The 144,179-nt window shown below is 38.7% G+C and overlaps 1 protein-coding gene across 3 annotated transcripts; it reads right to left on the bottom strand.

Moving 5' to 3' along the window:
- Nucleotides 1-24,070: 24,070 nt before the first annotated feature.
- ASXL2 (ASXL transcriptional regulator 2) lies at nucleotides 24,071-138,335 on the bottom strand. 3 transcript variants are annotated; one of them, XM_040224477.1, is made up of 14 exons: nucleotides 137,928-138,314; nucleotides 98,034-98,116; nucleotides 92,662-92,664; nucleotides 67,548-67,656; nucleotides 63,782-63,932; nucleotides 56,819-56,934; nucleotides 53,620-53,749; nucleotides 52,382-52,528; nucleotides 50,210-50,373; nucleotides 45,016-45,112; nucleotides 41,360-41,465; nucleotides 38,245-38,953; nucleotides 33,481-34,759; nucleotides 24,071-32,703 (listed from the first exon to the last, which is right to left on the bottom strand). In XM_040224477.1, exons 1-14 carry the CDS (start codon nucleotides 137,982-137,984, stop codon nucleotides 32,279-32,281), a joined length of 3,576 nt encoding a protein of 1,191 aa, XP_040080411.1. In that variant the 5' UTR covers nucleotides 137,985-138,314; the 3' UTR covers nucleotides 24,071-32,278. The 3 variants fall into 3 exon arrangements, with proteins under 3 accessions (XP_040080411.1, XP_040080408.1, XP_040080410.1); XM_040224474.1 differs by having other exon boundaries at nucleotides 24,071-34,759; XM_040224476.1 differs by lacking the exon at nucleotides 92,662-92,664 and having other exon boundaries at nucleotides 30,813-34,759; nucleotides 137,928-138,335.
- Nucleotides 138,336-144,179: the final 5,844 nt, after the last annotated feature.

Here is a 144,179-nt window from a genome sequence, read left to right as displayed (position 1 = left end):
CCATTCCCTTCTCCAGAATCTTCCCAACCCAAGGACTGAACTGGGGTCTCCTACATTGCAGGTGGATTTCTTACCAACTGAGCGATGCCCTTCAGGAAGCTAGCTATAAGCAGCCCAGAAAGACAAAAACTCAGCACCTTTGCCTCCTAGTGGTGAAACAAGACTATTACATGGACAAACAGTAAAGGACGTGTTCAAACTTTATCAGAGGTTGGGTCTCATTTACAAATACATGAGTCATCAGCAAAATATTACTGTAACTAGAGTTTACTGCTTACTCAGTTCAGTTCAGTTCAGTCACTCAGTCGTGTCTGACTCTTTGCGACCCCATGAATTGCAGCACGCCAGGCCTCCCTGTCCATCACCAACTCCCAGAGTTCACTCAAACTCACATCCATCGAGTCGGTGATGCCATCCAGCCATCTCATCCTCGTTCGTCCCCTTCTCCTCCTGCCCCCAATCCCTCCCAGCATCAGAGTCTTTTCCAATGTGTCAGCTCTTCGCATGAGGTGGCCAAAGTACTGGAGTTTCAGCTTTAGCATCATTGCTTCCAAAGAAATCCCAGGGCTGATCTCCTTCAGAATGGACTGGTTGGATCTCCTTGCAGCCCAAGGGACTCTCAAGAGTCTTCTCCAACCACAGTTCAAAAGCATCAATTCTTCGGCACTCAGCTTTCTTCATAGTACAACTCTTGCATCCATACGTGACCACTATTCATGTTTAATTACTAGCTAGCAGAATAATTAGAAGTCATCATTAACTATATCACGTTCATTTGGTCTGCAGATTGATGAGAACACTAACTGTATGTTTTCCCTCATGTTCATGAGTGCTAAGTTGCTTCAGTCGTGTCCGACTCTGTGCAACCCCATGGACTGTAGCCCACCAGGCTGCTCTGTCCATGGGATTCTCCAGGCAAGAATACTGGAGGGGGTTGCCATGCCCTCCTCCAGGGGATCTTCCAGACCCAGGGATTGAACTTACGTCTCTTACATCTCCTGCATTGGCAGGCAAGTTCTTTACCACTAGCGCCACCTGGAAGCCTCATGTTCATCTGAGCATCAGTGTGAAAGAGCTGATGCCTGAGAAGAGGCTCATGGAGAGCGCAGAGTGGACTTCTTAAACCCAGAGATATCATAACGCTCTAGACAGGAGCACAGACAAGGGCACCGAGGAGACCTGGAAAAGCATTTAACTCTGGAGGTGATCCACGAAGGAGTCGGTTGACTGAGTGGGGTGGCCCTGCTGTCTTTCAGAAAGGCTGAAAAATGTGAACTGGAAGTAGACCCAGCCACTGCTGCAGGCAGCATTCAGAACAGCTCCCGGCATGTCTGTTCTGAGTGCTGACTAGAGTGGCCCAGCCAGGACTGGGGAGGGTGGAGAAGCCAAGAAGAACTCCCTCTCCTAAAAATGGAGACGACACTGGGGGGACCCAGCTATAGCATCAGGAGTAGGTTCCCCATAGAAAACATTTGCTGTGACAAGTCCTGAGCTATGTCTTAGGGTAGTGTCTCTCACGTCCTGTTGCCCACAGTATCAGGATAATCATTCAGTTCAGTTCAGTCGCTCAGTCGTGTCCGACTCTTTGCAACCCCATGAATCGCAGCACGCCAGGCCTCCCTGTCCATCACCAGCTCCCGGAGTTCACTCAGACTCACGTCCATCGAGTCCGTGATGCCATCCAGCCATCTCATCCTCTGTCGTCCCCTTCTCCTCCTGCCCCCAATCCCTCCCAGCATCAGGGTCTTTTCCAATGAGTCAACTCTTCGCATGAGGCGGCCAAAGTACTGGAGCTTCAGCTTTAGCATCATTCCTGCCAAAGAAATCCCAGGGCTGATCTCCTTCATAATGGACTGATTGGATCTCCTTGCAGTCCAAGGGACTCTCAAGAGTCTTCTCCAACACCACAGGTCAAAAGCATCAATTCTACGGTGCTCAGCCTTCTTCACAGTCCAACTCTCACATCCATACATGACCACTGGAAAAACCATAGCCTTGACTAGACGGACCTTAGTCAGCAAAGTAATGTCTCTGCTTTTTAATATGCTATCTAGGTTGGTCATAACTTTTCTTCCAAGGAGTAAGCGTCTTTTAATTTCATGGCTGCAGTCACCATCTGAAGTGATTTTGGAGCCCCCAAAAATAAAGTCTGACACTGTTTCCACTGTTTCCCCATCTATTTCCCATGAAGTGATGGGACCAGATGCCATGATCTTCGTTTTGTGAATGTTGAGCTTTAAGCCAACTTTTTCACTCTCCTCTTTCACTTTCATCAAGAGGCTTTTTAGTTCCTCTTCACTTTCTGCCATAAGGGTGGTGTCATCTGCATATCTGAGGTTATTAATATTTCTCCCAGCAATCTTGATTCCAGCTTGTGTTTCTTCCAGTCCAGCGTTTCTCATGATGTACTCTGCATAGAAGTTAAATAAGCAGGGTGACAATATACAGCCTTGATGCATTCCTTTTCCTATTTGGAACCAGTCTGTCGTTCCATGTCCAGTTCTAACTGTTGCTTCCTGACCTGCATCCAGATTTCTCAAGAGACAGGGCAGGTGGTCTGGTATTCCCATCTCTCTCAGAATTTTCCACAGTTTATTGTGATCCACACAGTCAAAGGCTTTGGCATAGTCAATAAAGCAGAAATAGATATTTTTCTGGAACTCTCTTGCTTTTTCCATGATCCAGTGGATGTTGGCAATTTGATCTCTGGTTCCTCTGCCTTTTCTAAAACCAGCTTGAACAGCAGGAAGTTCACGGTTCACATATTGTTGAAGCCTGGCTTGGAGAATTTTGAGCATTACTTTACTAGCATGTGAGATGAGTGCAATTGTGCGGTAGTTTGAGCATTCTTTGGCATTGCCTTTCTTTGGGATTGGAATGAAAACTGACCTTTTCCAGTCCTGTGGCCATTGCTGAGTTTTCCAAATTTGCTGGCATATTGAGTGCAGCACTTTCACAGCATCATCTTTCAGGCTTTGAAATAGCTCAGGGGATTTGTCAAAACGCTGATTCCTAGGCCCCACACCAAACCCCAGCGTTCTGGGAATGGGGACTAAGAATCTATACTTCCACGCTCCTCCTCAAGGTGATTCCTATTATGCTGAAATTTGAGAATCATAGACCTAAGACTAGTTAACTCCCTTGAAAGGCAGAATGAGGCCAGAAGCTTGGGCAGGACCAAGTGGCTATGACTATGAAATAAGCCTGTATACTACCCACTTTCAGCTTCCCAGGTGGCACTAGTGATACAGAACTTGCCTGCCAGTGCAGGAGACATAGAGATGCGGGTTCTTCCTTAGGTTGGGAAGATCTCCTGGAGGAGGGCATGGCAACCCACTCTAGGTTTCAAGCCTGGAGAGCCCCATGGACAGAGGAACCTGGCGGGCTACAGTCCATAGGGTCACAAAGAGTCAGACATGACTGAAGTGACTTATCATGCAGGCATGCACACTGTTACAGTTAACTAAAAGCCATCTTTTTTCTGTCTCTTTTCTTCTCTGGATTACAAGACGATAAACCTTACTCAGGACTGAAACCTACAATAACAGAACTGTATGTAACTGCTGAGTAGTTGCCAAGTGTGAAAGGTCAAAACCATCCCCAATAAAGTCCACAAGAGACTGGGTTGGCTGGCAGCTCCAAGCCCAGCCTGGGCCCAGTAGCCAGAGCCTGAGCTGCCTGTTCAAGCAGCTTGTCCAGTGGCCTGATGCAGGTGCAAGCAGAGATGAGCAGTCCTTTAGAAGCTGCTTAAGCAGCAGGCTGGGAGACGCTCTACTGACAGTCAAGCGGGATGGACTCCTGGGCTAAGAGGTGTGAAGAGCTCAGACTCTGACCTTTTATGGGACAACTTCCGTTTGAGCTAGACTGAGAGTCGACACAGAGTGGCAGCTTTCAGCCTCTGCCTGCATGTGGACGAGGGAGAAATAAGCTTGAAAGTGCCAACTTCTTTTCACAGCCTGTGAGGTGAGGGGGAGCTGTAATAACAGCCTATAAATACTGCAGGATGGAAAGACTAGAGGCTGGCCACCCTAGGGTGCAATTGAAGAAACAAGGGGTGCAAAGAAATGGAGTCAGAGAAATATTAGCCTGAAGGTCAAGTTTTCGTACAGTGAACTCAGTGAGACAGCAAAACCATCCTTTCCTGGGGAGAGAGGGCAGTTGGAGGAGATTCTAGCTTCTGAGGCTTAAGGAGAGATTTGGAGGTTCTTTTGGAGAGAGGAAGCCACCCGCTGTGGGTGCACAGGGCAATGTTGGTGAACTGTAGAAGCGTTAGTACCACCGTCCTGTTGGCAGAAGGTGACGAGAGCATTTTTTCAGAGGGAAACAGTAAGAGGTTCACTTTCATTGTGATGCTTTCCTTTTCTACCTTTGGCCCTAAGAAGCCTAAGGCTATAAATGCTCTATCATTGAGTTAATCCTGCCACAAATCTTAAAAACGGTTCTGTAAAATGGAGGTAATTAACTAAACAAAAAGTTGCCGGCTTGCAGATAAAACTTGAAACAGTGACACACTGAAATGAAAAATGCGTATTTCACATTCAGTCTTAGGATTATAAGGTCTATAAGGCACAGCATCTGTAATTTGAGTATCTGATGAGAAGTGTGCCGTGGAATGGAGCTTTGGCCCTGTTAGCACCATAGTAAGCCGTAACTTAGGCATGCGTATTTCATATACTGAGTAGGTCAGAAAAGTAATTGGACTTTTTTACAGACTCTCTGACTTCCCACATTGTGACAGACTCTGTCCCCCATTTCTTACCCAACAAACAGAGCTTCAGTACTGCTCAGGGGTCTTAGAGGTAATTCTGATTAGTCTCGGTTGGTCTGGTGAGCCGACTTCTCTTGCCAATGATTGGTTTAGGGGCGGGCAAGTAAGGGGAGCCCTGCTGGAGGGCTTCTGCAAATGGTTTTCACACCTTTACTAGGACGTCCTCTTCTTCCACTGCACATTGTTATAACTCACCATGAAGTCAGGACAATAGCAGACTTCCATGATCAGGAGGAAGGGCAAGGTCAAAGCTGAAATGCTGACAATGGCCAAGTGAACAAGTAGGAAGGTCACTTAGGTGAGAAGTGAGAGACTGTGGGTGAGAGACAACGGTGTCTTGGCCAGGGTGGTGAATGGAGGTGGGGAGAAGCTGCTAGAGTTTGGATATATTTTGAAGGCAGTGCCCAGAGGATTTCGAGGATTGAATGGGGAGTGTGAGAGAAAAAGAGAGTCAAGGAAGACTCAAAGATGTTTAACCTGAGCACCTGAGAGGATGGGGTTGCCATTCGTTGAGACAGGAGCAACAGCTTTCAAGGGGAGCAGGAAGTCAGCTTCAGAGGGTGAGTTTGAGATGCCACATCCAAGTGGAGATGTGGCATGGGTACTGAGACATGCAGGGAGTATGGGAAGGAGGTCCAGGCTGGAGGGAAAAATGTGAGCTGCCAGCGTTCAGAGTATTAAAGACATGACACTAAATGGAACCACTATCAGAGTGAGAAGAGAGAAAGCCCAAGGGTGGAGCCCCAAGGCAGTACACAGACTGGGAAGGAGCTGTCACATGGATAAAATCCTTGACACAAATAAGGAGAAAAAGCACAGATATAACAGGTCAATAATAACAACAGCTTACTCTAGGCCAGGCTCTGTGCTACGGTCTGTATGTATATATATTGTGCAACTTAATCCTCAGTTCAGTTCAGTTCAGTCACTCAGTTGTATCCAACTCTTTGTGACCTCATGGACTGCAGCACACCAGGCTTCCCCGTCCATTACCAACTCCCCGAGGTTACTCAAACTCATGTCCCATTGTGTCGGTGATGCCATCCAACTATCTCGTCCTCCTTCTGCCTTCAATCTTTCCCAGCATCAGGGTCTTTTCAAATGAGTCAGCTCTTCGCATCAGGCGGCCAAAATATTGGAGTTTCAGCCTCAACCTCAGTCCTTCCAATGAATATTCAGGACTGATTTCCCTTACGATGGACTGGCTGGATCTCCTTGCAGACCAAGGGATTCTCAAGAGTCTTCTCCAACACCACAGGTCAAAAGCATCAATTGTCTGGCGCTCCAACTCTCACATCCATACATGACTACTGGAAAAACTATAGCCTTGACTAGACGGACCTTTGTTGGCAAAGTAATGTCTCTGCTTTTTAATATGCTATCTAGGTTGGTCATAACTTTTCTTCCAAGGAGTAAGCATCTTTTAATTTCATGGCTGCAGTCACCATCTGCAGTGATTTTGGAACCCCCCAAAATAAAGTCTGACACTGTTTCCACTGTTTCCCCATCTATTTCCCATGAAGTGATGGGACCTGATGCCATGATTTTCGTTTTCTGAATGTTGAGTATTAAGCCAACTTTTTCACTCTCCTCTTTCACTTTCATGAAGAGGCTCTTTAGTTCTTCTTCACTTTCTGCCATAAAGGTGGTGTCATCTGCATATCTGAGATTATTGATATTTCTCCCAGCAATCTTGATTCCAGCTTGTGTTTCTTCCAGTCCAGCGTTTCTCATGATGTACTCTGCATAGAAGTTAAATAAGCAGGGTTACAATATTCAGCCTTGATGTACTCCTTTTCCTATTTGGAACCAGTCTGTCGTTCCACGTCCAGTTCTAACTGTTGCTTCCTGACCTGCATGCAGATTTCTCAAGAGACAGGTCAGCTGGTCTGGTATTCCCATCTCTTGAAGAATTTTCCACAGTTTATTGTGATCCACACAGTCAAGGCTTTGGCATAGTCAATAAAGCAGAAGCAGATGTTTTTCTGGAACTCTCTTGCTTTTTCCATGATCCAGTGGATGTTGGCAATTTGATCTCTGGTCCCTCTGCCTTTTCTAAAACCAGCTTGAACATCTGGAAGTTCACGGTTCATGTAGTGTTGAAGCCTGGCTTGGAGAGTTTTGAGCATTACTTTGCTAGCGTATGAGATGAGTGCAATCGTGCGGTAGTTTGAGCATTCTTTGGCATTGCCTTTCTTTGGGACTGGAAAGAAAACTGATCTTTTCCAGTCCTGCGGTGACTGCTGAGTTTTCCAAATCTGCTGGCATATTGAGTGCAGCGCTTTCACAGCATCATCTTGTAGGATTTGAAATAGCTCAACTGGAATCCATCACCTCCACTAGCTTTGTTCATAATGATGCTTCCTAAGGCCCACTTGACTACATTAGTCATTTAAAGATACCAGTGAAACAATTCCCAGGCATCATTACACAAACAAAAATAAATTAAAATGAAAGTCTGTTTAGATGGGGCAGTGGGAAAACCAATGCCCTGAAATGCCCTGAGAGGAGTTTGGCAGCCCACCTCTCAAGTCAGCCCACCTTTTGACCTTATTTAAGGAGGCAAAGGCCTGGATAATTTCATGGACTGTATAGTCCATGAGGTTGCAAAGAGTCAGATGCAACTTTCACTTTCAAGGAGGAAAAATGTAACTCTTATAATCTGTTCCTTGTAGGTCTACTGATAAGCATAACAATCTGGAAATGACTCAAGTCATTGCAGAACAGGCTATCAGACATCAATATGAAGGCATGGCCGTTGACCCATTAAAAATTATAAGTATGTGGTCTGTGTTGATACAGGTAACGTGATTGATTTTGGTGAGGGATTGCCTCCTTTTGAGGAGAGAATTCCAGACAATTTGCTTAAGTGAAGGAAAATTTATTTTGAGAATATGGAGGTATCTTGGGGCTCCCAAGAGCAATAAAATAGATGCAGATCTCTCTAAGGAATGGGACCCGGACCTGGAAAGCCATCAGGGCAAGACATTGCCCCTGAACAGTGACACCAATTCTCTCCTTCACCAAACTCAGCCAGGCTCCTCTGAGCCTTTTCTTTTCGGGTCCTCAAGCTTGGTCTGTAAAGACTTGAACAAGCACAAACGTGGTTTCTAACAGCTCAAGGTCACATCCTTCAAATGACCCTAGGCCCCACTAGAAGTGCCTGCCTGAGAAAACTCCAGGCTGCCAAATGAATTTATAGTTTGTTCCAGCAACACCTGAAGACAGGCCCCTTCTCCCAGTATCTGTGGGAGTATCTTATCACTTTGATAAGTTAGTATTTAACTTTTTAAGTTTTAACTTTGACAAGTTTTCTGACAAAAGCCAGAAAAGGTTAAACGGTACATATAATACAGACATTTATTAAATCCCCTCTTTTTTCCTGTCAAAATTCTCGTGCTCATAATTTAAAAAATACATTTCTGCACAGTTATATAGTGGTTTCCACCTATGTATAGAGGTAGAAACATTCATCTATCATTGGGTTGTATATTAATAGGCAATAGGAATTAAAAAGTGGATTTAGAATAGACAGAAGAAATTAAAGAAGGCTAGGTGGCCCCTAATTTGAGGTCAGGAATTCTATATTCAGAAGGAATTTGTCCCTTATCACGTGTTGCCAATTTCTGGTTTCCACATGTGACTCCTACCCACATCCTTTGGCTGTGACGCTTAGTACTATTCTGTAAGTGGAGCCACATGAAGAATGGAGGCGCCTGGAAGGCGAGGCAGACTGCAGGCTGCTAAACAATGTATTCTCATGACTGTTTCCCTCTGCCTGGAACATGCAGTCGTGTTCCTTCTTCTTGGTGAAATTCTTATGCATCCTTCAAGATTCTGATCAGATGATATTTCCAATAGGAGTCACCTCTGATAGGCTAGGCAGAATTAATCCCTGCCCAGGGTTCCTATGGTATATTTGATCCTTCTTTTATTGAATTTTATATATTGTTTTTGTAATTTATGGTGTGCACATCTGTCTTTTCCTCAAGATCAGGGAATCTGTTTAATTGTCTTGGGCTCTCTGGTAGTTGAGGCTCAGTAAATACTTGATGACTGACTGAATTCCTGTGCATTGCTTCACTCATTTATTCCTTGAAAAGTGAAAGTGAAAGTCACTCAGTCATGTCTGATTCTTTGCGACCCCATGGATGATACAGTCCATGGAGTTCTCCAGGCCAGAATACCTTACAGGGTCCTTAATTGGCTGCTGGTGCTAAGTCGCTTCAGTCGTGTCTGACTCTGTGCGACCCCATAGACTGCAGCCCACCAGGCTCCCCCATCCATGGGATTCTCTAGGCAAGAATACTGGAGTGGGTTGCCATTTCCTTCTTCAATGCATGAAAGTGAAAAGTGAAAGTGAAGTCGCTCAGTCAAGTCTGACTCCTAGCGACCCCATGGATGGCAGCCTACCAGGCTCCTCCGTCCATGGGATTTTCCAGGCAAGAGTAATTGGCTGCTAGGAAACAGACATCCGGACTAGTTCAGGCTGGTCTTTCCAGACCAGTCTAGCCTGTCCAGTTCAATGCAGCACATCCCAACTTGAAGTAGAGAAAGGGAAAGAGAGGAGACTTTAAAACAAGGCAGGAGGCAGAGGATATTAGGCTATTAGTTGGAGAAAAAGATCAGACCCCTTCTCTTATATGACCTTCCTTCTCTAGACAATGATGTCATCCTTTCTGGCTTCCAGAGTAAAGGGCTGCTGGGCAATCAGATACAAGAGCTAGAATGAGAATGAGGAGGATTTGTACATTTGTCTACTGGGGGTGGGGAGTGTCTGCATGAAAACACACATTTATCGGTTTCCTGTTGGTGCTGTCACAAATTTCCCAAACTGGATGGTTTAACATATCACAAAATGATTCTTTTATAGTCGTTGAAGTCAGATGTCCGACATGAGTTTTACAGGGTTCAAGATCCAGGTTTGCAGGGCTGTTTACTTCTGGAGGCTCCTGGGGAGAATTCATTGCCTTTCCAGCTTCTACAGGCTGTCCTCATTCCTTGCCCAGGGGTACCTTCAACCCACTTCAATCCCTCTTCCAAGGACATTTACATATAGGGTCCTTGTAGGGATCTCTTATAAGGATTACTTTGGGCCTATCTGGATGATCCAAGATCGTTTCTCCAGCTCAAAATCTTTGACTTAATCAACCTGCAAAGTCCCTTTTCTCTTTGGTCATATAAGGTGACATTCACAGGTGCCAAGGATTGGGATATGGGCATCTCGGTGGGGGGCACTATTCAGTCTATTGTGAGTGTGTGTTAAGTCACTTCAGTAGTGTCTGACTCTTTGCGACCCTGTGGACTGTAGCCCACCAGGCTCGTCTGTCCACAGGATTCTCCAGGCAAGAATACTGGTGTGGGTTGCCATGCCCTCCTCCAGGGGATCTTCCCGAGCCAGGGATCAAACCTGAGTCTCCTGTGTCTCCTTAGGCTAAATGTGAAAGTCTTCACCATAACCACAAAGCCCACTTATCTAAAAAGCTCTTACTTGGGATTTCTAGCCTCTTTAACAATTGCAGCAAATCAGTGACACAGCTGACTCATTGATCTTGTGTTTAATTTAACCTTGCTGGGAATTCAGCATTTCTGGGGAAAAAGTGATGACAAAGACCAGCCCATTGAAAACACAATAGCTTAAGAGCTAAGGGCCATTGCTGAAAAGAGGAATACATGCATTTAGGGGTCACACTTTATCAAGGACCCAGAAGAATAGAAAGAATATAATTTATAATGAGCTTCATAATACTACACAGAACAATAAATGTAATAATTCGGGAAATTGTAAAGCATCATGTCAGTTTCAGAGATGTGATTTTCCCGATGTGGAATCACTGTATTTGTTTACATGTATGTTTCTTCCCACTGTACTCTCCCATCAGAATATCAATGCCACAGGAGCAAGAACCTCATGTGTCCTATGCCCCTAGGGTCTCGAACAAACCTTAGAACATAGCAAACATCAATACGTATCATCATACATTTTAAAAAATACATACTACTAAATTTCCATTCCTTAAAAAAATAAGAGTTGAGGACCCAGAATTTGAGTTCCTCTGCATCAACAAAATTTGATTAATGAAATAATAGGAAATAATATCTAATATACGACATGAGTTAACCTCATGAAGGAAAAGGATGCAATAAGTATTGGTCTATGGTACAATTATTCATAGACCATTTTCCCTGCAGAATTAAGAGGACATAGTTTGATGTGAGTGTTATGAGTACAGAGCACTCTCCCACCAGCCTATGTACCTCCCCCCTCTTAAACAGCAGCTCTGCCTGCGAGGAGGAGAAAGGTGAACTCCATCCCATGTCATTACTCTGTCTGCCACCTGCTCTCTTGTCTGGGAAGAAACTATCCCTGTGGATCTCGTTTCATCACCACTGGCTCATTTGGACCGTGTTTCTGTTCTATTTCCTTTGGCTCAGTTTACACCTCCCAGTCCCTGTGATGGGATTCCCTGTTAAGGAAGATGGAGTCGTTGGGCCCCATGGTTCCTCCTTGAATTAAAGCGTCTTAACTTCAACCATTTCTGCTAGAAACAGTTGTGTCCTTGGCTTCTGTAACCAGCTAAACTCCTGGTCTGTATGTAATCTCTGGCACCACTCATAGACACAATCGGCAAGACTGGTGACCACACAGCTGCCCAAAGTATAATATATTTTTAAAGGATGAGAGAGTTCTAAAAAATAACAATATGAGTAAGGAACACCAGTTCAGTCCAGGACCTGGCCAGGTTTCTTTCCTGAGAACATGTGTATATGAACATACTTTAACATGCATGCTCCCCAATACTACACCTTCCCCCAGGGGTAGGGGAGTCTTGACAAGTTGCCCAGACCAGTGGCTTATCTAGGCAGTCTACTCAGGCCTCTTTAGAAGGCAGTGGTCCACTCAGTGGTCCTGTCTGCCTTGGAAGCCATGAGCAGGCAACTGATCTGGGTGCTGCCTCACCTTGTTCAGATCCACAATTGACGCTGCATTTTCACCTCTGCCTGTTCCTACCAGGCCAGTCCAGTCCTGTCTGCTCTTCATCCTGGGATGCCTGCTGCACTCTGGCTTGGCATAGCTTCAAGGCTGTTGGCTCCAAACCAGGTCCTGTTCATCTTCCCCTCCCAAGTCCACACAATAAAGAATCTGACAGTCTCCCATCCCAGACCATTCAGGGAATCATAACACAAGGAATGCAGGAATGGCCATCACTAACTCTGATCTGGAAAAGTATGTGTCGAAAGAACATGGAGTCAGCCCAGCCTTGCATGATTGAAATCTTGTGTTACCACCTAGGAGCTTTGTGTTTCTGGACAAGGCATGCAATCTCGTAAAGCCTCAGTTTCCTCATTTGTACCTTAGAGATGACACAGTAAAAGATGGGTAGGCGAAAGAAATTAGTCTTATAAAATGCGAGGGCCCATTTTGAGAAGTTAATGAAATGACTCAGGTTTGGGTTCTGGGTACGAGTCTCAGCTGTGGTTTGGTGCCACCTGGACGTTGTTTACTCTGGTTTAAATATTTATAGGACAAGTATGGATCCTGTGACTGGTCAAGTTCCCAGGGCAGCGGCAATATTTCCAGGAATCTCCATGCTCCCTGGCATCCATTGTGTCTTTTGGATCCAGGGAAATCTGGCTGGAAGCATACTGAGGATGTGAGGACTCACTCTCTACCTCCCCACCTCCCCAGAGAAGATTGCAGCCCTCTCTACTCTGGTTGGTAAGAACTTTAGCTCATCCCATTTGAGAATAGAGGCTGGGAGAAGGACAGGAATTAGGAGTCAACAATTATGTGATATCTGAATTTGCTTTATTAAAGAGTTTTACTTTTAATGCCTATTCTACTAATGTTGTTGTAAGGATTAGGGTTAATATAGGACTGTGTCTTGGTGCTTTACGTATAGTATTTGCTTATTAAATGGTGTATTCCACAAATGTTTATTAAGCACCTATTATGTCCTAGACACTATACTGGGTCATAGGCTATGGCAGTAAATAAGATACCTGTTGTCCCTGCCCTTATGAAGCATATAGTTTAGCAGAGATAACAGCTTGGAGCAGCTCAGAAGGTATGAAAATTAAGCTATCATCCTATTTTTCCTAAACAATCCTCTTTCCCTAAGCATTTTAAAACATTTAAGATCGTCTTTCTATATTTTGGAACAGACTATTCCATTCCCTTCTCTAAAGAAGGGATTTTTAACCAAGGTTGATTTGGCTGCCCAGCAGATACTTGGCAATGTCTGGAGACATTTTTTTTTGTTGTTGTCACAACCTGGGGGTGTTGGGGAGCGTGCTACTGGCGCTCATAGGTATAGGCCAGGGATGCTCTTAAATATCCCAAAGAGCATAAAACAGCCCCCAGCACAATCTCATCCAGGCCCAAATATCAAAATGCCAAGACTCAGAAACCACGGTCTAAAAGGGACTACTTTGTCTGCAATCTGTTATTTTTGGCTACAAAGGGAGATAAATGCATCACCCTTACACGTCTTAGAAACACTATCCCTTGGCTCTATGCTCTAGGCCACTTGCCTGTGTCAGAGGCCTGAGAGGGGAGGCCCTTCCAAATTCTCCATCCAGAAACACATTTCTCTCCAGAAGTGCCCTCTCAGGGCAGAGAGAACTGACCTGGGAGTCTGCTGCAGAGTATCCAGCACTATACCTGCATTTGGAGAGCATATACTTGACTGAGCCTCTTAGAGAAGTTAATTTTCAAACGAAAGTCTCCTGGAAAATACTGTCTTTTCTACCATTCGAAAACCCTACGAAGATATGCAAAGAAGCGACATTATTTCAAGGCCACTGAATCCAACTTTTCAGTTCATTTGGTTTTCTTTCTTTATTTTAAAAGCTTGTCTGGGCATAGTTAATCCAATTTGGTCTTTAGGATGGTCTAGGCTTTCAGAGTGACTGGTTTTTGATCTGATGGCTCTCTCACATACGTTCAGCAGTAAAATTTTGGACAAAGCCGAGAATGAGCAAGAACGAGGCAAGATAAAATGAAGCCAGAAGGGGATGGAGTCAGGGAGGGAGAGGGAAGAACCAAAGGCGGAGGGTTCACAGGAGGGAACAGCACACAAAGAAGGGAAACGACCAGTCTTAAATTTCCTGGCTTTAAGAGCCCTGGCTCCCCAACTGTTTACTTCTTTCCCTTCTATACTGCTTTCCAGAAGCCCGGCATTGGATCCCAGCCTACTTCTCTCTCCTCCAGCTTCTGGGTAGAGGTGGGAGCTCCTGTTTCATTCCTGGGTTCTGAAGCAAAATTTTGTGTTGAAGCAGATCTGAAGAAGATGTGTTCATGAAATTCAAAACCAATTTCTCAGGCTCATTCCCCTTATCAGAGTGGATTGTCAGTAAATACATACTGTTGTTGTTGATGATGAAGTTTGAATATCCACTAGTCAGTACCAGACACAGGATGTATGACTCATGTCCCCACTCAGGGATGGGTCGAATGATGATTCTAACTGTGACGTGAGCACTTTGAATTCTGTATTTCACTTGCCATTGGCTGAATGAGCTACATGTCTTTTCTTAGAAATGAGGTTTGATTTTAAAATGTGCAAACATCTGATCTGAAATGTGCAAAATATTTTTTTTCCAGTGGACTGTTTCACTTGGAACTTGTTTCAAATGTTAGGTGTGCTGGTCCAGATTCTCGCATGAAACAGTTGGTCTGAGCCCACCCACAGATGTTATGCCTCTATCGTAAAATCATCCAAAACAGAAAGTAACTTAACTGGAATCATTTGTCGTACTGGTGCTTAACAGAATTTTGTTTTCTATTAAGCCTCATTCTTCATTTTAAAAATTTTGCTACTGGCTGCTACCATGTGTTCTATAGCACTGCTCTAATACCAAGTAAGACTTTTAAAAAGCTCCCCTGAGACAATATTTCATTGCTTGCCCTGATATATTGGCCTTCAATAATAAAACTCTTTTTGACCTCAAACCTTAATGGTGTAAGCACACATCTTGACCAAAGTATTTTCATTCTCCTGAATTTCATTAACTTTGGTTTTCAGTTCAACTCTTAGGGATTCAGGTAGCATATCTCCTGGCTTCCTTATGGCATGGTATTTAATAAACACCCCACTTACCTTGGCACAACTTCCCTGATAGCTTAGTTGGTAAAGAATCTGCCTGCAATGCAGGAGACCCCAGTTCGATTCCTGGGTCTGGAAGATCCGCTGGAGAAGAGATAGGCTACCCACTCCAGTATACTTGGGCTTCCCTTGTGGCTCAACTGGTAAAGAATCCAGCTGCAATGCCGGAGACCTGAGTTTGATCCCTGGGTTGGGAAGATCCCCTGGAGAAGGGAAAGGCTACCCATTCCAGTATTCTGGTCTGGAGAATTGCATGGACTGTATAGCCCATGAGGTCGCAAAGAATCAGACACAACTGAGTGACTTTCACTTTCCACATGCCTTGAACCCAGCATGTAAGGGTTGGTTAGATGGAAGAACAAGAAGAGCTTTGCAAAATCGGTTATCAATGGAGCACACAGCTGACTGTCAGGCTGCATGGTTCGCTGAGGGCCTCCCCTTGTTCTCTGTCTCCCATGTGGACAGAGGAAGTTCTCACCAGGCCAATCTGCCTCCAGTTCTCAATAGAGTCGTTGTGCCCGAGACTGAAGCAGTCTCGTCCCTGCCATGGTCTCCCTTGGGCCAGCCCAGAGGATCCCCAGTCAGCCTGCCAGTCAGCTCCTCAGTCACTTCAGTCTGCTCTGTTAACAACGTGTGTCTCCCGGCCTGGAGGTCAGGCCTTTTATATGGAAGCCCCAGCTGTTGAGAGGAGCTGGAGTGATGAGGCCTGAAAATTCTTCACTCTTTGTTCTTCTGATGGGTGACAGGATAATTAGTCCAAATGAGAGGCTGCCTCTCCCAGACTATATTTAGTCTAATTGCAGAGCTTTCTTTCCCCTAAAGGAGACTGGGACTCCTCCCTAGGAGACGGCAGTATCAGAAGGGGAATGCTATCGAGCAGGCCGCCACCGCTGAGGCAGGGCATGCTCTCCTCTTTACCGAAGCAGGGCGCTGGTGCAGCTGGTGTCCAGGAAACAGGGCTCCTCCCCCAGCTCTGCCACACAGACTCTGCTGACTGAGGACCTTTATCCCCTTTGATTCTCAGATTTTTGTATGTTAAATAAACATGGTAACCTCTTCCTCACAGGACAGTGATGAAGATGAAATGAGATAAATTTTGTTAGCACTTTATGAATTATAGATGTGTGAAACAGATGGAGGAATTGCCATAAATAAGAGAAGCACCCAAATTTCCCCCTTTACAGAGGGCCAGAGCCGCTTAACTCTGACATGCGAGGTTCTGTCACTCTTAGGAAGTACGTCATCATGTTCTCTCTCCTCCATCTCTCTGGAGCCACTGTTTCTCTCAGTCCTCAAGCACATGGTTAATGCTCAATAGATATTTGATCACAAATATTACTATTTTCAATATAATATTAAAATAAAGAAAAATTGACTCAATAAAGAAAAAGATACACTCCTTATCTAATTGTTTAAAATATGTATTTGCAAATAATTGGGGAGAAGTGATGTTTAAAGAGCATTTTAAAAATTCCCAACAAGTATACTTAAAAGAGTATATCATATTGATCTGCCTTTACTTATCCCTTCAACTTTTAAAATTTAATCCTTTTAGGATAGTTTGACATCAATTTTTTGATATAATTTGAAATTAAAATATTTAACTCTTCCTTTTTTTCTGATAAGACTTTAAAAAAACTTCTTTGCCCTTATTTTATTTCTCTCACAAGTGTAAAAGAAATTTTAAAAATTGCAAATTAAGATTTCTACCTAATTCAACATAGATATACTGAACTCCTACCATGCAGAACTGAAAAAGAAGATTGAGATTTATAGGCTTTTTTTCTGCAGCTCATCCCATCATAAAATTCCATTTACAACATACACATGGATAGACTTCCATTCACTATCCTCTATCTCGATGCTTTGAAAGTTTTCTTCAACTAATTAGCACATGTGATTCATAGTTATTGGATAATAATGTACTTTCCCTTCTCAGTAACTCATCCTCTACCTTCCCCCTAACCCTGGCCAACCTTTCAGTCAAACAATGAGATTGAAGCTTATTGCCCTAGGAGAGAAGAATGAAAACTGGCTAAAACAAAGAAGTTATAGCTCAGCTTTCTGCTTCAAGCTAGCCTTTTTTTTTTAAGTTCATTACATCAAACTAAAAAGCTTCTGCACAGCAAAGGAAATCATTAACAAAATTAAAAGGCAACTTAATAAGTAGTTGAAAATATTTACAAATCTTATATCTGATAAGGGGTTAATATCTAAAATATGTAAAAAATTCATACAACTTAATAGCAAGAAAACAATCAGGGTAATTAAAAACTGGGCAGAAGCTCTGAATAGACATTTTTCCAAAGAAGACATACAGATGGGAAAGAGGTGCAGGAAAAGATGCTCAGCATCACTAAGCCTCAGGGAGATGCAAGTCAAAACTGCGAGATATCACCTCACACCTGTTAGAAGAGCTGTTATCAGAAAGGCAAGAGATAACAAATGATGGTGAGGAATGCACTGTTGGCAGGAATGTAAACTGGTGCAGCCGCTGCAGAAAACAGTATGGAAGTTCCTCAAAAATTAAAAAATAGACCAACATATGATCTAGCGATTCCAATTCTTGTTATTCATCCAAAGAAAACAAAAACACTAGCTTGAACACATGTACCCCAAAGATCACTTCAGCATCGTTCTTAATAGCCAACATATGGAAGCAACCTCAGTGTCCATCGATGGATGATGGTTAAAGAAATTTTATAAAAGACATGGAGGAATCTTAAATGCATATTACTGAAAGAAGGCAATCTGAAAAGTTTATGTGCAGTATGATTTCAATACATGACATTCTAGAAAAGGCAAAATAAAGGAGACAATGAAAAGATTAGTATTTGCCAGGTGTTGGGGGTAAGGAAAGGGATGAATAGGTGGAGCGCACAGGATTTTTAGGGCAGTGAAATCACTTTGTACCACATTATAATGGTGGATAAATGTCATTATCCATTTGTCAAAACCCATAGAAGGTACAACACTAATGTAAACTATGAACTTTGTGTGATAATGATGTGCCAGTGGATTTTAACAAATACACAGCTCTGGTGTGGGAGGCTGGTAGTCAGGACGGCTGTGGGAGTATGTTACTGCTCTATACTTTCCCTTCAATTTTGCTGTAACCTCTGAAAGTACTCTAAAAAAAAGTTTATTAAAAATTCACAAATCAAAAACTGAAAGAATTGCAAAGAGAGAGGAATCTACTGCTGTAGTTGAAAAGTTCCATATTCCTTTCTCAATAACTGATATAGAGCAAGTAGACAGAAAAATCAATAAAAATATGGACAAATCTATCAACCACATTGACTTAACTGTCACCTATGGTACATAATGCAGCAGACTGCACACTTTTCTTTTCAAACATACTCGATGTTATGAGCCATAAAACAAGTCAATAGATTTAGAAGAATTCAAGTCACACAAAATGTGTTCTCTGCTCTGCTCAATGTTATATGGCATCCTGGGTGGGAGGGGAATTTGGAGGAGAATGGATACATGTACATGCATGGCTGAATCCCTTTGCTGTCCACCTGAAACTATCACAACGTTGTTAATCAGCTATATCAGTTCAGTTCAGTTCAGTCGCTCAGTCATATCTGACTCTTTGCGACCCCATGAATTGCAGCATGCCAGGCCTCCCTGTCCATCAGCTATATACTCTAATATAAAATAAAAAGCTTTTAAAAACTATGTTCTCTGGTTATAATGAAATTAAAATAGAAATCTGTAAGAGATTGATACCTGAAAATTCTTCAAATACTTTGAAACTAGATAACACATCTCTAAATTACACATGGGTCAAAGAAATCAAAATCAAAGTTAGAATGTATCTTGAACTGCAGAGAAATGAAGCAACAGCATATCAAAATTGTTGGCCTGCTACTGAAGAGTAATTAGGGGGAAATTTATACGTACTAAACATTATAAAAAATTAAATTATTAAATTAATGACATCTCTTGTTAAATTAATGACATCAGCTTCTATATTAAGACATTAGACAAAAAAGAACAAATTAAACCTAAAATAAGCAAAAGAAATGAAACATAATAATAAGTGTTAGATAGAGCAGGAATCAATGAAAAAAACTCAGAAAAACCGATAGAGAAAATCAGTGAATCCAAAGTTGGTTTAATATTCTGAAGCCAAACAACATAATTCATAATATTAACAAAATGAAAAAGAAAGCTCATATCAAATTAACAGATGCAGAAAAAGCACTTGACAAAATACAATTTCCACTCCTGAGTAAAAAGAAAAAACAAAACCTAATCCTCAGCAGGTACAGAAGGGAACATCCTCAGCCTGATGAAGGGCATCTAGGAAAAACTTTTAGCTACCAACAAACTTAATACACTGTGTGTGCGTGTGCTCAGTTGTGTCTGACTCTTTGCAACCCCATGGACTGCAGCACACCAGACTTCCCTGTCCTTCCCTACCTCCTGGAGTTTGCTCAAACTCATGTCCATTGAGTTGGTGATGCCATCCAAGCATCTCATCCTCTGTTGTCCCCTTCTCTTCCTGCCCTCAATCTTCCAGCATCAGGGGCTTTTCTAATGAGCTGGCTCTTCACATCACATAGCCAAAGTACTGGAGCTTTGGCTTCAGCTTCAGCCCTTCCAGTGAATATTCAGGACTGATTTTCTTTAGGATTGACTGGTTTGATCTCCTGGCTGTCCAAGGGACTCTCAAGAGTCCTCTCCATCACCCCTGTTTGAAAGCATCAATTATTTGGTGCTCAGCCTTCTTTATGGTCCAACTCTCACATCTGTAAATGACTACTGGAAAAACCATAGGTTTGACTAGATGGACCTTTGTTGGCAGAGTGATGTCTTTGCTTTTGAATATACTATCTAGGTTGGTCATAACTTTTCTTCCAAGGAGTAAGTGTCTTTTAATTTCATGGCTGCAATCACCATCTGCAGTGATTTTGGAGCCCAAGAAAATAAAGTCCACCACTATTTCCATTGTTTCCCCATCTATTTTCCAGGAGGTGATGGGACTGGATGCCACATGATCTTAGTTTTTTGAATGTTGGGTTTTAAGCCAATGTTTCACTCTCCTCTTTCACCTTCATCAAGAGGCTCTTTATTTCCGCTTTCTGCCATTAGGGTGGTGTCATCTGCCTATCTGAGGTTATTGGTATTTCTCCCAGCAATCTTGATTCCAGCTCGTAACCCATCCAGCCTGGCATTTCATATGATGTACTTTTGCATAAAAGTTAAATAGCAGGGTTCCTGGTTGTACTTGGTTCTATTCTCAGCTTAGGTCCGAGGACATTTTTCTGAGTTGTTGCACAGGGTGGTCTCCAAAAGTTTTGCTTCCTCAAAGATATATGGCTTCTTCTAAGATCATCACTAGTTTCTCTAGTGCTATAGAGTTTTTCTTAACTCCATGGGTGGAACTTATGCTATTTCCTTAAAATCTTTCAAATTAATCTTCTCTTTGCTCAGATAAGAAAATGTCACACAAGTTTAATTTCTCTTTCAGTTTTCTTTTGCTTTTGTTTCCATTGTGGTAAAATAAACATAAAATATACCATTTTAACTATTTTCAAGAGTACAGTTTCAAATGTACAGTAGGCATTGAGTACATTCACACCATTATGCAACCATTGCTACCATCCATCTCTAGAAATTTAAACACTAACTCCCAGTACCCCTCTACCCTTACTCCCTGGCAACCACCATTCTACTTTGTAGGAATTTTGACTATTCTATTCCACCTCATATAAATGGAACCCATTGTCCTTTTATGTCTGGCTTATTTAACTTAGCATAATGTCCTGAAGGCTCATCCATGTTGTACTATGTGTCAGGATTTCATTCCTCTTTTAAGACTGAATAATATCCAATCATATGTATATGCTACATTAGATATTCATTCGAGTCATTCCACCTTTTAGCTACTATGAATAATGTTGCTTGGAACATTAGTTTACAAATACCTGTTTCTGCCTTCATTTCTTTTTGGTGTACATCCAGAAATTGCTGGATCATTGGGTACTTCCATTTATTTTTTTGAGAAACATATATACCGTTTTCCATAGTTGTTTTACCTATTTATATTTCCACCACTAATGCACAAGGATTCAATTTTTCTATATTCTTGCCTACAGTTTTATTTTTTGACAATATAGCTATCCTAGTATGTGTGACAGAGAAGGCAATGGCACCCCACTCCAGTACTCTTGCCTGGAAAATCCCATGGACGGAGGAGCCTGGTAGGCTGCAGTCCCTGGGGTCGCTGAGAGTTGGACACGACTCAGTGACTTCACTTTCACTTTTCACTTTCACTCACTGGAGAAGGAAATGGCAACCCACTCCAGTGTTCTTGCCTGGAGAATCCCAGGGATGGCAGAGCCTGGTGGGCTGCCGTCTATGGGGTCACACAGAGTCAGACACGACTGAAGCGACTTAGCAGCAGCAGTAGCAGTATGTGTGAAGTTGTATCTCATTGTAGTTTTGATTTGTATTTCCTTTTAGTGATTAGCGAGGTTGAGCATATTTTCACTTCCTTCTTGGCTACCTGTACATTTTTTGGAGACCTATTGTCTCCAAAAAAGGAGACAGGGATCAAGACCATCCCCATGGAAAAGAAATGCAAAAAAAGCAAAATGGCTGTCTGAGGAGGCCTTACAAATAGCTGTGAAAAGAAGAGAAGTGAAAAGCAAAGGAGAAAAGGAAAGATATAAGCATCTGAATGCAGAGTTCCAAAGAATAGCAAGGAGAGATAAGAAAGCCTTCTTCAGCGATCAATGCAAAGAAATAGAGGAAAACAACAGAATGGGAGAGACTAGAGATCTCTTCAAGAAAATTAGAGATACCAAGGGAACATTTCATGCAAAGATGGGCTCGATAAGGACAGAAATGGTATGGACCTAACAGAAGCAGAAGATACTAAGAAGAGGTGGCAAGAATACACAGAAAAACTGTACAAAAAAGATCTTCACGACCCAGATAATTATGATGGTGTGATCACTCACCTAGAGCCAGACATCCTGGAATATGAAGTCAAGTGGGCCTTTGAAAGCATCACTATGAACAAAGCTAGTGGAGGTGATGGAATTCTAGTTGAGCTATTTCAAATCCTGGAAGATGATGCTGTGAAAGCGCTGCACTCAATATGCCAGCACATTTGGAAAACTCAGCAGTGGCCACAGGATTGGAAAATGTCAGTTTTCATTCCAATCCCAAAGAAAGGCTATGCCAAAAAATGCTCAAACTACCGTACAATTGCACTCATCTCACACGCTAGTAAAGTAATGCTCAAAATTCTCCAAGCCAGGCTTCAGCAATACGTGAACCATGAACTTCCAGATGTTCAAGCTGGTCTTAGAAAAGGCAGAGGAACCAGAGATCAAATTGCCAACATCCGCTGGATCATGGAAAAAGCAAGAGAGTTCCAGAAAAACATCTATTTCTGCTTTATTGACTATGCCAAAGCCTTTGACTGTGTGGATCACAATACAACTGTGGAAAATTCTGAGAGAGATGGGAATACCAGACCACCTGACCTGCCTCTTGAGAAACCTGTATGCAGGTCAGGAAGCAACAGTTAGAACTGGACATGGAACAACAGACTGGTTCCAAATAGGAAAAGGAGTATGTCAAGGCTGTATATTGTCACCCTGCTTATTTAACTTCTATGCAGAGTACATCATGAGAAACGCTGGGCTGGAAGAAGCACTAGCTGGAATCAAGATTGCCAGGAGAAATATCAATAATCTCAGATATGCAGATGACACCACCCTTATGGCAGGAAGTGAAGAACTAAAAAGCCTCTTGATGAAAGTGAAAGTGGAGAGTGAAAAAGTTGGCTTAAAGCTCAACATTCAGAAAACAAAGATCATGGCATCTGGTCCCATCACTTCATGGGAAATAGATGGGGAAACAGTGGAAACAGTGTCAGACTTTATTTTGTGGGGCTCCAAAATCACTGCAGATGGTGATTGCAGCCATGAAATTAAAATACACTTACTCCTTGGAAAGGAAAGTTATGACCAACCTAGATAGCATATTCAAAAGCAGAGACATCACTTTGCTAACAAAGGTCCGTCTAGTCAAGGGTATGGTTTTCCCAGTAGTCGTGTATGGATGTGAGAGTTGGACTGTGAAGAAAGCTGAGCGCTGAAGAATTGATGCTTTTGAACTGTGGTGTTGGAGAAGACTCTTGAGAGTCCCTTGGACTGCAAGGAGGTCCAACAGTCCATCCTAAAGGAGATCCTGGGTGTTCATTGGAAGGACTGATGCTAAAGCTGAAACGCCAAGACTTTGGCCACCTCATGCAAAGAGATGACTCATTGGAAAAGACTCTAATGCTGGGAGAGACTGGCGGCAGGAGGAGAAGGGGATGACAGAGGATGAGACAGCTGGATGGCATCACCGACTCGACGGACTTGAGTTTGGGTAAACTCTGGGAGTTGGTGATGGACAGGGAGGCCTGGCGAGCTGTGATTCATGGGGTTGCAGAGTCGGACACGACTGAGCAACTGAACTGATCCAAGTCCTTTACTCAAGACCTTTATTCAAGTACTTTTTAAATTGGTTACGTTTTGGAATTTATTTAATATGATTTGTAAATATTTTCTCCCATTCTGTGGGCTGTCTTCTGTTGATTATGCCCTTTGATTCACAAGTTTTTAATTTTTAATGAAACCCAATTTATCTTTTTTCACCTGTGCTTTTGGCATCATATCCAAGAAATCATTGTCAAATCCAAATATGATTTTTCTTGTTTTCTTTAAAGACTTTTAGCTAAGTCTTTCATCCATTTGAGTTAGTTTTTATGTATAATGTAGAGGAAGGGTCTGATTTTATTTTCTTGCACATGGATATCAAAATTTCCCAACATTTACTGAAAGACTGCCCTTTTCTCATTGATTTGTCTTGGCACCATTATAAAAAATTACTTGACCATGTATTTGAAGGTTCATTTCTGGGTTCTCTATTCCATTCGCTTCCATTTCTGTCATTATGACAATACCACTGTATCTTTGTAGTATGGGTTTCCTTTTACGTTTTGAAATACATTAACTCTTTATGGCTCATGTTAAGTTCTCTGCCTGGCACTCTCTGTAGTACCCAAATTTAGCCAGGACCCAGGAACAACTGTGCAATCAGGTACAGGGGAAGGGGAAACAAGCAGCTGAGTCATTCAATATGGTGTCTGGTTTCTTTGGAAAAGAAAAGGCACAGTCACTAGAGTAAAACTGTATGCCTTTATTCAACATAAAATGAGTCATTAAGATAAAATACAGTTTGTCCATGTGCAGAAACATTATTATACATTCAATCCTGAAGGTAGTTTTATACGACCAATAAGAGGAACAGTCTAAAAGTAGGAAGAATAAAGACAAGAGTGAGAAGGAGCTAAAAGGCAGAGCTTTATCTGTCAAAGTGCTAAGGCCTATGCGTACAAAAATTTTAAAGGAAGACCAACTAAGGTCATTTCTTCCATTCTGATTTCTCTTGGTGCTGGTGAAAGTCTTAGGGTATGATGTAATGAATCACAGAATTAATATGGGTTAAAAAAAAATAGGTCATAGCGCTTATGGTTAAGTTTTTAATTTCTAGAGTTTCATTTATCATGTACTCTAGATCTTTCATGGGTTCTAAAAATTTCATAACAAACTTTCTAATAACAAACTTGCTCTTCAATAAGATTATCATCAAACTGTCGGGTCCTTTTCAGTGCAGATTCTGTCTCTGTATACAATGAACAGGAAACCAATTTTGAGACTGTAAGAGTTTCATTATTTTAAAGCTTGTTCAAAATGGTTACATGTGGATTCAGCTGGGTTCCTTTCAAACCACTATGCCTGAAAACCTAAAATGAAAACAATGGCTGAAATGGAGTTCAAGTCCAACTCCAGTGTTTCTAAGCTCTGAAAACATTAGACACTTTTTTTTAAGAATTGACCCAAGAAATATAAGATTTTACATACCACACTTCCCATAGGAAGAACATAGACTGTGTGTATACTAATAGTTCTAAAGTATCTCCAGGTATTTTAATAGCATTTAGTGCATTCCTTATTGGGCTAATCTGAATATTAAATATTTACAAAGAGGATCCAAGTGCTCTAGTTGGTTTAATATAGAATTTGTTTGAGCCAATGTCTGCATCATTTAGCCACAGGTGCACAACCTTAAATGCTGAGCAGTGGCCAAAGCTGTCCCTAGATAATATAGTTCAATAGAAAACTATCACTTAGCCCACAAAATACCTCACATCAAATTCCATGTTCCACTCATGGCAATTCATTATATTATAGGAATCCAAAACCTTAAAAAAAAAGTTTCAGTAAAAGGATAAAAATAATTTTGAGTTTTAATCTATCTTAAATCCAATCTTGGATTTATCTTTCTTCTTCCCTAGGCACTCACTAAGCTTTGCAGCCAAGATGAAAATCAGGATTTTCCCTTCTTTTGAGCTTGAAGAACCAGGAAAGCTAAATTTGCAGTTATTCTTCATGAGTGCTGGTTATCTAGTCACAGCCCACCTCAACAGCTGATCAGCTCTCTCTTCCAAGTTTAGTCTGTGACAAGGAAATGTTTGTAGGCATGCCCGTTTTAGGTTAAGACTGAGAGATACACAGTGGTACAGAGATTCCTTAGCTTATACAGTCCTTATAAAAGGAACCCAATCTTCTGTTTAAGGTCATTACGTATACGGAAAACACAGGGTATCCACCCTCTTACTTCCTGGACAGACTTGAGACTGGATTACATGGTGGAATACATCTAATACCTTTTTGACTGAAAGGTGAACATGGATATTTTGGAATACAGAAATTCAAGCTGCAAACCCATAATCCAGGTAAAGAAAGTTCAAAAATAAGCACTGAGAAAATAAATTTATCCTTTTAAAATCTTTCTACTGGAAAGTCATAAAGAATTAGGATTTAGGCCACTTTATAGGACAAGTGTCCTGCTGATGCCTCTCTTAATTCAAGTTCTGTGTAGAAAGGAGGTGGGAAAAAGTCAATTCTACAATACTAGAATGAAAAGAACATTAATTTTATCCATAATGGAGGGGGAAAGGGGATGAAAATATCTTTTTAAGTTTTAAATGAATACACTTCCTTCTCACCAGTTTACAAGATGGAAATCAAGCTTTTATTTCCTTTAGCTTGAGTTTGACAGGAAAGCTGCTTTATTCACCAAACTGTTAAAAAAGTGTTAGTTGGAAATAAGATGGAAGTATCTTTACTGACATACTGAACAGAATGACTTTCTTAATCTTGGTCTTACCAAGAGATTTCTTGAAATTTCTATTAATCTCTAGATCTTCAAATGATAGTGGTCAAAAGGTGGTCAATTTTATCAACCTGGCTCACTTCCACACTGAATTTTCATGCAGGGGCAATGCCCCTTTTCTTTCTTCCTGTTTTGCCACTGTGCTTTGCTTAGTGCCTCAAAGACCTCTATTTCATAGTTCATTTACTCTTATTAAATTTCTAATGTATCTTGGGAAATAGCATGTATTACTCCTTGAGCTCTGAACTAGACACATGCTAAATGGTTACTCCTTTAGGAAAGCCTCTTACATGACTGCTTTTACCTTTGCTCATTTAGCACAGTGCTTCACACAAGGCTGTTCAAAAGATATTCGAACATCATGATTTATGTACAGAAACAACTAGAAAACACTGTGAACTTTGATTTGTGGAGACCACTCTTGGTCAACTAGTGTTAAAAAGCAATGAACACAGGTTTCTAAGACTCTGTGATGTAAATAAAGGAAAGCTGGGGATCCAATTTGAAGCTGTGTTCTGGTGTACTGCTTTCTCAATCAACTTGTCCTTGAGGTCCTATGTCACTACCTGAATATGAATTTTACTTTCCGTGAGGTAGGTAGGAATAACACCAAGTATGCATTAGAAATTGGGGGTGGGGGGGTGCATGGCGCATTTTTATAAATGGTTATCATGAATTGGTTCACACACTTTGAAATATTTCACCTTCATTCTTATCTACCAAATATGGGAATTATGAGGAGGCACATGTTCCCTGAGGATTTTTTTCCTTTAGAAATACTGTTTTTTCAGCAAAGATTTAGTGCTGTTCTCTTAGGCGTCTATTTTCAACGTTTGGGCAACCGTATGTATGAGTTTTCAATTTTTTAAAAATAAGGCTATTAGGAAAACAATCTTGGGACTTCCCTGGTGGTCCACTGGTTAAGACTCTGCACCCAGAATGCAGGGAGCATGCGCTTTATCCCTGGTCAGGAAGATAAGTATACCCAAAGTGGCATACTCCTTTAAGTATTTTATGTATCCTAATTTCCAAAAATTGCAATTTTCCCCCACAGCAATTATGGGGAGAACTAGTGAACTACAATTAAGTGTTTCATAGGTCATTAAGATATATTCTTCAAACTCTGACCTTACTTCCTTTCAGGTCACCAATAAAGCTATATATTATTCATTTTTAAAGAATGGGCTATATATCTTTATTTCCAACGACTGACTAGGTATCCTTCTGCTCCCCAGTCATATCCTAGAACTAAATATTTACAATCTCAAAATGACTTCTGGAGAGCACGACTCCAGGTTACCTCTAGGTATGTGGTTAACCTCTCCTCTAACATTTGGCTCAGTCCTCATTTCCATAAACATATTTCTTGGCATTAGGAAGAGCAACATTCAAGTTTTCTTAGCACTTCTATCTCCAGATCAATTGGAAAAGACATAAAACTGGCTATGAAATTCACTTCTCAAAGAAGGAACACAGAAAGAATGATTTCTATTATCTTCACGAGATTATTTCTTTATGTAAACCCTATGGCCTGAAGGTGGTGGCAGAGGAGGTTAATGAATTAACCACTGTAAAAAAAAGAAAAACCTACTTCCCTCCCTTACAGGTATTTCCTTATCATTCTTTGTCTTAGAAGCAGACTACATTAAAAAAGAACGCACTTTCCCAGCAGGAAGTGGTTAGGAGAGAAAACAAATTTAAGGGTGAAAGCACAGACAGATTGGGAGAACATAATGTTTTTACTAGAGTTCTGAAAGAAATACACTACCCTGATTTATCACAAATTTCTCATTTTACTATCTTCTGTGCAATCTGTTGGTAATCTTCCAATAGTAGTATAAGGCAACAACTGAGGGCCCTCACCCACACCACTTTCACATGTATGTCAGACCTCAAGATGCATCAAAAACTCCAAGGTTGTTCATTTTCACTTTAATTATCTTTTACTTAATAATAAAATGAAAAATAAGAATATATGAATACATACAATCTATATACATATATTTATTGCAAATACTTAAAATTCTTATGTAAAATGATTTTTCTATACTTGTGAAAAAATATGTTTTTAAATGGTGTTGACACCAACTTCTCTGTACATACCCTCAATTCCAATGTTAACAATTCCTTTAAAAAGGCAAAAGACACAAAAGTTTAGCATTTACCAAACCAGTCTCTACAAACCTTTAAGCCAGAAGGAAAAAAAATAGCTCGTGGTAAATAAGTCAATATTCTTTTAAAATAAAAAATAAACTCCAAAACTTCCCCTTATTGCATTTTTTTTTTTTTTTTTTGGAAATAATCTGAGTGTCTTTGAGTAACTTTCTTTGAAATAATTTGTGCCTTAACAGTGAGGTCCTACATTAAACATACCTTATATGAGAAATTCAAAGTCTTCCACTGTCACTTTTTACATAGATATTAAAATATATATTACTTAAAATATATTACTGGAAAGCTATTTTTTAAAACTGATCTTTAATAGTTGTATCAAATGTAAAGCATTAAAAAAAATAAAGTAACCAAGAATCTATGAAGCTCTTACTTCAACTTTAGGAACTGTTTTACCTATTGTTCTCTTTCAATAGGTTATATAGGTATTGAAACACGGTAGGAAAGATCCCTGCTTATTACCATATTTCTGAGTGTCTCTTTGGACTATTCAATGAATTGAGCTGAAAGCTACCCTTGGCCAAGTTTTTTTTTTTCACTTAGCATATTGTTGTAATGAAATGGGGAGACTTCTCTCCTTGCTGTGAATTGAAATCCCTAGGTCACAGAGAAAACCCTAGTACTGCTTACTGACAGAGCTCTAAACACTGATGTCATAACCAGAGAAGACCCCCTCATTTTAACAAATAATTTCACCCAAGAGGCCTTCAGGACTCTTAGGTGAAGAAAGGCAGTAAGAAATCAGGATGGTAAGCTATCCGATTATGAATGAGTTTATGCCTTCACCTGGAAGGCAATACGGTCTTATTCGGGCTATTTATTTAAATTTGTGATATGTACACTGTGTGCCTTCCCAGCCCATATAAGTATCCCTCCCTGCTGCAAGAAAAATTTCCCATCTGCCAGGTCTAATTTTTAAAAAATGTTACACTGGGTACTACAGACAGCTTCAGTATCTTCAACATGGGTTATTATGTAGGGCAAACAACTTCAGGTTATTTGGCTTTTTAATAGGAGGAAGAATTTTAATAAAAAGTCTTAATGATTCAGGGAGCCTTCTCTACTAGACAACTTAGAATATTCATCAGTGAGACTGAGATGATAGATACATCATTAATGCCATCTCCCCAAGGTGACCCACCCACAGTGGAAGGTTATCTGAAGGCAAAGATACCCTGGAGGCATCAGCATCAGGCAGCATGCCTGACTAGTCACTGGAAATAGTGCAACTTAATACCACAAAAACAAGCTGAGCACTTATTAGACACATTCCAGACTGAACTGAAAGTAACTGAAAACCTAAGATTAAAAACTGCTTGAAAGGTACTGGGATATGATATTCTAGTAATTTAAAGGTTTTCTTGTTCCTACTGCTTCATTTTTGAAAGAGCCAGATTCTAATTTTTGTCCTTTCAGCTCAGTCAGCATTGGAAGATGACCTTCTACGTGACACCACTGTTTTGAAACAAACTGATAAACAGATTGCATTCAATTTTGTACCAATCTAACAATCTATTTTCTCATTTAGCCAAGATTGAGGCAGTGCACTTAGCTGACAATTACTATTTTATTAGCTGGGGATTATTTGTAAAGAGAATCTGGTGAATGGTACTGCTTAGGGCCTCTCTTCAAGGGCCTGGGTTAAGATGAATAGGCACGATATGGTTTGCTCTCTAAACGGACCTGAAAATCCCTGATGCCTTTCCTCCTTTCCTGGTTAGTCTGTCCATCCTTTGATGAAGAGAACCATGGAGGAGAGACTCTATGATAGGAAAGGCGTGAAGAAAAAAAATCATTTTGAAAATCCAAATTGATCGTTCCAAGTTCACTGTAGGGTCAGTTCTGAAACAGTCAACCACTGCAGGCAGGCAGGCCGGCCATCCCTCAGTCCTGCCACTAAAGTGGGGAGTGAGAAAGCTGGGAATGGAGAGTTTTAACTATCAACAGGTCTTTTAAACAGTCCTTGGGATTACCCAGGGCACTGACAATTTGAGAACAGAACCATGGTTTTTGATTTCTACTGGTTACTGGCTGGAGAACTTGCTCCTTATCCCGGGATCCTTGCACATTTCTTATCTGTTAGCTATGTGTGTGCTGGAAGAAAAAGGGAAGTTAGAACATTAAATTGTCTTGGCCAAAATAGAACACAGATATTAATCCTCTATTTGCTTTGGACCATAAAAAACTCAGAAACAAACAAACAAAAAACAGAAGTAAATAGTTTCTTGTGGGGTCTGAAAGTATTAAGAGTGTATGTATAATTTGAGAGGTGAGGTAGGGAGGGGTGGGTAGTACAATGGGGGCAAAGCTAAGATTATTATTGTCTACTTTCCCCTATTTGGAATGTGACTTAATTAAGGAGTTTAAACTGTTATGCATTTTGTATATATGACATCCTGAATATTAAGCACGACGATGACTGTGCTAGGTGGCACTAACACATGTCCTTTACACACATGAAATTCGGAGATTTGAAATCCATATGCAAACGATGCACACCGACAATCCCCAACTTTTTAATACCAAATTCTGGTAAATCGTAGATTTATTTTCATCTTCTTTAACCATGACCTAAACACATGTATTCACAAATCCTTCAATTACGAGAGACAGGATTCAACAAAAAGGAAACAAAAAAAAAAGAACAAACAAAAATTTGGAGCTGATTTCTCTTCCTTTCTAGATGTTCCCTTAGTCATTCACTAAAGCCCCTTTACATTAGAAACTTCTAACGTGTAGACAGCAATAATCCAAAACAGGGGACATGTCTTCTAAAATAGGAAAAAGTATCTGACTTTTACAGTGTGTATGCCACACATATATGTTCAAAGTAATATAATTAAGATGACTTCCATGCTCCTCAAATGCCTGGGAGGTCAAAACAGATATAACAACATGGGGCAAATGTGGTTTAATGAGTTTTTCTACCTGTAGATATAGCTGACTGTAGAACATTAGGTAACAAGTTGGAGAGAAGAAGAGGAGAGAGGGGCTACTTTGTTTCTAGTGTTAAAATTGTCTTCCAAAGTTCCTTAAATTCAGTTCAACAATTTCTGCACCTTAACTCTGCTTACCCAACAAAACACCCTATCACTGACACTTCTCTGTTAATTTTCTACTAGTATTTCAAACTTGTTTGTAAGCTCCCATGAATGACTAAATCTTCAGAGATTATTGCTGGAATCACTGCCCTGCACAGGGGATGGTGACCTGAGGGGTCTAGTGAGGCAACTCTTTCATAGTTCACACTCTCTTCAGGGCAAGAAGTGGGAGTAGGGAATGGCAGGGATTCACAAACCACAAGCAGAGTGCCTGGCAACAGGACTAGCCTGTGGAAACCAAGAACCAATGCAGAACTTTCAGAGTCAGAAACACTACCCATGAAATTAATGCCTTACCAAAAATAAGAACTGGAGCAGGTTGCACCTAGGTAAAGGGACTGAGTAAACCCTCAATCTAAATTCTGCAAAGGCTGAAGAATCTATGTAAAGCTTGCAGTCAGACTGTCAAGACATAATCAACATGAACAGCCATTTCCTCAGACCATTCCTCCACTCCTTCCTTTCCCTAGCCTCTTAGGAAAGGGCAGAAGGGAAACTGCTGCCTTTTGCCACGTGTGGCATTAAACTTTTCAGTCACATGAAGTGGAACAGCAATCTGAAGTCAAAGTAATACATCATTACCTAAACACCTGGAAAAATGTTAAAACGAGATGTGACATATTTACATGATTTTGTAAGTGCAAACTTGTCACAAATTCACAAAGTCTTGCTTGACTTGGACTTACTATACAAGGTGCTCTTTCTCTAAAATGTAAGATCTGTACTCTGTGTTCCTGATTAACACTTGTCTCTTAAGACAACTGAAACTGAAACCTACTTGTTTATTTCTATGATTCCAAAAGAACGCAAAAACCACATCTGTCAACCCTTCCCCATTCTTGTCTCCTTTACAGAGAGCTCTCCTTCTGATCTCATTACCGAACAACAAGGCAGGAGACACAGAGTTTGGAGGGGCCGATGCAGTCGTCGTGGCAGAAGGCTCCACAGCCCTTGCACATGATCATGGCTTTCAACCGGCAGTAACACTTGGAAGGCGTGTCCTCTATGCTGCTCTCCTCAGGAAAGGCCTGAACAGGAATGGTCTGGCCGTGGCTGCCGGCATTCATGGCCTGGCTGGCAGGGATGGCTGTGACAGTCACTGAAAAGGACATGACATCACCAACATTGCTAGACACCTGACTACAGTCGGGCATCCCCGGGACAGAGGAGTTGTGGTCCATGTCCGACGAGGTGGAGACGTTGATCATGCCTCTGTAGCTTGGCCCGATCTGTGTAGGGCTCCCGTACAGCTTTGGGGTTTGCAGTGGTGGGAGGAGGAGAGACTGATGGGTAGGACTGTCTGCAGGCAGAGGAAGAGACGTAGAATTGAAAAGCTCTGGGCTGCTCCGCATGGTCTTACCTCTCACTGCATGAGCCATCTGCTTCTGCGCTGCCTGAATAAAATCTCTGGCTAGGGTCTTCTCGTCAAAGGTTTGGCCTCGAGTGAACAGGTAATTCTCCTTACTTAAAGGGGTTTGCTCAGGCACTGGTGTCTCTGCCTTCACATTCTTTTTAGCTGAACAGTCACTGGTGGACAGGGTTTCTCTACTGTGGGGTCCTGAACTCGCATCACACTTGCCAGAACTCTGAGAAGCCTGTGGCTCCTCCTTCACCAGGACAGATTCTTGCTCATCACCAGTACTTTCCTCGTCAGTATCATCTTCCTTCCCGCTGCTACTATCTCCTGCTGCATTCTTACAGTCTGTGTATCCCATTTTCAAGGCCTCAGTGGGGCTACTCAGACAAAATCGGTCTTCGGGGTTCAAAGAATGGGTCCTCCTAAAGCTCTCTGAACCCCGGCCATAGGTGGAAATATTAAGTAAGTAGTGACCTGCCATCGCAGGCTTGGATGTCCTTCTGCCAGCAAAACCCAGCATGAACCTCTGGCTTGTGGAAATGTCCTCTAACGGGAAACCTGAGTGAGTAAAGTTGAACTGTGAGGGCTGCACAAATGAGAGAATGTTCTGCCTCCGAACCCTCTGGCTGAGAGTCTGAAGACAAATCTGATCTTGGGTGGCCTTACTGAGTCCTTCTTGGTACTGGTGTGTGTCAATGCCAGAGTCCCTTAGATCCTTACCTGAAAAGAGCTGCAGGGGTCTTGGAACCTGGGGGAGCTGCTTACTTTGCAAAGTTTTACCCAGGTGCTGTGCAGCTGGATGGGACTGTCTCTCGTGAACTTCCTCTCTGGTGCTGTTCTCTGTCACGCTGGTACCTACGAGTGCTCCTACCCCCTTCTCCTCTTTTGTAGTGAGTGGAACAGTTTTCATTTCAACTTTGGTGAGAGGTTTAGGCAGAATTTGCTCCATGGGAACATCTTTGCCCTGCAGCAGCTGAGTTACCAAAGGATTATTAGCAGGGATATTAGAGCTTGGCCTTGAAATGGGTCCATTCATATGTGAAGAAGTTCCCGGAGTTTTAAGGCTAGGAGCTGCTGGCAAAGTGCTCAAGGATGGAGCTGATCCGGTAGGCGCTGTGGTTACGCTGACCTGGGGTACAGGGAGCTTCTCTAAAGTGGCTGTTGTTAACAGAGATGTTAAAGGGGAGGCAGTTGTATCCACTGAAACGCTAGCACGTATCTCTGCTGAAGCCAGAGGATTTGGGGCATTCTTACTAGAACCCGCTTTAGGCTCCACTGCGCCAGCAGCTGCAAAATGAACAGGCGAGGCACCTGTGATCAGAGCAGGATCTGCTGGAGCTGGAGGTGCTTTCTCCTGCCTACTGTTCCTGGGCGCTTGGGGCTGGCTAAGAGAGGCCACCGTGCCTGTTGCCCTGGGGGGATTTAGTTTTTCATTACTTAATTTTCCTAAAGCTGGCGGGAGTGCATGAATGTGGGCTGGTGAGGGGACACCTGCACATGCTCCGCCGACGGCAGATGCGGGAGGCACTGAGGGGGTTTGCTGTAGTTGTGCTCCAGGGCCACTATGAGGCTGTGGCTGGCCTGCGGTCCTGGTCTCAGACTGGGGCTGAGTGTCTGGCCCAGTGGGTAAAAGCTCTCTCGGACCTCCCCTGCTTCCAGTTCCTGCCAGTTCCAGTGCGGGGCCCTTGCCAGGCTCACTGACTCTGTCTGAGTCAGGATCCCCTCCTCTAGCAGTTCTCCTTTCACCTCCCTCCCCTGGACCCTGTCCACCGCCTGGGCCAGGTCCTGGAATGGTCCCTCCAACCGAGGCGGCAGCAGCGGCTGCGGCGGCGGCGGCGGCAGCTGCCCTCTGTGCTTTGACAAGCTGGGCTTTTGCTTTGATGTCTGCAAGGGTTCTGGCTCCTGTTCTGTTAGGACTAGTGATGGAGATTGGAAAACGAGCCCTGGGAGAGACCTGCGATGTAGGAAACGGCATGGGAGAGATTCTGGAGACCGGGATCTGAAAGAATTAAGGGGAAAAAAAAACAACAGAGCTTAGCTTTCTTTTGTAAGAGTAACAAAACTTCATTAACACAAATTCTCAGGATAGGGTGAACGCTATCACAAGGACGGGAGACCAATCCATGGAGACAGCCACACAGGTCCATCTCTAGGGTCTTTTACCTCCTCTACTGGTGCCAAAGGCTCTCCTCCGTTGACATTCACTCCCACTCAGTCACAAAGCTCTTTTCTCAACACAATTCTGTCTTAATGTCACTACTACTCGCAACAGCTGATCATTTAAGATACAGACCTTTCTATGATATCTGTATTTTAAAATGTGCGTAATAGCAAGAAAAGAGAAACAGAATAAAATAAAAATAAAGTAGCACACTATTGTTGCTGTTTAGTCACGAAGTCATGTCCACCTCTTTGCAACCCCATGGACTGTAGCCCACCAGGCTCCTCTGTCCATGGGATTTCCCAGGCAAGAATACTGGAATAGGTCACCATTTTCTTCTCCAGGGGGGTCTTCCCAATCCCAGGATCAAACCTGTGTCCCCTGCATTGGCAGGAGGATTCTTTACCACTGAGCCACCTGGGAAGCCTGTCTTTTATTTCTTGGCTTTACTACGAGGTCCAGGGAAAATTTCTTGTTCTCTTTTACACACTCACACATGGACAGCTAAGCATACAGACTGAATTATCTCAAAGTACAGAGGCCTCTGGATAGCGCCAGAAGAAAGACAATGTGTAACCCACCCCACCCACCCAAGAGGGAGTACGTACATATTGTCTACACTATGAACCGAAGTCATTCTCACTGCCTGCTGGCATTATATTTATTTGTGGAGCTTTAAAAAAATATATGTGCTCTAAGTACTATCCTTAAAATTAAAAATTAGAACTCCCAGAGAAAAAATGCATTTCTAGAAACCTTGTGAGGAGATTCTGAATGCATCATTAGGTCTGAAACCACTGATTTTCATATCATAAAATATATTTGAAAAGACTCTGACTTCTGTTCAAAACAATACTTTGAAATCTATTGGAATGCATCAGGATGCACCAATCTTAACCCTAATAGTTGGTAAAGTTAGAAATATAAAATAATGGTTACAGATGTTCTAGGACATTTAACTAAAAAAATTAAGCCACTGAGCCCAAAGATAGTGCATCTTTCTGGAACTCCTTAATTGAGAATAATAAAGTCACTAAGGATTTTGCATTACTGGCAATACTCATTTCTGAAAAGGTCAACAGTCCTGAAAAACTCTCTCTCTTTCAGAAGTTAGACCTATGGGATTGTATAACACTTGTCATAAAGCCCACATATTTCTCATCTTGAGATATACTGAACCTCTATCTCAAATTTAAATCTATTTTACATCCAACTGCACAGAGTATTTCAGAAGCTGCCCAGAGTAAAGTTGTTATTACCCTTTAGTAATACCATCTGGAACAGACAATTAACAGGGAGAAAAAACAGATGAAACTAGAAAATTAAAAACAAGAAGTAAAAAGCACAGTTGTTTAGAGGAATCATATATAGGATTAGGAACAAACCATCTTACATCAGAATAACCTTGAGAATAACAAGATATTCAGCACAATAAATGATATCTATCATAATGACTGAAAATCATCAATAACATGTTGATGAAATAAGGATAATCCTTCAAAGTGGTTAAAATAAAAAATTTTAATGCTTAGAAATAATTTCAGTTATTTATGTAACTAGTCCTATTATCTGTTTATGTAGAATAAATGAGATGTAATACTTTTTTTTTTAAATTATGAAAACCACACAAGGTTTCTAGGCATTGATAACAACTGCAACAACTTAACTTACTGAGAAGCCCTCTCTCCTTGTATAGAAAAGGAATTAGATTCTTTCTGTTATAACTGTATACTGAATGGAAAATATACAATGTATGTCTGAGTTTTCTATCTCTGTCTGCAGCTGTATATATATGTATATATTTTATATTATATATATATGTAAGATAGATATATGTACATATATTATTTTATATAATAAGAGATTGATAATAAAATTCAAATTTTGTTTTTCTACTTAAGTTTTGTTTAAAAGATTTGTTCTAAATTACATTAAGCTTTGTCTCAGAAAGAGGGATTTGGATAAGGTCTAAGGTAAGAGAATTATAATACTAAAGTCACTTCTGCTAGAAAGCTTTGAAATGAGGCAGGAGAGAAAAAAAAAAGAAAGTTAAGTAACATAAATTTGGTCACAAAAGATTTAAGTTTTCAGTGCAGAGCCTCTTTGGATTAGCAGAAAGATGTGGAAACAGTAATGATGGTTCTTACCCAGTGTCATTTATATAAAGTAAAACCTAAACTGTAACTCAGCTCTCAGGTCTAGAGATAAGATAAGCTTCAAAGAAAGGTTTCTCATATTTTTAAAGAAGAATAATGAGTATTATAAAATGAAAATCTCCAGCAAAGCATGAGAGTGTATCCTAATGGTAGAAAAATATCAAAAAAAGGAAAAGGAAAAAGGAGATTCCTGAGTGCTGAAACTACAAAATTTAAAATTAAGAACAGCATCGTATTAGTAAAAAGAAGCAAAATGGAGAAGAGTCTCATAGTGCATGAAACAGGTCAAGTACTTCTAACGGAGTATTTCAAGGGTTATTTCCAGTAGGACTTCGGTTCACCTAAGTTAAATTTAAAAAGGGAAAAACGTATTTCTATTTGGCTTATTTTTTAACTTATATTCCAATGTGAATGAATAATACCCAGTGCTGGAGTTCGTGCAGACACAATAATACTAATAAATACTATTAATAAAAAACATCAAGTCAATAGATATGATTAATGAAATGAATGAACTGAAAACTGATGTTAGGCACAAGACCAAGTACACACGAAGATAGTGACACTGCTATAGAAATTTAAAAGATCTTGATACACAGCAATATATGGCTAAAGCACAAGTTAATCACATATCCAAAGCAGTAGAGCTTAGTAAGGCTATACCATCTTACTAAAATCCCTCAAGTGAGGGAGATTCATGGCAGCCACACACATTTCCTATAAAAGGACAGAACTAAAAGGGAGTTCAGACCCTCAAAACATCTAATCAGTTATGGCAGGAAGAAAAGGGTCAAGGTACACTTAAACATCATGGCTCTTGATACAAAGATACATGATCTCTTACATCTATGATCTCCTCCTGTTTACTATTATACTTAACAGAATACATTCCATAATTGTCTTAAAATACAAGAGTAGCCAGCAGGGAGGGTGGGTGGAAGTGGATTACATTAGATTCTCAGATATTTGAATAAGTATTCAAATCCCAATAAAGATCTGTAAGGTTGCACTTCTAAATGCCTGTTTCTTAATAATTTTACTCATATATAACCATGGTTATATATTAAGAAACACCACATTAAGAAACATCACAAACACTTGAAATTTAGTAGGCAAAACCAAAAACTTGTTCAGACCATCTCTCTTCTTCAATTCTTCCTTTCTTACCTTGAGGGGTGGTACTCTCCGCACCTGGAACCTGTCCCCTCTACTGAGAAAGGGCTGTGGGGAGACCTGAAATGGCTGCTGGTGCTGGCGATGCTCAGTGACACGCGGCCTTTTCTCCCAGCTTGTCGGGGCCTCTTCTTGGGTGAGAGATTTCCTCTTGAGGCTTTCTGGGCTGTGATCAGCCAGAGTTGATGGAGGCTCTTTCATAGTTGTCTCCTGTGGACCTGGTTCTACTGTGGGCTTCATTACTGTTGTTTCTACCCCAGGACTCTTGGGTTTGCTCAGGGAAGTAACTAAAGCTTCCTGGCTTTCATTTTTATTATAATTTGAAGGTGTAGTGAGATGATTCTCTTTCTCAGATTCCTGTTCAGCAGAGGCAACTGGCTTTTGCTCCACAAGAGCCTCATCCTTTGGGCACTTGATGGGAGGAATGCTGCTAAGCTCATTTGTATTGGTAGCTGGGGAAAGAAGGGGCTCTGTGGAGTGTGGCTGCGTCTTATCTTGGCTTTCATGCTCTTCTTTTCTGACTGGTGATGGCATCTGCAGTACTTCTTCTTTAGATTCTAACTGGGGAATTACTGGGACTACACTGACAGGTGAGGCCTCTGAAGGAAGCGTAGATTTTGGTTGCTCAGCTGGGGTTTTCTTTACTTTGGGATCATTGGGTGAAGCTGTCAATTTCTTCGAATCTTCAAGACTCAGGCCAGAACTAAAAGGTGGAAGAAAAAAATACTGTAGTTGAGAAATCGCCTATGTTACTGAATATATTATGAGATAATGTATATGGCAATATCTGGAAGAACCTGTGGTACTTAGCCAGTAGTCTTTATATATTATCATCACTATTATTAATATTAGTGAAAGGTCTGGAGCTAGAGCACCTAGATTCAAATCCTGGCTCTGATACCTACTATCCATGTGATATTAAGCAAGTGAGTAGCCTCTCTGTCTCAGTTTCTTTAACAGTGTTGTTTTTTAGTCACTAAGTCATGTTCGACTCTTTGCAAACCCATGGACTGCAGCACGTCAGGCTTCCCCGTCCTTCACTATCTCCCAGAGTTTGCTCAAATTCATGTTCACTGAATTGGTCATGCTATCCAATGACCTCATTTCTTTAACAGTACACTGAGGCTAATCACAGTGTTGCTAGGATGAGCAACTAATGCACATAAAGTACTTAGAACAGTGTACCTAGGACATAATAAAACCTCAATGTAATGTTAATTATTATTATTACTTCTGCTTACAAAGGAGCTACGCTGTCTATAGGCATGCACCACAGACTTCCCACAGAGCAGTGAAAGAAGCCAAAGACTCATGTCCCATAGGATTGTGGGTTTGGACTGTAATCAGCTTGGACAGCAAGGAGATCAAACCAGTCTACCAGTCCATCCTAAAGGAAATCAGTCCTGAATATTCATTGGAAGGACTGATGCTGAAGCTGAAGCTCCAATACTTTGTCCACCTAATGCGAAGAACTGACTGACTCACTGGTAAAGCCCCTGATGCTGGGAAAGACTGAAGGCAGGGGGAGAAGGGGACAACAGAGGATGAGATGGTTGGATGGCATCACCGACGCAATGGACATGAGTTTGAGTAAGCTCCAGGAGTTGGTGATGGACAGGGAAGCATGGTGTGCTGCAGTCCATTGGACTGTAAAGAGTCAGACACGACTGAGTGACTGAACTGAACAGCTTTGTTCTGAAGTACCCATAGAAAGGCTGGCCCAAGAAATCTACGGAAACCAGAGGAGACAGTAGGAGAGTTGACGAATCTCTAGAGGTTGAAAATGAAAACTGAATTTTTGGAAAGTCTGTTTAAATTTTACTTGGTATAGCTCTAAAATTCTGAGGTTAAGTGGCCCCGAGTTATCCTGGGAAGGAAGGCCAAGTAGGACTTCCTGGCCAACAGGTAGACTACCCTGGAGGGTTCACAACAGATTTCCCCTAACGTCTCAGAACAATGTGCAAGTAAAAATATGACAGTCCTCTTTGGTGACTTCAAATCAGTCCTGTGCCCCTGAGACGGAATGGCTAAGGACACATTTGTGCAATAATCAAATGTAGTCCTTCCCAAAAAGCTAGCAGAAAGTAACAGCTAAAAACAGAAAGACCCAAGAATGGCTGTAACGCTTGGAATGAACAATATTTACAGAATAACTGCCACCTGTGATCATGGTCTAAATGTATTCACTTTGATTTCTGTAGAACAGCTCAAAGCTCACACCAAGAAGGTAAAAAAATCAGTGTACTGGGCTCTTCATTTCATTAAGAATCACTTCTGAAATGACCACAAAGGGGATAAGGACAGGGAGATAAGGAAAAGAGCTGTTTGTTCTCAAGCTATGATTATGGAGTATCCTTAAAAGTTGCCATTAGGTATACATAAGGAAGGAAGAGAAACTAACAGACAATTAAGACTCTGGGTATTCAATTCTATTTCAAACAATACAGCCCCATTGTCATCTATTAAGTGTCCCCATTAAGTTTTTTTTTTTTTCTGGGCGGTTGAGGGGGATGCTTCGTGGCTTGTGGGATCTTAGTTCCCCAACCAGGGCTTGAACCTGCGCCATCACAGTAAAAGTGCTGAGTGCTAACCACTGGACTGCTAGGGAATTCCTCCCATTAAGATTCTGTTAAGGAAAAAACAAGACTCAGACTACAGTGCCTTGAGAAAAGGGTCTGTATCTTGATTCAGCTCTGTGTATCTCCCAGAGTGTCTTTTAGAGAAGAAAGGCTGTTTAATTACATGTTGAATATTATGGCATGTATTATAGGATTCCTTAGTGATTCTGGATAAGTTATCCTTTTGTGGGATAACTGCCTACAGTGAAAAAAAAAGTATAGAACTTAAAAAGAAAGGACTCTAATTCAAGAAAATAAAATCTTTTTTTTAAGAAACCATACCATCTATAATGGCAATGTGTTACGAGTTCAAGATTAGGAGAAATCCAATTCTGTGTACCTAAGAATTATAAGAAGAAAAAAATTTTCTTGGTAAAAAATAATAGAAGAAAATTGCAGACTAGATTTCCTGGGAAAGTAGTTAGATGAAGTAACACATGACATATGTATAGAAATTAACATTTGGTTTACAAAATCTGTCTTGATATTACCTCTGACCATAGTAGCTTTCAAAGAATTGTTCTTTCCACGGCTCTACTTTTTTCTCCTTCTCAATCTCTTGTCGAATTCTCACCTGCATCTCCGGTGTAAACTCACCTACAATATACCAAAAAAGAGAGATGTTCAATAGGAATATGTTATTTGCAGCTTTCCACTACTGGCAAATCATGATAGAGTCATGAAGGAGTAATACTATCATGTGAAAGTAACAGAAATCTCCCCAAATTCCTCACTGTAAGGGAGAACTCCCTAAGTGCCATAAGTTGAAACATACACACTTGCATCCCACTCCATATAGTTTCCAGTACTCAGCTGAGTTTAAGTGGGCTTTTTCTCTGGATTTTCCTTTTATCACTCCCTTCCAGCTCCAAATATTCCCTATAGATTTTTTATAAACTTTTTTCTCCACTGGAAAAAAAAGTCATATGCTTTTGGTAAATAATGACACTGAACATTTTATTATTTAGGTTTTATTTAATGTGGGAGACGTGGGTTTGATCCCTGGGTTGGGAGGATCCCCTCAAGAAGGGAAAGGCTACCCACTCCAGTATTCTGGCCTGGAGAATTCCATGGACTGTGTAGTCCATGGGTCGCAGAGAGTTGGACACAACTGAGCGATTCGCTTTCACTTTCTCTGAGACAACTTGTATTTTAGTCCTTTTAGCTTTAACAGCATAATGAACAGCTATGGCCATCCTTAAAGACATTTTGAGGTTCCAGTGAAAAAGTAGGGAGCTATTTTTGGAGTTGTCAGTTTTCTAATTGTTCCAGAAACTGTATGAGTCTAGTGCCCTAGCAACAAGACACTCAATATGCCAAAGACTAGGCTGCTCTGAATATGCCATTTATTTTCGTATACTACCAACCACACCTCAATCCTTCCCACTCCATCAGTAGAGAACAATGAATGTGCTTGGTAGGCCATCTTAAAACCTGTGCCTGAGACAGGCTGCTGCTAAGTCACTTCAGTCGTGCTGTTTCCTATTAATTCTCTAATACCCAGGACATCAAAGAATAAGTGGAAAGAGTATATTTGAAGTATAAGACCTCTTAGGTCTTACAAGTGTAGGAAGAGGGGAAGGAAAAGTGTTAGAAGACATCTAATACTTATCACTGCTGCTGCTGCTAAGTCACTTCAGTCGTGTCTGACTCTGTCCAACTCCACAGACGGCAGCCCATCAGGCTCCCCCGTCCCTGGGATTCTCCAGGCAAGAACACTGGAGTGGGTTGCCATTTCCTTCTCGAATGCATGAAAGTGAAAAGTGAAAGTGAAGTCGCTCAGTCGTGTCCGACTCCTAGCGACCCCATGGACTGTAGCCTACCCGGCTCCTCCATCCATGGGATTTTCCAGGCAAGAGTACTGGAGTGGGGTGCCATTGCCTTCTCCGAATACTTATCACAGTCTTGGGCATATGAGTGGGAGAAGAGGGATTTAGCCATCAGAATCCACCCAGAACTTCTGCTTTTTGGTTGTGTCTACTGGGCTTAATAGAAAGAGGGATAAATAGTACTGAACTCTGTTCACATGTGTACAGTGTTCAAAGTTTTTGTTGCTCATAAAATATGATAGCATGTATAGGTATAGCAGTGACTGCTCATATTAAAAAAAAAAAAGTAACGTAATAATAGAGGTAGTGCTGTTGATAATACCTACTTTAAAAAGTTGGAGAGTAGGGAACATAAATCTAAATTATTCTTTAAAAAAAAAGTACTGATAATAGATATGTTTTAAAGTGCTCAAGTGATTTTGACTCTTTCAGAAAAATGGGGTCCCTGTTCATGGAAATCTTTAAGAGAAAGGTCAAAAGTAATCAGTAATTGATCCTTTCTACACACTTGTAGTGATCCCTTCTATAACAACTGTAATGAAAAATAAAGATATTAATTAGCTGGTCATTAGCTCCATCAGTGATCTGACAAAAAGTGAGCAATGAATAGCATTCCCAGTGCTCCCCTTATAACTGTATTTACTTTAAAGTTTCTCACACTTGTTTTCACAAAGCTATTCTTTGGCACAACTTCCCGTAATTTTCAAGTGTTATTCTGTATTCTATGTGTACTGACACAGTGACACACACAGTATTTGAAATAAAAATAATACAGTCACATTATAAAACTACAGTCATCAAAACAGTATGGTACTGGCACAAAAATAGAAACACAGATCAACAGAACAGGATAGAAAACCCAGAAACAAGCCCATGCTGTGCTATGCTTAGGTGCTTAGTCATAGCCAACTCTTGCAACCCCATAGACTGTAGCCCGCCAGGCTCCTGTGTCCACGGGATGCTCTAGGCAAGAATACTGGAGTGGGTTGCCATTTCCTTTTCCAAAGCTCATGTACCTATGGTCAATTAATCTATGACAAAGAAAGCAAGATTCCACAATGTTGGAAAGACAGTCTCTTCAACAAATGGTGCTGGGAGAACTTGACAGTTACATGTTATATGTGGAATTCAAAAAGAAATGATATAAATGAACTTATAGAACAGAAACAGATTCACAAACTTTGAGAACCAGCTTATGATTGCCAGGGGGAAGGGATAGTTAGGGACTCTGGGAAGGTCATGTACACTCCGCTATATTTAAAATGGATAACCAACAAGGACTTATTGTAGAGCATATGGAGCTCAATGTTATGTGGCAGACTGTATGAGAGGGGAGTTTGGGGGAGAATGGATACGTGTATATATATATAGCTGAATCCTTTCACTGTTCAGCTGAAACTAATACAACATTGTTTACCAGCTATAGCCCAAAACCAAATAAAAAGTTAAAAAAAAAAGTCAGTGGCTTTAATAATGGCTGAACATTAGAATCACTTGGGGAAAAAAATCAAACAAAAAACCCCCACTGAAGCTCAGGCAAAACAAAAATTGAGAGTGAGGCCCAGATTTCAGTATTAAAAAAAATACCACAAGTGAGTATAATGAGCAGCCAGGCTTAAGAACTGCTAATAGTGACTGATAATTACATGCTATGAAACACAGTCAATTACTCTTTTTATGCTTTATAATTTACCCTCTGTAAAACTGTTAGATCAGAATTAGAAACATGGCAAGCCAGTGACCACAGTTAGGAATTCTTGGTCATAATTTGTATTTATTAAAGCACTCTAGCTGCCACTAAACTGTACACCTCAAATGGGTGAATTTTATAGTACATAAAAGATTTCTCAAGAAAGTGGATTTTTTAAAAGTTCTTAATAAACTGTTAGTTTCATTGATATGGGGCAGGGAGAAAGAAGTTATCTCACTGTTTACCAAACCATGATTCGTAACACCATGAAATAACTCATTCTATATTCTGCTTATTAAAATTTCAACTACCAGGCATGAAGCTAGAAATAATGAAACAGAATCTTTAGAAATAGGGCCTAAAAATCTGTATATTTTCAGTGTCCCAGGTAACTTTAAAGCCTTGAAGAAACATCTTGCTGAACTGCATCTGGAGCCAAACTTGGTTATGTGCGCTAGATAAAAGTTTAGCAATGTATTTCACATAGAATAACTAGTTCTTCCCTATGAAATGTTCTGTCCTTTGCCTTCCCAAACTGGGCAAATACCTGCTGAAGCTCAGAGCTGTCAATATGCCCTCCCTCCCCATGCATACACATTCTAGGAGACACATAAAGTTGAACACTTACCTTCTGAAAGTCTTTCCTTCCAGCCTTGGGCTGCTGAAGTGAAGAACTCATTATTAAGGGCTGAGCCATTTAACTTCATCAGACCATCTGGACCAACCTGGGTCAAATAAGAAGCCACAGAAAGCTCAGGAAGAAAACCAAATGTTAACATGTGGAATTTGATGTTCCTGTCTTTTTTAGAAAAGACTGTGTGTTCATTAAATTTTACAGAAACAAGACTAAACCATACCACACTGATTATGGATACTTCTATTTTATAATGTAATACTGTTTTTTTCTTTCCTGTTTATCTCTTTCTTTCTCTCAATTCTATTCCCTATTGAGTAATTATACTTAAAGAATCTTCTGCAAATAAATACATATATAAGAGGATTTTTCTAAAAGGTTCATTGTTTTCTAAAAATGTGACAAATTACACACACTACTCTGAAACTTATTTTTCTCACATAATACAATATCAAAGTGTCTCAAATTTTTTTTTAGCTCCACTATAATAGCTGCAGATTATTTCATTGTTATGAATGTCCCTCAATTCATGTACTAATTTCCTAATCATAAACATACACTTTGTTTCCAGTGTTTTCCCATAATCAACAAAGCTGTAATAAGCTTTCCAATAAAGATGAATATACTAGTTCTTTTTATCTATGGGATAGGTTTTGAAAGCAAAGAAATATCTCTGTGTGTATATAACTAAAGACTGTTAGATTATTTTCTAAAAAGGCTAAAACAATTCACATTTCTACTAGAAATATATGAGCATATTCCTTATCTTGTGAACAAGAGATATTAACACACTATTTAACTTCTACCTATTAATGAGTTTGAAATGACAAAAATTTCCTTTATCCTGACTACTAGTTTTGTCTATCTTTCTGGTTGTTTACTGACTACTTAGATTTGCCATCTAGTGAAATGCTAATTCCTATCATCTGCTCATTATTCAGTAAGGCTCCTTATCTTTTATCTTGTGAGAATCTTTTGCACGTTTACTTTTGCACAGTAAAACAGCCACGTAATTTGAAGGTATTTCCTTCCATTTCTTTGTCTACTGACTTGATTTGTGATGTCAGGCCCAAAGGTTTTAAGATTCTTCTTTATATTTGCGATTTTATTAACCGCCGTTCTCTCAAAGGTAACATCTAGATTCCTATCAGAATCCCTAGGCATATTCTTCATTAATAAAATGATTTTTAAATTTATATGGAAAACTGAGAGGGGAACTGCCTTTCTAACTGCTAAACATACCACACAAAGTAACTGCAATCAAAACACTTATTACTAGCATTAGAGTGAACAAAGAAATAAGTGAAAGAGGAGAGTGCCTATAAATACATACTGCATGTAAGTAGTAGAATATATAGCAAAGATGGTAATTCAAACTGAGAGGAAAAGGATGATTATATAAACATGTAGTGCTAGAACAGCTGGCCATCTAGTCAGTAGAAAATAAAGCTGAACCACAATTTCAGAGCAATATAAAAAATATTCTTGATGGATTAATAGACTAAGTTTAAAGTCACAAAGTTTTGAAGAAAATTTAGGTAACTATTGGGACATCTTAGGGATTAAGGAACTCAACTCACTTTACTTTCTAAATCTATCTGGGCCAGGATGATATTCCTCTGGCTCTAGAGCACAAACTTTTTCTGTTAAAGGACAGATAGGTCATAAGGGCTACAAATAGGTCATATGGCCTCTGCTGCAACAGCTCAACTCTGTTGTAGCTATAGATAACATGCAGAAACTAACTGAAGTGGCTGAATACCAATAAAACTTTATTTACAAAAAAAGGCAGTGGACTGAAATTGGCCTGCATGCTAAAAAGCTTGCTGACTGCTGCTCTGTATTCTATGGATTTGGCAGAGGAGTAACTGACTTTCCTATGAGAACAAGTGACTCAACATCTCCTTGAATATTCCAGTGTTGAGCAAGTTAATTCAAAATAAGTCAGTCCATTCTACAGTTTAATAGCTCTGTTTTTTTAAACGTTATTTTAACTCCAAATTTGTTTCCTGGAGAAACAAAGTTTACCTCTTCCATAGACAGACCTTCAAATGTATCTGAAGAGAGGGGTTTTAATCCACACTCCTTCCTTATTCTTTCCTCTGGTCTAAATAATACTTTTCCTACTGTACATTGTTGGGTACTCCATACACTGAAATATGGTGCCCAATGTTTCATGCTAATAATAACCAGAATTTTGGATAAACTAAAAATTTCATCTGACAATGAGGCAGAATCACTAATACATTCACTAATAATTTCATTAATAAATTCCATACTCCCTATCCTCAGATTACTGTGCCTTCCTGCCACAGTAACTGAAAACGACAGTCAAGTAGCCTCCTATTAAGAATATACAACAGGACTGCACTCAACAGAAAGCTTATAAGTTCTAAGGTGCCTTTTAATTCCAAAACTGAACATAGCAAGATCCCCTCTAACAGAGGACAAGGACCATTAGTCATAAGACAGTTCGGAGGAACCCACAATAAAGTTCTACAGATAGACCCTCTCTATTAGGTCTTGTGTTATTAGCCCCAACCTACAAACCTGAGTCTTTAAAAATGATAAGAGTAATAACAGGCAAGAAGAGAAGTTCTTTAAAAACTCTCCCAAAACTTCAGTCTCCTTACTTGTTCTAACCAAGAACTGGGGATCCCAAAATCTGTAATTTCTCCAAGAAATGTTAAGGTAGGGAGAGCAATAGCTGGGAAGGATCCATTTTACTTCTTTGTCCCTACTGCTGGTAGTACACTGACTTATCTGACTCCCCAGAAATGGAATCTGACCTTTCATACGTGCTGCTGCTGCTAAGTCACTTCAGTCGTATCTGACTCTGTGCGACCCCATAGACAGTAGCCCACCAGGGTCCCCTGTCCCTGGGATTCTCCAGGCAAGAACACTGGAGTGTGCTAGTTCATAGTAATATAAAAACTGGTATCAATATAGTCTAGTTGAAAGATGATTTCCAGAATGAGAAAGATTTAGTTTTGACGTTATAGTCAAATAGCTATAATGATCTGTATAGCTTACTTATAATCTCTTACTACAAACTAGAGGACATATCTAGTTCTCTTACTATAATACAGGTAAAACAGATCTCTCTCATCCTGTTTTTAAATGATCAGAAAAAAGTGGAATGCCTTACAGATTGCTTAGAACATAGTACATACTTGGAAATAATCATTAATCTTTTAAAGAAACCACAGCATTGAAAAAACCTTACAAAATCATAATGAACCTTCTGCAGAGGAGAAAACAGAAGATCAAAAGGGAGAATGACTTGCTAGTCACTCCTCCTTCCTCGATGAACGCCTATGTCTTGGACCTATGCCTTATTCCTGACCATCTTAAATTTCTCTGGTCCCTGCCAAGATTCTTCCAAACCTTTAGTGTTTCTGCTAGGTACCATTTAGTTTTCTTAAGGAGTACAAACTATTTTGGATTTTGTTGTTGTTCAGTCACTAAGTCGTATCCAACTGTTTGTGAACCCATGGACTGCAGCACACCAGGCCTCCCTGTCCCTCACTATCTCCTGGAGTTTGCCCAAGTTCATGTCCATTGAATCACTGATTCTATCCAAACAACTCTTCTTCTGCCACCCTCTTCTCCTTTTGCCTTCAACCTTTCCCAGCATCAAGGTCTTTTTCAATGAGTGAGTTCTTCACATTAGGTGGCCAAAGTATTGGAGCTTCGGCTTCAGCATCAATCCTTCCACGAATATTCAGGATTGATTTCCTTTAGGATATCTAGTTTGATCTCCCTGCTGTCCAAGGGACTCTCGAAGAGTCTTCTCCAACACCACAGTTCAAAAGCATCAATTCTTTGGTGGTCAGCCTTCTTTAGGGTTCAACTCTCACATCCGTACGTAACTACTGGAAAAACAACAGCTTTGACTAGATAGACCTTTGTCAGCAAACTGATGTCTTTGCTTTTTAATACGCTAAGTTTGTCACATCTTTCCTTTCAAGAAGCAAACGTCTTCTAATTTCATGGCTACAGTCACCATCCATAGTAATTCTGAAGCCCAAGAAGAGAATATCTGCCATTGCTTCCATTTTTTCGCCTTCTATTTGCCATGAAGTGATGAGACCAGATGCCATGATCTTAAGTTTGTTTAATACTGAGTTTTAGGCCAGCTTTTTCAATCTCCTCTTTCACACTCATCAAGAGGTTCTTTAGTTCCTCTTTGCTTTCTGCCATTAGTGGTATTATCTGCATATGAGGTTGTTGGTATTTCTCCCGGCAATCCTGATTCCAGCTTGTAACTCATCCAGCCCCGCAATTCTCATGATTTACTCTGCATATAAATTAAACAAACAGGGAGACAATATACAGCCTTGCTGTACTCTATTCCCAATTTGGAACCAGTCTATTGTTCCATGTAAGGTTCTAACTGTGCTTCTTGATCCATATACAGGTTTCTCAGGAGACAGGTTAAGATAGTCTGGTATTTCCATCTCTTTAAGAATTTTCCAGTCTATTGTGATCCACAGTCAAAGGTGTTCACATAAGTATACGTTTTTCTGGAATTCCCTTGCTTTCTCTATGATCCAACAAATGTTGGCAACTTACTTTGTACATCTGAAAATTCTTGATCCAAGTCTAAAGCCTAGCTTGGAGGATTTTGAGCATAGCCTTACTAGCATGGGAAGTGAGCACAAATCGCTGGTAGTTTGAACATTCTTTAGCAGTGCCCTTCTTTGGAATTGTGATGGAAAACTGACATTTTCCAGTCCTGCGGCCACTGCTGGGTTTTCCAAATTTGCTGACATCATAAGTTTATTATTAAAGCAAAAAGTGTTTTAGAAAAGTTTAACAAAAAATGAAAATAACATTCTTAATCTCATCAAAAGATCCACTGAAACACCCCATGTAATGTCTTAAGACAATTCTTCCTTCTGAATTATACTCTGTGGATGTCTACATCCTAATATGATAGCTAGACAAATTTTATTCCAAATCCTGACATTTCTGATAAGAGGGTTCTTTTTCTTTATAAGCCTTACAGGGCACCCAATTAAGAACATTTACAAAAAATATTATTTTCGTTATTAATACCTTTGATACCACTTCTTTACACGTACATACAAAAACCATTTAAAAAATCTTAAGGAGTTCTAAAGGTGATGGCTGAAAGAAGCCCCAGAAGGGTTAGAAAACTGCTAATATGCTTGAAAGAACACACCTGTCGATCCACCTCTGGAAGTAGTAAAAGCAGTCGCTGTTGGCAGTCTCCAGGAAGGACTGAAAAGGTGTGTTTGTTGATTAGCGCTCGTAGGTTTGTATTAACCAGAATGGAATCTGGCGTCTCAACATCAATCTCAGCACATTTAGTTCTCTTCATTTGCCCTGTAAAAACATGGAGAAGAATCACCTGGGCCTTCTTCACATTCCTGTTTCTTTCTAAACTATACCTTGCTCTATATTGCAAAAAAGCCACGGCTGTCATTATTTTAAAATATCACACTATGAAAAAGGTAACACTTAAGGTTCTTAGAAATAAACAAAGCAAATTCTGTTCATTCATAAAGGATAAAAAAAATGTTATCTCCCCAACAAAACTGGAATAAACTGTAAAAGTGAATCTTTTGTCATACTAAAAAATGCATTTTATGTTTGAGATTTGATCATTTCCCTAATGGAATTGAGAAGTTTATAACAACATATACACAGAATGACTGAAAAGTGGAAAATTCAAATATCTCTATAAATTACACCAAGGCTCTTTTTCTCTTCCCATAATTATTTTCATCAATTTTCTCTGCATTAGCTAAAAATGTTACAATTGATCAGCTTAGCAGTTATAGGAAGTCTGTTCACAATAGGAAGGTTTCAGTCTTTCTAGACACTGATGGAGGACACAGTTTAAAACATAAATGGAATCTGTGGCTTTCAATTCTACAGAATTTTCTCACATTATTTTTTTTGTATTCTTGCATTATTATCCCTCTTTCAATTTCTGGTCTTTCTGACATTTCCACTATTTAAGACATTGGACAGGCTAGACTCATGTTCCCACTTTACCTTCTCTCTTTCAATCTCTCCTTTGACCTATGTACTAGGAAATTTTTCCACCTCTAACTTTTAGTACTTCTACTAGAATTTTTTATCTCTGCTCCCATAGTATCTAATATCCTGGAACTCTTTATTTTCTGATTTTTTAAAACAGTAGTATTCTGTTCTTTCATGGATGTGATATCATCTTTTATATCTTTCTGTGAATACCATAGCTTTTAAAGTTATTTGTTTAACGTTTTCTCCTTCCTGACTTATCTCTACTTTTGTGAGTCTATATTTCAGATTCTCCCATGATGGAGGTTTTCTTCAAAGGTAATCACAAGCAAAAACAGGTCCTAGGAAGACTGACTGAAAGTTCTGGTGCCGGGGTGTGTCTTGTAGACTGATGAGCTGCACAGAAGTCAATTCCAGATGATCTCTTTTAGCTGGCAATCAATAAAGTTGCCGGCACAGTTGTTTGGTTTTTTTTTAGGCTATTCAATTTCTTTAAGTACCAACCCTTCAATCTCTTGCTGAAGCTTAGGTGGGGAGGAAGAACAAAGTAATGCAGATAGAAACATGCCCCACTACTAACATTCTGGACACCAAGCAAGCAGGAGGATCACTATTCTGTATTTGTGTTTTACTTCATTTCCCTGATTCCAGTATACTGCCTCCTTATCTGTCCTCAGTTATGTATGGTGTCTCTAAATTTAAAGTCTGTAAGATTTACTTTCACCTCAAAATAAATCTCTTGTCTCCTGCTAGGCTAAGGCATCAAACTGCTTCTTATTACCTTTTAAAGAAGGTTCTTCTTTTCAACCCTATGCTTCATCTTCTCTAAGACATGATATTTCCAATTCTTAAACCCTTCTGGAGTTCTACAGGCTCAGCTGGCTTGCTTCCTACTGGCACCTGCTCCTCAGCTCTGTGAAAAACTCTATCCAGTTTTTATCTTTCAAAATTTGGTGATATTGCCTGTCCATCTGTTATCTTCTTGTTTTCTTTACTCTTTAGGGTTTAATCTTTTGTTTTTCCATATTCTTGCTTTAGTGGGACTTAGAGGGAGCAGGAAAAGTGGTTCAGTTTCCCATGTTCAATTATAAGCCCTTCTATGTATACAGAGATAAAATATAAATAATGCTGGATAAAGAAATCCCTTGTCAGAAAGAGAAATTAACCACAAAAAGACTGATAACAGATCTTATTCTGAAATGAAGTTTGATACGCAGGAAAGGAAGAACATGAAAATAGTCAAGAGCTCAAAGGAAGCAGCAATTAAGCCTGGCAGGGAACGAACTTCAAACACAGAGTTGACAATTTAATGTCTGAGAACTGAGTCCTTAGTAAAGTAACTTACTTGTGTGGAGCCTGTCAGACCTCTGGAATGACTTCTTCCCCAGGCCCAGCAAATGATTTTCCACTTTAACCGAAGAAGAAGAAAAGCTAGAGTTTGAGTTCTGAGGGCTGCTTGACTGTCCGTCAGATTGCTTTCCTTCCCATATTGCTAGGGGAAAAAATATATAACCCTGAAGTTATAGATAGAAACTAATCAATCAAAAGAACAATTAAATCATACAATGCTAACCAAAAGGTTATCAAGGAAATCAAACCAGTCAATCCTAAAGGAAATAAATCCTAAGTATTTATTAGACGCACTTATGCTGAAGCTAAAGCTCCAATACTTTGGTCACCTGATGCAAAGAAACGACTCATTAGAAGAGACCCTGATGCTGGGAAAGATTGAAGGCAGGAGGAGAAGGGGATAAAAGACGATGAGATGGCTGGATGGACATGAGCTTGAGCAAGCTCCAGGAGATGGTGAAGGACAGGGAAGCCTGGTGTGCTGCAGTCAGTCCATGGGGTTGCAAACAGTCGGATGTGACTGAGCAACTGAATAACAACAAACCAAAAGGAGTTATGTTTGAGGCAATGTGACCCTGCAAATGTGTTTTGAGTCTGAGAATTAGGAGTCAAAAGTGAATAAAACCCCTTTCTTCCTCCCAGCACATTATTTGCTTCTAGTGGTAAATTTCCTGTCTAACAAAAATGCAAAGTTCTACAAGACATGGTTTAAATCTGGCAAACTCATAAATAAGCTGGCATTGAACTGAACTGTGTAACAAAAAAGCCTATACCTCGAACCAGTTTAAATTGAAAAGAAAATAAGCAACAGTAACAAAAAATCCAAAGGCCCGTGGATATGTCCAATGGAAACTCAAAGGTATTATGCACTCTTAGGAAAGATTTATATTTTTAAAGGAGAGAACTTGTAGTGTTCAGCTTGAGGAACTTGGAAACATCAGCTTTATAAGGTTACTAATTGGAGGCTTCGAAATATTACTGTTAGCATTTTGGGAATGAGTCACTGACCTTATTCTAACATGCAAATCCCAATGATGTACTTTAAAATAATTGTATGATTACTCTGCATAAATTTCTTCATTTACCCTAAAAGGATTTATACTGAGCATTTGGCAGTATAAGGATTATGTAACTAAATACAATAATTTAAAAATAAATAATAGACTATATGGGTTTGGTATACAAAAATACTGGAAAAGAAACTTTCGCTGAAAAGACACTTGGTCTGCCTACCAGGTTTGGCAGGTACAGGGTCACTGGATGCTTTGACAGTCTTCAGAGAGAGGTGCTGGTTGGAGGAGATGGACATGCTTGGCCTGCATTGCTGCTGCTGCTGTTTCTTCTGTTGTTGCTGTTTTAGTGCCTAGAAAGAGAAAACTGACTGTAAGAAACAAAACAAATCAGTTTTTAGTAATAACAAATAATAAATGACTTCTTTTAAGTGGTGAGGACCACGCTGACTATACAATTCCTGTGAAATCTACCCAAGTAAACAAAAATCTCAATTAAACTAATTAAACACAGGCCTAAATGAGCCTTAAAATTTGGACTTTTTACCTTTACCAATATTCTCCTGTATATAAATCTGAAAAACTGTCATTAACATTTTTTAGAACTTAAAAATCACCAATAAGCCAGGGATTTCTCAAACTTGTAGTAGCAGAGAATTAGATACTTTCGATCATTCTGAAAACAGAATTCTAAGCTCTGAACCAAGAACGGTTCTCATTTGTATCAACTTTATCTAGAAATATAAATATTTCCCTTATATATGCTTCAGAGGTACTGCAGTTGAACAAAAAGTAGTAAATAACTACTTGAATTTGAGCTTGTGTAAGAGCAGTAAGATTTGGCCCAATGATAAGATTTGGCCCAATGATCAAATGACTCTCAGAGATTTATAGCAATGTGGTAAACGAAGGGAGGGAAGATTAGAAAACACTGGTTCTATTAATAAGAAGTATGGTTCCTTCTGGTTACTTCAGAATATTTTAATTTCTATAATGTTCTTATAGAATATACTAAACTAGAATGAAGAGAAGAATAAAGAGCTTCTGAGGTTTTAATCATGAAGATACATAAAGGCAACTGTTTAATTCAAGAGCTTAAAAAAAAAAAGACAAAGAAACTAATACTACATTTCAGGAAAAGGATGAACATCTATGACCTCACTAAAATGTCAATTGAAGCTTTAACTTTCAAGACCATCAGGTAGAAAAGTGTGGAATAACCAACTGCCTACTTGTTTCCGATTCTTTCTTCACAATACGGTTTTCTCCTACTTCACATTCACATGTTGTTCTGGCTATGCCATATAGGCACAGTGGCAACACTTGATTTCCTTGATCTAAGTAAGCTGTTAGTGGAGAAAAGAATACTCAGAGTCTCTGGTATCTTCTGGCTTACGTTTCACTTATAACATTTATAATAGGTGAGGCAGAAACATAATGTCAGTTTTGTCTGATCATTGATGATAGCTTATCTCTCATTCTTTGCAATCAGAATACAAAATGTTTGTAGGCTTCCTGTGTGGCAGCCACTAGTATTTATTTCTTTCTATTCGCAGTATGTAGGTCATTCTAGGTTAATGCGAAATTTAATAGAGCTACTTGATCTTATCTATTTCTGCTATGATCACATAAATTCAGATGTAAGATAAAAACGAAACAACTTACAGCTTCTCTGTTTTAAGAACTGCATTCAGTTTCCCCCTCCCTCAGTAGTATACAAACCCTGTTCCTAATTTTAAAATTTAAAAAACAAACAATAAAAAGAAACTGTGGTAAGGATAACTTATACTGAAATGTTTTCTCACCTAACAATATGAAAAACATACACAGGAGGCAAAAACTTTACATATTAACAATCTAATTTACATAATTTCCCATATTGATATTCTTTAAAGAAAATACAGTTATCTGACTCCTGAGATTACAAGAAAATAATACAGAGTAGTTTTTACGTCATGAATAAGGTAACAAGTTACAGTCATCAACTTATTTTTCCTTACTGAGTTTCTTCTACACTTACATCATATGTGTGTGTTGGTGCATATATACATATTCATGTTTCCATTAAAAATATATTATTGTTCTGGGTATATATGTCAGATATGTGTATGTTTTTAATGACTGCTGTAACACATCTTGATTTTAACTATTAAACATTATAGTGTGGTGATGTATATATGTGCAGAATAATTTCATTACAAAGTAAACTTTTAATCCTATATAACTGTCTAATGTATGGATATGCCACTGTTAATGAAGCAATTCATGTATGTATCTACTTGTAAATTTTTCCTATTACAAACTTTAATGCAAACATTTTTCTGTGTATGAATACATGCATTTTTCTAAGACAAGTTTCCAAATATTTAACTGCTTAGTCATAGAGTATGTGCACTTAAAATTTTAATAAATATTATAAAATTTTTCTCCAAAATAGCTATGATAATTTATATTCTACAGCAAACTACAAGTAGTCATTTTCCCACGTACTTGACAGTGCTTGATGTTATAACTAAGCTCTATTATATATACCAATCTAAGGATAGAAGTGGTCTGTATTCTTAATTATTAGTCAAATTTATATGTATTGATAACCTGCATTTCAAAAAAATGAAAAGCTAGTTCCTTGAAAAGCCCAGTAAAATAGTCAGCAAGTAACACTGAGAAAAGATACATTATAAACAAAGAACACTGAGGAACAAAAGAAAAACACACAAAAAAATCAAGTGAACTAGACCATTTTTTAAGAAAAATAAATTTCCAAAATGGGCAAATAAGAATCAGAAATCAAGAGTAGTACTAAATGAAACTGAAACGTCCTAGCAGTAAAAGGTAAGATCTGCAAGACTAATTTCTATTATTTTTTTCCAAAAATCTAGAAAAATATAGAGAGCTACAGAACTTAATAGACGCTAAGAACAATCTTGATTCCAAAACTGTACAAGGATGGTACAAGAAAATAAAATCTAAGCTAAACTCATAAAAAAGAAAATTCCACTAATATATTAAAAATGATGTAACAAACATAATAGGGTTTATTCCAGAGAGTTAACTATAGATTAACATTAGAAAATCTAGCCCTGGAATTCTGCATACTGGCTGACTTAAAAAGCTACCTGATGACTTAATAAATGCTGAAAAAAAATCAACCTGAAAAAATTCAGTACCTACTTGTAACACACACACACACCCCTCATAGCAAATTGGAAACTAATGAGGAACTTTTAAAATGTGATTAAAAAAGTATCTATGACAAAGCTGTAACACAGAGGTGCATAAATTATTAAAAACAAATTGGGAAACTGTATAAAATTTTTCCTTAAAAGGACTTAATGTCCTTTCAAGAAACTGTCATTGACTGCCAGAAGCATGCATTTTTAATGTACGAGCGTATACTTCTGTAAACAGAAGAGCATGATTACCTGCTTTAGTGCCTTCTTGCTGTGCTTCTGTGATGAAGAAATGACTTTACCTGCCGGAATGGTAGGAGATGGGCAGCCCGAATGAGGAGAAGATGGCTGTGACAGCCTAGATGATACTAGGGGGAGAAAAACGATAATTCCAAGTTTTGTTATCAGAGGCGATATCAAGCACCATTCCTTTCCCAATCATATAGTGCTACCTGTATTAAGAACTGTGACCAAACACTTTTGGGAAGGATCTTCTTTTTGGAGGTCTACTGCAAACAGCCTCCCTTTTCAGTTTATTTCCTCAGAAAGCTCTAGTGAAGGATGATAGGATGGGGAAGGGATGAATGTTAGTATTCATTACTTCTCATTCTTTAATTGTTTTCAATAGAATTGACTGAAGAAGCAGGAAGCAGAATATAAACCGTAAGTCATCAACTAAGGTAAAGTTTAGAAAAGATTCTAGAACCTACTGGACAGTATATATGTCCTTAAGGTAAATCTAGTAACAACATGGTATTGTGGGAGAGCCCTGGGTTGATAGAATGGGTTCCAGTTTCCCTTATCTTTAAAATGAAGGCAATAAGGTCATTCCAGCTCAAACACTACCATTCTCTAATTCTTATATTCCTTCAACTCTGATATCCATGTGAAAGGGTGCTTTAGGACTTCTGATGGAATCAGTGTAGGTATACATAGGATGGAACCACTCTCTACTTCATCACTAGCTGTTTTATCAGACTCAGCCAAACCTCAGTACTGTGTGAAGGGTTTTCCCCAGCAAGGGTCTATACTTCTTATAATAAACACAATTAAGATCTTCATGTTCTCTAAAGTTAGACAGTGTATAATTTATGATACAAGATAATAAAGAAATTGCTGACTCAGACTCAAAAATAAAAATGACGACAACAGTAGACAATGTTAAGAAGACTTGTCATACTTAACTTCAGCTTTGTATCCCAGCCTTAACTGGGGGTTTATATATGGGAAAGAAAGTGTAGTATTAAAACAACAACAACAACACGTTAATTGTAACATATAAAACAAAAAATGGAGTTGGATAATTCTTGAGATGGTTAAGCAACAAAAAGAAACTAAATTCTTAGTGCACTCAGATGCTGACCAATTTTTTAAAATAACAGTTTCACTGAGATACAATTCCTATACCAAACAGTTTACCTGAAGTGTAAAATTTAATGGCTTTTAAAATATTTGCAAAGTTGTGCAACCATCATCAGAATCAATTTTCATCACCCATTAAAAAATTCTGTACTGGTTAGCTGTCATTCTTCTTTCCCCCTAACTGACTTTCCTCTTTAGTGATGGGCTTTTTTTTTTTTTTTTTTAATGAGTGTTTTAAAGATTCATCTATGTTTCAGCATGTATCAATACTTTATTCTTTTTATCACCAAATAATATTCTACTGTATGCATATACCACATTTTGTTATTCATGAGCTGACAGACATTTGGGCTGTTTTCACTTTTTGGCCATTTTGAACACTCATTAGCAGGATTTTGTGTTGGACATATGTTTTCAACCCTCCTGGGTTCATATCTAAAAATGAAATTGCTGGGTTTTTCAGTAACTCTATGTTTAAACTTTTTAAGGAAGTCCTAAATTGACTTCTAAAATGGCTGCACCATTTTTACAATTCCATCAGAAATGTATGAGTGTTTCAATTTTTCCACTCTTGTCAACACTTGCTATTGTCTGTCTTGATTTGACCAATGTTTTTAATGGACATTATGAAAATAAAGCTAAGAACTATTAATATTTAACTGTATTTACTTTCTTAATAGTTTGCAGAAATCTGAGAATATACATGTCCTCAACTCCCCCAATATCTAAAAATAAACAACCAACCAACCAAAATGACCCCAGTAAAGAATGGAAGAATTCTAACTGTGGCCTGGAAAACAGACAACAACGCATCTGTGATTACCAGGGCAAACCTTTGGAATGTTTCCCTTTAAGGCAAAAGCCCTTCCTAGCAAATGAATCCATAAACATATCTTGAAGCCAACTAAAATAAATCAAGAAAATTCCAGGACCTACCAATGAGGAAAATCTCCCAGAGTTGACTTAATATCAAATACTGGTCTCACAACTTTAATGAAACTTTCAAATATTAAAGGTTCAGAACTACAAAGAGCAAGCACAATTTAAACACATGTTGATAAACTCATCTCTTTTACTCCTTTCTAGTGCCTATGCTATCTCTAAGACACATGAACTTTATTAGAGTCAACAAGAATATCACCTATCTGCCTAATGCTGTGCTAGGTTTATTTGAACAGAATTTCATTGAATTCTTATAACTATCCTCTAATGCGAAGAACCGACTTATTGGAAAAGATTGTAATGCTGGGCAAGACTGAGGGCAAGAGAAGAGGATGAGATGGTTGGATGGCATCACCAACTCAATGGACATGAATCTGAGCAAACTCTGGGAGACAGTGAAATCTGGCATGGGGCTGCAAAAAGTTGGATACGACTTGGCAACTTGAACAATAAGGTAGGTACAACTTCTCTTTCTACTCCCACCCAATCTCCTCCAATTCTACCCTCTGAGATAACTAAATGGTATCCTTGTTGACATTTTTCTATGCAAATAAAAATATGAAAAATTTCAAGGATGTGTATTTATATATAAATATTAAATGTAAACACCGGCATATTGTGATGGTATTATCTAAATTTTCCTTATCTAGAAATTTAATCAGCCTGCGCAAGGACTCAGGTACTAAGGAGCACAACTAACATTTGAACTTTGCATAGTTTCAGAAGAGTGAGTACTTGCAGTGCGTTAAGTGGTGGCCACTAAAAGTCTGTCCATGTCCTAACCCCCAGAAATGTTATATCATTTGGAAAAGGAGACTTGGCAGATACAACTGATTTTGAGACAAGGAAATCATCTTGGATGATTCCAGTGGGTCTTAAAACCAAATGATGAGTTACCTTAAACACGAGACAAACACAGAAGGGAAGTCCATGTGAAGACAGAGGCAGAGGCTGAAGGACCATCTTCGTTTTAGCAGCTACACAAAATTTCGTTGTGCAGATGCATCCTAATTTCTTCAACTGGACTCTGATGAGTAGTTTAGTAATTTCTAGTCTTTTGCTCTTATTATTACACTGTTTTAAACACTGGTTTCTAAGGTATTGTACCAAGAATGATACCATTATTATCTAAAAAAATGCAAATTACTGAATCCCAACCCAACTCTACTGAACAAGAAACTGTGAAGGTATGGCCCAGGAATCTGTGTCTTAATGGGCTCTCCAGGTGATTCTGATGCATGTTCAACTATAATATACTGAGAAACCAGCTTTCCAAAGTGATTTAGAACTTGAGGCTCATTAAAGCCAGTTTTACTTATATATTATATAGTTTACTGAAGTAGTTTCAGCTTGTTGGATACATCTGTACCATCCACTGGGTATAAGCTCAGAAGGCACCACTTTTCAATACAGCATTGGGAATTTTCCATTTCAACAAATGATTATCATATGGAACAAGGTCCACAGGGTAACAGACTATTTATATTAGATGCATTTGAATTAAAAGAATTAATAAATAATCTCTTAGTATTTTATTTTTTCTCCTGAAGATATTCAGTGAGACCCTCTGAAGTATTAGAGGGACTATCAGAAATAATGGAGCAGTAATATCAAAATTGAAACTGAGCTTTATACAGTTAAAGGATTAACTGTTGAAAGACTGATAACAATTTAAGTTCCCCAAATTGTTTTCATGGTCAAAAAGAGCAATACTTCTCTTAAGGGAGAGTTTTAATTTTCACAAATTAATAATAAAAATAATTTTACCATTAAAAATATATGAAGACAATAATAATAATAAATAATTTTATCAGAAGATAAAAACAATAATACATGTAGTTGTTTCATGCTGCAATATCATATTTCAGGGAAATGGCAGACTTCACTTAGATACGATCCTACCAAAAAAGCAACAGAAAAAGTTGATTTTAATCATTTTTCTGGTGTTATTCCATCTTACCTTGACTTGGAATTCCATAAAGCTCTTCTCTGAACATTGTTTCCTGTCTGGAAATTAGGAACCAAAACTACAAACTCCTAAGTTCTTCCACCTCACACAGAAATCAATAAACTAGTTTTAACATTAGCCTGAATTTCAAGGTTCTACTCTCTGTTCCTATCTGGCTGAAAGGTACACCTATTTCAAGAGAGTCTCTATCGATTTCCAACTAGAAGTATCAGTTTTGCTGTCAGAGCTCTTTATTTTTGTACATAAAAGGAAGTGGGTTTCGATACTATCTCAGTGTTCTTCCTGTCTTACAATGCATTTGAAATAAAGTGATGTCAGATTGAGAGTAAAAGCTCTAAATAAGAAAACGGAATAGACACACATTTGTTTTACCTTTATTAATAACTGCAATTGTCCTAGAATTGTTCTGCAGCATGCTACTACTATCACTGCAAACTACAAGTTTTCCCTTTTAATTTGGACTGGACTACAAAAATACTCATATGTATACAATAGAAAACTAAAACTACATTTCTTTGCCTATGCCATATGCATGACTCAAGAATGAGACAAGTACATCCTATGAGAGACTAAATCATTCTTCATTATTGCTGGCTTAGCATTTATCCATTTAAGATATCAGAGCTGCCACATGAAGTTCATCCTAGTCTCAGTTTAACAGGCTACAATCAGAAAAGATCTTAAGATCTCAACATAAACTGAGGCTAAGTAGTTAATACTGTGACAATTTCAAGAAGAACGCATCAGAGGCAGTTTGAAAATAATTTATGTTGACTACAATTTTGAATTTGCTATAACCTTGATGTTAATATCTTCTATTATTTTGCCAAGTATGGGGCAAGGTTGTAATATTTTAATCTACCCATTAAGTTACTGAGAGGAGGAGAAGGGGACAGAGGATGAGATGGTTAGATGGCATCACTGACTCAATGGACATGAGTCTGAGCAAACTCCAGGAGTTGGTGATGGACAGGGAAGTCTGCAGTGCTGCAGTCCATGGGGTTGCAAAGAGTTGGACATGACTGAGCAACTGAACTGAAGCTACTGAGAATGGAGTTCAACTGTTATTTCTTAAATCCTCCTGTAATCACAACACATTTACCTCACAGATAGCCTTTCACAACCATCTAACAATCACTACCTAAAACAGCTATTGCAGCCTATGAGCTACCAAAAAGCAAAGACCTACACAACCGTGACTTTGTTCCTAGTTTACTGACCACCTTTAATGCTGATTTCCCTGTTTCCAGCCACATCCAGACATTATGAATCTGTTTCTCTTGCTTGATGACCTGGTTTGGTTCCTAATCCTAGATCAACAATTCCCAGACTTAAAAAGAAAAATGTAAACTGGAGGGAAGCAGAGAAGAGAAAGAGGCCTAAATACTTTTGGCTCTATCTTCCAAAAAAAGAACTAAAAAAAAAAAGGCGGGGGGGGGGGGGTCCTTTAGTATAATCTGAGAAACATTAAGACCCTGGACACATCTCTCTTCACTACTGACTGGGATTACTTTTTAAAAATACATATCAGGAATACTGAGGATTTCCCTGGTAGTCCAGTGGTTGAGAATCGGCCTTGCAATGCAGGGGACATGGGTTCAGTGCCTGATTGGGGAACTAAGCCCGTGCACTCCGGAACCCATGTGCCACAACTGGAGTTTATACACTGCAGCAGAGATCTTGTGTGCCACAACTAAGAAAGACCCTATGCAGCCAAATAAATAATTTTTTAAAAACAGGAATGTTTGTCACAGGTCCCAATCTTGCCTTGCCTTTATTCCATTTGTTCATAACACTTAGGGTCTGGGCTGTTCTCTAAGTGGTTGTGATCTTAAAGCTAAGATCCCCTGGTTTCAAAATTTATCCAGATAATAGGTGTAGCAGCAGTTATGAGAGAACTCAGACAACGCAACCAGTTATCTAAATTTTCTCCAAGAGTAGTCCACACATTAACACAGAAATGGTAATAAACCTGATGACTTTTCTAATATAGTTCAAAAATCAATAGCTCTACTAGCACTTAAAACTGAATCAATTATTCTAATAAGTGTAACTCTAAATTCTAGATCCAAAGACAACTCACCTACAACTGAAACCTAAGAGGATATCCAAGCTAGGGAAATTCTTGGATGTCTATTATGCTCTGGCATATCACTGTATCAGTCCTTATAAAGTAACCAGCATGAGCTGGCTTAAAATCTGTCCTGCCATATATGGCTCAATTTACCAATACTGGGGTAAAAATGATTTTGCCTCTTCAAAAAGACTGTTGAAAAAGAAGCTACAGATAATTAGCAAGACTAGGTAATAAAATGTATCTCTAAGTGGAAAATTCATCCCAGGGAAGCTGCAGCAACAAAGATGTTATTCTTTAAAAAAACAGTTTAGGGTAAACTATAACGCAGAAACCAAGCAGGAGACGAGGGCAAAGACTAGCAGACTAAATTTAGTCTTTGCTAGTAGAAATGAAAAGCATTCTTTTCCTAGTAAGGAGGAAGCTGTTAAAGCAATTAAGTCCTCAAATTTTAGAAGAGAGTATTAAAGAGGTAAATAACATAATAGCATCCTAAGAAGGGTTACAGGTAGCCAAGAGCTGAAAATAAACCCAGGTAAAAACGTAGAGCCATGTTGTCCAACGTGATGGTGACTAGCCACATGTGGCTATTTAAATTCAGGTTAACATAAAGTGAAAATTCAGTTCTCTGTCACACTAGCTATATTTCAAGCGCTCAAAGACGCATGGTGCTAGTGACTACTTTGTTGAGTTGCACAACATAGATGCAGAACAGTTCCATCACTGCAGGAAATTCCATGGGACAGTACTGATCTAACTAGTAAGGGAAAGAGAATAACCAACCCGGGGTCTGGAAAAATAAGAACTATTAACAAGGGCATTTATCCTATGGCATTCAGTCCTGTATTGAGGGGTCAGGTGGATTTACCTTTCCTTTTCCACCTGCTCTTTTTTCCCTCCTTGTTGCTGCCACCATCACTGCTGCTGCTGCTGTTCTCAGAACTCTGGGAATCTGACTGACCATCACTGCTTTCTTCTGAACCTTCTGAAAGCTCTTTCACCCCATCCGGCACATCTTTCTGAAAATGTAGGCATCCAATTAGGATTAATCATTACCATTTCAGCAAACAGGAATTAAATTTCTGATATGCATTACTGTGACTTGCAATTGTGCTGATTATTTTTTAGGATTGTAAGATTCAGTAGCAGAACCAGCAATTTCTGATTCCTGTCACCTCTCTTCTTTGTGTCAAATCAGCTACTGTTTGCTTCTATACTCAAAGATAAAAATTATACATGATAATCTTATGCACGTACAAAACAGAGCCTTAGACAAAAACTTGCTATATATAAGTCCAGGTAAATGAAATGAAATCTATAAAATGTATACAATAACAATTCTTAAAAATTTAAGCATACCCATCATCCATATAATGTATATATATATATATTTGTGTGTATATAAATGCCATTATGTATTATAAATTCAGTTAAGAGTCTGGATAGCAAGAAAGAGATAGTAATTATTTGAATCTATTTGGTTCCAAAAATTGGCTAGTAAGTAGCAAGAGTCAAATATAAAAGGAATCATTAAAAAAAAAAAAATCGTATGAATCTTTGGTTTCTGCACTGCATAGTGAGAATGCTAATCAGAAACGATTCCTATGTCAGCTACAGTATGATAGATGTAACAGGGAAGCTGTAAAATAAAGAATCTAGGGTTTGAATTTTGGCCTTATCTTCTCCTAATGATGCAGCCTTGGGCAAAGTCTTAAACGCTCATGCCTCAGCTTCCCTGTAAGATGAGGTAATAGTACCTACCTTAAAAGATCATTCTGAAATTAAATGAGTTAATAAATGTAAATAAAATGCTTAGTACAGTGCCTAGCATATGATAGGGTTCAATAAATATTAGCTGGCTACTATGTATTTATATAGTATATAAAATATAAATACAATAGTGAATGTTATTTCTAAGTTATAAAACTACAAATGATCTTTTTTTCTTCTCAATATAATTTCTGTTTTCCCACATAATTTTATTATCACATCAAAAATTGACACATGACCATCCTACCTACAACTGGCACTCACAACATTATAGTCAAGGCAGTAATCTCTGGGGGCTTCCCTTTTGGTTCAGTGGTTAAGACTCTGAGCTTGCACCAGAGGGGGCATGGATTCGATTACCGATGGGGGAACTAAGATCCCACATGCTGCAGGGTGTAGTCAACAAAAAAAAAGAAGAAAGCAACCTCTGATCTGGTAAGAAGCTGTTTTTTCTCACTTGTGTTTAACTCCAGTGCCATTTCACATGTTATACACTTTCTTAAAATACATATCCCTTATTTTTCTATTTTTTCTTTCAAAATCCAGGAAACTTTTACAGATTAGTTGCCAAAGAGATCTCTTGATCCGTAAGTTCAACAAATACTTTAGTACAAATATAACTATCTTCCTAAACTTGTGATCCCTCCAGGATCAACTCACACCCCACATGTTAGAATCACTGCACCTGTTCTTTTACTCCCAGGAGTTCACATTTTATTTCTCTAATGTTCCTTGCCTCCATCTCTTTTAGCAGTCTCATGAAAAGTGTTAGTCGCTCAGTTGTGTCTGACTCTTTGCGACCCCATGGACTAACCTGCTAGGCTTCTCTGTCCATGGAATTCTCCAGGCAAGAATACTAGAGTGGGTAGCCATTCCCTTCTCCAGGGGATCTTTCTGACCCAGGGATCAAACCCTGGTCTCCCACATTGCAGGCAGATTCTTTACATTTGAGCTATCAGGGAAGCCCCAGTCACTCATAGTATAGCCCAATTATCACTCCTAAACAATCATAACCATCTTTTTGACAAGTTTTCCTGCTTAACTCTTAAGTGTATCCTACTTGAATTATCTTCCTAAACATGGATTTGATCATGCTATTCCCCTGAAAGCCTCTGCCATTTCCTCAACACATGCCTACCCTCCCTCCTCCTCTCTCCAACTGCTGAGCCAGGTTTTCAAAAAGCCTCCAAAGTGTGTTCTTCACCTAACATTTACCCCACCATGACTCCTTACCACACCAGCCCACACACAGATTATGGTCTAACTGCTCCAATTTACTCCCAAGTCCATTATGAATCCTTTTATCTGTGCCTCTGCTTAACCTATTCCCTTGTCCTGGAAGGCCCTTCCTCCCACTACTTATCTACCAAAGTTCAACTCAAATTTTACAACTTTAAAATAGCAAAAATAAAAACAAAAACTTCCAAATCCCTTTATTCAAGATGAATCTTTATTTCTCTACACTGTAACAGCACTTTATAGCACAGTACATTCTGTCACTAATTATTTTAGTAACTATGTGAGATTTAAGAGATCAGGAACCTTAATTTATCCTTCTTTATAGCCTCTATATGTCCAGTACAGAGTAGGCATTTAATAAATATTTTTAACAATATGGAAGGTCTACAACAGCTAAAACCTAAAAGAAACATAGAAAGCTCCATGTGGGCTAGATCCCTGTAACCCCAAGAAGTTGAACAAGGTATTTTAAAAGAAGGTGTTAAAGGTGAGTTAGATCTTTTAAAAATTAGCATGCTGCACACAACCACCAAGCACAGTAATGACTACAGCCAAAGCTAAAAAGGTAAGAGGGGAAAAGAGCTGCACACACAGGTGGACGTAAGTCACTGCTGATGAATTTCCTTTGAGAAATAACACTCTCCTCAATCCATCTGGCTAGAGAGGGCTTAACCACACCCTCATATCAAGGGTGATCATGAACCTAAGGGCAGCCATCAGAAGATTCAATACGTTTGGCAAAGGTGATCGTTTAGGTACAGGCACTTGCGCCAAGACACACCAATTAAGCTACAACAGAACTAACTAAAAGGGCTCCTGCTTCAGTTTGTGAGACTCTTTCCCCCCAGGCTTACAGCGTGCAGAATGGGGCTTGAGAGTGAAGTCATGTAGATGAGGAGAAGGCCTGCCTTACAATTAAGCCAAAAGAAAGCAGAGAGACCCATTTCTGATGACAATCATTTGAGCGCCTGAATTCAGGCTGTTTTCCTAAAACTGAGCTATGTGAACTAATAAATTCTCTGTTTTCCTCAAGTTCATTTGAGTTGGTTTTTCTGTTTATAACTGTAAGGACAATGATAAGTCAAGATCCTTTTTTTAGTGCAGGAATTAGAAATTAGGCAAGCTTGTTATGGTAAAAGAAAATGGAAATTCAGTCAGACCTGAGTTCATATTCTGGCTCTAATACTATCTGGCCAACACTGGGCAAGAAAATCCAACTTCGGCTTTCTCCATTATAATAAAGAAATAATAACCACAGTTCTGAATTGTAATGGAGAATTAAATGAGAAAGTAGTAGTATAAAGCATTAAAGCTATATGCTCCATGGTAACACTCGTTATTATTTAAATGATGTGAGGCCCTTTAAAAAGTCACTGGAAGTAATTTTCAATTCATCCTTTCAAAATAATATTGTGGCAGAGAATGAAGTGAAGTTACTTCTCCAACTATCTACACATGGCTACAGATTAATTAAAGAGAAAAGTACTGGACACAGGATTGAAATTTTTACTTCTTCAAAGTAAGCTCTTCAAGAACAGAATTCTGTCTCTATGATTCAAGTATTATTCATATATAGTCACTTCCTGTTTTCAATTTAAAAATGACTCCCTAACAAAAATATTTACCTTCAAAGTATATACTCCCATTCTACCTGGAACCTTATAGAAGATGCCTTCTTCACCTCGGGAGTTTGTGTGCAGCATGGCATTCAGGCATGCAAGAGGGGAAGTTCCACTGTCAAAAAAACAGAAAGAACAGGATGATTAGTTTCTAGTCTCTGAATAGCCTATGTAACACTGAATTAAGATAAAAATTAATGGATCAACACTCATTTGACAAAACACATTTTTTTTTTTTCACATTTTATAAACTATAAAAAGTCTATAAATCTAGAGAGGTGGCCATGGAGAAAATGGATGTAAAATTCATTCCCAGATATCTAAAGAAAAACCAATTTTATAATTTTCTTAATCTCAATTCAGCATCTAACATTTAAGTCAAGAAAATTTTCTCTCACATAAGTATCACAAAAGTATTCTGTAAAGACTTTATTTTACTTACAATTTTATTTGTTAACATACTTCAATAAAGCTGAAAAAAATTTTTTTAATATATTTCACTTAGCACAAGCCTATTTAGAAGTAAAACAGGGAGGAAGAAGAAAACACAAAGAGAAATAAACAATATTAATCTCCTTCCATACTGCTGCACCAGAATGAATTTTAGTTACGGAAAGAACATATTTCCATGGCCTTTTAAAAATAAAGATATAATTGACATATTATATTAGCGTCAAGTGTGTAACATAATGATTCCATATTTATCTATATTATAATGGCTTCTTATATTTAGACCTATCATAAGATCACTTTAAAAGACTTATAAAACAGGCTTTGGAATATTCATCTTCTCTGTAGAAACTTGATTAAAAGTTTACTAATTCTAATATGTTGTTGTTTATTCACTAAGTTGTGTGGGACTCTTGCAACCCCATGGACTGTAGCCTGCCAGGCTCCTCTGTTCATGAGAATTTCCAGGCAAGAATACTGGAATGAGTTGCCAATTCCTTCTCCAGGAATTCTTCCCAACCTAGGGCTCGAACTCACATCTCTTGCATTACAGGCAGATTCTTTACCACCCAGCCACCAGGGAAGTTAATATACATTTATCATATTTTCTGGAGTTTTAGCTATATAATAAATTATCTGTAGAAAATTCATATATAACATTTTCCTTTCTAATTGCAATCAATTCATTTTCCTAAATGGAAACTTTTGACATAAGAGAGAAAACTCCAACATCACAGAAGAAAATAAAAAATAAACATTTCTGTACAGCAAAGAAATATCATCAACAAAATTACACAAAACATACAAAGCTAGAATAAGTAACTGCATAACAAATGGCAGACAAAAAAATGAATAATCCTAAGAGAGCTTCTTTTAGGAAAACACAAACAACCAATTAGAAAAAAATGGATTAAGGATATGAACGTGCAGTATAAACGGCCAACAGAATACACGAAAAGCTGCCCAAACTTAACAGTGGTTAAAGGAAAACAAATGAAACTGAGACATCACGGTCAGACTTGGAGAAATCAAATATAGTCAAGTCTCTGTCGGCAGTACTGTACTAGTGTCAGTTTCCTGGTTTTGACATCATACTACAGCTACATGTAAGATGCCACTACTGGAGGAAGCAGGGGGAGGTATGCATGGGACTATTCTTATAACTTCCCATAAGCTTATAATTACATTTTTAAAACTGAACTGATAAAACCCATTGCTGGTAAGGTTACGGGAAAATGAGCACTCTTAAAGACTGAAGGTGGGACTGAAAACTGCCACCCCTTACTCCCCCTTCAATTCCATCTTAGGAAAGTAACATGGAAGTTAAAATTAATTAATAGTTAAAATTAAAACTATTAGGGGCTACTGATTCAACAATCCCACTTCCATCAATCCCCCCAAAATAAGACCACAAAGACTTACAAACATACATGCAAGGATTAACTTCAGCATTGTTAAAAAGTGTCAAAGCACTGAAAATGACTTCAAAGTCAATAAAAGAATGGCTGACCATATGTTAGTAAGGTAACCAACAGGATATGAATCAATAACAGCTACATTAACAGCAAAAAGAGTGCTAAATTCCAGGAACCATTCTGGTTAGACCTCACAACAATCCTTTGAGCTAAGCAAAATTATTACACCATTTTTACAAATGAACAAACAAATATACTGAGGTGTTAATAAGTAAGCTGGTTCAAGATCACATAGTGCTTTGTAAGTGGTGAAGACAAAATTTCAGTAAGAAGAAAGAAGCAGAAGAGGAAAGAAACTGTTTAAAAAGAACATATAACTAAGTAAACAGAAAACATGCTATAATCTGTAGCTCAATAACCTATCTGGTAAAAGGTTTGCCCTAATTTTTGGTATTCAACTTCGGTATTAAGTACCCACTCTGTTTAGTACTGTTTATTAAGTATCCAATAAACTAGGGTCTGTGGCTCCAAAGAGGAAAGCTTTCTTGTTCAAAGTTTAACAGGACAGTTAGACAAGGGAACAAACTGCCACAGCACACTGCAACCAGTGCTACCAAAACAGACACAAGTCCACAATCCCTGCCCCAAAAACTTAAGGCCAATCGTTTCAGACATAAAAATCTGGATTTTTGAAAGGCAACATGATATACCACATTCTATGTAACATCACCAGAGAGATCGGGGGCAGCAATCTTATAACCAAATACAGTAAAATACATGAATATTCATACTAAGTAGGAAAAACAGTTTAAGAGAACTGTCGACAAAGGGAAGTTTGGTACCAAAAGACTGAAAAACCTTTTTCAAGCATTGTGGATTTTGGCATTATGGAATGGAGATTGCAGGTTTGTACAAAGTACTTTAGGTCTGAGAGAAAGTAACATATAGTCTCATCTAGAGCTTAGTACCTAGAACCCAAAACAAAACAAACAAAAAAACACCAAAAAACAAACAAAAACCCCAAGCCAACCAAACCAAAACAAAAAAATCTCTTACGGTAAAACCCATAAAATGAAAGTAAATGGCACACACATCTGGTGAAAAGATGTGGTAACAGATACAGACACCATCATATTTTCCTCACAAATCTGGTGTAATTTTCCTTTGAAGGGAATATGAAAGTTTCAAAAAACCCACAAGATATACAGAACACTACACTGTTTAAAACAAAAATTTAGATCTGATTGCAGGAAAATATAAAAAACCAGAGAACCCTTGAAAAATTCATTTTTATGAATAATGAAGCAATGGCAGAGAAGTAAAATAGGCCACACTGCCCATGATGGGAGGAATATATCTTCAAGGGAAGTAACTCCAGAATGACATAACTAAATAAAAATAACTGAGTGATTTGAAGGAACAGACAGCCCCTGCATGAGTGATAAAACCCTGGTACAAAGGAAATCAATAGTGATGCAAAGTCAAGTAAGTATAACATGGGGTTGAAGCAGCTGAAGCAAGAATACCTCAAAAGATTATGTAACTATCATGAGATAATTTAGTTTCTAATTTTTCTGGTCCATGTTTAAGAGATTGGAGTTGGAGTAGGGGTTGGGGGGCAGTTCTCAAGGAAAGGAATAAGTGTAGTGTCATAATTTTATGCTGATACACTTCCTGAAGGAAATATACTAAGATGCTTCATACACAAGGCCTAAGAACAGAAGTAACTTCAGTCATACTGCCAACAGCCTTATTTGATTCTCTCTGCAGTAAAGGGGGTTAACAGTAGCCAGCAGGGCTGAAAGACCTGAGGCCTATAATTAACACTGCTCAGAGGAAACAAACATAGCAACTCATGAAGAGACCACTGAGTGGCCTAAGGAGCCAGATTTATGTATTCAGACCAATCTCAGAGTTCAGATCTGAGTGTATCATGGGCAAGTCAGTAAATATCCTTCATCTGCTCATCTGTGAAACAGAAGAAACACTATCTACTTCATAATCTGTACAGAATCTTAATTACATACAGCAAGTGTATGTCACAGAGAAGTGACTGAGTAACTGTGGTATTTACCTTCACTTGTTTCCCAACCCAGTGTCATAATATTCCAGCGTTCCCTACCTGTCTTAAGTGACAGTAACTTCACTCACCCTCATCAATTCTCCACTCTGAAGCCAGTGACCTTTTAAAAATCTGTATGATTGTGCCATCTCTGCCCAGCTGAAAATTGATCCATGATATCACAATGTGCTTAAAATAAAGCCCAGAATTATCAAAATGATCTGACCCCTTCGACACCCTCTCTGCTCTGGCCTACTCTAGTTTTCTTTTCATTTTGTAGCTTACAATTCTTCTGACTTCTTGGCCTTTGTACTAGTTAATGCTCCTGCTTGCAATGACAACCCTCACCTTTTCTCTTAGAGATATGAAAAGGATACAGAAGAAAATTATAGGAGAATATTCAAGGGTGACAACTCTCACCTACCAAAGAGAAAATATTATGTGTATGAATCAACAGTGTATACTGAATGATGGAAGGGGAGGCAACATGCTACTCAACACACACAGCCTCACCTTTTCTTGCCTGGAGAATCCCAGGGACGGGGGAGCCTGGTGGGCTGCCATCTATGGGGTCGCACAGAGTCGGACACAACTGAAGCGACTTAGTAGTAGTTTCTCTTAGAAGCTCCAATTAATTCACTCTTCAGATTTCAGCCTTAAGTACCTTGTCTATGGAAACTATCTCAATATTGTATAGAATCAATACTTCTCCTCAATATATTTCATTTATAACTACACATATTGTCATGAAAAAGTTTTAATTTAACGTGTGACTCTACTGTAGGCCAGCCAGATTCAATAGCATGTGATTTCACTGAAACTCTGGGAAGCAGATTCTCTCTTTTCTTCTAGAGTCAAACCCCAAAGCATACAGGCTCCATCTGCAACTATGATGGATGAACCTGGTGAAAATGGAACAAAAATGAAGGAAGCAGAGCCAAAGTTCTGATCAAACTGCCAAAGCACCTGGATCAAGTTTTGCCAGGTATTTTCACTTTTATCACATGATTAATTTCCTTTAATGTTTAAGCCAGTTTACATTACAGTTCCTGTTATTTACAAATGAAAATATCTTAACTGACAAAGCATCTAGATCAAAAGCCTTCATACTGACAGAGATATGAAAAGAATACAGAGGAAAATTATAGGAGAGTATTCAAGGGTGACAACTCTCTCCTACCAAAGAGAAAATATTATGTGTATGAATCAACAGTGTATACTAAATGATGGAAGGAGAGGCAACACGCTACTCAACATGCACAGCCTAACTGACCCAAGATACTCCAAAATACTTATCTTAATTTTTTTCTAAATCTTGAACTTCAAGGATTAAGAAAGAATCAAGCTGAGATCTAGGCATGAAAAGCAAAAGTGGCAGAGTACATTACTGTTTTTAGGTAATCATTCACTCCCTCTATCAGGCCACCTTACAGTAAATGTATTTATTCCCTTGCCCCTCTTGGGCTTGGCCATAAGACTTGATCAATACAATGGTAACAGATATGTTAGAACCAGGGGCTAGCAGCTGCTTACACAGTTTGACTTCCTCCTGATTGCCATGAGAGCAGGCCACTGATTTCGGAACTCACAGCAGAGAGCCAAGCCTAGGCAATAACTAATCTCCAGCTCCTCTAAAGACATGAAGAAGAAAAGGAACTATCTGTTGTTATAAACCACCAAAACCAAGACAGTTATCCAGCAAAAATTGACTGATAAGCCCAGTATAATGCAGGGAACATCTGCCTTCTTACCAATACTCAATGCCAGACAGTAAAAAAAAAAAATCTCTCTCTCTCTCTCTAAGATATCACTCAAAGAAGTAATAGAAAAATATTAAGTCCATGAGAACTCAGGGAAAAGATCATCCATTAACTTAAATCTAGCCAACAAAGAAAGAAAACTCAAGAGTGGAGAAACATTTAGAGGGGGAAAAAAAAAAGTTGCAATTATGGTGATAAAAGAGAAATGCAAATACTTTATTTTTTTTAGCACGTGATAACGCACGTTCAGAATTTTTCTATTTTCTTTTTCCTCAACTTCAGAGATCATTTAGCAATTAATACCCTAAATGAAGTATATTACTAATCTTCAGGGAAAAAGTTAGTACAGCAATTATCTTAGTTTCTTCAATTAAATGTAATACAGTGGTAATTCCTGGTTACTGAATTTCAGGGTATTTTCCAGTGTGTATTTTTTCATTACTGATTGACCTGGTTTTGGCTATTAGGAACCGTTTTTACAAAAATTTTATAGTAAATACTCTAAAATATATGAATAAATTTTAAAACAATGTAACTTCTAAAAGAGAGTAAGGCTCTTTTTCAAAATCACTTCCTTTGTTAACAGCATGCTAGTTAAAACAAAAACTAGAACAGCAGGTAAAGGGGCATAGAGACTATACACAGATTGAAGTGAGAGACGTCCAAAGAGAAAAGACACATTGACTAGCAAGGTATCTGTTCACCAAGTACCAAAAAAGACACACTCAAAAAGAGTCAGTCATTGATCCTCACAAATGCAAAGAGTGGGGATGCCTATACGTAGCATTTAAAGATCAAGAGACAAGCCCAAGTTGAAGAAGCTGGGTGGGAGGATCCAGCGGTTTTAGAATGAGTGTGTTTAGTTCATTATCACCAAAACATTTAATCATTTCAATTATTAGGGAGAAAATTAGCGATTCCCTTGAATAATATCAATATAAAAGCAATCATGACATTGTGATAACAACTTAAAAAGTTTGTTATGTCAAAATACATTTTCAATTTTCAAATGTCTATTTTGATAAATGACTCATTATATCATGCAAAAGACTTCTCTTACCTGTCTGTGTAGGGGTTAAACTGCTACCTACTACTCAAGTAACAAAATAAATACAGTAGAAAATAATAACCCAGAGAATAAACAAAGAATCTGTGAATTCATGCGTGAACTCCTAAGTGCTAAGTCGCTTCAGTCATGTCCAACTCTTTGCAACCCTATGGACTGTAGCCCACCAGGCTCCTCTGTCCACAGGATTCTCCAGGCAAGAACACTGGAGCGGGTTGCCATTTCCTTCTCCAGAGAATCTCCCTGACCCAGGACAGAACCCGCGTCTCCTAGGTCTCCTGCGCTGGCAGGCGGGTTCTTTACCACCAGCACCACCTGGGAAGCTCCAATGAGTTCATACTAATTTACATAAAAGAACAAATCAATGAATGGGGGATAATTCATTGCCATATAATTCTAACTAACAAAAAAGAAATGACAGAATTAGAAAATCACCACATGTGGCCACCACACTGCAGACAAGTATTATCAGTGGACATCCTGGTGGATATACTCTTAAAGGACCCCTAATTATCACCACTTCCTACTCACCTCCTGTGTAATTCCCTTCCCATGATGTAGGCAGGACCTGTGACTTGCTTCTCACCAACAGAATAGAGCAGAGGGGGCAGAATAGTGACTACATTACTAAAGATTGCAGTATTCTTGCAAGGTGACTCTCCCTTGCTGGCTTTGAGGAAGCATATTAGGTTGGGGGGACCCAGGTGGCAAAGAACTCAGGGCAGCCTTTAGCCAACAGCCAGCTGGAAACCGAGGCACTCCATTTTGGTAAATCTAAAGGATCTGAATCCTGCTAGCAACCACACAGCTTATCCAAGGAGAGAAGTGGTTCCTTCTCCAATCCTTCTCTTATTCTCAAATAAGAACCAAGCCCTGGTCAACACATTGGCTACAGTCTTGCAGAGAACCCAATGAAGCCATGCCCATACTGCTGACACATACAAACTGAGATAATAAATGTGTGTTGTTTTAAACTCCTAAATCTATGATAATATAGTTAAGAAGCAATAGATAAATAACAATGAGATGCTAAAACTAGTGGGCAAAGACATAATGAGAAGCAAGGTATTTACACAGTCTCAAAGTATCTCCCTCTACACAAAAGATACTAATTACAAAGGGGAAAAAAATTATACCTTTTTAGTAGAGAACCACAGCAGACATCACATAAACTGAGGGACTGGGGTAATCAATCCAATATCCCAATAATGGGATAAGCTGAAATCACATACTTTTGGATATGATGTAGTGAAAATGACATATTTCTCTGACATTCTTGTCAAAAATGTACAACCTGAATCTAATCATGAATAAACATCAGACATACCTAAATTGAAGGGCAGTCTACAAAACAGCTGATCTGAACTCTATAAAAAATGTAAAGGTCATGAAAGACAAAGATTAAAAGAATGTTCTTACATTAAAGGAGACTATAAAGATACATAAAAGCTAAAAGGAAATGAAATGTGTGATCATGGATTGGGACATCAGCAGAACTGTCAAATTTAAATGAAGTCTGTTGCTTAGAAAGTAGAATTATATTAATATCTTGATTTTGACAATTACACTGTGGTTACATAAGAATATATTGCCTTTAGAAAGTATACTCTCGAAGTGTTTGAATGGGGCAGCATGTCTACAGTTTACTCTTACACATTTCAGAAATATCAACTAGACAGATAAAGTATATAAAATGCTTACATTCGTGCAACCTAGGTAAAGTAACATAAAAATTTTTATAGACTGCTTTAACTTTACTGTTTTTGCAATTTTTCTTAAGTCTAAAATTCAAATAAAAAGCTAAAAAATATGCATCATATATAAGAAATCTATAAAAACAATATGCACCAATGAAAAAGTATGAAGTGCTGATAAATGCTACAATACAGTGATGGTTGTTGTTTAGTCACCAAGTCATGTCCGACTCTTCGTGACCCCATGGACTGCAGCACGCCAGGCTTCCCTGTCCCTCATCTCTCAAAAGTTTGCCCAAGTTCATGTCCATTGCATTGGCGATGCCATCCAACCATCTCATCATATAATTTATGGTCTTTTGAGGTTAATCCACATGCTACAATATGGATTAACCACAAAAGACCATAAATTATATGATTCTATCTAAATGAAACGTCTAGAAATGGGCAACCAACAGAGACAGAAAGGAAATTAGAGGATGGCAGTGGGAACTGGTACTAACTGTATACAAGTATGAAAAATCTTATTGGGGACTACAGTGACAGTTGCACAACTGAGTAAATTTATTAAAAAATCACTGAACTATAGAGTTAAAATGGGTGAAATTTATGGCATGCATAATATACCTCAATAAAAGTTTTTTAGAAAAAGATGACATGGAAAAGAAACTAACTTGATTTCTCTTTCACTGAACATCTACCAAATAGTTACCATGTAACTGCACAGCAGTAAGTGCTGGTGATATAAAAAATAAAGTGGAAGTTTCCTAAGTACACATTCTTACATTTTAATGTAAAAATAAATGAACTGGGACTGAGTGAAGCCAAATGATACGATCTCCTTATTTCCCAGCGTGCACTCATACACACACACTATAGTTATCATTTAATTTATGATTAATTAACATTTCCCTCCCACTGGCGAGATGAGGCAAGTTGGTACACATTTCACATGTGCAGTAATGTAAAAAATTTAGCCACAATTACAATTTTGCTATCAACTCAAGAACTGAACAGAATAAGAAACTTAGGTTTAGACTTTATTAAAGATCTCCTCTAAAAATTAATTGATAATTTTTCCCATAACTAATCATGCCAAATTTCTCCACTGAAAGTCTGGACATTTTCACTACTGTTTTCTTCCATTTTTAGTTTCTTTCTAGAGCTTGAAGATACAAATAAAACTGTAAGTGAAGTCTGCAAAAGTATTCATAAATATACAAGGCGCATCAACTCTCATTAAAAATCTTTAGCTTTTTTAATCTTGTCTGTAACTCTCCTAATTCTGAAGGCCCTTATAGCACTCTTATCACCTGTTACACCAATTCTGTATCATCTCACTGTAGGCAGAAATTCACTCATATTTTTCTACAACCTTCTATCACTGCCTATATTTTAAATTTGACAGGAAAAAATTAGCATCTATAAAAGTTTAAAGAAGTAACCTCTGCTCATCCCCTCTGTACCTCAGCCATTTGTCTTATTACCTACAGTGGTTGTTTCTCCCACGTTATATAAAAATGTATACTACTCAAATTACAACAAAATCCTACAACTTTATTGTGGCAAAATATGACCCAGATGGTAAAGAATTTGCATGCAACTCGGGAGATCTGGGTTCGATCCCTGGGTTGGGAAGATCCCCTGGAGGAGGAAATGGCAAGCCAATCCACTATTCTTGTATGGAGAATCACCATGGACAGAAGAGATCTCAAAGAATCAGACACGACTGAGTGACTAACACTTCTGCAGTTTCATAGATAACATAAAATTTACCATCTCAACCACTTCTAAGTGTACAATTCACTTCCACTTAAGTTCATTCACATTTTTACAACACCAGGCTCCAGAACTCTTCTCACCTTACAAAACTAAAACTCCACACCCATTAAACAACTCCCTATTTTCCCCCTACACCAGCCCCTGGCAACCACCTTCCTATTAATCCTTTCTGTCTCTATATAACTTACACTCTAGGTCTCTTATGTAAGTGAAATTATATGGTATTTTTCCTCTTCTGTCTGGTTTATTTCATTTAGTATAATGTCTCTGAAGTTCATTTCATGTTGTAGAATGTTAGAATTTCCCTCATTTTTAAGGCTGAAAAATATTCCATTGACTGTATATGCCGCATTTTATTTATCCATTTGTCAATAAACATGAGTTGTTTCCATCTTTTACCTATTGTGAATAATGCTGCTATAAACGCTGGTGTAAAACGATCTATTCAAGTCCTTGCTTTTGATTCTTCAGGTAGTCTTTTGCACAAGCTCATAATGTGCTGGTGGAGACTCTATGTGTTTCTAATTATTCATAAATTCTTCCTTAAGTTAAGCCAAATGCATCTTCCTCTAACTCCATTTATTAGTCCTGATTTTATGATGTAAATCATTGGTCATCATGGTGGAAAATTTAGGAGGTTCTTTTCTTTCCTCTGTGTGATTTTCTCTACTGTTTGAATTTGCTTAAATGACCTTGTAATAAACCATGTTTGTAAGTGGAGAGGAAAAGAAAGTTTCAGATGACAGCCCTTCAAGCACTTTAATAAGACTCTTCATGAAGCCCTGAAGTCTACTTTTTCAGGTTTTTGGCCTCTCTTTTCCTCACTGGTATCCTCTCTCCAGCAACTAAGCTAAAGAAATCCAATATAATAAACTTCTACAACTCATCCTCAAAATTCACCAGTGTCTTCCAACATTTATTATCCCCAGTTCAAGCCTTTGGTGAAGAGCTTTAAATGACTCCAGTCTTATTTACTTATTCCTAGATACTCCCCTTTGCAACACACCCTGCCTTATCTCAACTTATATCCTAATCTCTTATTTATTTTTCTGTACTCCTTCCTATAGAATGGCCTTGTCAAAACTAGGACATAATCAGCTTACCTACCTCTGTTTCAACTGTTATACACTCTATATTTTTCCTTCAAAGTTCAATATCCTGAATTTCAACAGGATTAAATAATAGAATCCTGAGTTTCAAAGTTAAAAGAAGTGTAGAATTATCTAGTTCCCCAAACAGATGCTTGAATAAACCCTATTTCAGGTCAATATTAAATGTGAAAAAACAGTACACTCATAAGAATCTTTCACTCACATAATATATACACATACACACACACTCATTACCCACATACTAACGAAAAAAAATGAGCACCACATAACTTTAAAATCAACGGCTGATCTGTGGCATGCTTACCCTGACAGAGTACACAAAGCAAACTGAACACAACGGTGTCCTTACGATGGAAAATGGTGCGTTTAGAAATCATTAAATTAATAGTTTCGGTAGGCTTTAAATTCACTGAAACATTGTGTACTCTTACAAACTCATTAAAACCTCTTGCATGCTTTCCCTTGGTCATATTACCTGCAATTCTTCCAATGAGAAGTTCATCTGGGTGAACTACTAATCTACTTCTTAAAAAGAAATAAATGTAGTTTTAAAATGTAAAAAGTAGCATCTACTGATCTATTCTCTAGAGAATTAGTTTCTTCAAACTATTTTCCTCCCCAAACATGCTGTTAAACAAATGGAAATAAAACCCCTGCAGAGAGGGTAAGACAGTATGCAGATAAACTTTTACCCGGGCATGCTGGAAGGAGGAGGCCCAGTTGGTACCACAAAACGAGAAGTCTGAACAGGGCAGCGAAAGGGCACAAAATAAATATAAGAGCAATCTAGGAATAACACAGAGAGGGAGGTCATAGAAACAAAAAGATCCTTCAGAAACTGTGTTTGTACACTCTCTCTATCCTTTCAATATGTCACTGTAAATCTTCAGTCTCTTCACCTTCCTATTATTGTCTTTTTTCCCACTATTGCTTTTTAAAAAGTGTAGCTTGTCCATTACTAGTGAGATATGAGCAAAATCATTTCAAAAGGTGGTGTAGGGTGGGGGTGGGGGGTGGGGGGGGTAGGGGGGTGGGAAGAGTCCAGTGTTTCTGTGCTTTATTTTAAAGTAAATATATGGAATATAAAGTGCTGGACTCCTATCAGTCCACAGCCATTTCCTCTACTGGTTTCACTACAACAAGTTGCTTAAAAAGGTCACTCTAACAGCTACATATATAAAGAAATATCAACTGCCTTTATTTCAGCTGATCAAGATACTAACATTTCTTAACTGGCTGGGTCAAGTTTCAAAAAAGCGGTGTATTTCTGAACTAAAGAGGTATAGACAGTTGCATGTGAGGATATATTACCTGAGGTAAAAGAATTAGTATGGATAACAGAAAGTGGAAACAAAATACTGGTCAACATAAGTTACGGAAACAGTCCTGAAAGAAATGAGCTAGAGAAGAATAAAATTTTATCAGGTTTGATTAAGTACATCAAAAAGTAAGAATCTGTTGTAATTTTTTATCTGTTCTATCTGGTATTCTTGTTCATTTAACAGTAAAGATACACCTAAATGGGCTTCCCTGGTGGCTCAGTAAAGAATCTGCCTGCAATGTATGAGGCCCAGGTTTGATACCTAGGTCAGGAAGATCCCTTGGAGAAGAGAATGGCTACCTACTCCAGTATTTTTACCTGGAGAATTCCACGGACAGAGGAGACTTGTGGGCTACAATCCATGGGGTCACAAAGAATCAGACACAACTGAGCAACTTTCACTTTAATTACCTAAATAGCTAAGGCTAATGATTACAATTATTTTCTGTTTTTAAACAAGAACCGTCACTCTTGACACTCACTCATATCGAGCTCTAGAGTTCTGAAACAGTAAACTGAAATACATAAATTGTACCAATTCTTGGCATTTTCCAACTCACAGAAGTAAGTTAGAGTTATGGAAAAGCTCATATAGGAAAATGTGGATATGTGATAAATCACATGTGTATACTGTAATACCCAGAGCAAACATTAAGAAAATTATGCAGAGACACAAAGAAATGCAGTATAAATAAGCCAATACAGAATCCTAAAAATAACCCATGGCAAGGCAAGAAAAGAGAAACAGGACCAAGAAGCAGAGGAAACAAATGGAAAAACAACAGAATGGCAGGCATAAACTCTAAAATATTAATAATTATCTTAAATATAGCATAAATATACAAATTAAAAGGCAAAGATGGGCAGAGTGAATTAAAACACATACATACACACACACAAACACACACACGCAGACCCACATACATAAATGAATACAAATAAAGCCAGGTAGATTGTATCAAAAGCAATATACTCCTGTGATACTGTACTGTGGTGATGCACAATGTTACCACTGGGAGAATATATATAAAGAGACAGTTCTTACAATTGCTTGGGCTTAAGTTTTTCTGTTGTACTCTTATCTTCTACAGTAAGCAGTGTAGTGGACATTTGTTGTCTCTGCCTAGTCAATATATTCTCTCTTCCTCTGGAAAAGAACATGCAATCTTGCTTTGAGGAACTATGCCCTACACCACTGGAAATAGTCTTTGTAGGACTGTCCATTAATATGTCTCACCATCCCTGGACACTAGGCCAGTCTTCCTTGAATTTTTAACCTGGAGCAAAGTAGACATAGACTAATTCATCCCAGCTGGAGGGCCCTGATGAGCCCATCCTTCAAGTGTCAGCTGCCTGATCTCTGTAGCTAACTTAGTTCTCTTAATTCCAGAGCCTGTTTCTTTCCTTTGAAACTGTAAGCTACCCCATATTCAAATAAATCTCATTTTGATAAAGTTATTCACATTTGGTTCCTATTATTCATACCAAAAGAACCTAATGAAGTATAAGACCCACTCAAAAAAAACAAAATTTTTTCTTGCCTATTTAAAAAAATTTTTAATTATAATTTTAACTGTTTGTACGACCTTAAATAAGGTTTCCTCCATAAACTAAAATTCAAAAATGAATAGTTCCTTATAAACAAAATTAATGGAATAGAAATTAAACTAGAGTTAAAAAGATTTAAGCTCTAACTAAAAGCCAAACTATGCCATGTCCTAGTGAAATGGAAACAAATGGATATGGTTCCTACTGTCAAGTGTCGCAGGCATATAATAACTCTAACATGGGAACTGTTATAACAGAGATGTATCTAAAATGTTTTATCTAAAATGGCAGACAAGATGCCAATTCAGTGAAGACTCAGACTAAGAATTTTAACCTGTTTTGGGCCTGGTTTTAAATAAGTGTCATTCCTTTAAAGGATTTACCAGCCAGCTCAGTCATGTCCGATTCTTTGCGACCCCATGGACTGCAGCACGCCAGGCTTACCTGTCCATCACCAACTCCTGGAGCCTACTCAAACACATGTCCATCACATCGGTGATGGTGAATTTTAACCTGTTTTGTTGGGCCTGGTTTTAAATAAGTGTCATTCCTTTAAAGGATTTACCAATACTCTCTCTAAATCAGTAACAGCATAAACATACATTTTTAATCTTACAGCCATACAGCAAGTGTTAGCTCACACATTTCCAATCTCTTAAATATTTTCATTATTAGTCTGTAGAATACTAGGTATTCCAATGCTAGAAAGTCAAATAATCATCTTGAAACTAAATGTAGACTGGGTTTCTAAAAGTATAACCAGTGATTATTACAAATTATAAGAACAATAACAAAAAAGCATATACAACCAATATTTACACATTAATATCACTCTTAGTTTCTAGACTAATTAGTTTTATAAAGTAAACATCATGCATCCAAGAGTAAGTTCAATTAAACGTGTAAAAGAGTGCTTTATAACAGTATAATACTTCTTTAGAATAAAGTAATTCTTACCTTCTGGAGTTGGAATGCACCCCAAGAAAATCAAAGAAGGAAAAGAAAAACAAAAAAACAAAGAGCTTTTAATTTTTCTTTACAAAGCAACAATTAAGCCAAAAAATTAAATTCTCCATTCCCTTCCCAACAATATCCATAATTTTTCAAATTAGTACTCTCCCCATACTTTGCTACATAAAATATAAATTTCTTTAGAATTTACAAGTTTAGTCTCAAATATCAGTGTCTAAAATACATCAATTAAAGAGTCTAAATCATTTAAGATAATAATTGTAGTACCTTAATTACATGGCAGAGTAAAACTATTACAGCAGCTTAAAGTTAAATGTGGATACACTGACTATACCCCATTCTTTATATCCTTCCCATGCATTTCAAATTTCAAGGAACCATCATAAAGCAATCGGCTATAGACTCTAAGGTTTATTAGCTTCCCTTTGTTCCATAATGTAACTCATTATGAAGCTAAATAATAATAGACAAAAATAATTTTTATATCCAAGTTTTTTGTGTTTTATTAGTTTTTTTCATAATTAATCCTTCTGACATCCCTACAAGGTATGCGGGCTTGGAAGCAGACTAAAATTAGCAGATAAAGAAAGTACAGGCTGAACTCAAAGGTATCAGCTAACCTTAGGTAAATGTGGTATCAATTTAACTAATAATAGTCTTTATTCTTCAGCTGAGCTCTTTCTAATGAAATCATCTTAAGGCAATTCAGTTTCACAGTCAAATTATCTGCTCTGTGGCAATAATTTCTGCCGCAAAGTAGTAGAGAATGAAGACTTTATTTCCCTTGCTATACACTTTTATATAAGAGGTGAGAAAAAAATTTAGGTAATTGGATTAGTTTTTGTGTGAAGTGAACTAAAACATATTTAAATATCACGTGAGGAAGAGTATTTTGCACATAAGTAAATGCATTCAATACTAATCAGATACAATCAGGACTCCTCCAAAGAGGTAACATTTTAATCTGGAAGATGTTTATTAAGCATAATTTTTGCTAGATGGTTCCCAGAGAGCTTTACAATTCTAACTCTGAAAGGGCTTGCTTGGGATACAAGACTGAAACACAAGAAAAAACTCCCTGTAGGTAACAATTTTGAGCTCTGTAAGATAACACTATAAAGATCTGTTTAAATGTTCCTATAGGAAAAGTTCTTTAAAAATGTACTGGCCCTACGAGGGGAAGGGATAGTCACAGAGTCGGGATCAACATATACACACTGCTCTATTAAAATGGATAACCAACAAGGTCTTACTGCATAGCACAGGGAACTTTGCTCAATGTTATGTGGCAGCCTGGATGGAAGCAGAGTTTGGAGGAGAATGGATATATGCGTATGTATGGCTGAGTCCCTGTGCTGTCCACTAGAAACTATCACAACACTGTTAATCAGCTGTACTCCAATATAAAAAAAAATTTTTTTTTAAACCTACTGGCCCTTTGAGAAGACAAATTATTATAATGGCTGGAGTTTTTACTTCAAATTCTTCCAGAAAGCAATTTACAGTTAGACAGCCACTAACCTACTGTTCTATGTTAGCACATGGTATAAGTTTTATTTTAAAAACAATAGAGCAAATATACTAGTCAGAGGGAAGGGAGAACGATAGATGTAGAGGCAGTATATACTAAAAAAAAAAAAAAAAGAGAGAGAACAAAAGTCAGCAGGAAGCTTGACTTTTTAATTTCACTGAGGCTAGTTGTGCTACCCTGGCCAAGTCTCAATCTCCATGGGCCTTAATTCTTCAATAATGAAATGAGATGTAACTGTAATATCCTATTTATCTTTTCCAGCTTTATCATTCTATGACTGAAATCATGTGACTGTTTTTGGGAAAGAGGTTGGGGAGGGAGAAGAGGATGAGGAATGCAAAAGAGAGTACCCCTTAAACAGTATTATTAATTAGAGGCATAAAGCTGTAAAACAGAACTAGACAGACTCCTTTTGTAAGGAATGCACATCCAAGTAACTTAAAACTTAGTCTTCCTTTCCAGGTCTTCCTCCATAAAGAATTAATGCTTTTACTACTTCCCAACTTGTTTCAGAGGTGGCAAATAAGCAATGATCAACCTAATTTAAAAGCTAGGCAGTTGGCTATGCTCATTTATTAGCTGTATGGCTTACCCACTCACACCAATTTTACGGTGTATAAGATTCAAATTCATACAGGCCTCACCAAAATTACTATTATATATCATGAACCCTTGGGGTCACTTGGGACCACTCATAAATGGTCTCAGAAAACACTAAACCTGTGGATAAAAAATTCATCAATACCCAGAATCTTTTAAATTTCTCTTTCCTCTTCTACTCATGAATGGAAAGACCAAAAAGCAAACAACCAAAAACTAGTAAAAAGAACAGGTCTCAGGAAATGAATACTATTTTCTTCTTTCCTAAAAACTCTTTCTCTACTAGGTGATATACTGATGAAAAAGAGTCAAGATAATACAGCCAACAGAATAAGCAAAGCTGGTAAAAGAACTCGGGGGTTGAAGAGCAGTTATTAAAAGCAATGGCTACTTTAGAAGGAAGGCTTGAAGTCCTAAATTCACTGCTGTAAAAGCACATTTGTAAATAATAATGGCAGCCACAGGTGACTGGCAGAGAAAATTTGTACAAAAGACTAAGGATAGAAGAAGTAAAAGATGGTAACATTTTAAGGATTAGCCAGAATGGTCTCAAAGTATACATAAGCACTTGATTTATGTACTATGTACTATTCTCTGTATGCTTTATCAATAGTATGTATGCATAATGTCTATGTTTAGTTGCTCTGTTTTTAAAAACAAAACAGAATATCCAAATAGCACATAGTCTCTCAAGTTCCTATGTATTAAGTACATACTGGAAGTAATAAAATATCTGAAATTAACCCTAAAACAGTCTGGGGTGAGAGAACTATTTATAATTTATGTGGTAGATACTTTTTAGTGTGGAATTTTCCAAAAGTAAAAATTTACATTAAAAAACTGTCTTCAGTACCTAACTTATAAACCTAGACTTGTAAAAGAATTTATTTTTACATTTTATAACATACCTGGAACTATTCATCAACACCCAGGAAAAAAGATACCTACTCTACAGCTCCAGTCATCACTACCTTTTCTTTTTAACCGCTGTCTTAACACGTATAACAAAACCACTCCCCACACTTGAACACTTCTCCTCACCCCTCATGATGTTCAAAACTTTTTTTCTGAATCCACTAAATATGCTCACTGGACTCTTTACTAATTAACCTCCTTCACTTTCCCAGTTTATTCCTCTGTTCTTCCTTCCTATGGTAAATGGCAGCTGTACAATCAAGGAATCCTAGAAATAATTTTTCATTTCTTCCTTCCTTATACCTTCCACATCCAATCCATTAGCAAGTCCTGAAACATGATCTCAGATCTGTCTGTCCTCTTCACCCTAATCTAAACCACATCATATCTTGCATAATCTAGTAAAGTCCTCTTTGTCTCCTTAATCCGTTCAACTCTCAAAATGCTGCAGCACATCCTTCATAAATTATATCTAAATATCAGACTACATGTCTTGTAATTTTCAGATGTAAATGTTTCAGTAGGCTTAGTATTTCCATTTGGACAGAGCAATGCTTAATCATGGCAATGGACTCAAACTGGTTTACTGTGTTCTATTCACATCCAGTTACTTATTTGGTTTTAGAAAAGCCAGGCTCCAATTATAGAACAAGTTGACACTGAGGTCCCAAACACCTAGTCATAAAACACCTGTTAAATGGCCTACACCAAACTGTGACAACCCTCCTTACTGTAATTTAAAAATGACTGGAAAACAAAGGCTACACCAAAATCTAGAATTCAATCAAAGCCAAAGAAGAAAAACACCAGGATTCTCCAACTTGAAATTTGTGGTTCACCATGGAAGATTGCATGAATTTAAAGCTCAATCCAATTTCATGATTTAAAATTGACTAGGACTTCTGGTACTGGTGAGGACAAAGCAGGCCCACAACAGCCAGCCTATCTGCCTGTTACACCAGGACTGTAGACAAAAATATAAAAAGCAACTTTTATAAAAAAACTTGTACATGAGTACAAGTAACATTATTACTTGTTCATAGTAACATTATTCATAATAGCCAAAAAGTAGAAACAACCAAATATCCATCAACAGATGAATGGATAAATAAAATCTGGCATATGTATATAATGGAATATTATTTGGCAACAAAGGAATGAAGTACTGATAAATGCTACCATATGAATGAGGCTTCAAATTCATTACATATGAAAGAAGCCAGTCACAGAAGACCACATATGTAACTTCATTACACAAAATATCCAAAATCAGCAAATCCATGGAGACAAAAAGCATATTACTAATTGCCTAGGGCTGGAACATGGGGAGAGTTGCAGGGGACAAGGAAGGGGAGTAGCAGCTAATGAGTACAGGGCTTCTTTCCAGGATGATGAAAATGTTTTGGGTGAATAAACTTTAAAAAAAAAAACCTGAGCAGTATGCTCTAAAATGTAGACTACAATGGTATGTGAACTGTATGTCAATTTTTAAAAAGTAGCTACTTAAAACACTGAAAATTAAGATAGCTGGCACGCTGGGAAGTCAAAACCTAATTCACATGAGATCATACAGTATAGAATTTACCGTTACCCACAGAAGGCTACTGGAGGTGATGGAATTCCAGTTGAGCTCTTTCAAATCCTGAAAGATGATGCTGTGAAAGTGCTGCACTCAATATGCCAGCAAATTTGGAAAACTCAGCAGTGGCCACAGGACTGGAAAAGGTCAGTTTTCATTCCAAGCCCAAAGAAAGCTCAAACTACTGCACAATTGCATTCATCTCACATGCTAGTAAAGTAATGCTCAAAATTCTCCAAGCCAGGCTTCAGCAATACGTGAACTGTGAACTTCCAGATGTTCAAGCTGGTTTTAGAAAAGGCAGAGGAACCAGAGATCAAATTGCCAACATCTGCTGGATCATGGAAAAAGCAAGAGAGTTCCAGAAAAACATCTATTTCTGCTTTATTGACTATGCCAAAGCCTTTGACTGTGTGGATCACAATACACTGTGGAAAATTCTGAGAGATGGGAATACCAGACCACCTGACCTGCCTCTTGAGAAATCTGGATGCAGGTCAGGAAGCAACAGTTAGAGCTGGACATGGAACAACAGACTGGTTCCAAATAGGAAAAGGAGTACGTCAAGGCTGTATATTGTCACCCTGCTTATTTAACTTCTGTGCAGAGTACATCATGAGAAATGCTGGACTGGAAGAAACACAAGCTGGAATCAAGATTGCTGGGAGAAACACCAATAACCTCAGATATGCAGATGACACCACCCTTATGGCACAAAGTGAAGAGGAACTAAAAAGCCTCTTGATTGAAAGTGAAAGAGGAGAGTGAAAAAGTTGGCTTAAAGCTCAACATTCATAAAACGAAGATCATGGCATCCAGTCCCATCACGTCATGGCAAATAGATGGGGAAACAGTGGAAACAGTGTCAGACTTTATTTTTGGGGGCTCCAAAATCACTGCAGATGGTGACTGCAGCCATGAAATTAAAAGATGCTTACTCCTTGGAAGGAAAGTTATGACCAACCTAGATAGCATATTCAAAAGCAGAGACATTACTTTGCCAACTAAGGTCCGTCTAGTCAAGGCTATGGTTTTTCTAGTAGTCATGTATGGATGTCAGAGTTGGACTGTGAAGAAGGCTGAGTGCCGAAGAATAGATGCTTCTTAACTGCGGTGTTGGAAAAGACTCTTCAGAGTCCCTTGGACTGCAAGCAGATCCAACCAGTCCATTCTGAAGGAGATCAGCCCTGGGATTTCTTTGAAAGAAATGATGCTAAAGTTGAAACTTCAGTACTTTGGCCACCTCATGTGAAGGGTTGACTCACTGGAAAAGACTCTGATGCTGGGAGGGATTGGGGGCAGGAGGAGAACGGGACAACAGAGGACGGGATGGCTGGATAGCATCACTGACTCGATGGACGTGAATCTGAGTGAACTCCAGGAGTTGGTGATGGACAGGGAGGCCTGGCATGCTGCAATTCATGGGGTCGCAAAGAGTCGGACACGACTGAGCGGCTGAACTGAATTGAACAGAAGGCTGGCCTTGCTCTTGGCTTAAGAAATAATCACTAGGCCCTATCAGGGCCAGCCACATAGAAACACTGCAATCTGGAGTAGGGGCTTTGATACATACCAACAATGTGATTTAAGGCAGGGGCTTGGGTCACATGGTATCGGCTGACCACTAGAGGGGCTGGACACTGAAAACTGAATAATGCCTACATGATGGACCCCCAATAAATAAAAACTCTGGACACCAAGGCTCAAGTGAACTTCCCTGGTTGACAATACTCTGCTTAGTGTCACACACTGATGTTATCCTAAGTCATGGGGAGAGGATGACTGGAAGCTCTGCGCTGGACACCTTGACTCTGTGTGTCTCTTCCCTTGACAAATCTTAATCTGTATCCTTTCAAAACCAAGTGCTTAACAATTTTGTTACACAAGTACTTTCAGCAAATCACCAAGCCTTGAGAATGGTCTTAGAAATCTGTGAGGACTTCCCTGGTGATCCACTGGTTAAGAATCCGCCTGCCAATGTAGTGGACACAGGTTCAATCCTTGTTCCGGGAAGATTCCACATTCTGCAGGGCAACTAAGCCCGTGCACCACAATACTGAGCCCACATGCTGAGAATCCATGCTCCACAATGAGAAGCCTGTGCACCGCAACTAGAGAGTAGCCCCCATTCACCATAACTAGAGAAAGCTTACATGCAGCAACAAAGACTCAGTGCAGCCAAAAATAAAGTCTTTTTTTAAAAAAAAAAAGGAAATCTGTGAACTATGTAGTTGGTCTAATAAGTGAGGGTAGTCATGTGGACTATACTCTAACGTCAGTTGGGTAACCTCTCAGAGAGTGAGTTTTCTGGGGTTTATTTCTCACCACTTTGACTAAAAAGCATGACCTAGCTGAGGAGATGTCCTACTGTAGAGGATAAGTAAAACTGTACGAATGGGTTGTGCGGTATGGAATTCCTAAGAGAAAAGAACCAGAGAAAGGACTCCCCTAATTCCCTCACAAGGCCTGGGCTCATCTCTGAGGTGCACACAGGACATTCCCCATCAACACAGCAAAGGCTTTTTAGAACTGAATCCCTGCTCACATCTCAGACTAACAAGGAACAGATCCAAAACAGCAAAGCAAAGGCTTTAAAATATGAAGTGATTATCAAACTAACACAGAAGAGAGAACATGTAGTCTGTGACTAGTTGGGCTATTTACTTTAAAAAAAAGAAAGAAATCAGTATTCTACAGAAGCTTTTAGAAGAAAAACAGAACCTAAAACAATATATTATTCAAAATATCCACAATACTACCTTAAATTTCTCAATAATCTAAGGTTCAGGGAAATGTGACATATTCTCAAGGAAAAAACAATCAACAGTTGCTAATTCTGAGATTACCCAGATGCTGGACTTAACAGTCAGAAACTTTAAAGCATTATTACTATATCCATGTGGCAAAGATAACTTGAAATTAATGGGAAGACAGAAGTTTTCAGCAAAGAAACAAAAACTATTTAAAAAAAGAAAAACAGAAACACAAATTGTGGAATTAAAGGATATAATATCAGAAATTTGTAAAATTTCACTGGATGGGCTCAGTGGCTGAATGCAGAACAAAGTGTCAGAGGATGTGACAGAGGCGCAACAGAAATCATCCCATCTGGAATACAGACAGAAAAAGGCTGAGGGAAAATGAGCAGACTCGTGACACTGGAAGAAGACAAAGAATGTAGTGAAGAAAAAAGATTTGAAGAATGGCTGAAAATCTGCCAAATTTGGCAAAATATATAAAGCTATAGATTCAAGAAGCTCAGTGAATGCTAAAGAGATTTAAACACAAAGAAATCCACACCTAGATATGTTTTTAAAAAAATCAAACTGCTGTAAACTAAGCAAAAAGAAATGATCTTGAAAGCAACCAGAGCAAACAGTGTATCAGTATTACTTACAGGAGGGCAATAATTGAAACAAGCATGTATTTCTCACCAAAAACCATGGAGGTAAAAAGGCAGCAGAGCAACATTTTTAAAGTACTGAAATACAAGAGCTATCAATACCAAATTCTGTATCCAACAAAAAAATTCTTCAAAATGAAAGCCTCCCCTGCTCTACCCCTCCCAAAGGACATTCTCAAATGAAGGAAAACTAAGAATTCATCACCAGCAGAGCAGTTCTTAAAGAAATACTGAAAGGGAAGTGCTTCAGGCTGAAGGGAGATGATACTGGAGGAAATGTGGAACTTAAGGGAAGAATGAAGAGCAAATGAAATGGTAAACATCGGGGTAAAAATAGTCTTTCAGCTCTTTATGGCCAGAAAGCAAATAACAACACTGTCTGGTGGGGAAGTCCATGTGTGAGATGTTAACACATATGACAACTATAACAGACAGAGGGTGGATAAAGGGACCTAAATGGTTGTAAGGCTTCTACATTTTATTAAAGACAGTAAAATATTAATCCTAAGAATTCTGTGAAAGGTTGGGTATATGTTATAATCACTAGAGCAACCACTATAAACATACAAGAAGAATAACACCAGGGATAAACAGGGTAATTACAGAATGATAATAGGGTCAACTAAGAGAATTTAATGCCCTTAATGTATATGCACCTAACAGTAAATATTCAAAATACTTGAAGCAAAAAACTAAATAACTGAAAAGAGAAATAAAGACATACCATACTTGGAAACTTCAACACCTTTCTTTCAATAATCAATAAAACAAATAGAAAAACCAGTAATGGTATAGAAGATGTGAACAACCCTATTAACCAAAATGACCTTACAGTTACCAAACACTCTACCCCCGAACCAGGAGAAAACATATACACAGGCTTTTCAAGCATGTATGGAACATTTAAAATCCCAACAGAGACCATATCCTCATCATAGTCATAAAATGATTTTTTGTTAATGGAAAAACAATGACAGTAACAATAGAGAAAAAGCAAAGAAACAAAACTCTGGTCGCTAAAAAAAAAAAAAAAAAAATTAACAAATCCCTGCCAAGACTGACAAAGATAAAAGAGAAAATAAAAATCACCAATAACAGGAACAAAACAGGAGACTCCCCTCGAGGTTTGATCCCTGGTCGAGAACTAAGATCCTGCATGCCAAATCTTTAAAAAAGAAAAATATTGAGAGAGGGAAGATATGTTGAACTGAGGAAAAAGCCACCAGCTTTGTGGAGGTAATATCTCAGTTGACTTTGAAAGATTTCAAGATTCTTTCGTAAGAGATGAGGATAAATGATGGCTTAATGTCTTGAGTACAGATAAATTTCAGATCCTAAACAGGCAACAGCACTATACCAGTTTAGCTGGGGTACAGATGGAAAGAAATCAATTAAACAAAAGTGGTACAAGGGACCAGTCAATGACCTGTTATTCAGGAAAAATTACTGACGCTTTCTGTGCCAGTTATTGATTTATTGAGTTTTAGCTCCAAATCCAACCTTCTTTGCCCTTCTCTGTGATAATGAAGTTGGATTCTAGAAACATTTCTCCTTTGCCAGCTGGCTCAATGTTAAGTTTTATCAGTAGAGTGCTGGGAGGACACTGCAAAAAGAAAAACTGGGGTCTTTCCTTTCTAGTTTTAGTGTACTCTAGCCTGCTTCTTCTTAAGCTTGCAGCACCCAACAATATGAGGGACACTCCATAGTGGCTCACCCTTCAGCAACGTTCAGCAGAAAGCCTAAAGGTACCTCCCCAGAAAATTCTGCTGGTGGCTCAGCTGGCTCCCCAGCTGAACACCCAGCAGGAGGCTTTCCAGCAAGTTCTTTTAGTACCCAGAAGGTGGCTTCTGACATGCCACCTCAGGCTATGGCACCAGAGAACTCTGTCATCCACTGAACCAGAGCCCCACCTTCTCCACGGAGAGCTGAATCTGGGAACAGGGAAGTTATTCTTTTCTAGGGCACACTGCCTTAGTTCTACAGTTGTTTCCCAAGTCTGTAATTACTGTATTCTTCTATGTTATCTTTACCTTTTAATAGTTAATTCTTGGTTACCAGTTAATATCTATCAGTTAATTAACAGTTAACTTCGTAACTTCCCTGTTAAACCATGTATTGGTAGCTTCTGTCTGCTGACTGGACTCTGAGAACTACAGAACTATAACTCAAAGATAGGGATCTTTCACACACCTAACTTTAAAAGATTAAAAAAAAAAAAAAAAAAAGAATGCCCCAAGGCCCAGAAACAGCTCCGAGAAGCTGTGTGAGTATAGTCAGGAGGCTGGAGTTTGAATTACCTCTGGGGTTTGTATGCATGCCTGATGGGATACTTTGCAATCACAGGAAGTACTGACTCCAGTGAGGAGAAAAGAGGGATAGAGGGGAGGGGAGCACTGAGTTAGCCTTCCTGTAAACTGGAAAATCTACATCATCAGACAAAAAGGAAACATGTTAAGTGTTTGAAAGACTATTTTAAATACTGATGGCTAAGGACAGCCATTTGCTTATACAAGTTACACTGATTCAAGATAAAATAAAACCCTGAATAATTTCTCTTAGAAACTGAAGTAGTCAAATGGTATCATGTCTCTCAAATGGATACATGTCTCTCCAAATCCTTGATTTCATTTGTAGTGTCTTGAGAGGAAAACAATAACTATTTTTCTTTCAATATTTAGAGTCACATAAATGTATAGCATGATCTAGAACCCATTAGCTAAAGTGAGAATGGGGGTTTTTCAACCAAGTCAACCCAATAAATAAAATCTTTACTCAGTGAACAATACTAACTTTAAAAAGGAAACGATATAGGTAAAAACAAATGATTAAAAGCTTACAGAATTTTTTGTAAAGGTTCTGACAGAACTTCAACTTTGGAACAAGCAATTCTGTGTCAAAGAGCTCAAGACTAGGGAACTATTGCCCAGTTATCATTCCTATGTAAGTTAAGAGAAAAAACAATTAGGCTGTATTTTAGGCATGAAAAATTTAACAAGGAAGTGAGAAGTCACAACAAATTTTTAAAAACCATTTAAAATTTTCTGAAATAACTATTTATTGGCAAATAGTACAGAAACTTTTTTTAAAACATGACCAAATACCACAGGGCATCTATCTAAATTACCAATAACTGGTACAACCTAAAAGTTCCAAATTCTTCTTTTTAAAAAAACTTTTTATCTTTTCTTCTTCCCAAAGGTTATTCCAATTCTTTTCACATCTTCTTATCTGTTCTCAACAGAACTAAGCTACTTTTAGAACACTTCAAAATGTTCTTTTCACCTGAAACAACAAAATCCATATCTTCTTTCTTCCCTGGGACCTTCCTGGGAAACTATCTTTAAACGGGATTCACTTAGGAATTAAAAACAAACAAAATGGAATGCATGAAATCATAAGTTATTGCGAGGGGGAAATTCATGGACGTTCTTTTTCTGTTTTCTAAAGCGCTGGCATGCTTTGTAGTTATAAGGAGCATTTAATTCAAATGTTATAATATTCTAAAATACTGTACATGTTTCTAATTAATTCATTCAAAATTCCATACTTTGGGTAAATGATTTTCAATCTTACCACCTAACTTCTCAAAGGGACTACAATCTTTCTCAACCAGAAGCCAATCACTTCATTTTTAATACTTCTTTTTGTTGACTGGTTATGGCAAAATATATACATAATATACAAGTTACCATTTTAACCATTTTAAGTGTACTATTCAGTGGCATTAAGCGGATTTGCAATGTTGTGCAACCATTACCACTATCCATTTCTAGAACTTTTCATCATCCCAGAGAGAAACTCTGTACCAATTAAACAGTAAGTCCCTATTCTCCCTACTCTCAGCTGCTGGTATCCTCTATGTCATCTCCTGTCTCTATGAGTTTGCCTATTCTAGGTATCTCATGTAAGTGGAACTGTACAATATTTGCCTTTTTCTGTCTGCTTATTTCACTCAACATGTGTTTAGATATCTATCTATCTATATATATATACATTCTTTCATATTCTTTTTTAAAATTTTTGTTGTATTATAGTTGATTTACAATATTGTGTTACTTTCCTTGTATATATAGTTCAGAGAATCAATTATACATATTCTCACTTAGTGTGTTTTTAAGGTTCATCTATGTAGCATATATCAGAATCTCACGCCTTAAAGTTGAACAATATTCCACAGACTGTATATACCACACTTTATTTATCCATTCATCTGCTGACAGATATTAGAGCAGCATCCATTTTAATATATTTTAAAATGAAACAATATAGTAGGAAATAACCAAAATTAAGCAAGATTCTTCAAAATGGGGGGAAGAAAGAAAATGGAAAAAGTGGAAAAGCTTGTATTAAGGATTAAGGAATGAAAGTAGAACTTTAAAAAGGAGCACAGCTTCAATAAGCAAAGTATCTATTTCATCTCATAACCTACCTAAAAGGTCTAAAGATTGTTAAGACTACCTACCATGTGACACGTCATGCAGCAAGAAGGTAAGCTATAACTACATGTGAATATGACCTTCCAATCACTGATACTTCATATACTCATTAACAAGTAGGTTAGCAATGTGTATTACGTGCCAAACCTGGGGGGGGCGGATAGGGGAGGGGAAGGAGAATGCCAAGTGGACGGAGATAATGTCCTGCCTTCATGGAGCTACCAGCTTAATGTAAGCTATAGAGAAGATACATGATTTTAAGACCAAAACAATATGCAATTTCAAATCTTAAGTCCTATGAAAAAAGAACACAGAAACTAAAAATGGAAAATGTGATCTATTAATAGATCAGGAAGTCAAAGATCTCTGAAAAAGATATACTCAAGTTGACACCTGAAAAAAATAAGAGTTAACTGAGTACAGGGGTCAGCATGTACAAAGGCTACGTGGGAATGCCCATCCCTACAAAACTGGAAACTAACAAAAGTGACCCCTCTCCAAAGTTACAGGAATGGACAAAATTGCACTTGAGCTGGAGAGAAGATAATAAGCAAAAGAACTGAGAAGAAAAGTTTACAGAGGAAGAAAGAAAATTAGGAATGTCTGTGGATACTTCAACTAAGGAAACGTTTCAAGAAGGAAGTATTAATAGCAGTCATCTGTGTTAAATAATGCTGAACAGTAAGACAGGAAAAACTATAAGTTCCGTAATCCATTCTGAAGGAGATCAGCCCTGGGATTTCTTTGGAAGGAATGATGCTAAAGCTGAAACTCCAGTACTTTAGCCACCTCATGTGAAGAGTTGACTCATTGGAAAAGACTCTGATGCTGGGAGGGATTGGGGGCAGGAGGAGAACGGGACAACAGAGGACGGGATGGCTGGATGGCATCACTGACTCGATGGACGTGAGTCTGAGTGAACTCCGGGAGTTGGTGATGGACAGGGAGGCCTGGCGTGCTGCAATTCATGGGGTCACAGAGTCCGACACGACTGAGCAACTGAACTGAACTGAACACAATGGAAGTCACTGGTGACTTTAAAAGTACTGCTTTGTGGTCACATAACTGTATTACCACAATAGCTTAATCAAGAACAGCTATTTGTAAGTTGTCACTAAGTGAAGCCAGAAGCTATTTTTGATGACTCCACCATCTTGCTACATTTTTTTAAGTTCTTCCTTTTTTCTCCCCCTTCTGTTCTTATTTAGTATTCTTTCTTATTCACTGTTTCTGCCTACTCTCTAGAAATAATGACAAGTTTACAGCCACAGAGCCTTACTATGTTAGAGATGGATGATCCTGCAATTGTCATTTAGACCTAGGGCATAGTTAAGAGTTTGATCTCTTTATACCAGGTTTCCGGGTCTATTTCCTCAGTGTGTATCAAAAGTCTAATTTTATGAAAAGAATTGATATCTCTTGCTTATTCCTATTCTAGAAAATTCTATAGTGTCATAAAAAAGATATTAAATGCCTTAGCAGAATTTGTTTCTCAAAGTAACTAAAATCACTATCATTTTCTCCTGTAGCCTATACAAATATCTAGGATTAGAGTATTATGCTTTAATCTTAATCTAGTCAGTCTAGTCAAACTCAAATAAAACTTTTGAATAATGTCATTGATAAATTAAGAGTGATTAATCTTTTAATAATTTACAAGAAATATGTTTAAAGACTCATTCTTCACACAGTTTAATGGTTTAATTTACAAATGTTCACATATTTTTTTAGGGACATATTAATTACTCAGAGATAAACTTTTACTTCACATTTAATATTAACAGAACAAAGCTAATTTGTCCCCAACCTACTGACATTTGGCCACATATCAAAGTTTTTAACTGTATTACTAAAAAAGAGTCAACTTTAAAAATCTGGAATTTCATGTTAAAGACAGTAAGAATTAAAAAATCTCAAATGTGCAATGGCTATTCATCAAAAAATATAGAATCCATCTACAAATATTCCAATATAGCTCACCATTTCTCAATAGCAACGCCACTGACAGCTGAAAAAGTCTTCCCTGTGAAGGGCTGTCCAGCACAGTGCATGAAAGACATTTAGCACCCTTGTTTTGTTCTCGTTATCACCATAGTGCTCCCTCCTTTCTAGTCATGGTGATCATCAAAAATAGTCCCCCAAAATTCTCAACACTTAACCTATGGCCGTTACACAAACTTCACCCCTGACTGAGAACAACTAGTAGCACAGCAACCTCTTTCTCTTAATGAAAATGTCTCTAATGTAGACACCCAGATTTCTGCCTTAACATATAAAGTATATTGAACATAACTTTAACATTTCTTGATGACAGAGGGTCTTCACTACGAAGTGACTATTATGTCCTACTGTAATATAATAAAGCTCTTAGAAATTAAAGTGTGTTTTATCTTTGGTCCTATAATAATTGACCCTGGCTGTTTTATTTGAACATAAGACTATTACTTAAAACACATACTGCTTTATATATTTTTTCCACAATTCTTTTTGGCCAAGGTTATTTTTTCCTAGACTAAATCTACTACATCTACCACTCTCTGAACTGTTTAGAGTATTTTTTTATTTGCTAATGACCAAGCTTATTACATGAAAAGATGTAGATGAAAACGGCTCCAGGCTTCCTAAGAATTAAAGTGCATGGGTGTGGCGACAGCTGTCTTGTAAGAAATTTTTTCTTACTTTTGGTTTTTTACCTGTGCTATGACTGAAAACTCCAAAGATCTGAATTCAATAAATTATAAATTAATAAAGCAATTATTACTAAATAATCTTTGAAGACTGCTATATACTACAAAATATTCTAATTGAGTATTGTAATTATTACAAATAACACTTAAATAACTCACCTGATTTCTTTTAGTCCTTCTCTCTGGATAACTTGAAGAATTTCTTTATGACTCATGGGTGTATTGGGATATTTTTCTAAGACCTGAGAAACAAGTATATAGTAACAAATTATTTACTTAAATTCTTATAATTACACATGTAAACTATATTTCTTATTCTTACTATAGCTATGTATTAATTTCATCCAGCACATACAAATCCAGAGAATTTTCATCCCTTAAATTTTGGGATAATAAATGAAAAATTAATGGGACATTCTTTAAATAGGACATTCTTTTCTTCAGTCACAAATCCTGAAGCAGAAATGAGTCAAAAAAGATTACTAATTATTATGAATTCATAATATGAAATTATGCTTACTCTCTGCCTCCAACCCCACATAACATAACTACCTGTAGACTTACTGGAAATAGCTGAAAGAGTATCCACCTTTACATTTCCAAACAAAGTCTAGTATATTTTGGATGCTCAGTAATTTCTTAACCAAAATAAATGAACAATATAATGAAATTAAACAGTATCTGTGTTCTGGTAAAGAGGATATAAGCAAAGTTTATCCTGTCTCTCCTCTTGAATATGACTAAAAACCTGGACAGAGTACATGGAGCAGCTAGTTATCTGAGGACTCTGAAAATGGAAGCAGTTGGTTTTGAGGAGGAAACCAAAACCAGAAGTACTACTAACTCAGCAGTGAGTTTCCTGGTTATATTTCCCCTAGGATCACTCAGTCCAGACTTTAAAGCAGCCCCAACTCAGAACTGCACAGTAAGTGCAGACAGAAATGGCTTCAAAAAGAAGTCTTCCCTTTTTCTGTCTGAAAAGCAGTCAAGGGGGCCCCAAAAGGCGAGGAAGATCCTCTTGGTTTTTTCCCTTTCTCTCAGACCCCACTCCCAAGCAATTCAAAGGCAGCAGCTGTGGCAGTGATGATACCAGCAGTGACTGGACAGGGACCTAAAACTTCAAGAAAGCGGATTCCTTCCAATCCTATGAATGTGGTGGGAATTCCTAAGGTTTATATCCTTTTTCTACCATCCTGTTGCTCGGCATCAAAGGCAGATACAGCTGTGGAAGTGTGTAGCAAAACGCTGAAATGAATACATGAGTTATTTAGCCATAGGACTAGGAAGAAAGTTCTCTATGAGCCAGAAAGTATCAGGAAACTTGCAAAGAGAAAGAAGCTCAAAAAGTGACACCAAGAAGATCGACAAACACTCCTGGGGTCACCCAAGAACTAAGCATATGTGGACACGACCCTAAACACACTATCAGGTTCCCAAAGTTAGCACTCAGTGGTGCATATGCAGGACAGACAGAAACAAAAGTTTTAAAAACTAGACACTAGAATTTTAGTGCACAGAGGTTAGGCCGAAACTTGGGTCCTGAACCGAAAAGGCCAAATGCCTGCTTAAAAAGCACCCCCAATTCCTAAACATTCTCCATAGGACTCAAATGAGTCAGTATCAAAGTTTTACTGCAACAGAAATGTCACAAAAGGAAAAAAATGTCTAATATACAAACCCAAATCACTTGACATATGAAGACAGTAACTCAACAAAGGAAAAGACAACCTACAGACAATAAACTTGAGATGACACAAATGCTGGAATTTTCAGGTAAAGATTTTAAGGCAGCTATTATAACCATGCTGCAAGAAGTAAGAGGGAAAAAAAAAAGAAGTGAGAAGACTATTCTTGGGGGGAAAAAATAGAAGTATTAGCAAAGAAGTAAGGCTGATTATCGGAGGAGGCAATGGCACCCCACTCCAGTACTCTTGCCTGGAAAATCGTATGAACAAAGGAGCCTGGTAGGCTGCAGTCCATGGGGTCGCTAAGAGTTGGATATGACTGAGCGACTTCCCTTTCACTTTTCACTTTCATGCACTGGAGAAGGAAATGGCAACCCACTCCAGTGTTCTCGCCTGGAGAATCCCAGAGACGGGGGAGCCTAGTGGGCTGCCATCTATGGGGTCGCACAGAGTCGGACACGACTGAAGTGAGAAAATTAAAAAAATAAGGTTGATTATACCATTGTGTGTGTACCTGTGTGGTGTACAAAACAAAATTAAAATTAAAAACTAAAAAATACAATCCAAAGTAAAATCCAAAATTCTCTGGAGGGGTTCAACTGCAGAATGGAGGTAACAGAGGAAGAAAATCAATGAACCTGAAGACTGAGCAACAGAAACTATTCAATTTGACAGAGAGAAAAGTTATAGGGGGAGAAAACAAAAAAACGGATGAACAGAGTCAATGGGCATGTCACCAAGAGTCCCAAAATGAGAAAATAAAGAGGAGCATGCACAAAACATAAACAACAGCAGCAAGAGCTTAGCAAATTTGGTGAAAAATACACACCTACAATTTCAGGAGAACCAGTGAATCTCAAACAACATAAATTCAAGGAAATCTATACACAGATATATCACAACCAAATTACTGAAAACCAAAGAAAATTTTAAAATCTTCAAAGCAGCCAAGGAAAAACACTATTTCACTTAGGAGAACAACAATTCAAGTGACTCATGTGGGTTTCTCATCAGAAACCATGAAAGGCAGAAACAGTGAAGTACATTTTTGAGTGCTGGAAAACAAGGACCGTAATTTAAAAATTCCTGTCTAGCAAAAATATCCTCTAAGAATGAAGAGTTTAAGATATTCTTAAAGGAAAATGAAGAATATTTTCCACTAACAGACTTGCTTTAAATTGCTTTCTTATAAGTCAATTTTGTATTCCTCTTCTTTTTATACAAATTTTAGGCAGAAACTCTCTTTACCTGAATCATTTTCCATTCTTAACCTGGAACCCTTGGCAATTAGTGGATGAAAGTGAAAGCTAAAATTGAAGTAACCTACATTATACTATCAAAGGAGCTATCAATTAGCACAGCAATTGTATCACAAACAACAGATATAAGACTTATATAATAGATATCACTTGAAGTCAGATATCTCAGATCAGCCACTAAGGTATCAAGATGTGATATCAGCAACTATCATTTATAAAGAAGACACAAACAAGTGCTAATCATTCTCTCAATTAAATGTCTCAGCAATCTTAAAAGGGAAGCATCATTACTCCCATTTAAGAAGTGGGATAACTAACCCTCAGGATAGTTATCTATTGCTATAGATAACAAATCGTAAATTTGCTAACAACTAAGCAAATTTCCAAACATAACACAGCAAGGTTAAGTGGGAGTCATAATTCAAACTCAGGTCTATCTTGCAGCCTACAGCGCACTGTGTCCTGTGTCTGCATCTCCTTCCTCATTTGCTTAACCATAAAATCCAACAAATAAACTTGTTTACACCTTCCATGACCTCTCTGCTACATCAGATGTTATTAACCTTTCCCTCTTAGGATACTGCTCTCTCCAGACTCTTTTTTTCTAAAACGTTTCTCCATAGTCTTTCTGTTGTTCAGTTGCTAGGCCATGTCTGACTTGAGATTCTATGGATCATGTAGCCTGCCAGGCTTCTCTGTCTAAGACATTTCCCAGGCAAGAATACTGGAGTGGGTTGCCATTTCCTTCTCCAGTCTTTTTCTGTGACCACCCCCTAAATATTTCACAAGTATCATTTTAGAGCTTTTCTTTTTCACTCCAACTCTCCCTGAATAAAATCATCCATTCCCAAGACTTCTTCAATCACTCCCATTTTGATAAATGAAAAGCAGCAGCACAGTCTGTTTATAGCTGCTTTTAAATATCAACCTTGTATGTTTCATCTCAAAATTAACATGCCCTAAATTTAACTTACTACCTTTATCCAACTTAAGATCTATAACAGAAAACTGGACCTGTATTTACTATCTATATATTAAAATCATATAAAAATACTAAAAATGGAGAAAAATACATCATGGACACAGATAGCTCATAAAAGAATTAAAACAACTGAACAGAAAACATAAAGTAACATTTGCATACTGAAATACTTACAGATAAAATTATATGATGTTGGAGATGTGCTTCAAAGTTATAACGAGGAAATTTAGATAGAGATTAAGTATTGCAAGGCAGGCTATAAGTCAATAATTATAGAAACTATAAGATGGTACAAAAATATTCATTATATTATTGTTGACTTTTATGTACACATTCAACATCCTATAATTAAAATGTATGGAAGAAACAACAAAGGATGCTTGATTTCACAAACGATCAAATGCAAAAAAAAAAGTCACATTTCAATGGGTTTTTTCCCTGCTACTTTGGACAGCAAAAACATGGCAATAATAAAACACCGCCATGAAATGGATATGTACACGTAATCCAGTGTACAAATTCAACTTTATTCAACTTTAAACTATTGATAATATAAGAAAATATTCATTATGTTACTCAATTAAAAAAAAAGTTTAAAGGTTTCTTATCTAATAAAAAGATATTAAGAAAACCAGTATATTTACACAATTGAATATTCTATAGCTACAGATGGGAAAAAAACGTGCATTCAAATCTAGGTGTGGAATGCAAGTACCGGACAACACAATGTGGGGCAGAGTGACTTCTACAACCCAGATTTTCAAAAGTCATGGACACATCCCTCTTTGGCCCTTCCTCAACCCTGTCTTGAAAATGAAAAAGACAAATCATTCTGAACCATACAGACAAGGACACACCCTAAGAATGGTGGACTAACTACACCTCTAGACGGCTGGAGGGAAGAAGAATAAACTTCCAAATCATTTAAGGAACTGTTATATGCAGCCAAAGCCATATCTAACTATTCAGTTCAGTTCAGTCGCTCAGTCGTGTCCGACTCTTTGCGACCCCATGAATTGCAGCACACCCGGCCTCCCTGTCCATCGCCAACTCCCAGAGTTCACTCAGATTCACGTTCATTGAGTCGGTGATGCCATCCAGCCATCTCATCCTCTGTCGTCCCCTTTTCCTCCTGCCCCCAATCCCTCCCAGCATCAGAGTCTTTTCCAACGAGTCAACTCTTCACATCAGGTGCCCAAAGTACTGGAGTTTCAGCTTTAGCATCATTCCTTCCAAAGAACACCCAGGACTGATCTCCTGTAGAATGGACTGGTTGGATCTCCTTGCAGTCCATGGGACTCTCAAGAGTCTTCTCCAACACCACAGTTCAAAAGCATCAATTCTTCGGCGCTCAGCTTTCTTCACAGTCCAACTCTCACATCCATACATGTTGGTACAAAAGTAACTGCAGTTTCAGCCATGAATTTTAAATCACTATAACTAGGCTCAAACACATCTTTATTAAGCAAAACAGGAACCATTACAATCAACACATTTTTGTCAACAAGAAGTAAGTTTGTTTATTATTCCTGTAGCATAAAAATCCATGCTTTGGGATTCGAGGAACTCTTGGAAAGCATTTTCTGCCTCCTGCTGGTTGTGGAAGCATTTTGCCTGCAAAAAGTTGTCAAGATGCTTGAAGAACTGGTAGTCAGTTGGCAAGGGGTCAGGTGAATAATGCTGGATGAGGAAAACTTTCAGTCATGGACAATCAGTCAAAGCCCAATTCGTTCAACTTTTGAAGCGCTGGTTGAGCGATATGAGGATAGACACTGTCGAGGAAAAGAACTGGGCCCTTTCTGTTGACTGATGCCACCTGCAGGCATTGCAGTTTTCGGTTCATCTCATCTATTTAATGAGCATATTTAATGGTTTTACCAGGATTCAGAAAGCTATTAAGGGATCAAATGGGCAGCAGACCACCAAATAGTGACTATGACCTTTTTTTGATGAAAATTTGACTTTGGGAAGTACTTTGGAGCTTCTTGGTCCAACAACTGAGCTGGTTGTCACTGGTTGTCATATAAAATCCACTTTTCGTCGCACATCGCAATCTCATAGAGAGATGGTTCATTGTTGTTGAGCACAGTAAGATAAGACAACATTTCAAAACAATGATTTTTCTGATTTACAGTCAGCTCATGAGGCACTCACTTATCAGCTTTTTTCACCTTTCCAATTTGCTTCAAATGCCAAATGACCGTAGAATGGTCAACTTCTGTAATTTTCACAGAATCAGCTTTCATGACTGCTCTCAATTGGTTGCTGTTAACTTCCAATGGCCAGCCACTGTGCTCATCTTCAAGGCTCTTATCTCCTTTGCAAAACTTCTTGAAGCACCTCTGCACTGTACATTAGCTAGCAGTTCCTGGGCCAAATGTTACTGTTGATATTGCGAGTCGTTCTCTGCTACTTTCTGACTCATTTTAAAACGCAAATAAAAAAATCACTCAAATTTGTTTTTTGTTTAGCATCATTTCTATAGTCGAACATAAAATAAACAGCAAGTAATAAGTATTAGCAAAAAAAGTCAAAAATATGCACTAAAATGATGTATAACATAACCACATTTATTTAAGAATGTATTCCAATATGAAACAGCAAATTTCAACAGTGTAAAACCGCAATTTCTTTTACACCAGCCTAAATGACTCATCGGTCTATTCACATGACAGTTAAGTAATCTTCCTAAAACTTAAGTTACATATTCCTCTGATTTTTAACCCCTGTCACTTTTAAAATATTAAAATCAGAAGAAAATCTGAATTCCTAATAGAGTTTAAGAAATTCTACATGAAATTCTCATCTCACTTTTCTCACATTACCCTCTTGCCCTCTCTCAAACATAACCAATTCATGCCTAATTCAGGGCCTCTGTTCTTGCTCCCTCCCCTTGTAATACTTTTCCTCAGAAATTCATGGACTCTCCCTCACTTCACTTCTTCAGAGATATTCCTGACCACTCTAAAACACACTCAGACACTCACAAGCAACACCACCCCTACAGACACACAATTTTATTACTTTAGCCAGATTTTCCCCCTAGCTTTACTGAAATATAACTGACAACACGCTATGTAAGTTAAGGTGTACAATGTGATGACTTGATATATGTATATATTGTTAAATGATTGCCACACATTAAAGCTGACTTAACACATTCACTGACTCACATAGGTACCTTTTTTTGTGTGTGGTGAGAACATTTCAGATATACTCTCTAAGCAAATTTCAAGTATATAATATAGTATTGTTAATCACAGTCACCATGATGAACATTATATCCCCAGAACGCATTTATCTTAAAACTGCTAATTTGTATCCTCTGACCAATATATCCCAATTTCCTCTACCACTCAACCCCTGGTAACCATTCATCTACACTCTGTTCCTGTAAGTTCAACTTTTCGGATTTCGTATATAAATGAGATGATGCAATATTTGTCTTTCTCTGTCTGGCTTATTTCAATGCCCTAGACTGCCAATAATACTAAACATTAGGCAAGAACTAAACTTTACAAAAATATGAAGCAACACTAAGTTAAATGCCAAGGCTTCACTCCCTATAAAGTCACTTATATGTTCTATTAATATTTACATTACAAATATTCAAATAAAAAGACTAAATAGTAAGCTATTCTGCAAGAAAAGCAAGGGTAAAATATCACAGAATAAGTCTCATTCATATGCAAAAATACTCTGGTTAATCAATCATAATGAGGCAGAATATCAGAGTCCAAATCCCAACTCTACCAGAAGGTAGTGATAAGCAAACTGGAGGATGCAGTTACCCTACTGTTCATGTGAACCAGCAGCTTTCTGTCCAAGGAGCTATGAAGTGGAAATTAATAAAAATTTCTTTGGAATATCAAATCAACTGAAAGGTAACAATTAATCCACTATCAGAATGAAATGAACTCTATTTAGAATTAAAACTTTTATATTATCCATGGTAATGGTAATAATAAAAGTATTTTCTAATTTATTATCCACAGCAAGGAATTACTTTAATATGGTTGAACTTTACTATTTATATATAAATACTTAATATGCTGACAAGACATTAAGCTACTGGAAATGGAGAACTGAAATTTCTGTGTTTTTTTTATTTTATTTTTAATTGGAGGATAACTATTTACAATATTGTGATGGTTTCTTCCATACATCAACACAAATCAGCGGTAAGTATACATATGTCCCCTCACTCTTCAACCTCCCTCCCCACCCCACCCCTCTAGGCTGTCACAGAGCACCAGCTTTGGGTTCCCTGTGTCATACAGTCCATGTTCTTTCTTAATGAAAATTATTTTCATTGATTTTCTAGGTGTACTGTTTTTTAATGAAATAAAATAGAGGAAGCCAATTAGTTAAAACTGTTTAAGAGATGTTTACTTTCCTTTAAAAAAATAAAAGTTTATGACCAATACCTTTACACACTAGGCATTTTAAACTAATCTTAATTTAGAAATTTATGCTAAATTTTCTCAATATTTAGAACTATGTATCATTTAGTCTGAGGGAAAAAAAGAAATGTTGATAAATTAAATATAAGCACTCTATTAACTTTTCTTGGGGGGGGGGGGGAGTTGGGGGTATTCCCAGCAGCACTGTTGGTAAAGAATCTGCTTGCCAGTGCATAAGACACACAAGAGATGCAGGTTCCATCCCTGGGTTGGGAAGATCCTCTAGAGTAGGAAAATGGCACCACTCCAGTATTCTTGCTGGAAAATTCCATGGACAAAGGAGCCTGGTGGGCTACAGTCCACGGGGGTTGTAAAGTTGGATACGACTGAGTATGCAAGCACTTCATTTCATTAACTAAGTATGACCATTTTAAAACATACACAAATTCAGAGAGAAAACTACAATCAACAATTGTCAACACATGGCTTATTTTGTTTTAACCATACCTGCAGCCACGCCCAAGAATACTGGAGGGAGTAGCCTATCCCTTCTCCAACATCTTCCCAACCCAGGAATCAAACCAGGGTCTCCTGCACTGCAGGCGGATCCTTGTATGTAGATGGGAAGCATACAAAGTGGATTATCCTGAAAACAAATCTCAACATTTCATCCATAAATACTTATTATAGATCTCTTAAAAAGGATAAGGACTTTTTAAAATAAAAATACCACTTTAATCCTCAGAATGTAACTATAGTTCCTTAATTATCAAATTATTTAGACAACGTCCTCAGTTTTCATGGGTAAGAGAAAACTATGGTTTTTTGACAGTTTGTTCAAACCAGTATACAAAGAAGACCCATGCATATCACATTTTGTTAACACATATCTGAAAGTCTCTTTTAATCTATGGATTTCTCCCTTTTTATCTTCCATTTACTGAAAAAACAAACGAACAAACAAACAAGAAAACTATAATTTCCCACCTTCTGTATTTTGCTAACTGTATGTACTCTGAACGTTTATTTCCTGAAAGTTAGAATTACCTAGAGGGTTGCACAGATCCAGGGTTTATTTTACCAAAAGAACATCACAGTGTTGTTTACTCTCCCACCCCCACCCCACCCCTGCCACACACACACACACACACACACACACACACACACACACACACAAGAACACACACAAGAACACACAAGAACACACAGGATAGCTATGGTCGCTTTTCTGAGATGTCAAGATGAGTCAGGAGGACAATTCACATAGAAAAAAGCAGGATAATTGTTTGAATCTATCCTTCTATTTATTATCAGAATAATTAGCTAGTTTTTCTAGTATATGCCAAAGGTGACTAGTGAGTATGGCTTTTTTCTTTTACATACCATTAGGAACATTATGAATACAATTTTATGTAATGCCATTATGAATTTTAATATATTTTACACTTTAATTACTGTATTTTCTCATTTAACCTGTAAACTGGTTATTCATAACCACTATCCCTCGTGCATATAACATTTGTATGAGCTCTCATTTTCATATCAAATATATTAAAACTTCTATTGTCACATTTACTGCAAATACTTTTTCCAGTTTATCCTTCATCTTTTCATTACTGTTGTTTTTCCGTGGAGGCTTTTATTGGTTTCACATATTATAGCTCATTAGTCTTTTCTTTTGATTTCTTTTAGCACATCTATGTTTATTCTCCCTTCAACAGCTTAATATTTTTCAATCTTTCCATTTGCATTTAACTCTTTTAATTCCCTTAATTTTTAATAAGAAAATGTACATAAACAGAAAACTGTACAGACACACCAGAGAAACCCAAACGGGAGAAATGAAGAGGAAAATAAAACGCCCACATCTATTTGTTAGCAAAAATACCATACTCCATTACATTATCACTACAATACTATTACCGTAGAGCTATTACTATTACATTATTTTACCATGAATTAATTTTAATTGGAAAGACTGCTTGTTTCACAAAACATTTAGTTTACTTTAACCACAGGAGGGCAGTGTTTATCAAATAAAAAATCATTCCATTGGAATTGTTCATGAACTTACAAAACAATTTTTAGAAACTATTTTATAACAAACTGAATAACTGTTGAGAAGAATTAAAATCAACACTACACAGAATTAAAGTGTAAAATAAATGTTTTTTAAAGCGTACTTAGTCCACCTACTTCTTTACTTGCAGATTCTCACATCCAGCTAATACAAGGATATAAAATTTATACTTTTCAATATTCAAGAATTATATAAACAGGTCCTAAATTTGGGTTTGATTCTCACCTAATTAAAAGCAGTATTTCAATTACCGCTGCATTTCTGAGTTCATTACAAATAGGAGCAGATATGTAGAGCCTGAATTTTGTGTAATCTAGAAATTTTTACTTTACATTTAAAATATACATATGAAAACATGCTAATCTTTACAGATTTACATCAATGCCCTGTGGCTTATTCACTGTCCAAAAGCTTTAATTTAATGTCACAGTAGTGAATCAAGTCCACCAGGAAACATGCAGAATGAGAAGTGGTAAGAGTCTATCCCAGGGAACAAATATGCCAATGTTAAAGGGTCAGAGAAGAAAAACTAGCAAATAAACAAAGGACTAGCCAAAGAAATAGGAAGGAATACAGAATACATTGCCTCAGAAAAGACAGAAGCATTTTAAAAAGAATAAAGTGATCAGCAATGTCAAAAACTCCCTAGAGGTTGAGACGGCAACTTCAAAGTCTTCTGTATTTAGCAACAAGAAGTTCTTAGCTTTACAAGTTCAGATTCCATTTAATCACGAGGGAAGAAATCAAGCTTGAGGAGGGTTAGCACTGAATGGGAAGTCCAGGAGTAGCAACAAGAAGTTAAAGCAACTCTTCTTAAACAGCGAAGGAAGACATGGAATCAAGGAATAACTGTTTTGTCAAATGGACCTGAACGAGTTCCACTGAACAAGATAAATAAGGAAAGAGAGGTATCCCTTAGCCATACCAACTCTTCCCATGCCAATTTGAAAGGCAAATAGCTTCAGAGAGTTTAACAAACTTCTCTTTTTCCAAACCTGTGCTATTAATGTGACACTCAGAAACAAATGAAGTCAGAGGATGCAGTATTCCTCACCCACCGAACTCACGATACAAACACTGTGAGTTCATGAGCTGCACAGATAATATGGAAACATGGAATTAAGGCAGAAGGAATAACTGATAGGGCCAAACATCTTACCTGCCTACTGAGCAGTATCTGTTGATCACTGTCCTGAGATGCACTCCTCTGTTCAGCTTCTGTGACACCAGACTCTCCTTGCTTCCCTCCTATCTCTCCACTAGCAACTTTTCATTCTCCACAAAGTTGATCTTTCTCAAAATTCTCTTATCCCCAGTTTCCACTCTCCTTGGACATTTTCATCCTCCCATGGCTTCCAAAAATATTTATGATCCTACAGCAGAACTCTATACACACCTGCAGTGTTTATCACACTGTATTTATTATAACTGCATCTTAAATCATCTGTCTTGCCCACTGGTTTAGGCTTCACAAGGGCTGTGACTACCTGTCTTGTTCATCTAGTACCTCTTAGTGCCTAGGACAGGACTAAAATATGTGATGGCTGACTGTTGGAATTAGAAACACAGGTGACAAAACTGGCTTTAGATAAAAGTAAAAAGGTGAGTTTTTTGTTTGTTTTTAACAAGAAAGAAAGATGAAAGGTGAGTGCCAAAGCAAATAAGTTTGTAGATTCAGGAGCAGAAACTTGAATGGAAGAATGGGCTGCCGCTGTTCTGTCATGTCCGACTCGCTGAGAACCCATGGACTGCAGCACACCAAGCGTCCCTGTCCTTCACTATCTCCGGGAGTTTACTCAGACTCATGTTCACTGAGTTGATGATGCCATCCAACCACCTCAGTATGTTCATCCAACCATGAACAGTATGAAAAGACTGGGCTGAGAATATTTAAATTCATATCTATACAGAATAGTAGCTATGGATATCCAGAGATTTCAGAGGCTGGCTTTCTAAGCAGGGGCATAGCCTTAGCTGAAAGGTCTCTCAATTCTGAACAGCTCTATCAAGTCATTCTGATCTTCTGGCTTAGATTCTTCTTATTATTCAAGAATGTTATGCACACTCTCTGGTTCAAGCAAAAAAAAAAAAAAAAACTCAACACCTAATTCTCCCAAAACTCTTAAGAATTAACAGTTAATACTAATCTAGCATTTGAGTGCTAGGTACTGATTAAGATTAGCTCATTTAATCTTTACAGCAAACCTATGAGGTAGACAGCCATTATGACATTCTTTTCAGATGTGAAAACTGAGACAGAGAAAATAAGTAACCTGCCCAAGGTCACATTAGATAACAAGTGATGGAAGACAAGTTTCCTTGCTCTTAAGCATTAAGCTATACAGTCTCTCCATCAGTTATACATCCACACTACTCCTAAAACTAACTCTTAACAAACATTTACTAAGTGCTTCTTAAGTGCCAAAAACTGGAGATACAAAGATGAGTAAGAAACAAGCCCTGTAATTCACAGCTAGGGTAGGGATTGAGTACGGGAAGAGAGAGATGGACATTTACAATACAAGAGAAGAAACGCTGATAACATCTATAAAGAACTATGGAAACAAAGGTAAAGAACATTAACTCTTCCTATAAAAATTATGCAGTATTTCAAATGCAGAATAAACTACAAAATAGTAAAACACTTAAGTATCGACTAACAGGCTTTGTCAAATCCACAAAGGGAAATGAATAGAAATATTTTATACCTTGATTAGGGTGGTCTTTAGACAAGTAACCAGAGAACTCAATTTACCAACCAGAGAACTCAACTTACTCATACCTGAAAATGAGACTGTTTTAATCCCTAAAATGATCAAAACAAGAGGCAGTGAAGTGATACCCAATAAGGAGGGCTGGGGAAGGTAGGCAGGGCAAGTGAGAAGAAAGGATATAAGTTCTCTGCTTGATAAGTAAATAAATCTTTAGGGGAAAAGATATCACATCCATGTATACACAAACAAAATAAAAATGGGATGCCAAAAAATGTTGGACAATATACAGCAAGTCCTTGCTTTTAAGGAAGTTAGTATTCCTTTTTGGGGGGGGGGGGGGCAGGCAGGGAGCGGGGGTTGGTCATGTGGCATACAGGAACTTTAGTTCCCTGACCAGGGATCAAACCCATGCCCAGTATTGGAAGCATGGAGTTTTAACCACTGGGCCACCAGGAAGTCCCCAGAAGTTAGTATTTTAATGGTAGAAACACACAATAAATATGTAAGCAAAAAAAAAATTTGTTTCAGATAGTGATAAATACAATGAAGAAAATAAAAGTGATAAGTACAGTAAGTTTTTAAAATATTTTTCAGACAGTAGTTAAGTGCAATAAAATAAAACAGGGTGACGAGTTTAATGAGACAATTTTAATGGGAAGAGAGAGCTGAGTAGTCAGGCTCAATGACCACCCAACATTCAAGCTGAGAACTGAGTGACAAGTTGCCAGGCATGGGAATATTTAATATGTATTTGATTAGTTCAAAGGCCATGAGAAGTTTTAGTTTATAAAGTCACATGGAAAATAAAATTCAAACTAATAATAAATATTTCATCATTTCTAAGAGGTTTCACTTACAAAACAAACAAAAACCAGGTAACATTTTTTAAACAAGCATTAAGGAAAATGTTTCATCTCTCATCTTCCCGTCTTTCCCATTCTTTCCTAGCTCCTCCCCCATGTCCCATCTCCCTCCCATTCTCACCCATCCCCTCCTCCTCAGATACTTACTAGCATCAAAGCAACCATAAATAAGCAAAAAAAAATTTTCTCACTTTTACAAACAAAAGGCAGCAAGTTATATACAATATTCAATACATGACCTTTTTCATTTAATATATCTTGAAGGTCCTTATGGTATATAGAAAGCATTTTTTTAACAGCTGCATTATATTCCATTGTGTGGATATACCACAACTTATTTAACCAGTCTCCTAATGATGGACTAGGTAATTGCTTCCCTTCTTTTGCATTAGTATCCGGCAGAAACAACTGCTGCCCTGTATCACATCTCCTCAGCCCACAGATGAACTCGGCCTCATTTGCTGTAGGCAGTTCCCACTTAACACTGACTGTCCATTCCACTTCATGCTGATAGTGGCCTATCTCAAGGTTCCATGAGTCTCTCCACTTCTCTGCCTCAGGAACTTCTTACCCCAAGGGAGCCCAAACAGCAGCACAGCAGCCCAGTTCAGAAAAGCAGGGGTGTAAGCATTCTTACCAGAGTTATCAATTCCAAACCAGCTGCTGGGGAGCCAGTAAAGCCTTCTCTCAAAACTGACAAAGCTTAGCTTCTGCTGCTGCTGGGTATCCAAAACTAGTCATCAGCAAAGGCAAACCCTGAGCCTCCAATTTGGTACAATCACTCAAGAGATGAGCTAAGCACTGGATGGCAACTCGACAACACTGGGCATCCTCCACCCTCAAAAGGCAGCAATTTGCCCTCGCTGGCACTGACAATGATTCTGATAAGTGCCCTCCCCGCCTTCAGTGCCTCAGCCAGCACCATTATCCAAAGTACCTAGCTGTAACAACACGGGGTATAAGACTACCTCAGACCGAGGAAAATTTAACCACCAGCACTGAGCACTCATATCACATATGCTATATGATCAAGAAGCAGTAAGCCTTTTAGGGTACACTGCAGGAAGTGCATCCTAAAAGTACAATCCAAGGGTACGAACAGAAATAGGATTGTTCCTAAAACCCTAGTGAGCAAAAAAAAAGAAGCTGTTTCCCATTCCTGCAACTTTAGGTTCTGCTAAAATCAGAGATCTTTATTCCCATGGGGCAATGTGATCCCTGACTGCAGCCCACCAGATTCCTCCATCCATGAAATTCCCCAGGCAAGAATACTGGAGTGGGTTGCCATTTCCTCCTCCAGGGGATCTTCCTATCCCAGAGACTGAACCAGGTCTCCTGCAATGCGGGCAGGTTCTTTACTGACTGAGCCACCAGGGAGGAAATCAATAAATTATTTCTACATTGAAAACAACGGTATGTCGTCATCAAAGATTTCTTTAGCCAGAGCTTTTGATGATTAGGAAATGCTTATAATATACAAAAACCACAAGCAAGACTGGTTACAACATAAGATTTCAGCTAATGTCAAAATGTTGATGGTATTATCTTAGATCAGAGTTACTAACTTACAGTCTAGGCCCATGGAACACAAGCTGGCTTCAGGATTGCATGAACTCCTGTGGAGTCTTGTATGGTATTTATTGTCTGTATCTTTTTCTGTAGAGAAGAACCACAGCTTTCATTTAATTCCAAAGGGGAACTCTGACCCTGAAATGACTAAGAATGTGTCTCTTTACACTTTTGTTTTTAAACTTTCCACAAGGCACACTGCTAGCCAGATAATCAAGGGGGGAAAGGGGGAAATTAGTTTAAAGTGTCCACAGTTCACAAAAATAAATAATGAATCCCTAACAAAACATTAAAGGACCTGCATATTGAGACATTTCCTTAAAACACTTCTATCAGCTCAGTTCAGTTCAGTCGCTCAGTCGTGTCCGACTCTTTGCAACCCCATGAATCACAGCACGCCAAGCCTCCCTGTCCATCACCATCTCCCGGAGTTCAATCAGACTCACGTCCATCAGCTCAAGATGTATAATTTTCCTTTGTTTATATTTCTGATTTGCCCAACTCTTGTCCACCTTGGAGGAACAAGATTTCATACAGGGTTCAGCCAACAAAGAAGGAACCGGAGGAGGAAACCAATGCAGGTAGTATCACTCTGCAAATATAATGTGTTACTATCACAGAAGAATTTCAGTAAAAGGACTGTATCTCAGCTAAAAGGTAAGTTCCAAATTCTAGGGCTGTTAGGCCATCCTTCAAAAAAACGTCCAATAAAATGAAGTGGGCTAAACCATTCACTAAAAAATGGAATTGGGATAGTGGCCACAGATGCTAATTAAAGTAAGGGTGCATCTCTTATCCCAACCTTCCATCTACTACAGCTCTCATTTATGATTATAAGACAGAAACAGAAGTATATGAATAATAAAGCCAGTAAGGGTGAATTCAAAGATATATATATCATACTCTTCAAAAGTTCTTTTTCTCCCAATCACTAATGGAATTGTTAGAAAAATTGCTTATTTATTAGGAAACCTCATTAATTACAAAAACCATAAAGAGTTCAAGGTTTCCCAGGTGGCACTAGTGGTAAAGAACTCACCTGCCAATGTAGGAGAATCAGGTTTGATCTCTGGGTTGGGAAGATCCCCCTGGAGGAGGAAATGGCAACCCACTCCAGTGTTGCCTGGAGAACTCCATGGACAGAGACCCTGGAGGGCTACAGTCCAAAGGGTTGCAAAGAATTGGACACAACCGAAGTGACCTAGTATGCACGAAGAGTTCAAACATTTTCTTATTGTTATGCAATAAAACCATACGTTAGAGAAACTAAAATAATAAAATTCCCCAGCGGTTCAATGGCAAGAACTTGGTGCTTTCACTACCAGAGCCCAGGTTCAATCCCTGGTCAGAGAACTAAGATACCTAGCAAGCCACCAGGTATAGCAAAAACACACACACACACACAAAACAAAATAAATAAATAAAGCTCTGGTTCAAAGGATTAAAATACCCTTTTTCTACCTTTACACAGTGTAAAAGAAAAAAAAAAAAAAAACCCAGAGGTACTATGAAAAGAGAACTCTACTAAATAGTGAAGGAAAGTTGTACAATAGAAGAGAAAGAAATTGTAACTTGTAGTCACTTTTATATAAATAGATGTCTGACTCTCACCATGATGACCTTCTAACATCAACATTCCCTGCTCTAGCTTCTGCCCTTCCTAACTCCTTACTAGTCAAAAGGAGATCTAGTGAACTGTGCTAGAGTTCAAGCAAGAAATAAGAGGCAGACCTCCCTTCCTCCAAAATCAATGAGTAGAGTGTTATCGCCCCAAGGTCAGTGACCAAGTTACAACCAATGACTCTCCACAAACTGAAACAAGGTTAAGTAGGGGAAAAAACTGGAAAAAAATTAAGCTGAAATAGCAATGGTAACTGCCACTGGACTGAGGGTAATTTCTTTTTTCCTTTTTACCCTCCCCATATTTTCTATCATGTGCAAGTATTATTCTGATCCAGAAAGGTTTTTTCATTTTTATGTGGTAAAATCTTGTCTTTTATGGATTCTGCTTTTGTTAAGTATGCTTTCCAAAGAATGACACAAAACCCAGAGCAATGAGAAAAAGATCTTACCAAATGGACCTACATTATATAAAATGAAAAACTTGGTACTCCCTGTACACACATGCACACACAAGCTCACACACAAACCTATAAGCAGAGTCTAAAGCTATGACTAACCTAGACAGTGTATTCAAAAGCAGAGACATTACTTTGTCAACAAAGGTCCGTCTAGTCAAAGCTTTGGTTTTTCCAGTGGTCATGTATGGATGTGAGAGTTGGACCATAAAGAAAGCTGAGCGCAGAAGAATTGATGCTTTTGAACTATGGTGCTGGAGAACACTCTTGAGAGTCCCTTGGACTGCAAGGAGATCAAACCAATCAATCCTAAAGAAAATCAGTCCTGAACATCAATTGGAAGGACTGATGCTGAAGCATCATTGGTTTGTAACATGGTCACTGACTGACCATGGGAGGATAACACTCTACTTTGGCCACCTGATGTGAAGAACTGACTCACTGGAAAAGCCTCTGATGCTGGGAGAGACTGAAGGCAGGAGGAGAAGGGGACGACAGAGGATGATGGTTGGATGGCATCACCAATTCAATGGACATGAACATGAGTAAATTCCGGGAGTTGGTGATGGACAGGGAAGCCTGGTGTGCTGCAGTCCATGGGGTCACAAAGAGTCAGACATGACTTGAGTGACTGGACTGAACTGAAAGGAAAACTAGTTGAAAAAATTGGGAAACATATCACATACAGAGAAAGGTATTATAAATCAAGGAGAAAAACACCAATTCAAAGAAAAAAAACTGGCAACGAAGACAGCTTAGAGAAACAGAAATACAAGTGGTTAGTGAATACCTAAAAAGATGTTCAACCACAGCCATACAAATCTAAATATAGAAATTGAAATCAAAACCATATTCTTTTCACCCACTTAATAGGCAAAGATGAAAAGGACTGAAAGTTCAGCATGGGACAGGGTGTAGGGAGGAGGCACTGTCAGCCAGTGCTGTAAAAAGGAACAACTCTTCAAGAATAATACGGCACTCTCTAAGCTTGGCTGGCTACACCTTTGTCCTGACAATTCCCAGATACAAAAATTAATTGGAAGATTATATTCTTACAAGTACCTAAATATGTACAACAATATTTACTAGAAAGTCATGTTTGTAATATCATGAAGCTAAAAATTACCTAAATTCCAGTAAGTAATAAAATAGATTGCTGAGTAGCCAAATAATCGTCTATGCCACCATCAAAGAAAAGCAATGTGGCCATCAAGAGCACAGCCAACATACATAGTTAAGATGAATGACATCAACACTTAAAACTCTTCTGCATCTAGGGAGACCATCAACACTAAAAGGCAATCTTCAGAATGGGAGAAAATATCTGTCAAATTGTAAGGGGTTAATATTCAATATATAAAGAACGCCTACAACTCAATAGAAAAAACAATTTAAAAATGGGCAAAGGACCTGAATAAAACATTCCTCCAAAAAAGATATACTAATGGCCAAGAAGCATATAAAAATAATCACTAATCATTAGGGAAATGCAAGTCAAAATCACAGTAAGATGTCATGACGCCCACTAAGATGGCTGGGATGAGAAAACAACACACACACAACACGAAACAACAACTGTTCGCAAGGATGTCGAGAAACTGGAACTCTTGTGCTTTGCTACTGGGAACGTAAGATGGTGCAGCTGCTATGGAAAATAGTATGGTGGTTCCTCTCAAAAGACTAAATACAGAATCTGGCAATGTCACTTCTGGTTATATATCCAAAACAATCAAATGCAGGATCTCAAAGAGATCTGTGTATACCCATGTTCACAGCAGTATTACAAAATAGGTAAAAGGCGGAAACAAACCAACTGTCCATCAACAAATCGAATGGATTTTTAAATGTGGTATACACATACAATGCAATTACTCAGCCTTAAAATAGAAATTCTGAAACATGCTGTAACACAATGAACCTTGAGGACATTATGCTAAATGAAATAAGCCAGTCATAAAAAGACAAACACTGCATGATGCCACTTATATGAGGTGAGTGAGTGAAGTCGCTCAGTCGTGTCCAACTCTTTGCAACCCTATGGACTGTAACCCACCAGGCTCCTCTGTCCATGGGATTCTCCAGGCAAGAATACTGGAGTGGGTTGGCATTTCCTTCTCCAAAGGATCTTCCCAACCCAAGGATCGAACCCAGGTCTCCTGCATTGCAGGCAGATGCTTTATCTTCTGAGCCACCCAGGAAGCCCCCATATGAGGTAAGATAGTCAAAGGAATTCAAAGTAGAATAGTGAAGAACCCCTGGAGAAGGGCCTGGCATCCACTCAGTATTCTTGCCTGGAGAATCCCACGGAGGAGAGGAGCCTGGTGGGCTACAGTCCATGGAGTCACAAAGAGTCAGACAAGACTTAGCGACTAACACACACACATTTGTCTGGAACTGTGGGAAGGGGAGTGTTGGTTAAGTTGTTTAAGTTTTGCAAGATGAAAAGTTCTACAGTCTATGCACAATAGGCATATACTTAACACTGTACAGTTTAAAACTATCAAAATGGTAAGTTTTATATGCATTTTACCACATTTTTTAAAGGAGCAACGTGGATAGATAATGTTAGTGGGTAGAATCTGGGTGGTAGGTATACGGTGGGTAAAATTTATTCAAATTTGCTGGGTTTTCAATTTTTTCTTAATGAAATAATGTGAAGAAAAAGAACAATGCAGCACTCTGTGCAGATATGCATAGACATTTAGACATTATCAAGTGAAAAATGCAAGTTGCAGAATTGTAAATGTCATTTAACTCCTTACGGTGGAGGGTGTTATACATATGTGAAGAAAGTTATCTTAGAAACCATTATCACTGTTTTCTACTGGTAAGAGAGTTAGATATGTAAATTCTTTATACCCTTAAGCCCCCATTACCTGTACTCTATACATATACATTTATACAGCCCTATAGACGTGACATTGTACAGGAGACAGGGATCAAGACCACCCCCACAGAAAAGAAATGCAAAAAGGCAAAATGGCTGTCTGGGGAGGCCTTACAAATAGCTGTGAAAAGAAGAGAGGCGAAAAGCAAAGGGGAAACATAAGCATCTGAATGCAGAGTTCCAAAGAATAGCAAGGAGAGATAAGAAAGCCTTCCTCCAGCAATCAATGCAAAGAAATAGAAGAAAACAGAATGGGAAAGACTAGAGATCTCTTCAAGAAAATTAGAGATACCAAGGGAACATTTCATGCAAAGATGGGCTGTATAAAGGACAGAAATGCTATGGACCTAACAGAAGCAGAAGATATTAAGAAGAAGTGGCAAGAATACACGGAAGAACTGTGCAAAGGAGATCTTCACAACCAAGATAATCACGATGGTGTGTGGTGTGATCACTCACACTCACCTAGAGCCAGACATCCTGTAATGTGAAGTCCAGGGGGCTTAGGAAGCATCACTATGAACAAAGCCAGTGGAGGTGACGGAATTCCAGTTGAGCTATTACAAATTCTGAAAGATGATGCTGTGAAAGTGCTGCACTCAATATGCCAGCACATTTGGAAAACTCAGCAGTGGCCACAGGACTGGAAAAGGTCAGTTTTCATTCCAATCCCAAAGAAAAGCAATGCCAAAGAATGCTCAAACTACCTTACAATTGCACTCATCTCATACGCAAAATAATGCTCAAAATTCTCCAAGCCAGGCTTCAGCAATATGTGAACCGTGAACTTCCAGATGTTCAAGCTGGTTTTAGAAAAGGCAGAGGAACCAGAGATCACATCGCCAACATCGGCTGAGTAACAGAAAAGGCAAGAGAATTCCAGAAAAACATCTATTTTTGCTTTATTGATGATGCCAAAGCCTTTGTGTGGATCACAACAAACTGGAAAATTCTGAAAGAGATGGGAATACCAGACCACCTGACCTGCCTCTTGAGAAACCTGTATGCAGGTCAGGAGGCAACAGTTAGAACTGGACATGGAACAACAGACTGGTTCCAAATAGGAAAAGGAGTACGTCAAGGCTGTATATTGTCACCCTGCTTATTTAACTTCTGTGCAGAGTACATCATGAGAAACGCTGGACTGGAAGAAACACAAGCTGGAATTAAGACTGCCAGGAGAAATATCAATAACCTCAGATACGCAGATGACACCACCATCATGGCAGAAAGTGAAGTGGAACTCAAAAGCCTCTTGATGAAAGTGAAAGAGGAGAGTGAAAAAGTTGGCTTAAAGCTCAACATTCAGAAAACGAAGATCACGGCATCTGGTCCCATCACTTCATGGGAAATAGATGGGGAAACAGTGGAAACAGTGTCAGACTTTATCTTCTGGGGCTCCAAAATCACTGCAGATGGTGACTGCAGCCATGAAATTAAAGACGCTTACTCCTTGGAAGGAAAGTTATGACCAACCTAGATAGCATTTTTTTTTTTAATTTTATTTTTACTTTATTTTACTTTACAATACTGTATTGGTTTTGCCATACATTGACATGAATCCACCATGGGTGTATACGAGCTCCCAATCCTGAATCCCCCTCCCACCTCCCACCCCATATCATCTCTCTGGATCATCCCCGTGCACCAGCCTCAAGCATCCTGTATCTTGTATCGAACATAGACTGGCGCTTCGTTTCTTACATGATAGTATACATGTTTCAATGCCATTCTCCCAAATCATCCCACCCTCTCCCTCTCCCTCCCTCAGAGTCCAAAAGTCCGTGAGACACAGATGTAGATAGTATATTAAAAATCAGAGACATTGCTTTGCCAACAAAGGTCCGTCTAGTCAAGGCTATGGTTTTTCCAGTAGTCATGTATGGATGTGAGAGCTGGACTGTGAAGAAAGCTGAGCACCGAAGAATTGATGCTTTTGAACTGTGGTGTTGGAGAAGACTCTTGAGAGTCCCATGGACTGCAAGGAGATTCAACCAGTCCATTCTAAAGGAGATCAGTCCTGGGTGTTCTTTGGAAGGAATGATGCTAAAGCTGAAACTCCAATACTTTGGCCACCTGATGCGAAGAGCTGACTCATTGGAAAAAGACTCTAATGCAGGGAGAGATTAAGGGCAGGAGTAGAAGGGGACGACAGAGGATGAGATGGCTGGAGGGCATCACTGCCTCGATGGTCGTGGGTCTGAATGAACTCTGGGAGTTGGTGATGGACAGGGAGGCCTGGCGTGCTCCAATTCACGGTGTCGCAAAGAGTCGGACACGACTGAGCGACTGAACTGAACTGATAGATATCAATCCTGTAATTTGTTTTGGTGTATGGTATGAAGCAGAGACATATTTTTTTTTCCTCAAGATGATTAGATTTCAGCATTACCTGTTTACTGTATTCTTAGATATATCTGACTGCCTATGGGCTTTCACATCTATACTATTCATCAGCATCATTCTTGTCCAGTTACACATCATTGGCATCCTGCTTTACTCACTGTATCTTTGCAATACATGCTAATCTCTAGAGATATAATTTATGTCTCAGTACACTTCTTTAAAAAATATATATTCTTAGTCTAACCCAGATGAGTTTTGATTTATTTTGTCAGAGTGGAATTGCTCTAAATTTATAAATTTACTTGACAAGAATTAAAATCTCTTTATTATATTGATTCTTCCAATATAGGTGCAAATTCACTCTCTTCGATTTTTCAAGTCTATTCTCTATCCTTTCCCAGGATTTTGTATTTTCTCCACCTAGATTCTATATATTCCTTATTCAACTTTCTGTGTACATGCATAGACACTTCAGTTGTGTCTGACTCTTTGCAAGCCTATGAACTGAAGCCTGCCAGGCTCCCCTGTACAAGGGATTCTCCAGGCAAGAATATTAGAGTGGGTTGCCATTTCCTTCTCCAGAGGATCTTGTTGACCCAGGGATCAAAACAGCACCTTTCATCTCCTGCATCGCCAGCCAGGTTCTTTACCACTTGGCGCCACCTGGGAAGCCAAATTATTGGGATATAGGAACTCCATTTATATATTTACTTTAACAATCATCCTTTTGAACTCTTACCTAGATTTTTTAGTTGATACTTTGGGGATTTCTAATAAATAAACAGTCTTGCTGCTGCTGCTGCTAAGTCGCTTCAGTCGTGTCTGACTCTGTGTGACCCCAGAGATGGCAGCCCACCAGGCTCCGCCGTCCCTGGGATCCTCCAGGCAAGAACACTGGAGTGGGCTGCCATTTCCTTCTCCAATGCATGAAGGTGAAAAGAGAAAGTGAAGTCGCTCAGTCATGTCCGACTCTTAGCGACCCCATGGACTGCAGCCTACCAGGCTTTTCCGTCCATGGGATTTTCCAGGCAAGAGTACTGGAGTGGGATGCCATCGCCTTCTCCAATTTGCAGATACTATGACTGCTTATTTGGAGAAGGCAATGGCACCCCACTACAGTACTCTTGCCTGGAAAATCCCATGGACGGAAAAGCCTGGTAGGCTGCAGTCCATGGGGTCGTGAAGAGTCGGACATGACTGAGCGACCTCACTTTCGCTTTTCACTTTCATGCACTGGAGAAGGAAATGGCAACCCTCTCCAGTGTTGTTGCCTGGAGAGTCCCAGGGACGGGGGAGCCTGGTGGGCTGCCATCTATGGGGTCGCACAAAGTCGGACATGACTGAAGTGACTTAGCAGCAGTAGCAGCAGTATCTGCAAATAGCAACTTTTTTCTTCTTTTAATGTTTGCAACTCATTTATTTTTCATGCCTAACTACAGTGGCTACAACAACTAAAAGAATGTTAAATAAAATAATGAAAGCAAGTTTTCTTGTTGTATTTTCCATTTTTCCATACGTTTATCTCTAGTGTTTCACTATCAATGTGATGTTGGCTACTAGGCTGAAATATTCTTTATGTTATAAAAATATCTTTCTGCCCAAACTCAAAAAACAACAACAACAACAAAAGCAGGCAGGTAATGGAAGTTTTGTATGTCCTTTTTTTTTTTTAAAGGACAATATGCTGAGTTTTATTTCCGCTATTCCCAAGACTGCTGTTTTAGAAGGAAAATAAATTTAAATAAGCCAAACATAGAGTCAGTTATATTTAAGTCATTCATACACAGAAAGAAATTCTAATTAAGTTTACCTTCCTGGGTATGTGTATGTATAATCAAAAGGTTTTGAACAGACACTGAATTTAAATAACTGCTTTTTTAACATGTGAGATAATCTTGTAGCTCATACCTGTGAGGTAACACTAGGTGCTATAACCAAATCCCAAAATTTCATTAGCGTAACACAATACAAGTTATTATTACATTATAAACAGTTATTCAGCTGTGAACATATTATTAACAGTTCAGTGCACCTGACTCCTATTCAGTGGGCACACCCTGCTCTTGAATACCTTGACCCAGAAGTGACACATTATTTCTGCTCACATTTCCCTGCAACAACAGTCACTTGGCACCACCTAGATACAGGGGGTCTGGAAAATAAAATCCTTGCCTAGGGAGCTGGGCAAGTACCATTTCTACATATAGTTTCTCATTTTTAACCGATTAATTTGATGAATTAATAATTTCCTAATAACAAAAGGAAATTTCATTCCTGGAATAAATTCTGATTAATCATGGTGTGTTGTTTTATTATATTGCTGTATTTATAATTTACATACACGACTACCTAGTAAAATTAGCTTATTTTCCTTTTCTTTTTGGCCTATTTGTTAAAAGGTTTCCATGTAAGTTAGTTAGCATTATTTCTACTATATACATGGTAGGTGTTCAATATTTTAACAGTAAAACCACTATTCTGTCAGAAGAGAATTTGAGACAACAAATTCAACAATACCTAATCCAACAGACATACAGATCCTAGTTGCCATAATACAGATAAAAGTAATTTACTATAGAAATAAAGCATAAAGAACACTGAAAAAACCAGGAAGCTGATACATCCTGAATAATGTCAGTATTAAAACTTTTTTTAAAAAAGTCATAATTTTCTGAAAGCCTCTGAAGGACTTTACATTTTTTTTTAATTGAAACCTTGGCCATCACCTGTCACAGAGAAGGATGTTACCTTCCACAGGCCAATGCCAATCCAAAATTACTCCAGAGGACATTTGGTATGAGAGGAGCTGGATGGTAAACTGGAACAAGAAGACAGGAAAATCTACCCTGAATTCTAGGAAATGGGAGTATAGCCCGAATAATGAACATGCTGCCTCCCCGATTCAACTCCTACATCTCTCTTCCTCAGTCACATTACTTCAGCTACACAGGCCTTCTCATAGTTGCTAGACCAAGATGGCACACTCCTGCCTCAGAGTCCTCATACCGACTGCTCCCTCTCTGTAGAGGGCTCCCGCAAAGCTTGCTCCTTTATCTCTTTCAAATGTTTGATCAAAGGTCCGCTTCCAGGAGATTCTCTGATGGCTCAGTGGTAAAGAATCCACCTGTTAATGCAGGAGACTCAGGTTCGATCCCTGATCTGGAAAGATCCCACATGCTGCAGAGCAACTAAGCCCATGAGTCCCAGCTATTGAGCCTATGCTCTACAGCCTGCGTCCCACAACTACTGAAGCCTGTGTGCCTGGAGCCTGTGCTCCACAACAGAAGAAGCCCTCACAACAGAAGCAGCAGCCCTGCGGTAAGAAGCCAGCGCACCGCAACTGGAAAGCAGCCCCTGCCTGCCACAACTAGAGAAAAGCCTGCAAAGCAATGAAGATCCAGCACAGTCAAAAATTAATGCAATTGAAGTTAAAATACTTTAAAAAATTGTGCTAAAGGACATATCAAGAAAGTAAAGGGCCTTTCCTGGTGGGCCAGTGGCTAAGAATCTGAGCTCCTAATGCAGGGAACCTGGTTAGGGAACTAGATCCCACATGCCCCAATGAAGAGTTCACGTGCCACAACTAAAGATCCTGCAACCAGGTCCTGTAACCAGGACCCAGTGCAGTCTAATTAAGTGATTGATTAAAATATGTTTAAAGACCATTTCTAAAAAAAGGTGAAAGAACCCACAAAGACAATATTGTGTGTCTGATTGTCTGATATTGTCTGATAAGGTACATGTATGCAGTCAAAGCTATGGTTTCTCCTGTAATCATGTATGGATGGATGTGAGAGTTGACCATAAAGAAGGCTGGCTGAGGGCTGAAGAATTGATGCTTTTGAACCTGGTGTTGGAGAAGACTCTTTAAGAATCCCATGGACTGAAAGGAGACCAAAGCAGGCAATCCTAAAGGAAATCAATCCTGAATATTCATTGGAAGGACTGATGCTGAAGCTCCAATACTTTGGCCACCTGATGTGAAAAGCCAACTCATAGGAAAGACATCTGATGCTGGGAAAGATTGAAGGCAGGAGGAGAAGGGGACAACAAAGGATGAGATGGTTGGATGGCATCACTGACACTCAATGGACATGAGTTTGAGCAAGCTCTGGGAGATACTGAAGGACAGGGAAGCCTGGCATGCTGCAGTCCATGGGGTCGCAAAGAGTCAGACACGAATGAGCAACTGAACTGACGCAGTATATGAAGAATTCTTAGACATCAACAAAAAGACAAATAATTCAATTCCTCAAAAAGTTAAACACAGAGTTAACATATGGCCTAGCAATTCACCTCCTACATACCAGAAAGAATTAAAATTTGTTGTACACAAAATATTCACTGCAGCATTATTCATAACAGCCAAAAGTATAAACAATCCAGATATCCATCAACTGATAAACAGATACATAAAAGGTGGTATAGCCAAGAGGGAATATTAATTCAGCCACAAAAAAAGAATACACACTATAATATGGATGAACTTTGAAAACATTATGCTAAAGTGAAAAAAAAGAAACACACAAAGCCACATGTTGTAGGACTCCATCTATATGGACTGTCCAGAACAGGCAAACCCAAGACACAGAAGGATTAGTGGTTACCAGAGGGTAGTGGCGGGGGTGGCCGGGGGTGGGGTGGGGTGGGGTGGGCGTGGCAGGCCGGGTATGAAAAATGACTACTACTAACAATAAAGATAATGAATATCAATGAGACTGAAAACAAAAAGATAAAGATTAATGAAACCAAAAGCTGGTTCTTTCAATTGATTTTTTTAAATTGATAAATCTGTAGCCAAAAAAAAAAAAAGGAAAAGACAAATAACCAGTATCAAGAATAAAGAGGGGATATATTACTACAGACTGCAAACAGTAAGAGACTACTACCAACAACTCTACAGACATAAACTCAACAACTTAAATGAAATGGACCAACTCCTGGAAAACCACAAACTTCTAAAACTTACACAAGAAATCTGAATAGCTCTATAATTATACTAGAAATTGAATTCATAGTTAAAATGCTCCCACCAAGGAAATCTCTAGACCCCAGAATGCTTCACTGGTTAATTCCATCAAATGTTTAAAGAAGAAATAACACCAGTTCTATACACAGTCCATTCTCATTATTCACAATAGTTATGTTCTGTAAAGTCACCATGAATGTTAAATTAGCAAATACTGATCCACTGCTCCTAAGTGAAATACAAAGTTCCTACAAGCCTCTGGTCATAGTTTTGTCAATGTAACCTTAGGATTGGGGGCAGGAGAAGAAGGGGACGACAGAGGATGAGATGGCTGGATGGCATCACGGACTCGATGGACGCGAGTCTGGGTGAACTCCGGGAGATGGTGATGGACAGGGAGGCCTGGCGTGCTGTGATTCATGGGGTCCCAAAGAGTCAGACACGACCGAGCGACTGAACTGAACTAAACTGAACCTTGTTTTCTGTGATTCTGTTTAGAGGTATCTTATTTAATACATGTTACTGACTCACTGACTTTGAACTCATGGCCAAAAGGACTGTAACTCACACCTAAACAAAGCTTATCTAACACAGGTATTTTCTCCATAAGGCACACAGTTTCCTTGCATTTAAGAACGAATGCTAGACAGCACTTCAGGACTACACTTGGGAGCCATTTTAAATAGTGAGAGCCTAACAAAAAGCACAAAAATGCAAACACCATGACATTAAACAGACCAATTTTTCACTATGAGAGCTGAAACAAGAAGGCCCAGCACCACCTTGTTTGACTTCAGCAGAGATCTCAGCGTCAGGTGACAAATGTTTTGCCACTCAACCAATGTCCCTGAATAGACAAAAGTGCCACGTATTGATTTTGGGATGAGGAGTAAATTTTAGCAAGCAGGTGGATCCACAAATACAGCTAACCCTCAAACAACACAGGTTTAACTGCATGGGCACACCAATACAAGGAATTTTTTTCAACGGTAAAAACTACAGTATTACACAATTCAAGGTTGGTTCAATCTATGGATGAGGAGCCACAGATATGGAGGGTGGCCTACAGGTCACTTGAGGATTTTCGACTGTATAGAGGGTCAGCATCCCTAACACCCAGGATGTTCAAGGGTCAACTGTATTGAATCCATGAATAGTGAGGATCAATTGTAATCTCTCTGTTTCCTGAGAAACAGAGGAAGACTTCCTTTTTTATGAGGTCAACACTACCCTGATACCAAAGCCAGACATAAACAATACAAAAAAACTACAAAATATTCCTTATGAACATAACCATAAATGTCCTCAACAAACCCAGCAATATATAAAAAGTATAATAAACAACCAAGGTTTATCTCCCCAGGAAAGCAAGGCCATTCAAAATTTGAAATATCAATGTAATTCACCATATTAAAAAGTCTAAAAAGTAAAGCGTTCACAAAAAACCACATAGCTAACAGGAAACACTTTCATCAAACCTCTGTCATTTGCTACCACCTCCGTCTGCAGGAAACAGACTTGGGAAATACACATGAAGCAAATCCAATACTAAAAAGACTAGAAAAGCTGCCCTTCTTGCTGCCCACCCATCTGTTCTCAAGGTGTGACTTCCCTATCACAAACCTATAATAGTTTTTCTCCTAGCAAAAATATTCTTAAATTTGATCAGAAATAAATATACCAGTTGGACACGACTGAGCGACTGAACTGAACTGCAATATACCAGTATTCTTAAAATTATTTTATTTTTGGCTGCGCTGGGTCTTCATTGCTGCTCGTGGGCTTTCTCTGGTTGCAGCGCGCCAGCTTCTCATTGCCATGGCTTCTCTTGTTGAGAAGCACTGGCTCTAGGTGCATGGGCTTCAGTAGCTGCAGCATGTGGGCTCAGTAGCTGCAGCACCCAGGCTTAATTGCTCTGCAGTACGTGGAATCTTCCCAGACCAGGGAGCAAACCCATGTCCCCTGCATTGGCAGGCAGACTCCTATCCACTGCATCACCAGGGAAGTCCAAATAAATTAATGTTTAATGATGTTTTCACAAAAAGCATCATGGAACCCAGAGTCACTGTGATGCATAACTCTAGAAAGCAATATTCACATAAAATACAATATGTGAATATGAATGGCTCCCCCTGGAGTTGTGCAACACAGACTCCTGATTGATTCTCCAACTCAACAACCCAGAAGACCAGCAGCACAAAGGATAGTGCAATAGGAAGAACAGTGGCATAAGAATTCAGAGAAAAGAAAAATCAACATAAGCTAGAATGAAGTGGGAAAGAGTTTGCTTTCTTTTTTCCCTCTCAAGAATCATACAATTCTGTTGTGTTGAAGAACATGCCAGAACCTCCTATATAGGTGAAGACTTCAGGAGACTGGCAGAACTCAAGCATAGGCTTCTGTTGGACACCTGTAAGCATGAGAGGTGTACAAGGAATAGGTATATAGTAAGAAACACTGAATGATTGGGGGGGGGGGATGTATACCCCTAGGCATCCTTTTAATTCAAGAGCCCTACTCTAACCCTGATAACCTCTCTGTAGCTAGACTTTTCAGCTCTCTACAACACACCCCACAAATGGCCCCAAACACAGACAATGATGTTGTCACCTGCAGAAAAACATTAAAACTACTAGAATAAAAATATCTGTCAGTTCAACTTCTACAACTCTCCACATTTGGATCCTAGATTGTCTTTTCTGGCCTTATCTTTTACTTTACTTCACAAGACTCAAAGGTAAATCAGCATGCATAAAACATACACTCCATTTTTTCAGCCTTCCTTCTGCCTGGAATACCTTTATCCATATTCACCCTTGAATATCCAGGCCAAACCCTCTCTGAGACCAACTTTCCCATGTTCCTTCCTTCACTAGATTTTAATATTACTTTTAGTTTGCTACTATACAGCCCCAACAACACAAATTTATGGTGTGATTATGGTTTATGATGAAACTTAGGTGAACCCAATACCAAGTTATCTCATAGTTCTGAGCCAGGATTCTGGCCATGGCTTAAGAGGGTCTTCTGCTGAGGGTCTCACAGAGCTGAAACAGAAGTGACAGCTGGGACTGTGAACTTATCTGAGACTTGGGATTCTTTTCCAGGCTTACCATGAACCTTACTTGTTGGCAGGTTTCAGTCCCTTGCTTTTTTATTGCTGACTTTTTGCAAGGAGTCACTCAGCAACTTGAGGCTGCCTGCCATTCCTTGCTACATGCTTTCTCCAGAGCAGTTCACAAAGTCTAAGTAAGTCAAGAGAGGGACCTGGCACACAATCTCCTAAAGCATGATATGGAGCTTCCACTGCGTTCCCAAGCTTGTCCACAGCTTGTTCAGGTCTCTGTCATTCATTCCACACTGACCTTGGGAAACAAGTGGCAAATGGGATCCCTGAGACTAGAAAGCTTTTCATTAGAACTGTTTCAAACCTCTGCACCTGATAAGAAATAACATCTGTACAATATTCATTTTCTCATTCAGAAACATAAGATGATCTACATTTATTAATTTTTCAGTAACATTAAAAAACCATGCTTACAACACTTGCAACCCCTTGGACTATACCCGACTAGGCTCCTCCATCCATGGGATTTCCTAAACAAGAATACAGGAGTAGGTTGCAATTTCCTTCTCCAGCTTCCCAACCCAGGGAGCGAACCTGCATCTCCTCCATTAACAGATGGGTTCTCTACCACTGAGCCACCAGGGACGTCAACAACGTACCAGGTATCATCAAAGAATTTTTCACACGTTCTAGCCTAATCATCAGAGAAGGCAATGCACCCCTCTCCAGTACTCTTGCCTGGAAAATCCCATGGACAGAGCAGCCTGGTGGGCTGCGGTCCATGGGGTTGTGAAGAGTCGGACACGACTGAGCGACTTCACTTTCACTTTTCACTTTCCTGCATTGGAGAAGGAAATGGCAACCCACTCCAGTGTTCTTGCCTGGAGAATCCCAAGGACGGGACAGCCTGGTGGGCTGCCGTCTATGGGGTCGCACAGAGTCGACTGAAGAGACTTAGCAGCAGCAGCAGCAGTCTAAAGTCCCACAACTCCCAGTGTGGTCCTTATACCAAAGCACTTACTGCAAATGCAGAATCTCTGGCTACACTGCAGACCTACTGAATAATCATCTACATTATAATAAGCTTCCCAGATGATTCTTATACACACTCATGTTTGAGCACTGTTTTAAATGACTTGTCCAAGCTGACACAATAAGCTCAATAAATTAAACAACCAAAATCAGATCCAGATTGTTAAGGTTATTCCCAAGCTGCTAATAAAAATAGTCTTGGGACTTCCCTGGAGGTCCAATGATTAACCTTGGGCTCCCAATGCAGGGGATATGAGTTCAATCTCTGGTTGGGGAACTAAGATACTGCATACTGCTTGGGAGATACCAAAAAATACACACACACACACACACACACACACACACACATATATATATAGTCCTATATTCCTCTTTACATCTTTCATGGGTGTTTAATGATATACATGAAAAGTGTTCATTATCTTTATCTTGTAACCCATCTTTTTGACATCTTTCTCCTTTCCCCTCTCCACCACTCACTCTCACACACACACAATGTAAAAGAGAAAACCTTTCCAAAAATATCAATTTCATGGGTACCATCCATTTAAACTTATAAAATTTGCCAGAACCATTCAAATCACATAGGAAACTATAAAATCAATAGCAACACATTAAAAATTTTATGTTACTCTTTAGAATAAGTCACTAACATCGTTAAGCACTTTATTTGAAACTGAATATGGCTAAACCAACTACTGAATAATTCAGATATCAGTGGGTTAAAGATTCAAGATGATGTGGGCCACCCCAAGCTACTCAAAGTCCATTCTCAATGTAGCATCAATGATGTTTGCTGCTAAACATCAGCAGCAAAAGAATTTCCAAATGACAAGTGTTTCACAATATAATTTTTACTAAAAGAGCAAATTACCAAGAAGATGCAGTAACTCATTAGGTTTACAGTGTCCCTTGATGTTCAGGACTCAGTACATGTGTTTTTACAATTAACCAATTTTAGTTTTGTCAAGCAAGGTGACAAGTAAAATTACCAAAGAAATGTCCAAATGTAATTCAAAAGGGTCTTGGAAGGCAAATATCGTGGTGTGTCTTGAAATAACTTTCTTTCACAAACAAGAGAGAGGTATTGAACAATACTGGCAAACAATACTTAATATAGTTGACTAATTTTACTCAAATTGTGCTATCTTTAAAGTGACAACAGTGTCTTATCGCCAATAAAAAAGGTGAAAAACAACAACAAAGATTTAGCACTCATTTCTGCAGGTAGAAACCTTTAAAAGAAAAGTCTCTGCCATCAAGAAGCACAGTCTTACTGATACATATAAACTGAATTTCTCCCTACTTGTTCATAATAAAATAAGCATTTTATTTGGGGAATATACACCTTTACAGCTAAACATTTTTTTAAAGCACTCATTTATAATCTTTGAGAATGGTTTTCTTAATAGGACTTAAAACCTAAAAAAACACAAAAGGTAAAGATTGGCAAATTTATTTATTAATATATTAACATAAAAAATGCATATATCAGTCAAAGCCAAAATTGGGAAACAGATCTGTGACACATATGACAAAGGGCCAGTTTCCTTAATCTACACTGCACTCTTAGAAACTAGTATAAAAAAGACCAGGAAGCAAGAAAAAAAATAAGGGCAAAAATCTTAACAGACAAGTTTACTGAAAAATACACAGAAAGTCAGTAAGCATAGGAAGTTATTCTATAACAGCCACTAAACAAATGTAGGTATTTAAGCTTAATTAAAATTAAATGAAATTCAAAATTCAGTTCCTTAGTCCCACTAGTCACATCTGAAGTGCTCAATGGCCACACGTGGCTAGTGTACTGGACAGCACAGATACAGACCACTTCCATCAAGTTCTACTGAACAAAACAACTAAAGAAACGCTGTTAAAGTACCAAAATGGCAAAGACTACAGATCCAGCAGGGCGTGGCAACCCAATCCAGTATTCTTGCCTGAAGAATCCCCATGAACAGAGGAGCCTTGAGGGCTACATCCATGGGGTCGCAAAGAGTCAGACACAACTGAGTGACTAAGCACGTTAATTTCAGTTTGGCAACTAAATTATTTTCAATATTTGCATATGCATTTAATTCCTATTTTCAGTATAGTGACTCATCCAAGACTCTCTACATACTGCCGTTCTACTTTTTCAAAAATAATGAGTCTAGGACTTCCCTGGTGATACAGTGGGTAAGAATTCGCCGTCAATGCAGGGGACATGGGTTCAATCCTTGATCCAGGAAAATTCCACATGCCGAGGAACAACTAAGCCCATGTACCAGAACTACTAAGCCCACACTTCAGAGCAGGAGAGCCGAAACTAATGCGCCCACGGGCTGCAACTACTGAAGCCCGTGTGCCTAGAGCCTGTGCTCCGCAAGGAGAAAAACCAACAGAGCAAAGAGGAGCGCCTGCTCTCCGCTATTTGAGAAAGCCTACAGGCAGCAAGGAAAACCCCCTCCACACAAACTGTAATAGAAAACTAACACTATTAAGTCATATCTAAAGAATTCTAAATTTAAGTATGCTCAAAATCCTTTTAAAAACACTAAAAACATGATAAATCAAACTGTACTAAAAGTACTAAACTGCACAACACTGCAACACTCTCACTATGAGGATGGCCTCTAGGAGATACAGGAAGAAAGAAAACAGAACTAGTGGAGCATTCCCAGTCTTCTGGCTTCCCAGGGGGGCCTAACAGTGAAGAACCCGCCTGCCAATGCAGGACACAGAAAAGATGCGGCTTCGATCCCTGGGTCAGGAAGAGCCCCTGGAGGAGGGCACGGGAATCCACTCCAGTATTCCTGCCCAGGGAATCCACGGACAGAGGAGTCTGGCAGGCTACAGTCCATAGGGTCACAAAGAGTAGGACATGACTGAAGCGACGTAGTATGCATGCATGTATTAATAAAAAGGATGAAGACAGCAGACAAACCTTACTTATCAGGTTCCTGTAGTTGTATCTTCCACACAACTGGCCTCCTTCCAGATAGCTTTTATAGTGAAAACATAATGCCCTTTCACTGACAGCAAAATTGCACAGCCTTTTAAAAGTAGATAGATTTTGTGGATGAGGAAAGAGCAAGGACTTCTGCAAATTTGACATCATTTTCTCAGCTCCTGTCATAATTCTAGGAGATGCAGCAGCAGCACTTTCCACAGAATTTTTAACTTCTATGTTCAAAAAAGATATTCTTTCCTTCCTTTTTCCTTTGTTTGTGGGCTTTCAAGGCGGGAACATGAGAAGAGGACAGAAGGAAGGATGAACTGAAAATAATAATACAAAATATAAGGGCAAAATACAAGGGAACTTTACTTCGGTATTAAGACAAAAATGAAGATCTCTCAAGCAAAGAATCCCCTAGCACAAACAGACCTGCATAAACGTATCAAATCTTATAATTTTATGTCAATTATACCTCAAAAAAACTGGTTTTGAAAAATATAGGTTAGAGCAGTTTCTCAGTTTTTCACTCCTGCTCTTCACAATCTTTCTCATTCTATTTTTAACATATTCCAGGAACCTTTTGTCCAGTTTTACTTTCTATAAAACAATATTACAAAAACAATATATTGCTTTAATATGGTTTTCCAAGATCCACACTCTCCTGGAAATTCTAATATTTACAAGTACAAACGTAAGACAAACATGGACATACAAAGACTCTGGCCAACCAATACAGGTCCAAGGAGATATCCCCAGGCCTGGCCATACTCCTAACAGAAGACAATTACTTATGGTCAAGATTAAGAGAACTGAAATTTTCTAAGTTAATACATCTTTTTTTTCCTAAAGTCTTTTTAAGACTTTTTTCTTTCTAATCATTACATATTGGCAATCCACTCCAGTGTTCTTGCCTGGAGAATCCCAGGGACGGGGGAGCCTGGTGGGCTGCCCTCTATGGGGTCACACAGAGTCGGACACGACTGAAGTGACTTAGCTTTTATCATTTTACTTTTAAGTAATTCTTTTCTATTTTCAATATTTCCTACAAAAAGGTAATTAGCTTATAAGAGTTATTCCTTTAATAGAAATTTTCTTCCACTATATTCCCTAAAGTTAAATAACTTTAGGCGAGTGTGCTAAGTCGCTTCAGTGGTGTCTGATTCTTTGCATCCCTATGGACTGTAGCCCATCAGGCTCTTCTGTCCATGGCGATTCTCCAGGCAAGAATACTGGAGTGTGTTGCCATGTCCTCCTCCAGGGGATCTTCCCATCCCAGGGCTAGAACCTGTGGCTCCTGTACTGCAGGCAGATTCTTTACTGCTGAGCCACCAGGGAAGCCCAAATGACTTTCGGTAAATAACATAAATTTAAAAACCTATATACTTTCAAAACAGCATTAACCACTAAGTGAAGTCTAGATACAAAAAAAAAAAAAAAAACTTTCTTCAGTCTAGAAATCACATGCTAAAGATCTATACTTGCCTGTTGTTCTCACCTCTCAACACCCATCCTTCACGCACACTCGGACCACTTCACTCCTCAAAGATAACCTAGTGCAGTCTCCAAGGTCTGCTGCTCTCTTTCACCTACAATCACAACAAACTTGTCCAAAAAAAACATTTTTCCCTTTTAATGTGTCCCCAGTTGTGGTGGGTGACAAGGAAAAACTTCAAAAAAAAAAAAAATGGTATCAACAAAATTATACTCTTTTGAAAGTTCTATTTTGTAAAAACAGCTAAATTCCTCAGGGATGTCACCTAATGTGTACATGATACAATGCTTTCTTTTACTTTAAAAAAAAAATATGCACGTAACTTTGAACACAGTTCTAAAGTCAATGTAATGATTTTCAGTATCTCTGGCTTACTACAAATTTTTCTGTTTTAATTGCTCCAAACACCATACTGCAGGTCTCTTATCCAAATCACATCATCACTACTATCACTGCTACCTTTAAAATTTAAAACGCGTAATGGGAGTTCCCTGGTGGCCTCAGTTCAGTTCAGTCGCTCAGTCGTGTCCGACTCTTTGCGACCCCATGAATCACAGCACACCTCCCTGTCCATCACCATCTCCCAGGGTTCACTCAGACTCACGTCCATTGAGTCAGTGATGCCATCCAGCCACCTCATCCTCGGTCGTCCCCTTCTCCTCCTGCCCCCAATCCCTCCCAGCATCAGAGTCTTTTCCAATGAGTCAACTCTTCGCATGAGGTGGCCAAAGTGCTGGAGCTTCAGCTTTAGCATCATTCCTTCCAAAGAAATCCCAGGGTTGATCTCCTTCAGAATGGACTGGTTAGATCTCCTTGCAGGCCTAGGGGTTAGTATTCCAGTCTTGCCATGGCCTAGGTTCAGTCCTTGGTGGGGGAACTGAGATCCTGCAAGCCACAGGGTGCAGCCAATAAATATGCTTTTTATAACTAGTGTATTTATGAGACAAATAGAAGATCAGTAGGGACACAATCCAGTGTTGTGAATGAGCATTCAAGTTCAACTGAATCTTAATTCCATTATTTCTCTGTGTGATGTCTTCAGTTATTGGAACCCATCTATTCTCTACATTTAATCAGACTTTGGCATAATCTTATAATTATATAATTATGAATCATATTATTTTTCCCTTTTCAGGTTGTTCACAGCAACCCTGTATCAATTTGTATAGCTCTCTCACATACATACAACACCCCAAATCACAAATATATGTGATATAAATACATATATATGTGAAATAATTTTATTTATTTATTGCTCTATTATTGGTCAGGAACACAATCCCATTTTAATAATGTTCTCTAAAACAGGATAGCTCTATAATGTAGGTACCAAGAACACAATGAAATATGAAGTAGATATTCCTTATACTCAATGAATAATTTTAATATATCCTTTCTGAAACTGTTCCTAGAACATTTGGCCTTAATGCCTATGAGGTAAGTTTAAGACTTGCTTCTCCTGGTTCTCTTAATCTGATAAAATATACAGTTTCCTAATTTAGGTTAAAGTTATCTCTGTCAAACCACTAACTTTCTGATCTCATTATTCTGTGTCTGAAAATATTAAAGATTTACTTTTGTTTATTCTTCTCACATTTACTTCTACCTATTTCTCCTATAAACAGAATCCTTTTGAACACTGAGGTTTATTTTAATTACTCACTTTATAGATGACAAAAAAGAGTACTGTTTTCTAGATTTTGGCTACTAGAAAAAAGTTTTAGTGTCACCATTCTCTTTCTAAAATTCATTTTTATTTAGTCTGAGCTCTTATATATTTGCCAGAATCAAACAAAAATACCAAACCACTAATTAGTATACTAATCGCTTCAGGAACTCAAAGCTCTACTGATTAGCTCTAGTCTTTACATCTTCTAAATACTACTTGCACATAACTAGCTAAGGCTTAAAATGTTTGTTATAAATGAGCAAACATAATAATTTACTATAGGAAAATAGACTGTAGATGCAAAGTTTTCCTGTCACAATCTCCCAAAGAGTAGACTATTTTATCCAAAGAGAGAATTCATAAAGTACTCATGAAATTCTAGACTTAAAATTAACACAATGACAGTTGGGATCTGTTTACTTATGAATAAAATTTACCATCCTTCTTTAAATAAAAGAGGTCTTAAGGTAGTGTTGATCAAGTAGAACAATTCCTCCTTCACTCCTTTTGTGAAGGAGGAATTTCCCCACCACCCAACAAAATTATTTCTAGAGTTTTTTCTTTGGAGGGAAACGACCAGCAATTACAGTTATGTAGATACACTGTAAATGAAAGCACTCAACAAATAAAATGTGCTTTTATTTATTCACTAACTTTTCCACATTTCCTACTAAAAGAGACAAACAAGTTTAAGATTCATGAATCCTCTAAAACACAACATTTACAAAACAAATGCACGAGATTTACAAAGCAAATGTGCAAGAATGAATAAACAAAAGAAAAAAGACTAGGCGGTAATATATCAAATGTTAACAGAGTTTGGTTAAACACATGACTTTTTTCCTTATTTATACTAAAATACTATAATTTCCCTAACTTCCCCACAGTGAACATTTGTTACTATTTAGAAAACTCCTCTTTAAAAAATAAAACATACAACACACCATCAAGAGGGGCTTCATTTAGAGGGGCTCTCCAGGTTATACAGGTATTATTGTCATGATTCACCATTAAAAACAATGCTTCCAATCCTTCTCACTTCCCAACACTAAATCGCTGCTGTCTTACGTCCTATTACTTTTCTGCTGCACCCTCAGAAGATGGAACGAACCTGACTTTCTCCAAACCTTTCATTTCTAAATATATATACATGGACGCTTTTAACTTTTTCATAAAAAACATAAAAGTTTCTCACTCATCCTCAATACTCTACTTTTTAAACCTACCTCTAAATTTCGTTAAGATAAATTTAGAAGGAAAAAAACGATGGTTTTATCCACTAATCACAACTTCGTGAGGCCATCACCACTTTAGCTACGGAAAAGTCAAGGCCGGGTAAAACTACAGGTCCCACCATGCATTGCTGCCTTGTTCAGAGTAGGTCTCTACGGAAACAGGAAAAAAAAAAAATTTCTGCAAGTCCCACCTGTTACTTCGTTTCTAAACACCTCCTGCACTTTCGGCTCCAACAGCAAACATAAAACAAGAGCCTCGTGACCTCCGGCCGGATCCAGGAGCCCAGACAAGCAGGGGCCCCGGAGCCGGGCGGTGTGCCTGCTACAGCGGGTCAATTCTACCCAGTTCCACCGCTCCCCTCTTCTTTCTGGGGCTCGGTGCTCGCACAAGCCTTCTCCTGTCCGCATCCAATGGGGGCTCCTCAGCCGCACAAGGGAGTAGAACCGGTTACTGTGCAAGCACAACAGACTTCCCCATGCTGGGGTAGGGGCTACCACAGAGTCGGGGTGAGAGGGCAGTGACTCCGACAGGCAGCTTCAAAACACCACAGAGGAACCATCGCAGACGCGGGGAGAAGCCACAGCCCCGCGGCGACCCTCTTCCGCTTAGGCGCCTCCATTCCCACAGGGACCACAAGCCCGACACTAACCGCCGCCCTCGCCGCGCGGTTTTGTGCCCCCCTTAGCCGGGTCGCAGTGCCACTGACCTCCCTTCCCCTGCGACCGAGGGAGGGCGGCGAGGGAACGAAATCCTCCAGCCTTCCCGTCCGCTCCCTCCGCCTTACCGTCTTGGCGGCCTCCGCCCAGGTCCTGCCCTTCTTCCTACGGCCCTTTTCCCTCATGTCGGGTCTTGAACTGACTGGGAGGCTCCCGTGTCCGGGCTCCGGCCGCCCTCCCTGCCTGCTCTGCCCTGCGCTGTTTTTCCCGCGGTGCCGGGAAAGGTGGGAGAAAGGGGAAGTCAGGCCGGAGGAGCACCGGAGCAGAGGAAGCGGCGGGGGTGGTGCGCTGGGGGCGGTCTATGGGGCGGCCGGTCCTCCTGCTGCCGTTACCACTGCTACCGCCGCTGCCATATTGGGTCCTTACTGTACAGGCAGCCGCTACGGTCATGTGACCGCTCCCGCGCGGCCGTCACTACTGTACGCAGCCGGCCGCGCGAACGAGCGTGCGCGCGCCCCCGCCTCCCGCGCGGGGCCACAGGGAGAGCGAGCCGGCCGGCCGCGGAGTCTGGCCACTCCCCCGTCCTTCCGTTCTCAGCCTCGCCTCCAGAGCATGCGCAATGGGGAGGTCCGAGGCTACATTGCGTCTGGCGTCCTTCGCTCACGCCAACAGCGAAAACCTGCCTGCGGAAGCGGAACTGGGTCCGTCCCGGAAGGTTTATTGGGCGGTTTCTGACCTCGTGCAGGGCGCGGCGGTGTCGGTAGAGCCAGAGAAGAGTTAGGCTCTTCCCTCTGGGGGCGACTGTCTCAACTGTCATTTTCGATAAGCCTGTAACTTGCCTTTTCTGTTTGTCCGTGTTAATTTTTTAAAAGGTTATCTTTTTTGAAGATTTGCCACAGTTCTCATCTACTTATTTGCCGCACTTGATAGATGAAGCAATCTGAGATTGAGTGATGCCGCCCTAGAATGTGGTGAAGCCAAAAATCAAATCACAAGCTCAGAGTCCTTCCCGCCACCTCAGAATGCCTCTCAGACTTAGGTAACCTTTATTTTCAGGCCACCAGTAACTACATTCATGCTTTTACATGTGAATGTCTCATCAAGGACACAAATGATGTCTTTTTTATCTTGGTGAGCTCATTGCCTGGCTCAGTGCCTGTACATATCAGGCGCCCAGTAAATATTTGCTGAATGATTCAGCTGGATCTGTGGTCAGAAACCATTATTTGTAGTGACCATAACGACCTCCTGAAAGATCCAGAATGTGGCATCTTCCGTCGCACTGTTCATGTCTTTATACTTCGCAAAGTAAATAGAATGTGTAGTAATACCTAGTAATCTCCCAAACCCACCTGCTTCCAGAACCTGCTTCTGATCTACTAAACTTCAGTTCAGTTCAGTTCAGTTCAGTTCAGTTCAGTCGCTCATGCTAAAATAGGACTGAGGGACTTTGCTGGTGGTCCACTGGCTAAGACTCTGCACTCCCAATGCAGCAGACCAGGGTTCGATTCTTGATTGGGAACTAGATCCCACATGCCACAACTAAAGATGTAATGCAGCTACATAAATATTTTTTTTTTAATAAAATAGGACTGAGAGTTGGGCTGACTCTTGAGAGAAAAGACAGTTGAGAACAGTCCTTATCTTGGAGTCCAGGATAGGTTTCAGAAGTATATGGCCCCCTAAAATTATGAAAAATATTTTGTGTGTATTCGCTGTGCATTTTCTGAGAAAAGGATTTATAACCTTTCCTCAGTTTTTAAAAGGGATCAGGGGATTTACCAGGTAACACAGTGGTAAAGACTTAGTGCTCCCAATGCAGGGATCATGAGTTTGATCCCTGTTCAGGGAATTAAGATCCCGGTTGGTGGGAGGTACAGCCAAAATAAATAAAAGGAGTCTGTTACACACTAGCAGACAAAGTATTAATAGGGAGCATGAGAGGCCATCTAGATATTTCCTTATTTTTCTACTTAAGTCATTGAGCAAACAACCCCATAGCAGCAACTGGTAACAAATATATTTTCACAAATTCCTTTAATAACTCATGACACCCTCTGTAACACTCTAGGTATGTACCATGTCACTCTAAAGCCTAGGTCAGTTCAAGAAGCCTCTCTCCATTCCCAGCTGTTGACTGGGATTTGCTATCTAGCCCAAATTTTAAGATTTTTTTTTTCTATTTCTGTGAAAAATGCCATTGGAATTTAGATACAGATTGCATAGACTTTTTAGATCACTATGTACAGTATGGACATTTTAACAACATGAATCCTTCCAACCATAAGTGTAGAATATCTCCTTTTATTTGTGTTTTCTTCACTTTCTTTCATCAATGTCTTACAGTTTCAGAGTATAGATCTTTTACCTCCTTGGTTAAATTTATTCCTAAGTATTTCATTCTTTTTGATGCTATTGCCAATGGGATTGTTTTCTTAATTTCTCTTTCTGATAGTTTGTTGGTAGTGTATTAAAATATAGCAGGGGGATTCCCTGGTGGTCCTATGGTTGGGATGTGGGCTTTCACTGCCATGGACCTGGGTTTGATCCCTGGTTGGGGAGCTAATATCCCACAAGCCACATGGTGTAGCAAAAAAAAAGTCAATGCAACAGATGTTTGTATTGATTTTATACCCTGCAACTTTACTGAATTTATTTGTTTTAATAGTTTTTGGTGGAGTCTTCAGGGTTTTCAATTAATATATATAAAATCCTGTCATCTGCAAATAGTGACTGTTTTGTCTCTGCCTTTCCAATTTGGATGTCTTCATGTCTTTTTCTTCCTAATTTCTCTGTCTAGGACTTCAGTACCATGTTGAATAAAAGTGGCATCCTTGTCTTGTTCCTATTCTTAGAAGAAAAGCATTCAGCTTTCCTCCATTGAGAATGATAGCTGTGCGCTTATCAAATATGGCCTTTATTATGTTGGGGTACATTCCCTCTATACCAATTTATTGACAGTTTTTATCTTAAAAAGGATGTTGAATTTTGTCCAGTGCTTTTTCTGTACCTATTGAAATGATCATATGTTTTTATCCTTCATTTTTTAATGTGTTGTATTACATTGATTTGTGGATACTGAACCACCCTTGCATCCCTAGAATAAATCCCACTTGATCATGGTATATGATCCTTTTAATATACCATGGAATTAGTTTACTAATATGTTGTTGAGGATTTTTGCATGGGTGTTCCTCAGAGATACTGGTCTCTAATTTTCTTTTGTTGTAGTATCCTTGTCTGGTTTAGGTTGGCCTCATACAATGATTTTGGAAGAGTTCCCTCCTCTTCCATTTGCTGTAAAAGCTTGAGAAGACTTGATATTAATTCTTCCTTAAATGTTTGGTAGAATTCACCATGAAGGCATCTTGTCCTGGACATTTCTTTGTTGGGAGGTTTTTGACTACTGATTCAATCTCCTTACTAGTGGTAAGTCTATTCAGATGTCTATCTCTTCATGATTCAGTCTTGGTAGGCTATCTGTTTCTAGGAATTTAGTCATTTCTTCTAGGATGTCCAAAATGTTGACATATAATTATTCATGTTGTTCAGTCACTCAGTAGTGTCTGATTCTTTGCATCCCCATGGACTGCAGCATACCAGGCTTGCCTGTCCTTCACCATCTAAAGGAGCGTGCTCAAACTCATGTCCATTGAGTAGGTGTTGCCATCCTACCATCTTGTCCTCTGTCATCCCCTTCTCCTCCTGCCTTCAGTCTTCCCCAGCATCAGGGTCTTTTCTAATGAGTCAGCTCTTTGCACCAGGTGGCCAAAGTATGGAGCTTTAGCTTCAGCATCAGTCCTTCCAATGATACTCAGGATTGATTAATTGTTCATAGTTGTCTCTTATGATTCATTATATTTCTGTAGTATCAGTTGTAATGTCTCCTCTTTCATTTATAATTTTATTTGAGTCCTCTTTCTTTTTTCTTGGTTAGTCTAGCTAAAGGTTTGTGTATTTTGTCTATCTTCTTAAAAAACTGTTCTTAGTTTCATTGATCTTTTCTACTGTTTGCTGTCTCTATTTCATTCTTCTTTCTACTAACTTTGAGCTTAGTTTGTTCTTCCTTTTCTAGTTCCTTGAGGTGTAAAGTGAGGTTGTCTATTTGAGAGCTTTCTTTTTTCTTTTCTTTTTTTGCCATGCATGCAGCTTATGAAATTTTAGTTCCCCAAATAGGAATTGAACCTAGAGTCCCCAGCAATGAGAATTTCAAGTCCTAACCACTGGACTGCCAGGGAATTCTGAGAGCTTTCTTTTTTCCTTAATGTAAGAGTTTATTTCTGTAACCTTCCCTCTTGAAACTGCTTTTGCTGCATCCCAGAAGTTTTATTATGTTGTATTTCCATTTTCACTTGTCTCAAGATTTTTTTTTAATTTCCCTTTTGATTTATTTCACACACTGTTTGTTCAAGAGGATATTGTTTAGTCTCAGCATAGTTGCAAGTTTTTTAGTTTTCTTCCTTTAATTGATTTCTAGTTTCATATCATTATGGTTGGAAAAGATGCTTGATAGAATTTCATGAATTTTCTTGAAATTTTCATGATAGAATTTTCTTGAATGTACCAAGATTTCTTTTTGTGGCCAACCATATAATCTATCCTGGAGAATGTTCCATGTACACATGAGAAGAATGTATATTCTGCTGCTGTTAGAAGGAATGTTCAGTAAATGTCTGTTAAGTCCATCTAGTCTAACATGGCATTAAGTCCAAAGTTTCTTTATTGACTTTTCTTTCTGGATGACCTATCCATTGTTGAAAATCGGATTTTTTAGTCTTCCACTATTATTGTAATGCTGTATATTTCTCCCTTAAAATTTGTTAATATTTGCTTTATATATTTAGGTGCTCCTGTGTTGAGTATGCAAATAATTACAAATGTTATACTCTTTTTTTTTTTAATGTTATACTCTTGATAAATCAATCCTTTTATCATTATATAATGACCTTTGTATCTTGCTATAGTTTTTGGTTTAATGTCTATTTTGTGTGTAAATAACAAGATTATAGAGATAGAGAATAAATTATTGGTTGTGAGAGTTTGGAGATAGTGGAGGGAGGGAAATAGGTATGACTGTAAAGGGGTAACGTGAAAAACCATTGTCCGTCAGCTGGTGAACAGATGAACAAAGTCTGGTATATGCACGCAATGGAATACTACTTAGCAAGCAAAATGAATAAAATATTAATACATCCAACAACATAGATGAATCTTAAATCAAAATCAGTGAAAAAAGTCAGATAAATCTCATCACAAGGAAAAAATTTTATTTTTATTTTATCTATATGAGATGCTGTTAACCCATTGTGGTAATCATTTCACAATATATATAATTCAGTCATGCTGTATGCCTTAAACCTATACAATGATGTTTCTTGACCTTCCTACTTTTGCATTCCAGTCCCCTATTATGAAAAAGACATCTTTTTGGGGTGTTAGTTCTAAAAGATCTTGTAGGTCTTCATAAAACCGTTCGACTTCAGTTTCTTCAGTGTTACTGGTTGGGGCATAGACGTGGATAACTGTGACATTGAATGGTTTGCCTTGGAGATGAACAGAGATCATTCTGTCGTTTTTGAGATTGCATCCAAGTACTGCATTTCGGACTCTTTTGTTGACCATGATGGCTACTCCATTTCTTCTGAGGGATTCCTGCCCGCAGTAGTAGATATAATGGTCATCTGAGTTAAATTCACGCATTCCAGTCCATTTTAGTTCTCTGATTCCTAGAATATCGACGTTCACCCTTGCGGTCTCTTGTTTGACCACTTCCAATTTGCCTTGATTCATGGATCTGACATTCCAGGTTCCTTTGCAATATTGCTCTTTACAGCATCGGATCTTGCTTCTATCACCAGTCACATCCACAACTGGGTATTATTTTTGCTTTGGCTCCACCCCTTCATTCTTTCTGGAGTTATTTCTCCACTGATCTCCAGTAGCATATTGGGCACCTAATGACCTGGGGAGTTCCTCTTTTGGAATCCTATCATTTTGCCTTTTCCTACTGTTCATGGGGTTCTCAAGGCAAGAATACTGAAATGGCTTGCCATTCCCTTCTCCAGTGGACCATATTCTGTCAGGCCTCTCCACCATGACCCACCCATCCTGGGTTGCCCCGTGGGCATGGCTTAGTTTCATTGAGTTAGACAAGGCTGTGGTCCAATGCAGAATGAAGCAGGGCAAAGACTAAGAGTTTTGCCAAGAAAATGCACTGGTCATAGCAAACACCCTCTTCCAAAAACACAAGAGAAGACTCTACACATGGACATCACCAGATGGTCAACACTGAAATCAGATTGATTATATTCTTTGCAGCCAAAGATGGAGAAGCTCTTTACAGTCAACAAAAACAAGATCGGGAGCTGACTGTGGCTCAG

Source organism: Oryx dammah, unplaced genomic scaffold (assembly GCF_014754425.2).
Source record: "Oryx dammah isolate SB20612 unplaced genomic scaffold, SCBI_Odam_1.1 HiC_scaffold_25, whole genome shotgun sequence".
NCBI classification, from domain to species: Eukaryota; Metazoa; Chordata; class Mammalia; order Artiodactyla; family Bovidae; genus Oryx; species Oryx dammah.
Note: the sequence above shows the minus strand (reverse complement) of the source record. Positions and strands in the feature narration are given on the sequence as shown.

Excerpts from the sequence above, each read along its gene's own strand:
- ASXL2 (XM_040224474.1), bottom strand. The coding sequence starts at position 137,984 with ATGAGGGAAAAGGGCCGTAGGAAGAAGGGCAGGACCTGGGCGGAGGCC. Across the intron at positions 53,750-56,818 it reads GCAAGAAGGCACTAAAGCAG|GCACTAAAACAGCAACAACA; the intron begins GTAATCATGCTC and ends TTCTCTTTCTAG. Across the intron at positions 45,113-50,209 it reads TTCCAGAGGTGGATCGACAG|GTTGGTCCAGATGGTCTGAT; the intron begins GTGTGTTCTTTC and ends TATTTGACCCAG.